At 26.9% G+C, this 144,179-nt stretch overlaps 5 protein-coding genes across 5 annotated transcripts; all 5 read left to right on the top strand.

Annotated features, from left to right (window-relative positions):
• Positions 1-28,835: 28,835 nt before the first annotated feature.
• LOC145841933 (general transcription factor IIH subunit 1-like) lies at positions 28,836-31,583 on the top strand. The gene has a single exon (XM_082949242.1). The coding sequence runs from the start codon at positions 28,874-28,876 to the stop codon at positions 30,518-30,520; it is 1,647 nt and encodes a 548-aa protein (XP_082805368.1). The 5' UTR covers positions 28,836-28,873; the 3' UTR covers positions 30,521-31,583.
• Positions 31,584-33,370: 1,787 nt separating this feature from the next.
• On the top strand, positions 33,371-52,437 carry LOC145841931 (uncharacterized). The gene is made up of 9 exons (XM_082949239.1): positions 33,371-33,531; positions 34,311-34,507; positions 34,982-35,777; positions 37,889-38,094; positions 42,502-42,672; positions 42,977-43,206; positions 43,732-43,877; positions 51,972-52,083; positions 52,308-52,437. Exons 1-8 carry the CDS (start codon positions 33,396-33,398, stop codon positions 52,079-52,081), a joined length of 1,992 nt encoding a protein of 663 aa, XP_082805365.1. The 5' UTR covers positions 33,371-33,395; the 3' UTR covers positions 52,082-52,083; positions 52,308-52,437.
• Positions 52,438-84,586: 32,149 nt separating this feature from the next.
• On the top strand, positions 84,587-85,116 carry LOC145841935 (ribonuclease H2 subunit C-like). Its single transcript, XM_082949244.1, has one exon. It carries the CDS (start codon positions 84,602-84,604, stop codon positions 84,992-84,994), a length of 393 nt encoding a protein of 130 aa, XP_082805370.1. The 5' UTR covers positions 84,587-84,601; the 3' UTR covers positions 84,995-85,116.
• Positions 85,091-99,779, top strand: LOC145841934 (DEP domain-containing mTOR-interacting protein-like). Its single transcript, XM_082949243.1, has 10 exons — positions 85,091-85,224; positions 85,558-85,682; positions 85,813-85,980; positions 86,246-86,366; positions 86,488-86,675; positions 91,765-91,918; positions 94,106-94,205; positions 94,660-94,764; positions 97,981-98,154; positions 98,352-99,779. Exons 1-10 carry the CDS (start codon positions 85,148-85,150, stop codon positions 98,580-98,582), a joined length of 1,443 nt encoding a protein of 480 aa, XP_082805369.1. The 5' UTR covers positions 85,091-85,147; the 3' UTR covers positions 98,583-99,779.
• Positions 99,780-131,822: 32,043 nt separating this feature from the next.
• On the top strand, positions 131,823-142,276 carry LOC145841932 (sodium-coupled monocarboxylate transporter 2-like). The gene is made up of 13 exons (XM_082949241.1): positions 131,823-131,896; positions 132,941-133,044; positions 133,471-133,659; positions 134,716-134,781; positions 134,917-135,036; positions 136,707-136,861; positions 136,957-137,097; positions 137,275-137,493; positions 138,567-138,682; positions 139,640-139,797; positions 140,133-140,320; positions 140,400-140,503; positions 140,626-142,276. The coding sequence occupies exons 1-13, from the start codon at positions 131,848-131,850 to the stop codon at positions 140,799-140,801; spliced, it is 1,785 nt and encodes a 594-aa protein (XP_082805367.1). The 5' UTR covers positions 131,823-131,847; the 3' UTR covers positions 140,802-142,276.
• The last annotated feature ends 1,903 nt before the right edge of the window (positions 142,277-144,179 follow it).

Here is a 144,179-nt window from a genome sequence, read left to right as displayed (position 1 = left end):
CGATAGTTTGTAGTTATTGCAAGAAACAAAAAAATAATGCTTAAGTCAGTTTTAACAACGCACATGATTATTTTCAGTAACTACAGACTGATCAGAAAAAACTGTTCAGGCAAGTTATAAAGTAGCAAAAGTAATTACTAAAAAAATATTCCTTTTAGAGTTGAAAACTGATTTAGATAGTTTGTGTTGGAATTAATAAAATATTTTTGTTAATTCTTAAATATCAACTAGAAGTCGTGTTTAGTATGTGTCTGAAGATTATTAAGCCCCATAAACCAAATGAGGAATTAAATCAATCTGTTAAGATGAGAGAACTGAAACATCATATATTGCTCATTTTCGAATTTTTATTACAGGTGTTTTTACTAATTTGACATTTTAGAAGTGTTTCTAGGTTTAGTTCCAATACAAAGAACAACAATATGTAAAGAAATTTTAAAAGCAAAAATGCAATGCACCAATATAAAGACTTTAGAGTACAACTTTTTGCTTCTAATTTTAGTACAAAATTAAATTAAAGGTAAAATAAAGCTGTCTTAAATAATATAGAAAAAATTTAAAAGAAACTATTAAGCTACTTTAAATGTGTGTTTTAATAAAAAATATTTATATGGTAGATTTTTTGTGTCCAATCGAAATTCCATTACTTTACATGTAAAAATTCTTTAAAATTCCAGATTTTTTCTATGATTCTTAAGTTCAAGGCTTTTTCAGAATTTTAAAGTGTAAATTATCAAATTCCAATATGTATACAATTAATATAAATAATAATTCAAGTTATATCAGCTGCAAGACTTAAAATTTAAAATATATTTTAATTCAAACCAACAATGTGCATTGAACAAAACATACATCATGTATATAATCTACCACCCTTTAAAGCAAAAAAGTCAGTCCAAGTGATCAAAACTAGCCTGAAATCTAGCATACAAAAAGCAATTCTAGCAAAAAACTGAAAAATTACTGAATTTGCCTAAATTTGAAGTCTTCAAATAGTTATAATCAGAATGTGTGGCAATTTTTATTTGTTTATTTGATCGAAGTTGAGGTATTATGATTGAAAATGTATAAACTTAATAAATTACCATTTCTCAATCTAGTTTGTATAAAATTCAAAGTCCCAAAAAACAGCAACTGTATGCAACGCAAAAAAATTAGCTTATTTTGCCAAAAAAAACATTGTTTTAAAAATCAAAAAGTATACCTAACAAAAACTTTTTTAATTTATGTCATATGTATTGTTTTAAATGTGTCTGTACACAATTAGATATTACATGTAGAAACAATAATGTTAGAAAATTGTGCATAAACTAAACTTTATTTCGTTAAGTATTGAATAAAAAGTGTTTTAAAATATGAGCATCTTTGTTCATTTGTGTGAATAGGATCTAATTTATAACGCAAAGAAAACTACTAAAAAATCAAAGGTGTCAAAACCAAAATTAAATTAACCTTATTTCTTATCATTATGTTATTTTAAATGTTTTTGTGCGCAATAAAATTTAGTAATAAAATATCTGTGATAGAAACTTAGGTATACAAAGCGTGTAAAATTAAACAAAACTGTAAAAAAATGACATTTTAGTTAATTACTGTACATTACTTTTGTACAAAACGGAAAACATTTGCATTTAGTTTATTTACTAAATAGGTATTGAATAACTATCAAATAACTGATTCAAAGCACTTTTTACACTCTTTTTCATAAAATAATTTTCTGTTGTAAGAAAAAAGTAATTATGTAATTGAGAAAAAAAAACCTGGTTGAATGCTAACCTGTCTTTTTCACATTTCTAAGCCAAATTAGTAAAGTGTTTTAATTCTTTTAAAATATTATACAGGGACTTAAAACTAAATTAATCAAACAAATTTAACTTAAAATATATTTTTCCTCGGCGGGCCACATTTACATGCTCGCGGGCCGCAAAATTTTTCTTCGCGGGCCACATTCCATTCAAAAAATAACGTGCTCGCGGGCCGCATTTGGCCCGCGGGCCGCAGTTTGCCGACCCCTGTTTTATACTCTCAGTATTTAAATTAAATTTTCAAAAATAAAGTTTGTCACTAAGAATTTAATTCTTTAGATTAACTGTAAATTAAAAACTGCATTTTTTTTTTTTTTTAAAGCTTATTCTTAAAGCAACTTTCTTTTTGTAAAATCAAACTTGTGCGAAATAAATAGTTTACTTTTAATTACAAATAAACAATTAGTTTATAATTTGTTTGAGTAGCTTAAAATATATCAAAAAGCTACTAGTACATTATTGACTTTACTGAAATGACAGTCGTTTTGTGTCTTTGACGAATGTTTGGATTTAACGTGTTTATAGAGTGTTGATACAGATGAAGTAGTTCTGATTGTAAAATAAATAATTCTTTAACTTATTTTACTATATGGGAATATTTGTAATTTTATTCGGTAGTTACTCATATGTTTTGAAACTTTACGATTTGACTTATTGTTATAAGTATATTAGTACAGTAACTTCTCGCTTATTTACGCACATTGTGTCCACAAAAAAAAAAGCGTAAAGATATGAGAGACCGTAAAGATACGAGAGGTACCAAATATAGTTACTATAATGGCTGTTTTTTGATATTGCTTTTAGTTAAAAGCAGACTGGAGACTTTCCTACTTTTAACAATTTGTTTACTTTATTTATAAGTATGAAACAAAAGATAAAACTATACATATATTAATAAAAAAAGAATTTAGATTTATTTAAAGTAGTAATACTTGTAGAAAAGTTTTACTAATTTTTATCTTAAGTAAATTTTATCTTAATCTTTATTTAAATGTGACTTATTTGATACTTATCATTTATTTTCTAGTCTACTTAGCAACTTAAATTTATGATTAAGAATTTGTTTACAACTAAGAAATGGTGTGGTGTCTATATTAAAATTTGTGTTGCTTTAAAAATATATAGGGCAAGAGTGCTGTATTATTTATTTGTGTTTTAAACTCTCATTGTTTCATTATACTTTCATTATTTAACACAGTCATACTTCTTTCAGAATTTAAATTTCATTTCTTATTGTTAATATAATTTCTGATACACTGAGATATAAATAAATGTTTATCAGTTAGTCAAGGAACATAAGTTTACAAAGTCTAAAGATATAGAGAGGTGAGATAGCGTTTAAAAACATGTTTTAATATAAAAATAAACAATTAACCTAATTTGTGCAATATTAAAAAAACTTAAATTTTTACTTTTAAAATTTTTTAGAATTCTAAAATGCGTAACTAAACGAGAGTGCGCAACGTCACGAGTGCGTAAAGATGCGAGAGGTTACTGTAAAATCAAAAACATAAGGAGCAGTAATTTTTAAGTATACAATGAAATTTATATTAGCATACAGTTTTTTGATAGTGTAATAAAAGTAGTCATCATTTATGTTTTCAATTCGATATGTCTCTTGATTTTCACAAAGACTACTAACATTTCTCATTATACATTTCGTTTCTTCTATGTTGTCAGTTATCTTGTATTAAAGTTGACCAAACAGTTAATTGTAACACACGAGCTACACACATATAGTATTTAAGTAGTGGTTCATTATATTTGTATACGTCAAAATTGATTTATCTAAAACTCTAGAATATTGTTGATATTGTAGTTGTTATAAACTATTTACATTGATTTATTTTTACTACTTAAGCTATTCCCATTATTATAGATTTTAACTTTTTTAATTTACAACCTGAAGTAGTTAAACTAGTAGTTTTTTTTTCAATTTAACTATAGATAACTTTCACTAACAATTAAATAAAAAATTATCTACTAAAATAGCATATTAGGTTTACTGTTTAAAAAAATTTAGGAGTTGCAAAGCTTTACTTGGTATTCTGGCGAGTATAAAAAGTATGTAACAGTTATAAGCTATGTTAAAATAAATGTATTATGTATTTAGCTTATATAAGCGTTTAATCAGGTATGACGAGATGCTAAATGAGTTTTACGTTTAAAGTGAAGCTTTACAAACTTATTCAAACTTAGGGAAATGCCTCCTTAAAATCTAAGGTTATAGAAATAAAAACTATACTTTTAAAACACTCATACTTTTACCTTTAATGTGTTTAGAAAATTTTAAATTCTGTAAAAACATTTTTTAAATCACGTTGAAGCAAACTTGACATGAAATTAGTGTGAAATTCTTGGAACTTTAAATAAGGTTTTAAAAGAGTAATAAAAGTCTCTAAATGATGGAAAGTATTTAAAGTGTTTATTCACAAAGGTGTAAGTGTTATATTTTAAAACAAAAGTTTGTTTAGTTTGAATACGAATTTCATCGAGTTTCGTAATTTATCTGTTTGTTATTAAAATATAACTAACTGTATTTTTTTTTACACAACTTTAACTAAATGTTGTTTTCTGTTAAGATAAATACTAAAGAACGTAAGATTAATATAATAAGTTTATAACTTTAAATATAGTAGTAGTAGTAGTAGTTTTCATCATTAAGATGCATATATTTTTATTAAAGCGTATTTCGTTTACTTTTATGTGTTAAAGAAGATATTATTTATGTCAATTAATTTTCTTTTTTAAATCACTTGTATAGTATAAAGGGGTGCTTAACTATTCAGATATGAAATACTCAATTTCGGATAATTTTAATTCTTAAAAATTAATTAAAGGTCCACAACTTAAAAACTTATGTATAATTAAAAAGAAATGTATGTAGGTCTTATTAATATCTACAAACCATGTTCTATTTTTTCCAAAGCTCAAAACATTTTATGAGTTATGGCTATAATAAGTTTTAGAATACTGTTATTTTTAGTAATAACTTAATATCTTAAAAAAAATTTTAATTGTCCAAAAAATAAAAATGACTTGTAAATATTTGTAAAACTTCATACGTATTTATTACTTTTTAAAATATATGGTCTCTAAATTTTTTTAAGTTTTAATTTCCGGAATTTGAATAGTCTTATAGTAAGTAAAGGCATAAATTATTTGCTTCATTTAAAATCTAAACTTAAAAAATAAATTTACTGATTAAACAAACGTTTAACAAATAAAGATAACATTTTAATAAAAACAAAACATTTTTTTTAATGTTGTAAAAGGATATACAAGAAAAAAACGTGATAAACCATAAGTAGTTTTTGAAATATGTAAATTTATTTAATACTTAGTTGCATGCTATGCGTATACAAAAAGATAAATATCTTAATGTTGGTTTTTGAAATCTAAATTAGCAGCATGAGTTGTTTTTAATTCTAAGTACTAAGTAAAAATCAGTTTACTATCAGCAAAAACAGTCATATAACTTTTTTTTGTAACATCTATGGTTTTAGCTTTTAAGTAACTTACATGGTTTTTTAGTACATAATCTTAAAACGTAGCTGATTATTTAAACTATTTATTTAAAATATTTATAGATAATATAGAAAAAAAAGATGCACAGGATATTTTATACAGTGCAATATTTTTGTTTGTGTAAATTTGTTTTTTAAATATATTATTTTTTTAAAAAACTTTAAAGTCTACAAATATCTGTTATAAGGCATCAATTACACTAGCTTAAAAACTATTAAAACTAAAATGTTTTCTAGAAAGCATGAAGAAGATATAATAACTAGATTTTATGCTTTATTACTTAAACCGGTCTAGATTTTTTTCAAAAAATTTAAAATTTCACTAATATAAAATTACGTGATGTACTTTATTTTTTTCAAGATTCAAGTTAATAATTATTTGTAAAACAAGCATACATTTTGTTTTACTTAATTAAAATTTGTATCTTAGCTATTATATTTTTTAGGTATAACAAAAGTTTAAAAAGTGATTTATTACTTTTTAATATTTTTACTACTAGTTCTAAAAACCACTTTTTTAAATAAAATATGAAAAAAGAGTTAACTAAAACTTAGTAAGAATTTATATCAATTGTTGTTTTATCTTCAAGTTTGAAACGAACTAAATATGCATGTGCAATTACAGTCTACTTTAACTTTTTGTCAATTTAATTACCCGAAATAACATATTAAAAAAGCGGTGTTTTAACTTACAAAATCGAAAAAAAAGGATTCAAATATGATTTTATCGTAATAATGTTAGACCCATTATCAGCTGAAATCAGATATTTTTGTTGTGACAAAGGTCACTCTACCTTCATAGTTTTTTTTGCCCGCCTACCTTAAGCTAAGCAGCCGTCAACCAATAAGGTGTTGTTCTGCCACAGTTGCCTTCCTCAGTTGATGCATGCAGACTAGCTGTAACAGCGTAAAATTAACTAAAAATGAATCACCTAAAAATCAAAATAGTTTAGTTTGCTTGAAAAATTAGATAGTTTTTTAGTATACAAAGCATTTTTTAACTTAAAATACGATTGCGTATTTTACACATTTTTTTAGTTTGTAAATCTATTTGTATAGCAGGAGTTTTAAATGCATTAAATTACTTATAGAAATAATTTTTTTGATAGTCATTTTCAAAAAAAAAACAAAATGCTATTGAATAAAACTTGAATAAGTTATTTCAAACTTTACTTATTTAAACAAATATATATATATATACTAAAAAATATATACTAATACAACACTAAGTTTTATTAATACAAATGTTTAACTGTTCTGTTAGAGTTAGACAAAACAGCTCTTCAGTTAGTTTATTAGAATAGTATCTTAAAAAGTAAGTCAAAATGTACATGAAATTATCCAACAAATTTTAAGGATTGTTAAATCATTAAAAAATTAATCATTAAAGAATATAAGACATACTAAATGCATCTTTATACTTGTGTGAGTATAAATTATATTTTATTAAAGCAAATAAATTGTACTGAAGTTTTACTCTAACTAAATTCTTTATAACAAGCTATAAAAAAAGTATTTATCTACGTAACTTTGTATATATAAGTTTAATAAAAGTATATATCTTTTAGTAAAAAAAAAATTATACTGTCTATTTTTTGTAGTTTTTGATAACAAATTTTTAATAACAACTACTCAATAGTTTTTCAATTGCATGGTTATTATTGCTTCGATTATTTCTTGTAAATCTATTTTTGTACGTTTAATCAGTCATCTTAAAAACAAGTTCTTTTGTAAATTTTCAACAATTGTTTTGAGACGTTTTATTAGTCATTACTTATTCAAACAAGGTACAAATTTTGTGTAACCAGTTATTTCATTTAAAAATTATGTTTAACACTAACGTAAATTGTTACAATAGTTTTTTTTGTATAAAAATACATTTTATTTAACTAAATAAAGTTTTTTTTTAGGTTGAAAACTAAAGAGAAAATACAACAAATATATATTTTTTTGTTTGCGAAATTAAATTAACAGAGTGCAATCAAACACTTTTTTTACAGGAAATGCGTATATTTAAAACTTTATCAGCTTACAGTTAAAATAAATTAATTTTATTTTAGTTTAGACTGGCGTTTTAGTTAAATTTAAAGTTTAGATCAAAGTTATCTTAGCAGCTTAATTTTAACTTAATTAGCTTTAAGTTAAATTTAGTAAAGTAATCTAACAGCGTTTTAATTATCATTTTTTGATTCAAGATGTACTAGATAATTTTCATTCCTCTTTAAGGCTTAAAAGCTAAAGTTTTTAATTGTAAATATGTATATTTTCTAAACTTTAAAAGTGACTATAATTTTTTTTAATTGTTTAACATAAGTTTGAAACTTTTTTCTTAGTCTTTTACTCATTTATTCGTCAATAAGTAGCTGTTTAATGGTAGCTTATTGAATAATCTAAGCTTTTGTTTAAATAAACAAATATAATTTATGAATATGTTTTTAAGAAGAAAATATTTATAAAAAGTCTGAGCTTAAAAGTGTTATAACTTTATTTAATCTTAGACTTACTTACTAATACTTTTGAGGAAATTAAATGATTATTAAGTGTTATTAAATTAAAACTAAACTTTTTATGTGTAAAACTTAGTGTTTATGAAAAAGATGAATAAGTTTCAATATTTCGTAAAGTCCTATAAACGTAAATAAAATTTAGATTGATAGAATACTAAAAAATTTTTGCACATCTATGATTCTTCTTTTTAATTTTTTAGAAAAAATTTGTTGTTAGTTTATAGTTTTATTAAGTAGATTAAACTTTGTTTTTTTAGAAAAATATCTCAAATTACATGGTTTTTGTAATAGATACGCTAGTAAAACTGCTAATATTTTTGAAAGCTTAAAGAGAAAAAAAAGTTAAATACAACCTTAACCATTCAAGTGTTTCTCTACACTATACCTTCAGCATTGTAAAACTTACAAAACCTAATTTTTCAAAGTTACAACGATTAATATTTTTACATGATTTATCTTTTATAGTTGCAAAAATTTATCGTAATAAATCAAAAAAGTATTACAAAGTTAGTTTTAGTTTTAAAAACAAAGTGTATTTACTTGTTTATAATACAAAATGGATTTAAATTCTATTAAACTTTTAGAAGCACAATTTATATATATATATGTATATTATGAACAAAAACTTTGTTTTCTATTTGATTGGAGTTCTTTTGGTAGTAAACTTGGTTGGTAAGTTTAGTTGAGTAAAGTTATTAGATTACCTAACTTTTTTTTTCCACAGTTTAAATATATCTTATGTCTAATCATTTTTAATTTATTACAATTTAGTACAACTGTATCTAATATAGCATTGTAGTGTTAGTAGATTATAATTATATTTGTAGCAAAGTTTGTTACGTGTTTGTGATACTAATAATTATATCTAACATTATTTTTCACTGTGTTTAAATCATAACGAAGAATACTTAGTTAATGCTATTCAGGACACACTAAATTTACCATAGAACAACTTTTTAGTTTTTTTTTAAAGAAGGAGTAGTGTCTGTTTCTTTTAGATAGATGAACTAAAATTCCGTCACTAAAGTTTTTAAAAAGTAAATAAAAATAATAACTTTTAGTTTTTAACAGCTTTTTAAGCTTAGAAAATGATATGTAAATTATAAAAGTATAACTGTGTTTCTTGTCGAACTATTTGGATTAAAAAAAAAGATTAGTTTTTCTAAAATTTATAATTTTTCGATGCTAGATGTTTAAACTTTTCTGATTTTTTATTATGAAATCAATACTTATCTATCAACTCCTAATACGTAGATCAATATATTCTTACACCCGTTATTTCAGAGTTACGAGGGGTAGATTCAAACAGGTCGCTTGTTAAGTTGTTGAGTAGTGAATATGTGTTCGAAACTAAGCTTATGAAGTTTATTACAAATCGTAGAACTTTCATCGATCCAAAATATCACTGTTTGGTTTGCAGTGCAACGTTTGCAATATAACACAAATTTTTTTTGCGTAGGCTCGCACCACGACAGAAAAGGTCATGAAAGACACCGGCTGTGCGAGGAAACTGTCCGAAGCGATAAGTTAGCGGTGATTCCCCGATGCTTCAACTTTTCAGACGCAGTTTGCCAGGGAAAGGAGCGTGTTTGCGACACGCTCAAAAGCGGAAACAAGTGCATTTACTGTCACCTGTGCAACACGAAGTTCGTGTGTCATGTGAAAGGTAAAAAAATAAAATATGCTAATTACACTTGTTGTTGATTAATTTTTTAGAAGGTGTATACATACTTGTTAGCAACAGTTATAAATTAAACAAAAATATATTGATTTTTTTAATTATTGCTGACAAAAATTTACTTAACAAATAAAATTTTTATTAGAATATTTTTAGTTGCCTGTAGTTTAATGGAGCTTACACGATTAATATTCTTAAACTTTATACAACAGTTTTAACTACTTTTAATATCTAAAACACGTTTTTCAGATTAAAGTTAGTTTTTTGCTTGATTTAACTTAACTAAAATTTTGTAAAAAAACATGATTTTAAAGTATAACATGTAAATATAGCAAAACCTTTTGCCAGAATTAAAATAATTTTTTATTGTTGCGAAAAAATAACAAAATATTATCAAATTCAAATAAAATATTGTAGTTCTAAAATAAAAACTAATGAAGTATGTACTTTGAAGATTAATTGCTACAATACGTCTGTTAAAAACTGTTTAAAAATTATTTCCTAAAGTTTCTTTTTATTTCTTTTAGTTTCAACAAAAATTTAGTTTAAAAATAAAAAGTCTTTAAAATATCGTAAAAACTTACTTAGTTTATTGAAACAAATTTTTTTTCATACTTTTTAAACACTAATGATACAAGTTACATAAATATATACTTTTACTACTAATAACAAAAACTTACTACTTCTTTAATGTGCAGAGTTCAATAATGGGGGGAGAAGCAAAGAGAAGAGATTTATGGCGCCCCCCGACTCAGTATACAACGCCACAGAGACTGGTAGTCCGTATGTTTTAGTTGTGTTCAGAGGTCAGTAGCTTTTATGTTTCATGTCAGTTTGCAGTATGTTTTCGCTTATGAACAATCATTAATAGCTAAAAAATAACTTATTGTCTACTAAAGCAGCTAATTATAACATTGAAAAATACTTTGTTATACATTGTTTTTATGTAAGAATTTTATGAAAACTAAAATAATTACGGTTACTTTCTAAACTTACTAGTTGTTAAGTTTGGAAAGAAATTGTTAGATAATTTGTTTAGCGAATACCGGTTAATATTTTATTGTAACATCAGCGAAAACTTTAATTTGAAAGCTAAATAATAACTTTTCAGTCTCAAAAAAGACTTAATTTTTTGATGTTTGCTTTATCATAATATAAGTAGTAGGCTTGAAATATACCTCAAACACCTATTTTTTTCTAAAATATATTGTAAATTTGTATGTTATGTGTACTAAGTTATAAGAAAAAAGTTTCCTTGTATTTGATTACCTAGAAAACTAAACAAATCAAATTTTAAAAATACTTCTTTATGATAGTGTACATATAACAAAGAAACATATTTGTTTTTTCTAATACAAAAATTCTAAGTAAACATTTATACTTGCTTATTTTGAACTTAAAAAAGTTATATTTTAGCGTATTTCATTACATAATATATTTAAAAGAACTTTAAACTATGCAAACATCGTAATTTATTACAAGTGCTGAAAAATTCAACGAACTAGAGATTTTACTCACTCGTTGTAAACTTGAGTAAATTATTAATTCTCGTTTAAACAGGAAACTTATCAAAGCAGTAAAGTTAATTGTTTAAATGTTATGCATTAAATGATTGAACTAAAATTTAATCATATCTCATAATACTTAATATTAGAAATAATATGCTTTTAAATTTATGTATACCAAAGCTTAGTTATTTTTTGGTTAACGAAAAGCTATACATACTTTATATGCAGAGTAAAATTTAAACTATGAAAAATCTATATAGGCTCAACAAAAATTATTTGAAAACGACTATACTATATATTTATAATAGTTATATTATATAGTTAATTAATAATTTAAGTTTAAAATTTTCTTATTGTATACACATTATATTTTAAATTATAATTACATAATAAGACTGAAAAACTATACTCACTAAAAACTAAAGTCTCGTAAAAAACTAAATAAAATATTTAATGACAATTAAGAAAAAAAGAATTGCGCCAAATTAACTTAATATTTTTGTATAGTGCATCCATCGTACTTAACAGGCAAAAGGAACGCTTCAAATCAAAAACACGGACCACCCCCGACCCCCGGAACGGATGCAACCCAAGTCCAGCCGACCACAAGGTCGGAAACCACCGAACATGCAACTTCAACCTTTTTCTCCACTGAAACACACAGCAACCCACGGGAGACCACTGGAACCGCGGTCCAGACTACAAAAGGGAACAGGGGAGGCGACAAGGGAAAGAAGCTGAAGGAAACTAGTGATCGCATAAAAAAGGCGAAAAATGTTTGTAAGAAAATGTTTTTCAACATCAAGTTGAATTTAGCTATAAACTATATGGCTTTGTAAAAATTATTTTGAACGTTTCAAAACCTAAAAAAAGAAACCTAATACCACCAAGGAAAGCTAACTCTTAAAACTAAGTATTTCGACAAGACTTTTATAACAATCTGAAGTATTAGCGTTTAAAATATACGATAAGTTGATTTTGAAAATTTTTCTAAAAGCAAAATCGCTTAAAGAAGAAACATATTACGCCTTTGTAACTAACTATTTTTTTTTTCAAAAAAAAACACTTTGTAGCTTTATACCTGTTATTGAAAACTAAACAACATAGTATATAACTTTGTGATGTGTAATAGGTTTCACGTCAAGAAGCAAGAAGTTTGACAAAAGAATTATCAGGATTAATAGACTCTTCTGAGATTAAAGATAGATCTGGAAAAAAATCGATTCGAGACTCCATCAATTTGTTATCTGAAAAAGTTGTAATTGGAAACACTGGTAAATTTTCAGTCGTAGAAGATAGTTTTGAACTTTCAGTGAGTTTTTCAATATGTTAAGTAAAACTCTTGTAGTTAAAATAAATAAAATTACAAAAAAACTATTTGGTAAGTTGTTTTAAATTAATGTTATTCATGAATTATTTTAGCTTACAAAATTAATTTTTGCGTAAACATTAAGACTATGAAAAACCACAAAACTAAGTTTTTTATATAAAAAAGTCTTAAAATTCATTCATTTCGCACTAGTTTACGAGTAAGTTATTGTAGTACATGTTTTTGACATCTTTACATTTATATATTTAATTTTCACTAACTTTTTAAAGTAAAACTAATTTTAAATTTTATAAAAGTTTAATTCTAAAACTTTGTATATAAAGTATTTTAGTAGTTAAACTGGTACTAGTATACAGAATTGAAACATAACAAATTATAGGATAATAAAATATATATATATTTAAAGAATATAAATTTTATTTAGTATTTCAATGCAACCGTTTTAAAGTTTTTATAAGTATTTACGCAATGATAGCCTTTTAAAAATTAAAAACATTTAGGTTCTTGAGAAAAAAGCGGTGAAACTGCTGAGTGAAAAGTTCACAAGTTTTGTTCCCAACTCAACAGAATCAAAAGTTTCAATAAAGCTCCCCCGTGACGTGTTTGTCCAAGCAAACACAAAACTATCTGAAAACAAGCGCGATGATGACGTAGAATTTACAGCAAGATCTTCTGACTCGAACAAAACTGAGAATGAAGAACCTTTGATCAGAATCTCGTTTCAACACTTTTCAGACAGCTCTTTGTTTACGTCGGCAAACAGCACTCAAGTTATAAGCTCGCAAGTGAGTGGTCTAATGTAATATTTTTTCAAACTGAAAACACAACTCAAATGAAAACAAAATTTCTAAAATTTCTAAATAATTTTTCTATAACACCCTTTTAAGGTTGTTTCAGCGAGTTTAAAAGATGTGGAAATAGAAAGTTTGACTGATAAAGTAGCAATATCTTATAATCAGTCAGTAGAAGACTCAACACAAAAAATCAGCAAATTTTTGGTTAGTTTTTTAATATTGCATTTTTTTTAAACTTCTAAAAATCGTTAAACAATATTTTATGCTAATTTCTTTGTGAATTTTAATAAGTATTTTCATAAAATAAAAGTTAAAAATAAAAAAATAAAAAATAACAACATTAAAATAAATTAAAAAATTATTTTTTTTTTTATTAAATCAAGATTAGCTAGTTAAAGCAAAGAGACACGTAAAAATATTTAAAATAAAAACCGTTTTCAACAAACTTGTACAGACTCGTAGGAACGTAACTTATTGTGTGTATTGGAGCGAGGAAAGTTTCACGTGGCTTGAGGACGGTTGTTGCTTGGAAACGAGCACCAATCCCCCTGAATGCAGATGCAACCATCTCACTAATTTCGCTTTACTAGTGGTTATTAGTCTGTTTTCGTTTTTTTTTAATTTTTACTTAAGAACTGAAAATTGGTTAAGAACTTTATTTTTTTAATAAACTTGTAGAAAATTCATGTCAGGTTTAGTTTAAACTGCTTTCATTCAACTATTCTATGTAACGAAGTTAATATTCACTGAAAACTCGTGCTAGCTAATAAAACACTAAGCTAGTATTTATTAGCTAATAAAAAAAATCTATTACTTATTAATATTAACTTCAAACTAATTTTTTAAAGTTTTAAATATACAGAAAAATGTGGAAGAATCACCAACACCGATCCTTTCGTTGCTTTCTGACGTTGCTGTCATTATTTCTGTAGTATTTCTTGTACTCACTGTCATCATATATTTAAACAACAAGTAAGATTAAGATAAGATATCTTGAATTAGTTAACTTTAGTAAACATAGTTATAATAAATCAATTTTCGTTGTACTACATAGGTTACGTGAAACATGTTGAATAGTTATTTATTCAATTGTTAGTGGCGAGTTATATGCAGCTAGAGTAAATTTCGGTGTTACTTTTGACATTTTTAAAACAATTTTAGAACATTTGACTAAATTGTGTATTTTAGTAAATATCAAAAAAGTTTAAGTATCATAAGTAGTGAATTTCTTTATTCAAAATACAGAAAAGCAATGAAAGTTCGCTCAACCAAGATTTTTTTAAACATGGTGTCAAATATGGCCGTTTCCTATTTGCTGTTTTTCGCGGGGATCAGCCAAACTGAAAACAGAGCGGTTTGCTTCGTGATTGCGATTTTTCTCCACTACACACTGCTCGTCACGTGGTTTTGGAAAGCTGCGTACGCTTACGAAGTTTATCTTTCGCTTGTTAAGGTTTAACTTTTTAATAATTGCAGATACCTATTAAACATTAAATTTTTCTCATCTCAAAAAGAATTTGTTAATTTTTTTTTTTCAAAAATAAAACAAACAAAGGTATTTAACCTGGGTAGCGTGCCGAAATACTTGCAGAAGTTGTCGTTGTTGTGTTACGGCGTACCTCTCATGGTTGTCATGGTGACTGCGTCGGTGTCAATTGGTTGGTTTGATTATCAACAATCTCACCGTCTTTGCAGTGGTGAGTAGTGTACTTAAGTTGATTTTGTTTAAAATTTTGGACCGTTTACTTCGAACATATAACGTTAAACAACTTTCATAAATAGTCGAGTTTTAAATAAAAAGATTCATCAATTGTTGTGTTTAACTAGTCTTTTTTTTTATTAAGTTTGTAGGTACTCCGTTTAATATGGTACTATTTTTTGAAATTATGATGCTATACAGCAGTTTAAACGTTTTAAAATTTTGATAAAAAGCAACAACTAAACAGGTTATACTCTTAAGGATTCTACTTATTTTTCCAACAATATTTGCTGGTTGCATGGAAATGTGTTGTGGTGGTCTTTCTTAGCTCCAGTTACAGTTTTACTTTTGTTTAACATCGTCATTTTTATCATAGTCTACTGTGAGATAAACAAAAAACAGGTAACAACTTTTTTAACCGAAATCTTAAAACTAAAACTACTTACTATCATTTATATATAAGTTTTGTTAAAACATTTATGCTACGGTTTGAAGCTTAATTAGTTTTTTTCTTTATAAAATAGTAAAATATTTAGGTTAAGAGAAAAAAATATCTGTAAAACCTAACAACGACAAACTTTCTAAGTTAATAATTTGTTAAAATAGTTTTTAACAAAAATTTAAAAAGTAAAGTATTTTATGTTTTTCCTCTCAACAAACTCCGCATTGAACAGGTGTCGAACTACCACGGGGACATCAGCCTTGTAAAACACCATTTTGTGTTGTCGATCACCATGGCATTCAGCATGGGCCTCACGTGGGTTTCCGCTTATTTGATTCTCCTATCAGACAACGAGTTGTATCAAACATGCACCAGCTGGTTTTTCGCTTGCACCTGCAGCTTACAGGTAAGACTGGCTTTTTGTTTATACATCAAAACTTTTAATTCACTTCTTGTTTTATCTATGACTTTGTTACCATTTTTTTAAAGTGTAAAAAATATATTAAAAGTTTAATAAAGTTTTTACTTCCACTGTTGAAAATACTTTAACCACTATCTAACACTATAGATTGAAAAAAATTTAGTTTTATAGTTATATGAAATATAATATAATAAGTCTTAGCCAAAAGAATTATGAACTTTTTATTTAAGACAAAGTTACTTAAATTAACAAAAAAGGCCATAAGCTATAATTTTTTTGTTTTTCCGAGTTGATTATTTTTACTTTATTCAAAATTAGAAAAATATATAAACATACTTTTTAAAAAATACTTAAAAATTAAAAGAAGTTTAGCGGCCAGTAGTCTTTATACAATGAATATTACAAGTATATATATTCAAACTGAAGATAATGTATATAACTTTTTAATGTTAACTTAATGATACTTAACTAAAGACTTTCCGTATTAAATACAAAATTAATATTTAAAATTTAATTATGAGTTTAAAATTTAGAAATATTTTTACGTAATGCACTATGATTAAGTTGTTAAAATTACGTTAAACTCAAGCCTAAACTTTTGCTTAATTTATTCAAAAAAAAAAAGCTTTAAAATCAATCTATTATAAGTCTATTTTTAACTAAAATTTAGACTATTAAATTATAACTTAAACTGTTATAACTCTTATTGATAAACATTTGTTTTGAGATAAAAGAGTAAAACACATTTATTGAAATACTCTAGCTATTTTTTTAAAGCTTAGCAGTTATTTTACCTACCAAGTATATACATACACAACACATACTCTAACATGTCAGCCAACATCAAAATACTTCTAATCATTTGTTTGATTTATAAACTTATTTCTAAATAAATAAAACGACGAACCTAATCAGCAGTTTTTATTTAATCAGCTAGTTAAAACTTAACTAGCCTGCTAAATAGTAATTTAATACTTTTTAAGACATTGTAGTCTAACTACACTTAATTTATTTTTCACTCAACTATTTTTGAAAATATTTCAATACATAACATACTTTAATCAATGACATAATAATACTTTTTTAAGAATTACTATATACTTTTTAGGATTGCATGTTGTCTGTCTGACATGCCTATTATTAATTTTTCAAGTACCAAACAAGCAATATGCAAAAAACTAAGAAAAAAAGAACAGTTTTTTATCTGAACTAGAGGAATAAACTGATTGTAAAAAAAATTGTACTTTCCCCATATTAACATAATTAATAAGTTTTACAATCGCACTTGATAAACATTTTTAGCAACTAGTAACTATCTAATTTCATTCAGGGCGTTTTCATATTTTCCTTCTCAGTCGCAAGAAAGCGCGATGTTTGGATCGAAATAGTGAAGAAAATGAAGCTGGAAAATTACATGTGCTGTATGAAGAATCAGCACGATATTGGTCATCGACCATTTTCGACTTCCCAGATGTCAAGTGAAACCTACGAAATGTCTTTGAAGCGCAACAAATCAAGCAAAATTAGTTCAACAGAACAGAATTCTGTGTGAAAATTTGAACAAAATTATTTGTGTTCACGTTCAGTTGCTTTTAAACTATGCCATAATTTAACTGTTGTTTATTTTTTCTGTATTTATTAAAAATAGTTTTACATTTGTTTTCAGTTTTTCTGAAGCTGAATTTTTTTTTTTCATAAAAGTTTTGTTTTGTTATTGTACACAACTGTAATTTTATTGAACAGGTGTTTTATTCTTTTTTGTGCTTGCAAGAAAAGAAATAAATAATTTGTATATTAATAATTGTTCATTATTTTTTTTAGATGATTATTCATATGTTAAAAATAGTTTAGCTAATTTTCTCAAAAAAGTAGATTTTTGGATTCTTTGATGAAAATCAAATTAATAAACGTAAAAATTTTCAAAATGTATTTATAAAAAATATTTTATAGCTTAATGCAACGTTTTTATACAGATAATATTGTGCATACATGTTTTACTACAAAGCTGTGTTAATACAACTTTTATTTAAAAACATATATCTTTCTTTTTACCTAACATGCTTTTTTATGCTGACCAGTGACCATGTTTGTAGTTACTGTATTTGTTATTTACAAAACATTAGTATTAATTTTATAATCTAAATTTAAATGAACTTTAAAATGAACTGTAAAGTTAAACTTTACTTTACATTAAAAAAAAAAATTAACAATTTTTTAATTAAAAAAAAGTATGTCTTAGACAAGAAGCTAAAAGGTATCCGTGGTGTGCGACTCGATAACCGAAAGGTTCTTCGTGCACCAGGTCTTAAGACCAATTATTTTGAACAACTTTTTTTAGTTTAATAAACTATAAACTGTTTGGCTCTTTTTTATTTTTTGTTTTTAATTTTGTTTATTTGATGAAAAACGACTGCATTTAATTGTTTGATAGTTTTTTGTTTTATTGCGTTTTGTCTTAAAAAATCTTAAAACATTGTTATTGAACAAAATTTTGCAAAAGTTATCGGTTATTTTCATTATAATATACTCTCTCTTTAACTTAAAATAACCTATTTGCCGGCAAACTTCAACTTATATATTAACTTATAACAATTTAAGTAGCAACAAAGATATACTTACATTAAAGCTTGTCCCTTTATAATATATTATAACTTTTCTTATGAATTTGTAATATCTAAGAAGCTAGAAGTTTTAAAAAATTCACTCAAATTGATCAAAGTTAATTGTGGAACAAATAATATAACGGCAAAGAGCTCATAGGATACGACCAAAATTACATAACAGTTTATAGTATGATTTTAAGTTTATCTTTTAGCAACAGTTTACTTAATCGCTTTAAAACATTAGTTATATATTAAGTCACAGAAAAAAGTGAACTTTAAAAACAAAAATTAGTATCAAATTGTAATTAAAATTGTAATTAAAACCAATTTACAAAATTACATGTTTTGGTAACCGCAGTTTTGGTAGAAATAAATAACTTTTCATTATCTTTGAAAATATGCACTAAGAAAGAAATATAACAAAAAAAGGCACGTAATGATAACATAAAGGTTAATTTAGTAGACTTTAAGTTTAAGACAAAAATTTAAGAAACAAAAAAGTATGTACATATAAGTCAAAAATTTAACTGTTGAATCGTAAATTTGCAATGTTTTCTTTTACTAATAACTCTGGTTAATCATAACAAAAACGATATATTTAGTTTTGTTTCATCTAATTTTTTGAATACTAAATATTTTAATTCAACGTAGTATTTGGCCCGAATGAATAAATCGTTGGCCGCAAAATATTTTCATATACAAATTAAATAATAAAAATATAAAATAGTTTTTTTTTGGAATAAACAAATTAAAATTTCCTTTTAAGTTGATTTTCAGTAATATCAAACTGTTTTTTTTCAAGAAACGATAATATTGCTGTAACATTAAAAGAACTTTTATAAAACTACTAAGCATTATTAAGTATTAATAATTTTTTTTTTAACTACTAGTTAATAAGCTTTAATCAGAAAATTTTTGTAATTTAAACTTTATTTTATTAAATCACTTGTAGTTAAGAGAGCTAAAGGTAAGTTAACAGATTAGAATGTAAGACTAAAAAAATAAACTAAATAAAGTATGGTTACATTTGTTAAAATGTTACGATGAGTTCACTGAACAATATTAATATGCTTAAACGGTATATTTTATTAAAACTTGCGGTAATACGGTGTTGCAATCTGATTTAATAATTTATTGCATATCTTTCCAACTTTAACAATAAAACAACTAGGGTGTAAAAATCCATTTTCAAATTTGTTGACATTTTAAATCATAATTTCTATTTTACCAGTGGAACGTCATGCTTTGTTTTCTTTAACTAAAATAACTTTATTTTTTGAAATTTACATGTGAAATAAAAAATTAATGGAGTACTTAGTAGTTGGTCACTCTAAAATTTTAAAAACTGATTAAAATTTAGGTTGCAGTTTTTATGCAAAAGTCAGATTTGTTTGAATTTTGTTAATCTTATGCTACTTTTTATGAATTAAAAAAATACTTTTTATCTTTATCATGTTACATCATTTTAATATAATTATGATTTTGTTAGGTAATCGGTACTTTTTTTTCAGTTTTTGGCTTTTACTGTTTACTTATTAAAGCAGTTTGTTTAAAATTTTGTGATAAACTACTGATACTACTGTACATATTTTTTCTTTCGATAACTTGAAATTCTAAACAGCATAGTATTTTCTTTTTTTTTAATATAGAACATAATTTATCAAACTGTTTAATGTCGATTGTCGTCTCTTTGGGGAGATTTGTGCAACCAGGGGACGTTAGCGAGTAAGGCGGAAAAAAATTAAATGCGAATCTAGTAGTCAAGGGGAGATGTCTAACAAAATAATTTTTGACAAGGTTTGACAAGGAAATGTAAATGAAAATTATTTACTTAATACCTCCAGTTTTATACATAGCAAAGACTTTTGTAACAGTAAATAAAAACAAGCATCTTTTTTCACAATCGTTTTAGGTTTGGTTATAAACAATCAAACCTATTTGAGAAACAATAAAGTTATCAGAAGCTGGACTTTATATGAAATCTATAAGCAGTTTGACTAAGTTGTTGTTATCTTTTTTAAGTTTTCAAAAATGAAGTACTATCAAAACGCTTTTTATTAATTTTAAAAGTAGATTGTTGTATAAAACTTTTTGTAGTGGTGAAAATAAACGAAAATAATCAGAAACTTTTTGAGTGTTTACTACGAAACAAAAGGTTCGGTTACAGCTTAAAAAAATAATAGAGGTAGATTTATGCTTTGCAGGCCTCATTTGATCAGCAGATAGAAGTTTGCCGACCCCTGCTTTATAGATTCGCACTCACTAAATGCTTCGATCTACAAAATATATATCAAAAATAATTGAGTTTAATTCTTTTTTAAGTAGGTTTTTAGTATTGTACTTTCATTAAGTATCATTTAATGTTACATTTGTTTTAAAATTTAGTGCTCAATGATGAATACACCATTAATACCGAATATTAAAGCAGCGTATTAAAATTATTAGTTGGCTAGCTCAGCATAATTTCACTAAGAAATTTTGTTTACAAAGGTTCAAAAATATTGAAAGCGATTTTGAAAACGCATACAACTGCCAATATAAAATAGATAAGCATTATTTTGAGAAAATTCTACAGCTAGAGAAAGAAAATAAGTAGTACAAAAATAAAGAATATTCTCCTATTGAGCTTGCAGCTTTAAAAACCCTTTTTAAGACCCTACAGACTGATGTAGAGAATTTAAAAGAAATTTTATAAATTAAATTTTAAGAAAAACAAAATTTCCGCCAGAATTAAAACTGTCGATCAAGTAAATAAAAAAAATGACGCAGAATTCTATAAAAAGTTACAAAAAAGTAAAATACTACTTAAAAATGAAAGCATTAACTTCAAAACTTAGTTTTAAAAAATTTTTGTCAATAGTACACTATTTAATTTCGGCCATCATAAGTTTTTTTACTTACTTTTTTTTTATTCACTAAACAGTATTTAAAAAAACTCAAAGTTTACGTACAAACAGGGCCACGCGACGATGACGTCATACATACGTCATCGGTTGGATGACGGAAAAAATAATATGTGACGTCATATTACAGATCCCGAACACCGGCCCACACCAGGTGCGTTTTCAAGTAGACGAAAAATCGAGTTTCTGGTAGGAATTCGATGAAGTCAGGTATTTTCACCAGTGCGTTTCGTGTAAGAACGAGTTGTGCGCAACAGGGGAAGTAGGGGATGCTGAGGAACACCAGTTGCTAGGAAAGAAACTGCACCAAGTTGCACAACGCCGAGGCTGCACAATAAAAGAGGGCTGTTCGGTTTTTCTCCTCAAAACGTCCACCTATGCGCCGCACTGTAGTATGCAAAATGTCCACCTATGCGCTGTAATGTATGACAATGCAAAATGTCCACCTATGCGCCGCACTGTAGTATGCAAAATGTCCTAGGCATAACGTTAAACTGTTCTGGTGTATGACTCGATAACCGAAAGGTTTTTTGTACACCAGGTCCTTTGACCAAACCTTTTGAGCGTATTTTTTGTCGTTCAATAAACAATAATGTAGTAAGCATATTTATTGTGAGTAAATTCTGGATTGTTTTTAAAAATAATTTGAAAATTTTTTAAAACTTATCTAATATCATTTCAAGTACTATTCTATTAAATCTTAACAAGTTTTTGTATAGTATTTTCAACTGATTCAAAAAACAGTTTGTGTTTACTACAAAGGTGATTACTTTTTTATAGTTTGCTTGTAATTTGTTGGTATTAGTTTACTCCACATAGTATTTAAAGTTTTTTTAAATTACTGTTCGAGATTCTAGTCTTCTAGACGGTCTATGACAAAAACTAAAGCTAACATGTATATTTAGTTTTTACAAGTTGTTCAACACGTTTATTTTCTTGCAAAAGGTCAAGTTTTTTATTATTTTATTATCTTTTATTAAAGTATTTCGCAAAGTTTGTTTAAAAGCTGTTTACAATTTAACTTCTTCTCAGTTTTTTATTTAGTTCTTGACTTTTCCTACATTTTATAAGTTAAATCTCGCTGAAACTTTAATAAAACTACAAGTAGTACGTTTACGGGAATTACAAACTAAACTATATAACATACTTTAAGATTATTAAGGCTAATAAATAGTAAACTATTTAGGCATACTTGCTAAATTATCCATTAAAAAGAGTTTATAGGTATACTTTTTGAAGTAAAAAAAAAATTCTTAGTAAAAAAAGGAAAATTTGTGCAATATTCTAGTCTAAATTAAATTGCCAACTTAGGGAGCGATTAGTTTTAGTGTTACAACTAACTAAACCTGCATTACCCAAAAATATTAAAAACAAACGAAAAAAATAAAGTTTAAATACTAAAAATCAAAATAACATGAAAAGATCTTTTTTCTTTTAACTGCGCCTTTTTCAGTTCGGCAGACTTATCTTTAATTTTACTTGCCACAAATTAATAAACCTCGTAAAAACAGTTAAAAAATACTTAGCTTGAATCCTTAAAATTTAACTTTTTAAAAAAATAAAAAGATATTTATTATCAATCTTACTAGAAGAATGAGCTACTAATTTACAGGTGACTTTCTGATTGCCAGATTTCTACAAAAATCGCCACACTTGAGCATAACAATTTAGTTAAAACACACAAATGTTTATCTTTTATTCAGAACTGTTTTACAAAAATAAATACTACTGTTACACTTTTATAATTTTTTTTTATTGCAATTTTCTTCATTAATTTCCAAAAAAAAGAAAAGGAAACTTATTTCAAGACGTTAAAAGGTATCCGTGGGATGCGACTCGATAACCGAAAAGTTCTTTGTGCACCAAGTCCTAGGACCAAATATTTTGAACGTCTTTTTTTGTTAAAATAAAACGCTTAGTTTCGCAATTCTAAAAATTCGTATAAAAAGTTGATTGTAAATAGCTAATGAAATGCACAAGGTACTAAATGTATCAAATACATATGCAATTGTAAAATAACCTAACAACAAGGAACATTACAAGTTACAGATTATGACTTCAATAAAGTAAAAATTACTCAAACTCTTATTCATAAATACAAGCAACAAGTAACATAACTTCTAAAAATTGTAATCCTAACATAAAAGTCTTCTTGTTATTAAAAAACACATTGTTATGTGGTTTACTGATTGGTTTTAACTGATTATTATTAGTAACAAGAGTTTGAAAACTTAAACCAACAGGGTTGCCAAAAAACTGGAATACTGGAAAAAGCTGGAAAAATCTCTAATTTGATAATTTAAGTTAAAAAACCTGGAAAAATCTGGAACTTGAGAAATTTAGAACAAAACCTAGAATATTGAACAAAAATCACAAAAAAACCTGGAATTCTGAACTAAAATCACTATAAAATCTGGAAAAACATAAAATTTCAAACAAATTTTACATATTAAGTAGTAAAATTTCGATTTGACACAAAAAAATTATTGTATACATAAAACTTTTTTTTATCATCAAACATTTTTTTTCATTAAAAAACTTATTTCAAGAAGCTTTAAAATATCTTTTCAATGTACGTTACTCAAGTTAGACACACATTCGAATACAAGTTTTATATTCTACTTGCCCCTCCATTACTCACTTTAATCTATGAATATCCTTCTAATATTTTGTACATACAATTTAGAACATCTCCTCTTGGTGATTTAGAACATATTAAGAAAAAAGGACGATTATTGATGTCATAATCGACTGTATAAACCTATCAGATATCTTTTTAAAATTGTTAAGTGTTTTACTTTCGTTTTTTATCATAAACTTTAATTTGAAACAAAATTAGACCTTAAAATGTGTAATTTGATAAAAACCTGGAAGAAATTGTTAAAACTTGGAAAAAATATGCCAACACCATTTGGAAACACTGCAATAAGTTAAAACGGGGGTAAAGGGTAGGTAAATACGACAAATTAGTGTTTATACAAGTATTTTGTTCATACAATTGATTATGACGTCAATAATCGTCCTTTTTTCTTAATATGTTCTAAATTGCCAAGAGGAGATGTTCTAAATTGTATGTACAAAATATTAAAAGGATATTCATAGATTAAAGTGAGTAATGGAGGGGCAAGTTGAATATAGAACTTGTATTTGAATGTGTGTCTAACTTGAGTAACGTTTTCAATGTGGTTATACTATTTATACAGTTTTTTTTCCTTTAACTTAACTTTAAAGTAAAAATAGACCCTAAAAAGTGTAATTCTAAAAACCTGGAAGAAATTTTGATAACCTGGAAAAAATGTGCCAAAAACACTTGGCAACCCTGAACAAATTTTTAGTAAAATACTTTTACAAAAATTGATTTTATTTAGCTTTAATTAAGTTGCAAGTTGGCTTTTTTAAAGACTTTAAAAATTCAAAAAAAAAAGTTGAGATATAGCAGAGTACAATAGGTTTTTAATGGGAAGAAAATAGTTTTTTTTTAGTTTTTTGTTATAAAATTTTTATTTTTTAATTTTTTTTAATTCTGTTCCAACAGGATTTTTTAAATATTGCAAGAAACATTTCCTAAAAATTTGAGGTAGTTATCTCAAAAAACGTAGGAGATAGATTTTTAGTGATTTCTAGTTATTTGCTGTTTTAGTTTGCGCCTCCCATAAGGGTCCTATTGTTGCCTCCAACTTTGACCAGCTATATCTCAAAAGTTATATTGAATTTTTAAAATCTTTAAAAAGCGTCTTGTAGCTTAGTAAAAACTATATAAAATAAGATCAAAAACCAAAACAGGGTGTTAACCCCCCTATGCCCTTAACAGAAACAGTTTAGACATATATAGTTTATACTATGCATATAAAAGTTTTTGTTTAACGCAATCTTAATTCATAGATTAAGTTGTTTGTTATAACTTATAAATACTTGTTTTCAGTAAAAAGAATAAAAATGAGAATAGACTAATGTTGTCTAATCTTCAAAAACATTATTTCTCATAAGTCTATTGACCATCTAGTGCAGAAGCCTACACATACAACCTTACTTTTAGTTTTTAAGAAGAAAAATTAAAATGAGGTATAAGTTGTTTGTGCCAGAGGGGAATTTTTTTTAAGGATTCAACAAAAAAACTCCGGGTGACTCAGGGTAGTTTAAGGTCACTCAGGGCAGTTTTTTTGACTCAAAGAGTAGCAACCCTAACATTTAAATATCTGGAAATATTTTTAAGACATTCAAGTTTTTATTACTTTTTTTCCTAACTAGGATAAGTTTATTTTACAAAAAAAAAAAAGATGCTTGATGGTAGCTATGTTTTTAGTTTTATAACACTGAAAAATTTACTCTTTAATATTTTTCAAATTAAACTTCATCCTTTTTATTAAGTTATTTATCAAAAAAGTAATTTCATCATCTTTTGAGTTATCAATGGGTAACAAAGCATGTAAACTAAGTTATCTACTTTTTAGATTTTGAGCCATAGGCAAACAAGTTTTTTAATAAAAGTTAATGTCATTGTAGTTTAAATTTCTGACAAAAGTTAGATATACTCTCGAATTTTAGATGGATATAATTATTATACTTCAATAAATTTTGTTTAATAAGCTTTAATGAGGGTTGTCAAAAACCTGGAATCCTGAAAAAATACCAGAATTTTTGAAAAAGTACCTTAAAAAACTTATAATTTTAAACAATTTTTACATTTAAGTAGAAAAATTTTGATTTGTCACAAAAAATTAACATTTAGATAAAACTTTTTTGTCATAATCAAAATTTTTTTTTAACCACATTTAAAATAGCTTTACAGTATTTTTTCAATAAAGTAGCTTCAATTCAAATAACTATTTCTGAAGTAGCTTTCAGTATCTACTATTTAACACTATTTTCTACCTTAAACTTAATTTTTAACTAAAAATAGAACCAAAAATATGTACCTTTGAAATCCTGGAAGATATTTTGAAAACCTGGAGAAAAGTTTCCAAAACCATTGGCAACCCTGTTTTACTCTACACTCTACTAAGAGTTTTTTATAAAATAACATTTAAAATAATGAAATAAAAAATTTACTTTTTCTCTTTTTTCATCCATTAATACTGTAGAAATTCAATAATTAACATATTATTATCAAAGCTGGATATGTATATATTAAAAAAATAGTAATTGTTACATTTAGTTGAAAAAACTTAACTAAATTCAGCTTTTGATGATAATGATTTAATTATTTATTTTCCATTAGTTAACTTATGGAGGAGTTGGGTAAATCATTTTTTTACAAACTTATCTTACTTTGTAAAGTTTTAATTAAGCTACAAGTTGCTTTTTGCCAATTTAAAATTTCAAAATAATGCAATTAATGTCAGAGAGTATAATAGTTTTCTTATGGGTTGAGAAAATTAAAACAGTAAATATAAATATAAAGTTATCTCCTTTCATAGTTTTGTGATATATACCTTAAGTTTTTAGAAAATGTTTCTTGCAGTATTTATAGAATCTGCAGTAACTAAATTTTAAAAAGTAAAAAATAAAAGTTTTATGAAAAAAAAGCAGTTTAATGTACATTTTTGCATTAAACTTTTTTTAGCTTTATTATTCATAAAATTTTAAAATTTTTGGTTTAAAGTCTGAAATTATTTTTAAATACTTGTAATATGTTACAAATTATGTGTTAGATAACACTAAGGTATGTTTAAACAAGTTTTTTAGGTTGTAAAAGACTATCTGTAATTAAGTGCCATTCTGGCGCACTGTGTATGAGCACTAGTAAATTAATTTTATATATAAACTAGTTTTTTTTTAAATTCAAATAATTACTTCTGAATTTTTTAAACTGGAAGTCTTTACAAAAGTTGAACATGAATACAATTTGATCTAATTTTGGTTTTCGAAACTTAAATCTTTTTAAAAGTGGTATAAACTAACTTTAAACTTATAAGTAGTTTCATTATAAACTTATATATTATATAAAAAAAGTGATCCTAACCAATACAAAAACTCTTACTTGGTTTATACAGTATTTATTTCGGCCATTGTCAACAAGTTGAGATGTTTTATGCCATCGAATATAAACAATGAACTTCACTAGTACTAAATTTGATTATTATTTACAACCTGTGGTTTGGTTTTCAGATTAGATTAAGGGCATATGGGGTTCCAACTAGTTTTTTACTAGTTGATCTTATTTTGTAAAGTTTTGTTTGAGCTATTAGAAATTTTTAACCACTTTGAAAAATTAAATTTAATTTTCTCATATAAGCAACTAATATTGGTGTGCTCAACAGAATCATAATTGAAATCTCAAACCAAAAACAAAAAGAAAACTGTTTCCATAAAAATCTATCTTATCTTTAATTTTTTAACCAGTTTCCTTCAAATTTTCACAGAAATTCCATTACTAATATTTAAAGCGACTGAATGCAGGAATTTTTATAATTTGGGAAAATAAAAGTTGTGTTGTAAAAGCACTTTTTTTTTTGTTTTTTTATCAAAAATTTTATTGTTAGTATTTAAAAATTGCAACATCCAAAGTCTTTTAAGCTATAAAAAGAACATTTTTTTGAATTTGAGATCTCTAGCTCAAACAAAGATTAGAAAATAGATTTTGGTAAATTTTTAAATTTCTGTAAAAGTTTAGAAAAACAAATTGCAATCCATACCTTTGTAATCTATATCAAAAAATAATTAAAATGTTTATATTTTGTAAAAACTTACTAGTAGTTTATACTTTAGCTTAATGTAATAAACAATGCTAAACTTAGTAAAAAATGTTGGACTCTCTAGGCTTTATTTCTAAATACTATTAGAAACTATTATTTTTCTAAAGCAAACTATAAGTAAGTAGTACAGTTTATCCTCCCTAATCCAGCCGTTTTGGACTAGCTTTTTTTTATAAAAATTTCCAGATTTTATTAATCTTCCTCTTTTATATTATGGAGTGCATATAATGAAATTCACACTAAGTTATCAATTAATTTATTTTCAATCATAACATACCAAAATTAAATAATGATTGGATGAAGTTTAAAATCAAGTTAGGTATATAATTAGCATATTGTTTTTATAACAGAAATTTAAGTTTTAAAGATAAAACATTGATTATAGCTGGATTGATAAAATCAATGAATCAACTTAAAGCAGCCTGATAAGTGAGGATCCACTGTAGTGCTGATTTAATAATCATAACAACATTGCTCTCAAATATTTTAATCACATATAGCAAAAATTACAAACTTAGGCTTCCAATAATCCCTGCCTTTAATTTATTTCAAAAAATTAAATGCCAATAATTAAACAAATTTTAAAGTTAGCTTGAAAGGTAAAATCTTTGGGGTCATGTTAAATAGACAAACCTTTTTTTTCAAATACATAGAATGTTATATAGTATTGTTGTCTATAAATACATTTAAAAATTTTAGTTAAATTTTTGTCATGAAAACTTATAAAAAAAATTTAGAGTTCATTTTGTTTATTGTAGATGTAATTACAGTTAAACTAAATAGAGTTAGTTTTTATTAAAACCTTATACTTCTATAAGCTCTGATACTATTAAATAACTGAAATTGTATTGAATAGTTGCATTAAAATCCCTGAAAATATGTTGGAATATTGATAATTGCTTAAAAATACTTCACACAGAGAATAAAACAAATTAAAGAAGTAATAATCTAAAAACAATTCATGTCAAAACCACGTGAAGAAGTTGAATTGACTATAAATGAAGTACGCCACAAAAAAAGAGATGGGACACTTTACATAATGACTGAAAGGCTGGGATGGATCCCAAATGGGAAGGATGAGTTTTTCATGAAAGTGTTGTATGCTGATGTCAAAAATCAAAAAGTAAGCCCAGATAACAAGCCCAAGGTGCAGTTGCAACTGACAATGCTAACTGAAGAAACTAGGGCTTACACATTTCAGTTTATGAATGAAGCAAGGGGAAGGCGAGATAGAGATGAAATAAAAGACATATTGTCATCTAAATTGCCTAAGTTCAGAAGAAAAATTGATGATGAGATGAAAGAGAAAAACAGACTGCTAATGGAAGATAAAGATCTTTTTGAAGTTTATAAAAGTCTTGTAGCATCAAATATTTTATCTCCAAGTGAGTTTTGGGAGTCTAGGTCCGATGAACTGTCAAAAGATAAAAAGAAACAGCCTTCACTGAATCAACAAGTGGGTATATCACCAGGATTTCTTGCTCAAATACGTCCACAGACTAACAATGGAGTGAACTCTATAAGATATAATTTAACTACTGACATAATACAATCAATTTTTAGAACGTATCCTAATGTTAGAGCCAAGTTCAGAAAAGTAGTTCCTGCTAGAATGACTGACAAAGAGTTTTGGGAACTGTTTTTTGAGTCGCACTATTTCTACAAAGACAGAGTGCATACTTCTTCACAAGATATATTTGCAGATTGTGATAAAAAAGATGATTCGGAACTAGATTCAATTGCAAGTAAGGGTGTAACAGATGAATTTAATGACATAAAATACTTTAAAGAAGATGACAGTACTCAGGATGATGGCTATGGGACTAAAAAGGAATTTAAAGAGACTAAGAAAGGTACAAGTGAACAAGTTCAACAAAGAAGCCTTATTAAAAGAACAAACTATCATAATATTATGATTGTTCAACAATCAAATAACAATAGTTCCAATGAAAAGGACAATGTTACAGCTGATCCAAGTTGTATGCAACCAAAAAGTAAAAAGGCTAAACTAATTGAATCTATTCAATATGATGACCTGGCAGGAAATGTAGAAAAAAGTTCAGAGCCATATAATGAAGAGTTTCAGCTTCAAAATCCAGAAATATATTCCCATGGGCCAACTGCTGAATCTAAAAATTGTGAACTTGATTATGGAGCTCAAGAGTTTGTTAACAAAATCCACTATAAAGCCAGTAGATACTCCCCAAAGCTTTCTTCAGTTATGAATCCCGACAACGCCTACTCGGCTCTTGCTTACCTCACTCAAAATGCAGCACCTCTTAGTTTGGATGAAAACAGTGAAGCACTGTCTAAAATTCTTACACGCGACCAATGCAGCAAGATGAAGCAAATTGTGTTGAGCTCAAACGAATTACTCAGACATTTTTGGCTGTGCTTTCCTCCAAACACTCCAGAGTTACAAGAAAAGCTTTGTCGCATTCATGACAATTTGAAAATATTTCACCAGAAAACCATTGCAAGTTTTAAGGAGGAACTGAGAAGGCAGGCAGTGAGAACTGATGTCACAGGTCATGTTGAAGAAATGATCCATAAGGCTTATGAAAAGTACCAAGGTTGGGTGAGAAGAAAAAATAAAACTAGAAGATAATTCAGGCAATAAATAATAAAATGTTACTTTTTACAGATGTATTTCAAAACTAGACTAATATATGTATAGTAAATTGTGAAGTTGTTTTTTTTGTGTTTGTGAAAAAAGTTTAATTTTTTTTAACAAAATAAATGTACAACATTTTAAGTGTTTGAAATTACTTCTTAAACATAATATGGCTTTTTGTTTTTAAAATTTATACTATATTGTTAAGAGATGATGTGGTAAAACTTAAAAAGTTTTTAATTTATACTCTAACCAACAATACTAATTTGCCTTTTTTACATAAAATGTTAAGCATTAAAGACAAAGCCTTTTCGATTTTATTGATCAAATATTTTTTAACATTTGGCCAAAATTTGAGACTAAAAAAGTTTATTTATACACAGATATTAAGTTTGGTATAGTAACCTATCATCATGCAGTACTTTTTAAAAGAACAAGTTTTTCTTCAACTTTTGCATTTAAGTCATAGCTGACTAGTACGATTTCTTTTTTGATTGCTACATAACTTAATTTTGCAAAATACAGGGTTGCCACTTTACCTGGAAAAACCCGGAATTCGACAATATAGGCTTAAAATATCTAAAAACCTGGAATTTAAGAAATTTTGAAAGAACCTGGAACTTTGATTAAAAAACCTTGAAAAACCTGGAACTTTTAATAATTTTAACATTTTCAGTAGTAAAATTTCAATTTGACATGAAAATTCTATCATATAAATAAGATTTTTTGTCATCATCAAAATATTTTTTAATAAAAAACACATTTAAAGTAACTTTTCAGTATCTTTTCAATGTTTTTATACAATTTAAGACAGTTTTTTATATAGAAATTAACTTCAAACTAAAAACAGACCCAAAAATGTGTACTTTGAAAAACCTGGAAAAAATTTTGAAAAAACGAGTGGCAACCCTATTTAATTGAAAGGTTTTTTGAGTTATTAGCTTTAAATAAAACTCTTTACTGTAGTCTATTTACAAAGACTAAACATTTTAAAAGAAGTATATTTATATATAAAATTTGTGAGTTTATAATACAAAAATTATGAAGATAAAGTGTAAGAACCACATTCTTAAATCAACAACTTAAATATGCTATACACTATAGTTAAAGGTATTGTTTACAAACTTATTTAAAACCACAAATAACTTAAATAATGATCAAAAGTTTATTACTTCAAAAGGTTTTTTTAACTTTTAATAAAAAAACTTGTTTTTATAGGTTTCATTATTACAAAAAAATAGTTAACTACTTTCTAAGATCTCCATACTAACTAGTAATAAATACCTGTAAAATCTTTGTAGTGGACCACAAGTTGGTAAATGCAAGGGTTTCAATTGAATGCAGTTATACTACTAAGCCTGGTGTAAAAATTGCTTACGAAAAAAAAGTGTTTTACAGAAGAACAAGAGAAGCAAAAAAAATCTTAAAGATTGTTCCGGAGATCTTGTAGTTAATACAGATGTTGGTTTAGAAACAAAAATTTTTGGAATCAAAATTTCAAATGCTATAAAAAACAGTTGGTCAAAAACACATTCTTTTGCAACTCAGACTGAAAGCAAAGAATTGTCTTTAGCAGAAAAAGAGTAGAGTATTATGATCAAGTAAATATTTTATCTAGATCTATTAGTTTTGTCTTTTTTATAGACGGTCAGGTTATTGAACATGTTGAAGATTCTATTGTCCAATGTGTAACAAGCAACACTTATTCTCTAAACGAACTTGAAGTAGAAGCAAAGAAATATATGAAAAATACATACGGTGTTGAAAATTCAACAAAGTTAGAAACTTCTTTCAGTGTAAAAGTAAAACTTTATGTAACATGGAAATCATTTGTTAGAGGTGATATTTTACCAAATGATGCTGTTTATGCAGGGAATACTTCTACAGATGGTGCAGTGTATGTAGCTAGAGTCGATAACACTCCTGGAAAAGTTACATTAAAAAATGGTAGAATACATCACTTTTGTGTGTCAGCTGATACAGGCTGCCTTTCAACAGGTGAAATTCTACTTACTAATCGACTTTGGGAGTGGAAAGAAATAAAAAGAGATTGGACTATTCCTAAAAATGCCGTGAAAAATGGGTCTAATAGTTGTGGTACCAAAGTTTTTATTGGTAAAGCATACTGTGGAGAACCTGGAAGGTTGTATACTAAATCGAGCACAACCAAAATGTCTCATATATATTGTTATTCTAAGAAACATAATAATGATGGTTTTATATTAGTTTATTCTGAGGATATTTAAATTCGACCACATTGCAACCTCATGCGTGCAGTTCTCTTTTAAAAATCCTCAAAAGATTTTGTTTGTAGAAACCGATTACTTTTGAAATTATTAATTAAATTGAAAGAACTAATTTAAGGAAGGAATAAGAAGGTAGACAGTGAGAACTGAAGTTGAAAAAATGATTTTTAGGCTTATGAAAAGTACCAAGGCTGGGTGAGAAGAAAAATTAAAACTAGAAGATAATTTAGGCAATGACTTTAAAAAATTTTTTTTTTTATATGTACCTTATCACAAGTATTTTTAAAAAGTAGACTATTAAGTTTATAGTAAATTTTTAAGTTGTACTCGTTTTGTTTAGGTTTTAAAGTATTATACCTTTTTAGTCAAATAAATGTATTATTTTTTATTTGTTAAACAAAATGTGACTTTTAATTTATTTCACATATCAACAATAATGTTAAAAAATTAAATAACACACTTTTTTAAGTTTTTAAAATTACTTTGAACCATGATAGTCTTTTACTCATATTATAGTATGTGTAATATAGTTGTGCATTACTTGCAAAGCCTTTTCAATTATGTTCATCAAATACTTTTTATCATTTTGCAGAAAATTTAAAACAAAATAGGTTTTCAAATACATGGATATTAAGTTAATTGATGTAATAAGATGCCCTACCATCATTATGCTAGATGCAGTGCTTGCAAAAAGAATAAACTTTTCATCGATCGTTGCTGTCAAGTCGTATCCAATTAGTATGCTTTTTTCGCTACTAGGTACTTAGTTTTATTTTGAATATTAAAATAGTTTTATTGAATAGGTTATTTAAGTTATCACTTTAAAATTAAGAATAATTGGCTGTAGTCTATAAAAAAAAAAGTTGAACGTTTTAAATGTATCAATTTTTATTTCTGTTCTAAAAGAATTTAATAGAGTAGTTTTATATTTTTCATGAAGGCTTAAATATGTTACTATGTAAATAATGAGTTTTATTTTAAGAAACCAAATTAAATTTTCCAAGTAACAAATACAATTTGTAATAAAAAACTTAGTCTAAAATAATAAATGTAGTAAGACTTTATTCTGTCTTTATTTAGCCTTTACAATCGTTCAGGGTTGCAACAATCAGGCCAACTCTGACTAGATAGAACTTAACTTAAACTCACTTAGGCAAGGCTAATTTAGATTAAAAAAACTCAGGCTAGTTTTTCTGCTATATTTTGAATGTTTTTGAGTGTATTTAATAATTTTAGAATTTATTGATAACTAATGTTATTCTATTTCATTGTTCTTGGTTCTAAGTTTTTGATTTTAATTGTTAGGACGATTTTTTTTTGCAAGTTGCTCTACTTAAATATAAAAGAGTCATTTTTGATTCAAAAATTCAAAAAAGAGCAAATTCATGAGGTAAACTTCGGCTAGTCTACAGTCACTTAAACTAGTTTAAAAAAAATTCTTGCCCCAAACAGTGACAAACCTTATCTTTTTTAATTTAAGAATTATACATATTATGCAGTTTTATGCAAAGTTTATGTTCATGTGAGTACTTTCCTAGGTACTGCCGTGTCGACACTGATGTTTCTGTGCGAGAAAAAGTGGTTGCTGAGCTTCTACCGCACGGTCGTCGGCGCATTGCTCTTGTACACGTCGTTTGTTTTGCAAGCCCTCCTGCTCAACACGTCGGGCAAACTGGGATTCATCGAATCCACGCTTCCCCCAGTCATAAACGGATATTTGAATGGAATACTGCAGGTAACGGTGTTTCTTGTGAATAAACAAGGATTAGTTTCACTTGACTATTAACGTTTTGAATTTTGGAACTCAGCGGTTTTTAAATAATAAGTTCGTTACATTTGGTTTACAAATAAATCCTAAATAAAGGTTTGTTAAAAGTTGACAAACCTATAATTTTGACTGTTAAAAACAAATTTTATAATTGGAAGATATTGATTAAAAAATTGTAGAAAAAAAGTATTTTAATTGCAAACTTAAAATTTATTATCCTTGTATAAGCGTTTTCTTACATTTTGCAAGGTTAATCAAGAAGCTTTGAAATTTTTTTGAAAGTAACGCCTAAAAGTATTCTATAATATAATTCGGGTTTAAATTTTTTCAAGTGCTTTTACTTTTGCTTCAAATTCCCTTACACAAAGCAAAAGTTAAACCTTACATATATTCAAAAATAAAGTATTTTGGCATAATGTTTTACTCATTGTTACGTCACAGATACCGTGGTGGCAGCGGGTGTTCTTCGTCACCGTGCTGCAGAGCATCACCTACGAGGTCTTCATGTGGAACCACTTCCACGGCAAGCCCGTCCCCAACTCCTACAAGATCCTCGGCCACTTCTGCTCGGTATTCTCCCTCCTCGTCCTCTGCGCCACCGAGAGGAGCTTCCTGCAGGTGGCGCTCGTCTACACCGCCCTCTCGCCCCAGTTCTCGCGGCAGTACGTGGCGCTGGCCGGCTTCTTCCACGCCAGCCGGAAGTACGCGGTGGAGGGGGCGAAGCAGCTGAAGGTGCACTTCGAGGAGCACGGCCTGCCCAACCTGATCGAGCACGCGTGGGTGCACTTCCGCATACCCAACGTGCTCCGGGTGTTCTTCCTGTACCGGGTGGCGGTGATCGCGGTCCTGCTGCACAGCAAGATACCCATCTCGCACCACGTGGACGAGAAGGACATACCCATCGGCATGTACTACTACTTCAGCTCGTTCGTCGCGAGGCCGGTCGCTCCCGTCGAAAGGGCCCCGCCCCCGGTCCAGAACCTGACCTACAGCTTTTTCGACGCCATCAAGTCCCCCTTCGTGTCCTACCTGATGAGCAGCCCGGCGGCGAACAACACGACGGCGGCGTGCTTGGCGGACGACACCACCTGCCAGGACGCCCTGACGCCCGAGGCCATGAATTTTTTCGGCGAGATGGCGGCGAAGCTGACCGATTCGATCATGTCCATCTTCGCCATCGGGTCGGCCATCACGGTGCCCCTGCACTACGCCGGCTTCGTCGTTCACGCTATGATTGGTGAGTTGGTTTTATAAAAGTGTTGTTTAAAAAGTGTAATTGCTTTTTTATAATCTCTTCACAACTATTTTAGATTTACAAATTATCATCACAAAACATCTTTATTACTTTCATATTCTGTAAAGTATTGATCTTAATCTTTAAAAAATTGTTTTGTTTATCACTATTAAAAAAATTATTATTACATTATACTTCTTTGAAATTTGTTTACGTATAAGTAATTTTGTATCGATGTAATCTAGTAGATTAAATATCTATATACGTTATCAAAATACTTTAAGTTATTTATAAAAACGGAAACTTGTATTTAAAATTTTCTTTAAATTTGAGTTTAACACCAAACAAAATATTGTAATACTTAACAATCAGCTGAAGTGGTTTTTCTTTTATCTATTTTAAGTTTTTGCTTTCATTTACCTATTTAAATTCATATATGAACATAAAAAACTAAATGCTTTTTTTAATGAAGTAACACATTAGTCCAATAACTTAGTTGTTTACTAACTGAAAAATGTTTATAAGAATAAAGTTGATTTATAGTCTTATTTTTTAGTTTTAAAAAACATCTTTTTAGTTTTTATTTGTACGCTTATATTGAAGGCGTAATATTTTAGTGCAACACTAAATTTGATATGCTTTGCAAATAAATAAAAATGGCAATAAAACACAAATTCAAAAACATAAAATAGAATTTTAGAGTAAATTAGTAATGGTTATGTAATTAGGATTCTTGTAAAAATTTTTCTTATTGTTGCCCCAAACTTACCAGAAAAAGTTTTTCTCGATCCAGACTTGCGTGGACCACTTAGTTATACAAAATTACACTAAATGATTTAACGATGATAAAGTTGTATTTAATTAAGCACTCAATACTAAATTAACAGCTAACTTGAAATTATTTTACATTAACGCCCAGCTTTATTTGTATTTTACAAGCTAAAAAATACTTCGCGGGCAAGAGGTTTCTAATTTGCTTAGTGGGTATAAAATGTAGTTTTTAATCCCAACAAAGCTTATTTATATACTAAGCTGTGTTGATATTAATAATTAAATTTTTGAACTGATAGTTATAGTTTTTTAGACATTCATATAACTAACATGAAATAATTGTTTTACTTGAATACAATTTTTAATAGAACTTTGTACAAACTAGACATACATAGCTATGAAAAATTTCATTAAAAAATATTAATTTGGTCATTTTGATGTGTTAACAAATATCTTATCCTCTTACTTAATATAATAAATAGTTAAATTAAAAATATATTTTTTCTACAAAAGTTGAAACAGTTAAAGTTTTGTTTTAACTTTACTAATTTTGTTTTTTCGTTTAAAACAGTTGTGTTAAAATAGTTCCTTTCTTTTTATTTATTAAGTAACAATTATTGAAACTATAATGCCGTTAGAAAAAAATGTGAGTTTATTTCTATTAGCTTATTTTAAAAATAAGTGAAAAAATATGTCAAATATTTTTAAAACCTTGTTGTAAACTTTGAAGCAAGACAATTATTTTGTCAATTTTTATTTATAACCAAAAATTTTGTTAACAACACGTTTTATTAACCAATAAGTTTGTTAACAACCCGTTTTATTTTTGCTACTATAAACTAAAAAGCTTGATCAAAATAAAAAGCATTCTGTCGCGCATAAAGACGTCACTGGTATTTTAAAAGTAGAAAAATGAATCAATCTTTATATTTTTCTACTAAATTCAGTTGCGTATTCAAGATTTTAAAGTTTTCAAAGATTAACTAACTTGTTTAGGAGAATTTGATTAATCTGATGCAAGAAAAATTATATTCTTTTTTCCAAACCAAGACAACCATAATTAAGTTTTATAATCGCCCGCTTGGCAGAAGTTATAAATAACAGTCGCTTCTTACTAGTTGACTTTCCCTCGCTATCTGTTGTCAACCCCTTAGTAAATTGTATCAGAAATTTTTATTTTCGGTCGTAAACTTGCTTTGCCGCTTCATCGACGCATACCGTACTATTGTAAAGTTTTTCTTCTCTGTGCCTTTTATAATTTTCACTAATAACTTTTAAAAAATAACATCCCCTGTTAAAATACCAAACTGTAAAATTAATTAACTGATTGTATTTTTCATCAGGCGGCGGTGACGTGGACCAGGCGACGCAGCTGAGCCTCGTGTCGGCCGCCCTCTTCTGCCTCCTCAGCATCCAGACGGGGCTGAGCGGCATGCCGGTGCTGCAGCGGATCACCAGGCTGAACAGGAACGGGTGGCTGCAGTGCGTCGCCTTCCTCCACTTCATACAGGACCTGGTGAAGCCCGTCCTGCTGCAGATGAGCTCGCAGGTTTGAGAATGTGCTTGGTTTTGTAGTTTGTTCTTTCGTAATTTTAATCATAATAAAAAAGTATGATTTAAATTCATAATTTTAATCATAATATGTGCATAATATGTGCTGGAAGGAAAATAATTGGGGTAGTTTTCTATTAATTTGTGTTCTGTTAATAGTTTTAATCAGTAAACATTCGCTCAATGAGCTCATCAGTGCTAACGTTGATATCTAGAAAGAAATGAATGTTCGTTAATTGATTTTCTGGTAAATTAAGTATGTACAGGGTTGCCAAAAAACCTGAAATTCGACAATTCAGGTTTAAAAACATATATTTATAATATTTATAAAAACATTCACGGGTTTGTTAGTTGTATTATAAGTAAACTTTTTAAATATAACAACTGTTTTGATGAAAAGTAGAAGTTTTTTTTTTCAAATGTCTTTGGAGTAAGGCTTCAAGTTGTTGATAGGATTTTTTAGTGGATTATAACTAAATTAAAATCACAACATAAACATTTATATTAAAAATTACACAATATAAAGTTATGAAAGCAGTTAAATGGTTATTATTTTTCAAAAAAGTGAAATTCTAAGTGTTTTGATTGCTTGTAATACATGCCACAAACCCATCTGAAAATAAACTTTTAGATGAGATTTGCTAACAAGATCGTAGAAAATGATTAAATTTGATGTAGTTTGTTTAATTATTGAAACATGGTTTAATATTTATCATAATACTGCTTAAAACTATTCTGTTAAAGCACCAATGCATTATAGTTAAATTTTAAAAACGGTTTATATGATATATATATTTTTAACTTCTACATTTGTATATTGATGACTTTTTAAAGAACATTTTTGTACACTGTACAGTAAGAAATTAAACAATACTTATATTATACAAAACCTAATATGACTTTTTGTTATCACTTTAGAATTGCCACTTGACTAGTTATTTTGACAAGCTGTAGTATATAACATTTAATAAACTATTCAATTTTCTCATTAAACTATGCTTTTAAAAAGTAATGTTAAGAATTAATAAATTTTCAGTGCCACATTTTGTCACGGTTAGTTCAATGTCTTCGCTAAAAGCACATTTTCTTTTACATTTGTCATTTTGCTTTTAATCAATTATTGCACCTTCTATCTTTTGTTTTATCACTTGTTTTAGATACAAAATTAAGAACAAAACTAAACAATTCTACATGCAGAAAGTAATCACTTGATTGATTCTGAACTTGTTATGTATTTAACTTTTATGGTTTATGTTATAATCAATGAACAGAGGTGTAATTAGAAAAGTTAATAATGGAATAACATTATGAATAAATTTGTTTTCAAAATGTGTTTGGATGTAATATGCATAATTATTTTTTATTATCTCAACAAGTTTACTTATAAGTATAACTTTAAAGTATTTTATAAAAGTGCATTAAGTAATGAATATGAAATCAAAAAAATATTTTTTTTAATTCTTAAAGCTTAAATGTTTTTTTTTGGTTACTTATCAAAAATGAAGTAAAATTTTTATAAATTTATATCGTATGTAAAAGGTTGGTTTGTATTTAAAAGTTTCCTACTACAATAAGAAAATATTAATATGAGAATATTTTATATTAGTTATTGATTATTTTTTATGAGTTTTAAATGGTTAGTTAAATTTTAAACATATTTAGTGTTTATATTTATGTTTTTTCAACTTGTGATAGTTTTTAAAAACGACCAAATAATAACAAACTTAAAAGATATGAACCATTATTATTTTTTTTTATTACATGGTCTAGCTTTGTTTTTATAAAAGTTAATTTTTAGTTGTTACGCGATTTTAAATATGAAGAACAGTACAAACTCCTAATTTTTCTTCTCATAAATTTTAAATATTCAGTTGTACTTACTTAGCTCTTCAATTGCATCTCTACTTTCAAACTTCAGGCAATGTTTGTAGATAAAACCGGTATAATGGAAACAATAACTGTGGTCGAACCTGACGGTGGGAAAAGTTTGAACTCGGACAAAGCAAAGAAGCCATCGACAAACAAAACTTCGATTCCCAGAGACTCGTATGTGATGCCTAGAAGTCTTGGTGATAACATTGAAAGCTCACGGGAGTTACCTAGCGTGAAAGTCAACAACCCAAGTTCATCAAGTAGACACCGCGCTGGTCTGTTGCACGCTCGTCAGGCGTACCGCATCGAAACTTTGGAAGAGCTCGAGCAGCGGTACAAGCGGTCGTTGGCTCAGACGCGCCGGATCAAAAAGTCCCTGAAATACCGCAGGAACATGCATAAAAGGTCTCAACGGTCGGCTGCAGCAGCAGCCCAGCCTCGTCCTTACTCCAAGGCGGAATCTTCCAGGACACCTGAGCGCAGGAGGACTGGCTTCATGGACGTCGACAGCCACGGGTCCAACATCAGGCCCGACCGCGGATCGGAAAAAGTCAATCGAAAGAAGAAGTCGTTTCTGCACGAAAAATCGAGGGAGTCTCGGCGTGGGCCTGTCGGCAACATCGTCCGACGAATTTTTCCGTCTTGCTTCAAAGAAGCGGAATCGCACTGCGCCATTTGTTCACCGATGGATGCTCGAGTTGCTTGCTGAAATAACAGTATTCCTTTTATCTTAGCTCTTTTTGAACGAGTGTTGTTAGTGTCAAGTTGTCATGTTTTTTTCCTTTACTGATTATTACGTGCATCCTGACTTCCAGTATTTTTATAAGTTTTAAAGACTAGACTACAAATTGGTCCGTAAATAATTCATTAATTTAATCATTTTAGTTGTCAATTATATTTTGTAAAAGTTGTTTAATATGTATACCGTGCAATCGATCTAGTATAAATTTAAAAATGAATTATATAAGTTTGTTGTTGTCTCGATGTGTTACAGTTAGTTAATAAATTTTAATTTTAAATAACGATTTATTTGTTTATTGTTTTATTTAGTTATAAATGCTGATAGCAGTTGATTATTCTGATATATAATTCATGCTTTATAAGTTTATTTCCTGAGGGTATATGAATTCTGTGATGAACATAAATATAACAAACATAAATATAATCCATCAAGTTATATTAACCATAATAGTTATTTTTTTGGATTTATTTGTTAAAGGCAGTATGCTAAACTAACTTTGCTTGTTTAGAATTGAATGCGTAAACTAAATAGCTTTAAACAACTCGATGTTGCCAGTAAAATTTTTTTCTACAATTAAAATGATTAGCGCAAACTATTGTAACTTGAACTGTTATGTTAATTGTTGTACGTTTATTATATTAAAGTTTTCTATGGCAATAAAAAATTATTATTAAAACAATAATTAAAATAAAAAAACTATAAATCTAACTTGTCTTTTGCTTTCAACAATGTTAGTTTAATATTAAAGTTGGAGAACTGAAGATATAGTTGGTTATAAAATATAAATGTATTCGTGGCAGGAATACCAGAGCTAAATTAATACTAATGAATGTATTTTTAAAAAATAATCTAGTGGTATATTTAATTCGTATTTAGCAGAAGTATTTTGTGGTCGTTATGCCACTGCTGCTCAAATAAGCAATTTGAAATTATTACGAGCTGCTAAGCGTTTCTCTTGACTTTAATAAGTTTTAGTCTAGCAAAAGAATATATTTTGATAATGAGGTATAAAATTTGTGAGTGTAAACCTAAAAGCTATCAAATAAGCAAGTAAGTTTAGCTATCTATTTGTGTTGATAAATTTGCTTAGTTCGATAAAATAGGACACACCAGCAATTTTTTACGATAGTTATGTAAGAATAAGAGGTGAAAATAAAAGGTTAAACTTATCTAAAACTCGATAGTGAGTTAATAGTTCTTAAGTTTTGCTAGCAACCAAATTTAGACAAGCTATAAATGTTTATAAGGTCAACTTACTACAATTTGATTTGATCATGTTTATGCTTTTCATGAAGAATTTTAAACAAATTTCATTAACCTCTTATATTTTTAAAATTTGTTATGAATAATTTGTTTGGTTTCGTCATTACTATTTTGTAATGACTATACTTTAAATTTATGTAGGTGGTCAGAAACATATGTTTTCTAGGCATAGAAAGTTTTGAACTTGTGTTTGAAAATATTTAGATAAAATATTATTATCACAGCTTGTCATACTCTAAAATTTCTTTCCACAAAATTGTACTTAATATAGTTGCATTTTTAATAATGTTAGTTATATTTAAAATAGATGAATTATATTTCCAAAAAGAAAAACACTTTTGGGTTTGAAAAGAAGTTAGTATGTTTTAAATCTGTTAAGTATTTGTAAACAGAAGTCAAAAGGGCTTCTGCTTCAAAAACGCAACGAACAAAATTTTACAGTTTATTTTATATTAATTTTAAACCTTTACAGAACAAGTAGTTGTGAACAAATTTATTTACAAACAAAACATCAAAACATTTTCGCAGGTGAACATCCCAGTGAAGAAGCACTTTCAACCGCTAGCGGTGCTGCTGAGCATCTTCATCTTCCCCATCGCCATCAGCTACTACAAGCTGACGTTCGCCGATGACACGGACCACGGGTGGCTCACCTGGATCATCGCCCTCGTCGCTTTCTGCATCGAGCTCGTCATAAAGGTTTGGTGAGGTTTGATTGGTCGCTCAAAACGCAGAGTTTTGTTTTCACAAGTTTTTTAAAGATATGTTTGTTTTAATTTAATAGAATATTTTTATAGTTTTGATTGGTGATAACTCTATTGTAGTTGAAGTATATTGAATTTTTAAATTTAAATAATAATTCATTTTCGAAAACTGACACATTTAAATTAATATCAAAACCAACCTAAGTTCATCTAAAAATTTGAAAATCATAAAAATCAAACCAAACCTTCTTTTCAAAACAAAAACCTCCTCGCGTCAACTTGACCAGTTCGACCAACAGGCGACCAGCACCTTCCTCCTGTACGTGGTCCACACCATCGACGCCAGGGTGGACCAGCCGTGGTTCAGCTGCGACGACGCCAACTTCAGCATCCGGTCCACGGCCAACTGCATGGAGTTCGCGTGCGGCGTGGTCATGTTCGTCAACGGCGCCTACGTCTTCCTCTTCGAGTCGGGCAACTGGCTGCGCGCCATCATGATGGCCCTGCACGCCTACCACAACATCTACAAGTTCGAATGTTGAATGTTTTTGTTTGGATTTTTGAGATTTTTTTCAACTAAGATTTTTGTTTAAGCTTTTGTTTTTTACCACACCATCTACAAGTTCGAATGTTGAATGTTTTTAGTTTTTGAGATTTTTTTATAGCTTTTATTATATATCACAGCAGCTACAAGCTTGAATATTGAAATTTTATTTAAGCTTTTATTCCATACCACAACTTATACAAGTTTGAATACTTTTAATTGTTTGTTTTTTTTTTAACTAGGATTTTTATGGAAGCTTTTGTTCCATCGTGCTGTTGATAAGCGGCGTAGAAGTTTTGTTAAGTTGTTTGTAATTTATTTTTACTGTGTTCTACCACCACTTATTGCTCGTATATTTATAACGAGAAAAAAAAACTTATCTACATAACAATACTACTAATTTTTTTAATTTAGCTTGTGTTCAATAGCTGTTATACCATTAGAACCACTGAGTGTAATAAAAAGTTTGCATTTATCTGTTTTGCTCACCAATCAAACTGATGCGCGCAGAGCCGCTCTGGAGGGCATCAAGGTGATGAGGAGCAGACGGACGGTGCAGCAGAGGATAGAGAGGTTGAGGCTGGTGACGGGCGACGAGTTGGAAGAAGAGTACGCAGACGACGTTTGCAGCATCTGCTTCCAAGAGTTCGACGCAGGTTCGTCCATTTTTGTCGTTATTGGCTAATTTATATTTTGACAAGTTTTCGACACTGGCATTTGAACCTGACAAAAAACAGCCAGACAAAATACGTTGAAAGCAAAAACACTATTGGAAAGAAAAATTTTAGAAGTGTTAAGCAAGTAAAGTTATATTTTGCAAATATTTTCTTATAAAAATTTATATATACTTTAATGTTGTACTGGTAAACAGTAAATTTTATATAAAATGAGTTATTCATTAACGTATATGAATACTAATGGTGAAACTTTCATTATTTTTGGTCGAACAGTTCTGTAGTGGTTAACTATTCTTAAGTATTTACAAAGTGTTTGAAAAAATATAACAGCGCAAAGCACATAAAAAAAGAAAATAATTGGCATAATGCTGAGAAGAGCTTGTTACTTTCAAGAAAAAAGTTTTGAATAAAAACTATATTTTAAAGTAAACAATTAACAAAAATATTAGGTTTGAATGTACAATAACTTAATTGTGTTACCAGTTTTACTACTATTTTTTAATAAAACACTTTTATGTTTAATCCGACTTTTAGACTTCAAGAGTATGTTGTTATACGAAGATGCTTCATTCGGTAGCTTATTTCATAATCTCCTTGTTTAATATAACATATTGTTGCATTATGAATATTATTAAAATAATGTTTTTATATACTGTTTATTGTTTTCTCTTTGTAAGTTATTTTTCTGTAAGAAAAATGATTAAATAGCACGTTATTTACTCAATTTACTTACTTGAAAAGAGTAGTTGAACAAAATTACATGGTCTTTACTCAAAGTATTATAGCTTAAATTTAATTAATTTCTCGCAGTAGACACTTTTTTTAACAAAAGTTAACTTTGGCTTTTATATGAAGGCTTTAAGTACAAACTACAAGCCAGTTTTTATAGAATTCAAAAATATCATTTAACTTTTGAGATATTTTATTTTTTATAAAAAGTTTCCGATACAAACGAATAGACCGCAAATTTTTTTGGGTCAATTTTCTCAAAAATTTAAAAACTTACTAAAAATCTATCTTTTCCTTGATTTTTCAAGCAATCTTCAAATTTTCAGGAAATTTTCTTTATATTATGAGAAAAAAGCGTTACTTATAAATTTTAATAAATTAAAAAAATAAAAATTATATCACAAAAATTAAAAGAAAAGTCTTTTTTTCAAACAATTTTTTTTTTCCTTAAAGTTTTTTAAAGTCCAAAGTAACGTTTTTTTTGTTATTGTATAAAAATTAGACTGTGAAAGTTTAAAGAAGATTGCTTAAAAAATGTAGGAGGTGATAGATTTTAAATGTAAAGTCTTTTTTTGTTGTTTTAGTTTTCCCTTCCCATAGGGAACCTATTATGCGGCCCGACTTTGACCTGTCATAGCTCAAACAATAATTCGATTCTTTTAAAGCGGTAAAAAGCAACTTGAAGCTTAGTAAACACTCTATCAAATAAGATCAACTTGTAAAAAACATGGCTTCCCCTCCTATGGCCTTAATATGGTATTCTGTTAAGTATTTTAAGATATATGCATAGTTTCAAAAATCTTTAAATAATTAAATTTAAAGTATTTTATTGCAGTTATTTAAAAATCAGTAGAATAATGTTTGCTTTCATGAAAATTAATAAAATAGTATTTATTAGGATTAAGCTTAAGCTTTTTTATAGCCTCTAATAATTTTATCTAAAGATAACTGTAAGGTTTTGTTAGATTGACCAAACGTTTTTGTACCATTTGCAAATAGATTTTTATTGCTGCGAATATTGATTTCTGTGATAATATCACTTACAACGATCATATATGAATGTTTACTAATAACTCCCTCTTTACGTAATCTCTTTAAATTTTAGGGTATTAGATAAAGTGTTATCAATTTGTATTCGTCGAGTTATTTTATTTAATTGAAGACTAAATTCATAAAAATATCAACAAAACTGTTTTGTTTAAGCTAAAATATAAACTAGTTAAAAGATAAACATAACTTAATAAGTGTAATTTTACAAAAAAAAATATCTGCATCTGAATTGTATACGCTGTCAACTGTTGGTATATTGGTACTTATGTTTTTAAAAACTTACTAAGTGTACTGAATTACACATTTCAACTGTTTTACTTCAACGTATTGTTAGACCTTAATTTTGCTGCCACTTTAGCTACTAAGGACAATAAACATTATCCTAATTTACTTTACCGTTTTGTATGTAAAAAGTTGAACTGTTTTTCTTGTTTATTTTGCTAATCAGTAAATTGTCTAAAGCTCTACCACTTTTTGTTGTTGCTTTGGAATGATAAATGTCTATTGTTATTAACCGAAAAAAAATCCCCAATTAGATTAGTTTTGAAAGCTTCTTCTTTTAAATTGTATACAATGTTTAGAGAAATAAAATTCTGTACTTTTTGTTTAGCTCAAGAGTAACAACAAAGTATTTTAACTTGCACCCAAGGAGAAAATTACAAAATGTATTTGAATTACATATTTATTATAACTAAGGATCATCTCAACATTATCTATTAATTAAGTGAAACCTTGATTTACAAACAGACTCATGAATCAATAACTTAGAAATAAATTTCTACTAAACTAATTTAATCAACTAATTTTTTCAATCATATATATATAATACCACCAGTTATTTAAAAAGTTTAAGCTACCAATTGTTTTTTAAAGTTTAAAAATAATCCTCTAGTTTTTAAAAACTTTTTCAGTATAATTTTAACGATTTATTAATAATTTTTAGGAAACAGATTATTAAACTTCCGACTAAAGTTTTTGATTTAAACTAAACAAAAAAAAAGTTTTTTTCTTAAATTCTGCTTTGTACAAACCGGTTGTCGTATTGAGAAAACATTTTATAAAAATTTAAAGTAAATTGCCTTTAAAATGGAGATAGATTTTTAGGAAGTTTTTTTTTAAATTCTGAGATAAAATCGGCTTTAAAAAACTTATATCTCATTCGATTCTATCTGAAAGTTTAACAAAACTGATTTTGTATATAATTTTTTTTTTGTTGTATAAAAAGTATATTGTACTGTTTAGTATACGTTAACTTACAAATAAGGGCTAATGTTAATTTTTGTATAAATAAAAGTTGACTTCTGTAACCCCTTAACATCTAATTTTTATGTTTCTTACTGGAACAACTTAATATTAAAAAACTTATAAGAGTCTGTAGTGTTTCAAAAATCACTGCATTATTGCAATGGAGTTTAGAAAGAATATTTGTAAACAAGTAAATATTTGTTTTACTTAAAAGTTTGATCATTGGTTTTACTACAGAACAGCCTAAAGTAAACAACTAAAATAATAAAAATTAAATGTAACCAATTACCATCTAACAAGTAAACTTGTAATGAGTTTGTTTGAACTAAATATTTTCCACAACTATTTCTTAAATTTAACAAGTCTAAAATATTATTTACTTTGAGTTTTTTTTTGTCCATTGTAGTTAGTTTTTAGAACAATAGTTCCTAAACTTCTAAAATGATTTTCATAGCGTCTCAAATATCAAATACTTCTAAAAAACTAAGGATTTTAAACCATTTGTTTTATCTTAACACTTATAAATTGAATGTTAAACTTTTGAAAAGTTTAAGTTGTATAACTTTCAGACAGTTACAGAGTTGTTTAAGAACAAACAGATAACTGAAGATAATAAATAAATGTTGTAAGCGGAGATATGTTTACATAAAGTACATTGTCTCTTTGCGCCTTGTTAGTTAGTAAATACAAATTTAATATTGAATTCTTTGATTTGGACTTATTATATCTTTGAAACCACTAAAATTTGTATGCTAAACCTGGTACGAAATAATTGAAAAAATCTACAAAATAAGGTCAGATTGTTAAAGACAAGGTAGACCTCTATTTGCTCATCCTAAATATTCTTTTTTTAATTTGTAAATAAAAGTTTGTTAATATCCGTTTAAACCTAATGTTTTAATCTCAAGAGTCAAAATAGGTGCTAGTAAGCATGTATAGGTTTATTTGTAAATAAACTTAACGTTTCAAATCTGATAAGGCTCGTTTTGTGAAAAAAGGTGCTATTTTATTAGAAACCAACAAAATAAGATAACAACAAGATTAAAGTTTTTCACCTTAAACGAATGTTTTACAAATAGTTTTTATGTGTTACTTTTTAATATTATATTATCAAAATCCACCCGCGTTCAAAATCCACCTTTTTTTTCTTTATTTATTAATTTATTTTATATATTTTTTGCATTTTTTTAAATTTTTTATTTATTTATTATTCACTATCACTGTTACCCTCGATCGGTAAGCGGTTCTCGATTTTGACTGGGTGGATTTTAAACGTGTCCCCTTTATTACAGTTACATCAAGTGTATATAAAAAAGACTAGTTAAGTAACAAATAACGTTTATTGAAGCTAAAAATAAATAAGTTGTAAATTATAACCAATTTTTATCTTATACTTGAGTTGATATTACCATTAAACATTCACTTAACACCATAAAGTTAAACAAAACTAAAGTAGTCTACCAGGTTTCTATATTTTCTACATAAATGTTTAAATCTACGTTTATTATCAAATATTATTATAAATAATATATAAATAAATATTATTATAAATATTGATATCAAATAATTCTGTTATAAAGAATGTTTTACTAATTAATTAGAGATTTTCTGCTGTAATTAAATTCTTAAAATTTTAATAGAACTGCTTTTTATGTTACACCTAAAACCAATAGTACAAAAGTCTTTTATAATAAAACTAAGTATTTAAGCTAAATGATTTTTAGTTTTTTTCAACAAGACATGTTTGTTTTAAATTTATACATGTAAACTATATACATTAAATCGATATTTTCAACAGTTATTTAAAATAGGCTTTACTATTTGAGCTAGCAGTAAGATAAACTTTAATATTTTAAAATATCAATAAGCTTCTCTTTTTTTTTTACACAAAAATACTGTTTAAAGATATAGTACTGACTGATAAATTCAAAACTTATAACATTTTATTTTGAAAAACAGTTTAAAAAAAAATGCTATTTTTCCTGCAAACTTATAAAAACTCCAATCACATCCATTCATTTTTATATTTTTGATAAAATATAAAATAAAACTTTGTCATGCAAGTAGTTGAATTTGGTCTACTTGTGGTGTTTTATACTTCAAGTTTTTTTTGCACTTGGGCTGTTAGTATGTTTAAGGTTATATCTTTAAAAATTTAGTAAAACTCATTATAAACACATAGTGTTTTTTTTTTAATTTTTTAGTACACCAAACTGGTATACAAGGATTTTCGAGATATCTATAAAATTACATAACTTATAAGTCACTAAGTTTTATTAATTTTTTCTAATATCTTTATCGTCAATTATTAGTAGACAAAATTTAGCCTTTGAAGAGAAAAATTACTAAACTTTATAGTTGACTACACAGTTTACTTAAAAATTAATGCTTTCATTCTAATATACCTTTAATATGTCTATTTTTACTGAATGAGTTTGTAGCGAAATTAAACTCTTAAGTGGGTCTGGATTAAAAACTTTTAAGTTCAAATTGTTTTTAAATCCAGAACAACCTAAGTGATCACTTTAGCTTCGCTGACACTTTACTTTCGCATGAAAAAACAAACTACACTTTCATAGACTTAATGAAATTAATTCAATGTTATCCATTAAGTATTAGATTATATAATATCCATAAAGTTACATTACTTATCAAATTAAAAAAAGTTATACTTATCGTTTATAACATTTTTATCGTCAATTATTACTGGTCAGGAATTAGTTATTTTATAGCCCATGCAAAGTTTTGATGTCTGGTTTTAAACAGCAAAGAAGTCGGTTGAATAAAAATGAAGTTTTTAAAACGAAAAACATGCTGATAAACTTTCTAGTCATGTAAATTCACAAGTTTATTTAATTCACAGTTTTATTAAATAGCTTACTGAAAAATAAAATATATCCGTTCTTTCTAAATGCGTTTGTAGCCAAATTAAACTCTTAGGTGGGTCTGGATTAAAAACTTCAAGTTCAAATTGTTTTTAAATCCAGAACAACCTAAGTGATCACTTTAGCCTGTTATTTCGCACTAATAAAACAAAATTCCACTAAAAATAGTAAAAAAAATCTTCACACGAAGTATATATAAAACTCCAACAAAACAAAGTAGAGTATTGAAACAAAAACATAGCTGCCGTGAGGTGCTTACAAAATAATTTTTTATGGAAGAACCTCAAAACAGTTTAGTTTTCGTTTCAGAAAATTGTCTAAAAACTGTTTCAGTTATCTCAACTTTGATTTTCACATTATGCCAGTCTGATGAATTTCAGCCCTCTTTTATACTAGAATACTGTTTATTAGTACTAATTAGCACATTTTGTTATGCAACACGGAAGTTTAATTTTTAAATTAAGATAATTTTGTTAGAAATTGTTTAATTAGTCCAATTCCGCATGTGCTTAATTAAGTAAATTATAGTGTAACATGTAATGGACATCTTTTTTTAACAAATCCATTTTTTATGTAATTACTTCTATTTATTTAGACTACTCTTAATTATCTTTCACTTTGTTGAAATATTTTTAAAATAAAAAATATTAAATTTTAGGCCTTAAATATTTGATAAAGTTGTTAAATAAAATACTAATATCTTTAGAAAACATGTTTTCACATTCTAGCTTGTTTTTAGACCTAGATTTAACAAACTCATCGATGAAATTTCCTGATTTTTAGTTTAAAACAACGCTTTCATCCCTATTTTTCTTTTAGCTAAACATTTATAAAATCAAGTTATTTTACACAAGTTTTCTTTATTAAAACTTTTTAAACTTTAATGAAGTCTTAAACGCATATTTTTAACACTTTTGTAATGTTAGATAATTTAAGTACTTTAAAAGCTTATATATATTGATCTTACTATTAAGCATTAGATTGTTGTACTCACATAAAAAATAGATTTTTTGCGCAACATTTTCATAGTATGCCTAATCAACACGAGTAAGTGTCAATCTCTATTGGAAAGTAAAATAGCTTGTATTAGTAAAAAGTAATTGAAAAATATTACATTGAAAATACTAGATTCACACTTAAAATCCTTTGTATAACTTAAAGTTTTCTTTTTGTGAGAGAGTTTTCTATGGTTTTACACGTTCAATAAAAAATTGTTCCTAATAGCTAATACATCTTATGATATATAATATATGGGTCTTATGCAATAGAAAACCCATCTTTGAGTATCAAATATAATTTGTTTTGAAAATATGTGCGTTAAAAGTTACTTTATAGATTAGTTTAGTTATAGTATACGGAACACTATAACATTTAAGTAATTTATTTTTCTTGAAATTTAAAGTTTTTTTTTACACTTAAGCTCATGAAATGAAACTAAGTTATTTATGGTATAAATCTTTGAAAAATCCGAAAAACTTATGAGTTTGTTTTCACAGAAGCTTAGAGCGTTTTTTTGCGTAGCTCTTATAATTTGGTATTGTTAGTCCTGCTAAGAGTTTTTAGATTCATAATTACCACATACGTTTTTTAATGTTTAAAGTAAGATTCTTATTTTAAATTAGTTTTCTATTTTGTTATTTTACCCAGTATTAAAACACTTTCTATGACAAAAGCTATTTTTATAACTTAGTTTATAAAGTTAATTTAACTAAATTGTTAAGAAATGTTTTATTAGGTAGTTAGTTTTCATTAGAAATTTTGTTTTACAAATATAGTTACACAAAGATAACAACGTTTTGTATATTATTTATAATAAAGTATTGATAATCTGGAATATTTTATTGAATAATTGCTTACATTTAACTTTCTACTTCAAACCTAGCTTACAATTTTTTTAAAACATTTCATGTCTAAACGCTACCTTTTTTTTAAACAATAACAAGAATGTTCAAAATTAAAATGGTTATAAACATTATGTCCGCTGTTTTCAATGCATTGCTTTTCTCTTGCAGCAAACTTTTTCTTTGAATATTTTTCTATGTACCTAGCCATCAGCTTTTGTATATATGTTGTAAAACTTATAACGTTACTTTTAATAACAACAAATTGTACTTTAGATATATTTAAACAATTTGTTATTTATATTATTATTTTTCACTCACAGCGTTAGGGGAGGTTCGCCAGACGAACTGCAATCACGTGTACCACTCCATTTGCCTCAAAAAGTGGCTGCTCGTCAGAGAAAACTGCCCAATGTGCCACGCCGTTGTATAGTGGTTTGTTCGCTTGTAAAGTTATATCTTGATAGTTCTATGTGGTAAGAACCTGACTTGAAATGTGTTAACTTACTAGTTTTTTTTTTGTTATTGTAAATTAGTTTTTATCTATTTTAAAAGTTCAACGCGGAATATATAAAAAACAAAAGCTTTTAACTAATTTTAAAGAAAATTTCAAAGTTTAAAAAATAAAACCAAATTTTAAATTTAACACTTTTTAACAGGTAAGAACCCAACGCGCAAAGTTTCAATTTAAATGTTTGATGGTTTGTAAGAAGGAAGTGCCATGCATCGCTACAAAAAAGTGTCATTTTGATTTTGTATTTATTACTTGTGTCACACGAAACCTTTCAAGGACTGTGAATTTCTTTTCTGGATTTCTTTTTTTTTTCTTCTGAAACTAGCTCGCCCACATAATTTTTGTTTCTAAAAGGAAGGTTTTGAGCTCAGTAAAATGTCAAACATTTTTACTACGATGGTGAAATTTGTTTGCAAATGTCGATATCATTGGTTAAGTTAGATAATATTTTTCTCTAAATATCAAAACATTTGTACCTTCAAGCTAAATTTTGTATCAAATGGTAATATTCGACTAATTTTCCAATCCTCTTCGTTTTCTGTTTAAATATATGCATTTCCGTGTTTTTATTGAAGTGAACTCCAAATGAGTTTCTATTAACGTAAATATTAAATAATTTAAAATTACTCCTTTTTTTTGTAATAATCTTCAAAAGTGTCCAAAAAAATAATATGTAAAATAATTACTATATAGTAAGTTTAATCTGTTTTTAGTTGCACAATAGAAATTTTTCAATATTTAGTTTATGCTAAAAATTATTTTGGCCAAACTGAAAATATCCACTGAGTTTTTTTTTAACTGCTTACACAAAGATAACAATATCATCGCTATTTCAGATTGGTTTATTTTTTATTGACTGCATACAATGAAAATATTAAAACAACAACTTAAACCTTAGCAAAGTTTAAATTTTAGTTTTTCTTATAGAGTTTACTATTATATTACACTTTCGAAAATAATTTTAAGTCCCTAGTAGCTAATACATCTTATAATATATTGATATATGAGATATTTCTAAAAATAGTTGCGATGATTAAGTATTTTTTACTTTTTTTTTTTTTGATGTTTAAAAACTGTATTTTTGTTGAAATGATTTGATTATTGATAATACTTTACTAATTGTAACTTAAAATTTTATAACAACGAACATGTCACTGTAATCAATCAAAATAACTTGTTTTTTTTTAGTTTTTTATTGCAAAACTAACTTGAGCCGAACTGAATAAATTAAAGATATTGATAGAGAATTGAAAATTTTATTGATTTTAAGTGGTTTAAGTTAAAAAAAGTTTAAATTTGCATGTTTAGTGGTTACACGACAATTCAAATTCGGACAACTCAAGTTCCGACAATTCAGATTCTTAAAATAGTACTTAAAGGATTAAATCTCAATAAGTAAAATAAATTTGAAAAAAATAAAAATACACATGTAGATCTTGTTAATATCTACAAGCCACTTTTTTTTGAAAAATCTTGAATATTTTTAAGATATTTTAAAATTACTATAAATAACTATGATTTTTACTATATTTAAGTCTGATTTCAAAAAATACTTAATGTTTTGTAAAAAGAAAAATGGCTTGTAGATATTAATAGGACCTACATATGTATTTTTATACTTGACAAATATACATTACTTTTTTAGTTGTGGCCCTTTAAATTTTTTTTAAGAATTTGAATAGTCGTGCACCCATGTTTAGTACTACCGGGTTAAGCGGTTTTTTTTTCTAAGATCGGATCCAAACGAAATCTTTAAAGGTCAGGTTAATTTTTAGAAGCATTAGTCTAATTTGATTGAAAGTAACCGTCATTATTTTAAAAACTAAGTTTTCATAACAAAAAGCTCCCTGAAAAGCACAAAAACCATTAAGCATAAACAACCCCGCTGTATTTTTGCAAGTTGTAAATGGTGTACATTATAGGTTTAAAAATATTTATAATTTTTTTGTAGTGCAAGGGTCGGCGAACCTGAGGCCACAAGGTGTAAAAGTGCTGTCCGTGAGCATGTTTTTACATTAATGCGGCCCATTAAAAGTAAAACCTGCAGCAAACAAATGTGGTCCGCTAATTAGAAATTTTCACTAGATACTCTCGGTTTCGAAGTGAAGAGCAACAAAAAAGTACTAAACGAGAAATTCGAAACTTGCATTAAATATTCCTGTTCTATAATGAAGATTAAAAATTACTTATATTTTTGAAATTTGGCCCGCGACCACCAAATGTCTACCAACCCAAGCAATAGAATATTATACAATATTCAATGAAAATTGCAAAGCTAAGTTTTTGGTTTATACTTGGTTGGCTTATGTTAACCTTATTCGATTAACAAAGGCTTGTTGATTGATTTAGAAGTACTATGAATTAGAACACAACTGTTTCGTTTTCCAAACTTGATCTAATAGAGTGGTTTTCCACTCCTGCTTTTAGATCTAGTATTAGATAAAACTTTTTAAGCAAGTTTTTATATTTTGTTTAATACTTAAGTCGTACGTAAGTACATAACTCTTAAGACTCGTCTAGTATTTTTTGCATACAAGGTGTATGGCACTAAGATTATTCTTTCTAATATTTAGCTCTTAGAATCAATATGATAAGGCCCGCGTTGATTTCAAAATAGTTATACACCTACTTTTAAACACTATAAAAGCTTGTAATCTATGTGAAGTATTGGTAATTATTTTTGATACAAAATATATTAGAGAATTTTTTTTTTGAAAACTAGTCCCAATTTAGCGTGATTGTATTTTGAGTTGTTATACATAATCTGCTTTAAAATTAGTTTGAAAATTGATAAAAAACATTAATAAAGAAGTATATAAACAAATAGTTGAAAACATATTTTATCAATTTAAATTAGACCGCTATAACTTAATTTTTAAGTAATACTTTCTGTAATTTTGTTTAACTAATTACTATCAAAATTTTACAATTAAAAGTTATATTACTGAAGAAGTTTAGTTTTGCTTCTAGGTTTGTTAATCCATGCTATAGTGACGCACCGTGTCATTTTGTCGCTGTGTCAAAGTGACGTATTGTGTCATTTTGTCGCTGTGCAAAAGTGACGCACCGTGTCATTTTGACGCAGTGCCAAAATGAAGTACCGTGTCAAAGTGACGCACCGTGTCATTTCGTCGCTATGCCAAAGTGATGCACAGTGTTGTTTTGTCGCTGTGCTAAAGTGACCCTCTGTGCTAAAGTGACACACCGTGCTAGAGTGACCCACCGTGTCATTTTGTCGCTGTGTCATTCTGACACCCACCCTTATTAAAGAACCCAGTGTATAAAAGGACTGCTCGGTCATCAAACTACACAGTACACACGAGTTATTTACTCAAATTATACTTAATTTCAATAGCTGAATGTTGGACTAATTCAACAAATTTTAAGTTAGCTGAGGTATTTTAAAGGTAGTATAAAAATAAAAAGAATAATACCAAGATACTTCTAAAATCTTGGCTCAGTTATGTTTTGTAAAAGTGAAGTTTTTTCTTTAATCTGTTTTTTGCTTTTTTATTTAATCCAAGTGGATATTTCTGCGTTTTTTGTTTAAATTTGTTTAAATCATAAGAATGTTTTAAGACAAAACTAATACAACTTGTTTTTATTTCAAGCAAGTATGATCCTTTTTTTAATGAGTTTTTTTTTTGTAAAGCTAGCTAAACTTAATTATTTTTAGAGCCTATAAAAACTACAAAGGTGTTAGTATACGCATAATTACGCTTTAGAGACAATACTAGGTAATATGTAGAATAGTTTTAAATTAAAAAAACTAAAATAGTTTAAAAGGTTTTTTTTTGATCATTTGTACTTATAGAAACAAAAAAAAAAATAATTAAATATCTTTTATAAAGCACGGTTTATTATTTATTAATAGTTTAACTTGAATTTTAGTTAATTGATAAATCTGGTTTTTAAGTCTTTAATTTTCAAATACTTTTATTACATATGCTAATAAAGTTGTAAATAAAATAAGCATATATAAATTATCAAAAAATTACTAAAATTTCAGTTTTTATATGAAGATACATTTTTCTACAGGGTGGATGTAAATATTATTAAGTATTTTTTTGTAAAAACATACTGTGAGTATTGGTATATACATAGATTTATTTTAAAAAGTTTGTGATAATCTAATAAAATTCTACATACAAACAAAAAAATAAGAAATGATATGTTTGTTAATATTTAATTTTATGCCAATTCGATCATCAGACCACAAGTTTCGGTAGAGTGAGACCAGTTTCGTCCTTATTAGTCAGTCACAACCGAAAAACTTGTCAACACAACCGATCTCAGTCTACCGAAACTTGTAGTCTGATGATCGAATTGGCATGATCAACCATTTTCTATAAACATGAGCTTGTCTCACGGCAAACGAAAGTCCAGGCTTTTGCTCTACTGACTTTCGCCGATGTTTTTTGTTGATCTTTAATTTTATATAACACAAAATCAAGGTTTAAGAATTTTTATGTCTTAAGCACTGAAATACCGTGAAACTATTTATTTTTAAGAAAGCACAATACAAAACGTAAAAGTTTTAAACTAAAAACAAAATAAATTCATTTTAATCAAGATGTTATTTTAAACGGTTAATTTGAACTACAACACGAACTTGAAATTATAGTTGACTTTTTTAACAATAAATGTAGCATAAGCTTACAAAGAATTTTAGAAAAACTATCTTTTTTTTTAAATATAAATACAAAATGTCAGCGGTAAATGATTGCTTCAAATATTTTTTTCTTAATTTCGCAAGAACTCTGCAAGCGTGAGGTTGCTATGCGATCAAAGTTTATGCTTCCTCCGGATAAACTAATATGTAACCATGACATACATGAGTTTCACTATAACAATGAATAAATTCCATTTCGCTTGTGTTTGAAGAAGTAAATAACATTCCAGGTTCCCCACTAAGTGATTTACCAATAAAAGCTTCATAACCCCAACGATTAATCCCATTTTTTACCGCATTTTTAGGTACAGTCCAATCTCTTTTTATTTCTTTCCATTCCCAGAGTCGATTAGTAAGTAGAATTTCACCTGTTAAACTACAGTTTAAATTTCGTACACAAAACTCATGTATTTTACCATTTTTTAAAGTAACTTTTCCAGGAGTGTTCTCGATTCTAGCTACATACAATGCACCATCTGTTGAAGTATTCCCTGCATAAACAGCATCATTGGGTAAAATATCACCTCTAACGAATGGTTTCCATATTTCATAAAGTTTTACTTTTACACTGAAAGAAGCTTCTAAAATTGTTGAATTTTCAACACCGTATGTATTTTTCATATATTTCTTTGCTTCTATTTTAAGTTCGTTTAGAGAATAAACGTTACTTGTTACATGCTGAATAATAGAGTCTTCGACATGTTCAACCACTTGTCCTTCTATAAAATATACAAAACGAATAGATCTAGATAAAATAGTTACTTGATCATAATACTCTACTCTTTTTTCTGTCAAAGACAATTCTTCGCTTTCACTTTGAGTAGCGAAAGAATATGATTTTGACCAACTGTATTTTATAGCGCTTGAAATTTTGAGTCCATAACCTTCAATACCAATGTCTGTATTAACTACAAGATCTCCAGAACTATTTTCAAGAATTTGCTTTGCTTTTCTTGTTCTTCTGTAAAACACTGTTTTTTCATAAGCAACTTTTACACCAGGCTTAGTAATGTAACGACATTCAATTGAAACTTTTGCATTTACAAACTTGTGGTTCATAGTGTATTAAAAAACTTTTAAAAGTATCATATAAGTTTATTGATAACTAGTGTGGAATTTTGATAAAACAGTTTTTTTAGTTTTTAAATATATAAAAACTTCTTTTGTATTTAAAACTTTTTAGAAACTTACAAAACAAGTTAAATACAAGTTTGTACACTTAATTTCTAACTTTAAATGTTAAGATATCTTATTCGTTCATTTAAAAATTGTTTTCTTCACTTAGTTAGTCTTTATTTACATCAACTTATATATTTTGTAAACAACTTTTAATATGTTAAAAAGACTATTAGTGGCTCACAAAACTTGCATCTGATCACGTTAATATATATATATATATATATATATATATATATATATATATATATAGAGTTAAGTTGTTTAACTTAATAAATTAAATTTTTCACACTCGAGTCCTTTGAGTTTTGCATCTTTAAATAAACCTTTTTATGTATATACATATTAAAGGTTTCATAAAAAGTTCTGATCGATAGTGCTCGACAAATTAAATTGGAGCTAAATATTTATCTAATTATATAAAAACTATAATCTAAACAGCTGTTAAATAATTTCTAACTTACAAGTAACAAAAGACACACAACAGAATTAGCGAATTACATATGGAAATTAAAAGATAACAATACAGACTACAACATTAAATGGAAAATATTAAATAGGACAAAATTAAAATTCAATACTAAATTCGGCTGCAAACTTTGTAACTTAGAAAAAACAGAAATCGAAAAATCAGATAAGAACGTAACACTAAACAAGAAAAGCGAAAGACAAAACATATGCATCCATTATCAAAAATACTTTTTTAACAAAATTAAAACAAACTAAATATTAAAACAAAATAAAATCGAAGCGGCAAACACGAGTATTTTATAACATTTTTCCCAACAGTCTATAAAACTTTTTCTAATAGCTTAAAACATTTTTCCAAAATAACCTTTCTAAACTCCTAAAAAGCATAAATTAACATTCACAGCGTATTATTTCAAATTCAGCTAATCGTACAATAAACTGTACCACTACTACGTCACAATTATTACAAAAATTTTAAAATCGAAATTTCTGTTCACTATTATAATAAACTGTAACTTACTGACGATCACATGAAATTTTACATTTCAATGTGTGAAACAGCTGTTTAAATTATAGTTTTTATATAATTAGATAAATATATACATAGACATATATGTAAACGTGAAAAAATTGAATAACCAAAAAAATACTTTTGAATCTTTTTGTATAAATTTTGAAAAATTTGTGATATACTGATAAGACAGCTAAACTAAAGTATAAAGTTATAATTGTAAAAAAGATTTGTAAAAAAACATATATGCTACTAAACATTCAAGTGTGCAGTTTTTTTATATTTTTAAATACCTTTGGCATTAGCTTGTAATCTGCAAATACTTGATAATATCACAAGTTTCTCTGAAAAACATTTAAAACTGAAACAAGATTTAATTTTTTAGGATTTGATTTAGAAATTCAAAACTTAAATTTAAATACAATTTACTCTTAAAAAAAAAACAAGTTTTGATATCAGTACTTTTAAGTTAAATAAACATTTATAGAACTTATTTAATAAAAAGTTTTTTGTAAAATTTTATTACTTATACAGTAGATAAAACTAGCATTGTAGTTGTTGAAACTTTTTGAATAATTTTTTTTTTTATAAAAACTGATAGTCTTATAAAAAAACAATTTAAAAAAATACTTTTAGATAGTAACTAATACAGTTTACCAGTTTTGTTTCACTTATATCAAATAAATAATTTAAGCACATTGGTGCATCTAAACTGTTTTTATTAACCAAACATTTATAGTTTATGATACAAACCAGTTTTTCTGATTTTCTTTTTAGCTACAGTTGAAGTTTTTGTAAAGCTTGAAAATTTGATTGATGTATATGCACATATACATAGATATTATTGAACGAAAGAAAAAAGCGCATAAAAGAATTTTCCAAGGACCTGGTATACGGAAAAACCTTTCGGTTATCGACTCATACACCAGGATACAGTTTAATGTCATGTACAGTACATTAACTAATAACAAAATGTTGAGTTTTTTAAACTTTACTACATTAATTATTCAAAAAAGGGTCACTTATGCACGAAGATTCATTTTTGCACGAGAGTAAAAAATAAACAAAAAATGTAAAACACAACAAATAAAAAAAAATTAAAAGATAAATAAAAGTTACTGACCGAGGGTAAGGGTTAGGGGTAACAGTAATAACAAAATAATTAACATAAAACAAAAATAACTAAAAAAAAGTATTAAATAAAAGTTAGACAAAACTAAGATAAAAAACAATAGACTAATGTAAAAAAAGTTACCGACAGAGGGTAAGGTTTAGAGAAGGGGTGGGCAACGTACGGCCCGCGGGCCGGATCCGGCCCCCGGAGTCAAAATGACCGGCCCCAAACCTTTTTCAAATTTAAACGGAATCCGGCCCGCGGACAAAATTTATCCGGCCCGCGCGTAGATGATCCGGCCCGCTAGGCAATTTCAAAATTTATATGAAATCCTACAAACCAATGTATAAATTGCAAAATTTGTACAAAACTTTTTAAATTATTTTCAGAGAAAAAAAATTAAGACTTTAACCTGATAACGTTTTTAAAATTGGCTTAAAACTTTTGTAGTAATAAAAACACTCTTTTGTTATAGTACCTTGTTCTGTTTCAAGTCAGTTGAATTAATTCTTTCTCAAACTATCCAAAAAAAATTTTTGCTGAACTAACTTTGATGATCTTACCTATCATAATGATTTTCATAAAAAATGACATGTAAAAATGTGATGTCTTTCCCAGATGTGTAGTGAGTTGTTCGTATAAATGTTAAAAAGTAGATTTTAATAACATTGACACCTACTTTAAGTAAAACTGCTCAACTTTACATTTTAGTAGAATATTCCAAGTAGAGACTACAGTTTGCACTTTTTTCTGCTATTGATATTTTAATTAAGGAATTTTTGATTAATTAAATGGTTAAGTTTAATGATGACCAACTGATGACAATATTTCAAAACAATATCTCATTAACTTTAAGTATAATTTGTTTAGGAAATTTATTTTTGTATGTTTGTAATAACAGTTTACAATCTAACAAAATTTTGAATAAATCTTTATAAGTTTTTTAAATAAAAAAATAGTAGTTTAATATTTGAATGTCAGTTAACTTCTGAATAATATTATTAATGTAGCCTCGAGCCAAAGATTACCAAAACTAGATAATTTCGAATAGTTAAAACTTTTTAATGTTTTAGTCTGAAATCTTAGTCTCAAGTAACTTTTAGTAAGTAAATTATTGTTTTTATAAAACTAACTAGTATTAATTCGGTCCAGAATTGTAATAAATACCGAATTATGAGTACTTAATAAAAATTTATTTTAAACTCTATACTTGAGAACCTTGGTAATTAATAAACAGATTCAAAATTTTCAAACACCAGATCAATTAGCATCCAGCCGGATCCAAGTCTTTTGAAGTTAGTACTATTCTGATACGAACCTTGTCTAAAATTAGTATTTATCCGGATCCGGATAACATTTTTGAATAAAGATCCGGATCTAAGAAAGGATCCAACTGAATCAGGAAGATCACTTACTCGAAATGCTCCGGCCCGCTGACAACTTTTTTTTTTTGGATCCGGCCCGTCAATTATTTACGTTGCCCACCTCTAGTTTAGAGGTAATAGATATAGAAAAAAAGTATTAAAAAAACAAGAAAATAAAAAAAATAAAACAATTAATAAAAAATAAGTTATAAAAAAAATAATATTACTGATTAAAAATATTACTGACCGAAGGTAAGGGTTGGGGGTATTAGTGTTAGTAAAAAAAATAATCTAAAATTAAAGTATAAAAAAATAAAAAAGATTTTCAACCCGTGCAAAATTGACCCTTCGTGCAAAAGTGTCTTCGTGTAAAAGCCTCTTCATGCATATTAGACCCTTCGTGTAAAAGTGTACACTCGTACATATTAGACTACTACCCTATAATAACACAGTATTTCAATGCGCAAATACTTCAACTGTAAAACTGTTTTATATATAATATTTGTTAAATTATCATATAAAAAGGAAAAAAAAATACAACATATTTTTCATATAAAAATCTGGTATAGTAGTAGTTCATTTTACTTTCTAAAAAAATACATAAATTTTAACTGGAGTTTGATTTGGAAAATAAATTAATAAAAACAATTTAGATGCACCAATGTGCGTATAATATTTATCAAACAAAGTAAAATAAAACTGGTAAACAACTTAAGTAGTTATCTAAAAGTAATTTAAAACACTGTTTTTTTTTATGTTATCATGTTTTACAGAAAAAAATTGACTTAAATAAAAAATTTCAACAACTACAATGCTAGTTTTATATACTGCATACCTAATAAAATTTTACAAAAACTTTTTTTGTAATTTTCTTATTAAATAAGTTGTAAAACTGTTTATTTATTTAAAAGTAGTGGTATCAAAACATGTTTTTTTTTAAAGGATAAACTATATCCTTTAAAATTTTAAAGTTTTTACAATTTCTCAATCAAATCCTTAAAAAATAAATCATACTTAGTTTTAACTTTCTTCTAGTATAAATAACTGATTTTATCTGTCGTAAGCTGTTATGATAAAAGTAAGGTCAATTTCTTGTTTAAACTAAGTATTGGTAAACAAAAATTACTTTTGTAGTTACTCATTAACTACATCAATGAATTAATACTAATGAACTTTAGTAAATTGCATTTTTCATTCTCTATGAAATAAAACTTAAACATGCTCGAATAATAAAACTAAGCATTTAGCCTGATGTTTAAATGTGATCTAAATACAGTAACCTGCCGCTTAGGTACCCATTTCATGAGTACGCACTGCTGAGTTCGCACGTTTTAGCCGAAAAAAGCTGTGTTCAAAATAGATTTTTTGACATTGAAATTAAAAATAAAAACCTAAAATTAGTAATACAAAAACATTATACAGAAATTTGAGACATGGTTCATTCAAAAACATTTTTATTAAGCAAACAAGTAAAATATATTTCAGCTAACCCTTATCAACTACTTTTGTTAGGAAAAATGTTATAGTATTTGTTGAGTAAGTAAACAGTTATATGTTTTATCAGAAAATAATCAACTGTTAAATTTAGGAAAAATTGATAGTGATAGATTAACAGTTTATAATTACATAGTTATAATTTAATTATTAATTTAACTAGAATAAGCATACTTACAAATATAAAAGTCAAACAAACAATAAGTGTATTTTTATTGAACTGTAGCCAATCTAAACTGCTAAGGGTAATCAAATGGGGATAGGTATGGGTAGATAAAATAAATACTTCTAAGATACTTAAAAGTAAACAAAAGTTTATTTACAGATGTAAAACAATCACACGACATACTAACTAAAACTACAGTTCAACACAAATGATAATACAATTATAATAAGTATCTTATAACTTAATCAAGAAAGCATCTTAAATTTAACGTGTTTGAAATAAATCATACTTAAGCACATCGCCTTCACCAACCAATACTGCGAGTAAATGCAAGTTAAATTCCATTTTATAAGCACTGAAACAAATGTAACTCCTTCAAGTAAACAATATTGTTTATTGTTTTAAGAAAATTATTTAGAGAGTTATAAAAATTGTTTTGGAAAAATCTTGTTTTAAAAACAATGAAAATTGTTTTGGAAAAACTTGTTTTGAGAAAACTTATCAAATGCTTTTATTATTACAAAAAATTCCATATTTATTCAAACGCTTTAAAAATGTTAAAATGAAAAGTTAGTATCATTACAGAACGATATAAAAGCGCTCAAAAAGTTTGGTCTAAGGATCTGGTGTATTAAGGAACCTTTCGATTCCTAAAAGTAAAAAAAAAGCGACAAACGACAGCTATAACAACTTGTAAAGATTAGATTTATAAACGTGCCGTTACTGTTGGTCTTACTTTTCTTGGATGTTCATTTTATGCGTACATCTACTGAGTTACTTTTTAATATCTATCGAAAACCAACTTATTGTAGAATTATTGACTATAGTCTCACAATAAGCTGACAATGTCTGAGACGTTTGGCTGTGAATTATTTAGCTGTGTCAATTTTTTCAACTTTACTCACAAACGGTCGCTCCAGTACTTTGTACTTAAGCCCGCACGGTTAGATCTCAACAGCGGTTTCACGTGACTATACCTGCCTGATGAGTCCTTATTAGGAGGAAACCGGTCGTAGGTTGTCTCTGATACTGTTGTTGTTGATCTTGCGGTAAAGGTCATTTATTATGATAAATAATAATAACGAGACCTTCAGTTATATTAAATATTCTATTCAAATAAAACAATCTCATTAGATGCCAATTGAAATATTTGACTGCTACTCGTGAACTAAATTAAAAGTACACACAAAAACACAATTTTTAAAGACTACAAAAAAATTAATTAATTTGAAAACTTACAACTAGGCTCTTAGTTTAATTATTCATAATTACTAAGACCTTAATTTGTTACACTTTTGGTTTAAAATATTGATTTTTCTTTATTAAATAGCTTCGAAATTCTGCACAAGAAATTTTTGTTAGGGTGTTTAATTATCTAGAAAAGTTAACCCTTTACATGTAAAAGCCTGCCGACTTGAAAAATATCAATATCGCCCGAGTTGATAAACCCTGGTCTAGTACAAAATTGTGTCATTTAAAATGCATTCGCGAGCAGGACCCCACCCGCAAGCCGTACGCTGTCAACCTGTGGCGACGCGTTATGACGTCATAGAGGAATGGAAAAGCATAAATTTAGTTAAATAAACTTTCATACTCATTTTTTTTTTGCGTTTTCAAGATAACTATATGTTCTAATATAAAAAAAATAACATTCTAGGTAACTTATGCATCCCCTATAAATTTGTTACTGGTCGCCTCTACTGTCCATCCGTATTATATTGTTTATTGTGTTGAAAATCAACAAACCACAAGTCGCTTAACCAAACTAATTTAATTATTAGCTAGTACAAAATCGCAGGTTAGGAGTAAGGGCAACGTACAATTTGCGGATCGCATTCAGTTCGCCACGTAGAAGCTTCTGGAACGCGACGCATGTTGTAGCTTGAAAGTAGCTTATGCGTAACAATTATATTTGAGCTCTTTTATAACTAACACTTGAAAAATTAAAACTAACTTGATTTACCATACTCACAGTATCGCTTTTAAAATGTTATTTAGATATAATTGCTTTTAAAGGTTAAAATAAAGTTAATGCATGTTTTCGAAATTACCTGGCCCGCCAAGATTTTTAATTTTTTTCTGGCCTGCGAAAGATTTGTTTTGTAAATCTCGTCCATTGACTAGAAAAATTGCTCACCTGTATTGAAGGTAATAAACTAATTAAGTTACTATAATCGATGTATAGTTTAGCATTGATACTTTTGAATTCTTTTTATTTAAAAACCTAATTAAAAATACTTAGTATATTAGTCTATTTAACTTTATTTAGTAAGTTTTTTATAATAGAAAAGAATTGTCTATACAAAAAACAACTAAATATGTATTAAAGATAAAAAATAGCTGAAAAATGGTTGAAAATGAGTACAAAAAAAAATTAAAAATCATATCAAATGTATTCGTATAATCCTGATAATTTATTTAAAGGTAAAACCTTTATCAAGTTTAGCAAAGTACTGCTTCTCGTTTTGAGATAGTTTTGTTGACCAAAACATAACCACCTTGCTGGAAGTTTAAATCAGCGCATTCAAAGTGAAAATAAATAAAGTCCATGTTTTATATAATTTGAAAGTTATTAATTTTTCAGTTTCACCAAGTATTGTTTCAGCAGTAATAAGCCGTTTTGTCGAGCTCTGATGAAAAATAATAACCTAAAATAAAGCTTTTTATTTTAAAGCTGCAAAGTAAATTTGATACTTTTGAGGATATACGATCAAACATTTGGGAACCAAGTCTCCTTTATACATTTTACAGATATATTTAGTTTTGCTTTACTTTTTAACTAAATATTTTTTTGTTACAACAACTTTTAAACTGAAACATTAATACATTAGAAGTTGTAAAACGATAATGTTTGATAGTTGAACGTTTTTTTTAAATAAGTTCTAGAAAAAATAACTGCTATTAATAATTAGCTGCAATGATTTAAAAAGTAAACTCAAATCTCTATACTTTAATAACTTTGTATTTAAACTGTATACTTTAACTATTAAAAAGTATTTTTTAAATGCTTGCATTAATTTTAAAACAACTTTTTAAACCAAATTTATCATAAATTTTTTTTTAACTTTTAAGTAGCTGTAACAGGACTGATATTTTATATTATAATTACTCTTATGCATTTTTTAAAGTGCACATAATGTTCATTCTGGCTAGTTACTTATTTTCAAAGTCTACTTTATTCAAGTAAATGTCTAAGCGTTAAAACATAAAAGTATCAATAGAAATAGAAATACAACACTTGTAAAATAATTCTTCCTATTAGAAGGCTTCTTATTTCTAGTTTTAGATAGATATTTCAAAAATAAGTTTTTTTTTCTTCAAGTTCACTTATAACATCATATTTTTCATAATTATATTTTTGTACAAGTCTAGATAGCTTAGAATACTGTTGATAATTGTTTAACTGTTTTTAAAAACTAAATACAAAACTTTAACTATATAGGTTTATTTTAAGTCAATGATTGAAGTTTTTTAAATGCTATAAGTTTTCTACGAAAGATTCTACTCAAAACTTTATTGTTATCAAATTAATAAATTAATAGTAAGACTTTAATAATGGTCCTTACCTTTATGTAAAAATTGAGCAGTGTTTAGTATTTACTCATAAACCATGGATTATTTTTTATTCGGTGACAGGTATTTAAGAAGTTTTTTATTGAAAATTATGAAACTTTGTAGATAGAGCAAAGTAATACAGCCTGTAAACTTAGTTGCTAGAGGATATACTTTACAAAACATTGTTAAATATAAAACTATTTGTAAATAGTGTAATACCGTTTTTTTTTATAAAATTTTTAACACTAAAATTGTTGTTAGGTCCCTTTGTTTACATAAATTAAATTGATATACTGTATATTAATAAACAATTAAACATTTAGCGTCTAATAATAAAATATATACTTAGAATTAAAAAAAAAAGAATATTATGAGAAAAAGTTCTTTTTTTTTACGTTTGAAACAGATAAAAATAACTACTGCTTGTCATAATACCTATAATTTTTTATTAATTTTTATAAAGTTATTCCAAAAGTTATTTTATAAGCTGATTAATATTTTTCTTCTGCTAATTGTACTGGCGTATGATTTCCTGAACCTAAACAATATATTTATTTAGATTCGATATTCTAAACAAAATAAATTTTAGTGAGCTTAAGATCTAAAAAAATAAATTTACTGTAGTTTTAAACTTTATAATGAAAGTTTTACATATTATTTATTTTTAAACAAAAAAGATTGCATCAAAAAATTTGAATTATCTTTTACAAAAAAAAATTTACTTATATATTGATAAATTTACATCAAATAAATAAAAAAGTTTGACTTTTCTTAACTTTGATAGGTTTTTATCAATCGTAAATTAGATTGTCAATTTTACAACTAAAATTTTAATATTAGTTGTAAACTGGGTTACCCTTTTTTGATCTGCTTAGTTGTGTATTTCAAACATTAAGAGCAAAGTTTACAGTTTAAATACAAGTCTATGGTTCACTATACTATATCATTAGTAAATAAATTATGTATCTTAATTCCAATAAATGCTTACGGTTATAACTATAACTGGTAAAAAATATGTTAGACTTAAAGTCAAATTTGTAATTAGAAGCTTCAAATATTTAGTTTTGTAGGTAGTCCCTTAGGTTATACAGCTTGGTAAAATTTTAATTTTATTTTGTATTTTAGGGTTGTTTATTATTTTGAATACGTGTAAATAAATAGTCTTACATTTTTTTAAGGATTTTATTGAGTGTTAAAGATTTTATGTTTCATTGTATTTAACTTATATAGTTCTAACAATTTTAGAAAATAAACAAAACTATTTTGAGTTACTGTAAGTGGAACATATAGTATAATGAAATTTTAAATAAAAATAAAGTAATAGAATCAACATAGATAATATTAGCTCCCTTTTTAGTAAATAAACTAAGTTAGAATTATATTTAGTTTTAAAATATTTTCATTTACTAAAAAAAACAAATATGTCTAATTTTTAAGTTTCTACTACTAAAATGGTTTAAGAAATTATCATGTAAGTATTGTTAAGTATTTCTCATAAAAAAATACTTGGAGTATTGGAATATACGTAAACTTATTCGTTAATTATTATGATTAAACTATATACAATCAAAAGTAAAGAAATGGTATGTTTTATGATATTTAACTTTATATAATACGAAATCAAGGTTTACGAATTTTATGTATTAAATACTCAAATACCGTGAAACTCTTTATTTTTAAGAAAGCACAAGATAAAACTTAAAAGTTTTAAACTTAAATGCAAATAAAAAAATTTTAATTAAGATGTTATTTTAAACGATTAGTTTAAATTACTACACATACTTGAAATTATAGTAAACTTTTTTAATAATAAATTTAGCACAGTAAGCTTACAAAGAATTTTAAAAAAACAATTTTTTTTATTCTTTATACAAGATGTCAGCGGTAAGCGGTTTCTTCAAATATTTTTTTCTTAATTTCGCAAGAACTCTGCAAGCGTGATATTGCAATGCGATCAAAGTTTATGCTTCCTCAGGATAAACTAATATGTAAGCATGGTTTACAACTCCCGTAGTGTAACATTTTAAAACAGACATTGTGGGTCCGTTTTTATGAGCATTACCATAAGGATATAACCTTCCAGGTTCTCCACAAAGTGCTTTACCAATAAAAGCTTTGTTATTCCAACGAGTACGCCCAATTTTCACGGCATTTTTAGGAATAGCCCAGTTTCTTTCTATTTCTTTCCATTCCCAAAGTCGATTAGTAAGTAGAATTTCACCTGTTGAAGAGCAACCTAAATCTTGTACACAAAACTCATGTATTCGACCATTTTTTAAAGTAACTCTTCCAGGAGTGTTATCGACTCTAGCTACATACACTGCACCATCTTTGAAAATGTTCCCTGCATAAACAGCATCATTGGGTATAATATCACCTCTAACAAATGATTTCCATATTTCATAAAGTTTTACTTTTACACTGAAAGAAGCTTCTAAAGTTGTTGAATTTTCAACACCGTATGTATTTTTCATATATTTCTTTGCTTCTATTTCAAGGTCGTTTAGAGAATAAGTGTTGCTTGTTACACATTGGACAATAGAATCTTCAACATGTTCAATAACCTGACCGTCTATAAAATAGACAAAACGAATAGACCTAGATAAAATAGTTACTTGATCATAGTACTCTACTCTTCTTTCTGTTAAAGACAATTCTTCGCTTTCAGTCTGAGTAGCGAAAGAATGTGATTTTGACCAACTTTTATTTACAGCGTTTGAAATTTTGAGTCCAAATCTTTTAAATCCAATACCAATATCTGTATCAACTACGAGATCTCCAGAACTATTATCAAGAATTTTTTTTGCGTCGCTTGTTCTTCTATAATACACTGTTTTTTCATAAGCAACTTTTACACCAGGCTTAGTAATGTAACTACATTCGATTGAAACTTTTCCATTTACCAATTTGTGGTTCATAGTGTTACCAAACTGTTAAAAGTATCATATGTATTTTATTGATAATTAGTGTGAAAGCTTGAGTAAACAGTCTTTTTTAGTATTAAAATATATAAAAAATAATCGGTAATTAAAAGAAAAGATTATGTTCTAAAAACATTTAAATATAAGTTTGTACACTTAATTTCTAACTTAAGGTGTTAGCATACCTTACAGGTTCATTTAAAAATATAGCTTTTTAAAATTAATTAATCTTTTTTTACATCAATTTTAAACTTTTAGTTTGTTAAAAAGATTATTAGTGACTTATAAAACTTGCATCAAGTTAAAATATATCTATATACATATATGTTTATAATTAAATATTTATAATTTGATTATTAATTTAACTATTTCCGGCACTCTATTTTAGTTGTTGTCTAAAAATATTTTAAAACACTGTTTTGTTTAAGATTATCAGTTTCTAGAGAAAGAAAATTGACTTAAATAAAAAGTTTCAATAACTACAATGCTACTTTTATCTACTGCATAACTAATAAAATTTTACAAAAAACTTCTTTGTATATTCTAATTAAATAAGTTGTAGAACTTTTTATTTATTTAAAAGTGCTGATATCAAAAAATATTTTTTAAAAGGTATAAAATATATCCAAATTAAAGCTTACAAGCTCTAAATCAAATCCTTAAAAATAAATCATATATAGTTATAACTTTCTTCTAGTATAAATAACTGATTATATTTGTCGCAAGCTGTTATGATAAAAGTAAGGTCAATTTCTTGTTTAAACTAAGTATTTGTAAACAAACATTATTTTTGTAGTTACTCATTAACTACATCAACGAATTTCAGCTTAAAGGACTTTAGAAACATATAGTTGCATTTTTTTTTTATGATATAAAACTTAAACATTCTTGAATAATATAACTAAGCATTTTGCCTGATATTTAAACGTGATCTAAATACAGTAACCTGCTGCTTACATACGCACTTCATGAAAACGCACTGCTGGTTGAGTTCGCACGTTTTTGCCGAAAAAAGCTGTGTTCAAAATGGATTTTTTGACATTGAAATTAAAAATAAAAACCTAAAACTAGTAATGCAAAAACATTATACAGAAATTTGAGACAAAATATGTAAACAAGTAAACAAGTAAAATATGTTTTAGCAACCCTTATCAACTACTTCTGTTAGCAACTAACTTTAAAATAACTGTTGAGCAAGTAAACAGTTATGATTTTATCAGAATATACTCAATTTTTAATTAAGCAAAATTAATTAGAGTTAGATTAACAGTTTTATTTACATAATTATTATTTTAATTAGTAATTTAACTAAAATAAGCATACGTACAAAAATAAAAGTAAAACAAACAATAAGTATATTGTTTATTGAACGATAAAAAAGCGCTCTAAAAGTTTGGTCTAAGGATCTGGTGTTTTTAGGAACCTTTCGATTCCTAAAAGTAAAAAAAAAGCGACAAACGTCAGCTATAACAACTTGTAAAGATTAGATTTATAAACGTGCCGTTACTGTTGGTCTTACTTTTCTTGGATGTTCATTTTATGCGTACATCTACTGAGTTACTTTTAACTATTTATCAAAAACCAACTTTTGCTGGCCAACGTATTCCTTTTCAGTCGTTTTGTCCCTTATCCCATAAAGTTGGCTTAATTTCCAGTTTGGTATTCAGAGCGCACAAGATTTTTTCTTTGAAGTTGTTAAAGGAAGATTTAGATAAAATTAAAAATACTTTTGGATTTCTTGGTTATCCGTGTAATTGAGTTTACATACCCAACGATTAAAACATAAATGTATAAAAGCAATATAAAATTAAATAAAGAACATTGGAAATATAATTCATTTATAACCAATGACTTTTGAAAACATGTCTGATAGTGTAGTTTGTCATTTTTGTTTAGCAGACACTTTTTGTTGCTCGCATATTTTCAAAATATTATTAAAGTTTTTAAAAGCTGATTATAGTAAAATTAAATTAAATGAATCTGAGTTTTTAACAAATTATAAACTACCTTGAATCATACTTGTTACCCTAAAAAACCTGAGATTGTGATAACCATGTATATACTTACAAACAAAATAATCAAAAATTGAACTGTTAAAATAAACAAATATGCTAAGTACTCTTTTTAAAAATTATTACTGTAAATATTGACTATGAAAACCAGTCTACTATGAGCACCACACCATTTAATCCTTTTCTGTTGTGTTTTCTACCAAGACAACCGCTTGAAATGAAAAATTTGCTAATTAATAAGTATGCAAGAATAAAATATTCTAACCTTAAATTAGCTTTTTCAAATAAACACAAACTAATAAAAGCATAATCAGTGTTTTAATAAATCTTTCTTCCATAAAACTATTAATTAAATATGCTATGTAAATTTTAAAGGTACAAGGAAATACAAGATAGATTTTAAAAAATTATTTATTTTAATACATACATAAATAAATACTAAAAATTTTTAATACTATTTATAATAATATTTTCTAAAACATGTTTTGTTTGGGATTTTCAGTGTTAGAGTCATCTGAAAATTTAGTGGTTTTTAACATTTTGGTATTAAGCTTAATATAGGTAATAAAATGCCAAAATATATTGAGTACGTACATGCCGGTTAGGTACGCATTTTTGCAATGTGTTCACAGTGCGTACTTAAGTTGCATATTACTATAACTGAAAAGAGCAAAAGTTAATTTTTTTAGAAACAAAAACCTTTCCCTCAAGAAAGCAGTTAAATGTAAAAAAAAGTTCCATAAAAAGACATAAGTAAAGCATAATGAACAAACTCAATTCTCAGTATCAGATACTTTTACAAGTTGTGATTGGAATATTTTTATAATGTTATACCAAATTTTCAATGTATTTATAATTAAAAGCACTTTATTTTTTATAGAAAATGTACAGAAATATTTGCTAAAAAGTACAAAGGTAAACTAATAACATGCTCTTTCTTAGCATCCGTTTTCTTTTGGTTTGGTCAACAAAAGCATTTTAATTCATAGCAATTCGGCTTCCTTCTCATCGTGACTCAAAACTGTTTGTCTAATTGTGCTTGCATTGTTTTAAATTTTGGTAAGTTTTTTATATGAAAGCAAATTAGTCTTTTTATTCTTTTTAATGTTCTATAATACATTTGAGCCACTTCTCTAGCCAGAGGTGACAGCCTTTTGTACATAGCGGGTCGAATTTGTTCGACAAAGACTTTGGGCCGCTGTACTTTAATAAAATTTTATTCGTAAGAGGAGTTTTTAATTTTTCAATGCAACCATAACATTAGCACTACAGTTCACTCTCAATTTCATTAATATCCTACTTGTAATTTTTTTATCTTTTTTTTCAACATCTTCACCTTGAACAGAGGTCGAAAAACTGCAGCCAGCAAAAATATGCAGTCCTTGATGTACTTTTCAGCTTTAAACAGACTTAGAAACTTATTGATTTACAAATTCATTTTTAAAACAATATTTTATAACAAATGGTATTAATGATATCATCAGCAGGGAACGGGTCAGAAAAGCACGGGTGACACTTTAGCACGGTGTGACACTTTAGCACGGGATGACACTTTAGCACGGTGTGACACTTTAGCACGGGGTGACACTTTAGCACGGTGTGACACTTTAGCACGGTGTGACACTTTAGCACGGGGTGACACTTTAGCACGGTGTGACACTTTAGCACGGCGTCACTTTAGCACGGAGTGGCACTTTAGCACGGGGTGACACTTTAGCACGGCGTCATTTTAGCACGGGGTGACACTTTAGCACGGGGTGACTTTTTAGCACGGCGTCACTTAAGCACGGGGTGACACTTTAGCACGGGGTGACATATTAGCACGGCGTCACTTTAGCACGGCGTCACTTAAGCACGGGGTGACACTTTAGCACGGCGTCACTTTAGCATGGAGTGACACTTTAGCACGGTGTCATTTTAGCATGGAATGACACATTTGTTTATGCTTATATGTTATGTTGAAAAATATGAAAATAAACTATGCAACATAATACTACAAGCTTTTAATATGTTTCAAGTTAAAGCTTCAACTAAAACTTTGTATTTAATATAAAATTACACTAATTACTCTATGGCAAACCTCAACTTAATAATAACAATACAAAAATAATTTTAAGAATTCTATCAAATCATTTTATTAAGATATTTTAACTAACGTATTTAAATACTTACTACCATATTTTAAACGTAAAACTACTTGTTTAAACCTAGCAACATATACGAGCTCAAGGTTTTTTATAACGTTATTTAATAAGATTATAGCTTAATTTAACTTCAGTGAATAAAGTATAAATATTAATAAATACTAGTATGATAGTAAACACGTTAAATAAAAGTGTAAATGTGTAAGATTTATGTATAGACTGCAACAAAAGTAAATAAAACTATTTTACAATTTTCTCTGTCTATTTAGGTTTTCAATTCTTTTAAATATTAAGAAATAGCATAATTTGAAGTTTGATCAGTAAAATTTTTATTTTATTATTTTAAGCCGATTGTTTCAAAAGTGTTTGTACGCATGTTTGCATTTTACCATCTGCCGATATTGTTACTTTTATATATGCGGGTTTAGCGTTTAACTGACTTAACACGTTATTATAAGATAGGTCGTAGATAGTTTCTTAAGTTACTTATAAATTAACTTGACATGTTAATAAAGTCGATGTATTAAATCCGAATTAAACTTTTACTATTAACTTAATATTTTATAGGTGCTAAACCAACTATTGTTTATTAAAAAGGATTTAAAAAACAGTTAATTATTTAAATTTAGACTAGTTGTAATAAAATCGAGTCAAGGAAATGGTGTATTTACAATTAATAAACTGCGAAACATAAAGATGATAAAAAACTAAAGAACATGAATGCCAACTAACCAAAATACCGAATCAAAGAAACAGAACACATATTTTTCGTTTAAACTAAATTCTTGAACAACAGAGCAATATAAGAATGGCGTCAAGTTAACTGTGCAAAAGCACAGCTAAAATGAGCTCATAACAACGGCAACAAGTTACTGCCAAGTTTATCATGAAAAAATAAGTTGATAATTTATCAGTTTATTTTAAATTATAACAAATTTTTCTATAACATTTCAGAACAAGTTTGAGCGAACTTACATCGCAATGTTTCAAATGATTGAAAATATCATTCATGGTATTCAACCATCGGCCGTTTCCTGCGATTTTGAGCTCGGATTAATAAATGCCGTAAAAGTAAGTAATATTAACTATAAAGCTTATTGTAAGAAATTTAGCTAATTGTAACTTTGTATGAATCAGAATGAGTTTCCAAGCTGTAATGTTAGAGGGTGCCTTTTTCATTTAGGTCAAAATGTTTTACGAAAATTGCAAAGGTCCGGTCTTCAATCAAGGTTACAATTTACATATACTATTCATTTTACCACAACAAGAGCTATTTTGTTTATAAGATATTATTATTAAAACACTACGGTCAACTATTTAATTTCAAATAGATAGGATAGGTTTTTAGTCATTTACCAACAAATATCAACTAAAAGCGCATATGTTATCACTTTAAAAATAAACACAACTATTTTAATTATTCAAATAACTAGCTTACATTTTTTTTAGGTTTCAAACAGATTCTAATTTTGCAAGAGATGCAAAAATGATTCTGTCATTAGCATTTTTACCCGCAGAGAAAGTTGTTGACGGTTTAGAGGCTTTAATTGCTAACATTTCTGAAGAACTAGTGACAGTTCTGGAGTGGTTTCGACACTACTATGTTGAAGGTTGAATACATTTAAATGTTTGTGTTAATGTTTAGTACACTTTAATTTATTGCCTATTTAAATTTGTTTTTTAATTTGTTAGAATAAAATTGTAGATATTAAAATTAAATATTTTATTTGTTAATGTTTGATTGGAACATTTATTTAAAATTTAAGCGTAACTTTTTGAATTTAAATTATGAGTTTATATTTTGAAATGTACATAAACTTTAGGTTAAAAAAATTAAACTTAAAGGTGCTAGAGGTGAGCCATTGTTTCCAATTCCTTTGTGGAGTCAGTACGAACGAGTACTTACAAAAAGTGATCGAACGAACAATATTGCGAAAGCAGCGCATCGAGCTTTGTACGCAGTATTAAATGGAAACCATCCCAATCTGTGGAGTTTTATAAATATTCTGAAAACGACTTAGAATTCTCGGGATATGGGACTAGAACACCTTCTGGAAGGGATAAGACCAGATCCCAAAAGAATAAGGTTCAGACAAGCAGATGAGCGTCTGTTTTATCTGGTGTCAAGTTTTAATGAAAATAATAATATACTTGAATACCTACGCGGTATTCAATACAATTTTGATATAGATTAAATGTATATATTTGTAAATTTCGTTTGTGTTCGTTTTTATAATAAAATTTAGTGCTATACATAAATTTTTTATTATTGTTGTACATAAATAAAGTTATTTTAACCATGTCAGCCAAGCAAAGTAATTAAATAAAATGTAAGTAAAGTATTACTATTTTATTTACAGAAGTAAAAAAGAATACAGTATAAGAACATTTATATAATTAAGGATTTTTAAAACTAGTTACCATTTATTTTACCAACTTCTTGTTTTTCAGTACTTATTTTTGTTCTTAAGTATAGTTTTTCTTGAAAAATACAGGCCACTAAAGATTTTTTCTAACGTTTTGCTACCAACAAATGATTTTTCTAAATATAATTTGAAAAGACTGCCAAACTTTGTCTTACAATTTACTCCTTACTTAGATAATATTTTTATTAAAAATAATTTTGGAAGACACACTCTTTCTTGAAATCACACTTTAAAGTGCCTAAATTGCATAATTAACAGCATGCTGCTTATATAAATTTAATTTTAAACGTTTTATTAAATACAAACTTTACACGTATTTAATTAACTTACTTAAAACTATCAATGGCGCTTAAGTGTCACTCCGTGCTTAAGAACCATTTTGTGCAAAAGGATCAATCAGTTATAAAGTTACACTCCGTGTTAAAGTATCACCCCGTGCTAAAGTGACACTCCGTGCTAAAGTGTCACACCGTGCTAAAGTGACGCCGTGCTAAAGTGTCACCCCGTGCTAAAGTGACACCCCGTGCTAAAGTGTCACCCCGTGCTAAAGTGTCACTCCGTGCTAAAGTGTCACTCCGTGCTAAAGTATCACCCCGTGCTTAAGTGTCACACCGTGCTAAAGTGTCACCCCGTGCTAAAGTGTCACCCCGTGCTAAAGTGTCACTCCGTGCTAAAGTGTCACCCCGTGCTAAAGTGACGCTGTGCTTTTCTGACACCTACCCACGTACGACCTGCAGAACGGATCCTAGAAACATCTGGAATGCGACGCACGTTTTAGCTTTAAAGTAGCTTAAACATAACTACAATATTTGAGTTCTTTATAACAAACATTTTCAAAATTGCAAATAGCTTGACTTTACGTACTCACTCACAGTATCGCTTTTAACAAACTGTTTGAATAAAATTTTGCTTTTAAAAACAAAAATTAAAATTATGTTTAATTTTCAAAATTCCGCAGCCCGCCAAAATTTTTTTTTTTTTTATTTTGGCCCGCGATAGTCATACTTTGCAAAAAATTTCCCACCTATATTGAATAAAAAAAACGATTTAAACTAATATAATCAAGGTTTAGTTTAGCATTGATACTTTTAAAAACTTTTTATTTTAAGCTCAAACTAATAGGTGTAGTCACTTGGTCCCTTTAAATATTTTTTTTTAGTAATTTTTTAGATTTGTCTACAAAAAATAAAAGCAAATAAGTATTTAAGATACAAAAATAACTGAACACAGTTAGAAAATGATAACAATAAAATGACAAAAATGCATATAAAACGTTTTCGCATGACCCTGATAATTTTGACTAAAGATAAAACCTTTTTTAGGTTTAGCAAAGTATTGCCTCTCGTTTTAAAATAGATTTATTGATCAACATGATTAACATCCATTTTGTATGTACTCTTGAAAGGTAAAAAGTTTCAAGATTCACGGACTATTGTTTCAGCGATAACAAACCATTTTGTCGAGCGTCAAACCATTCATTAAGGAATTAGTAAAAATTAATTATAAAAACTTTTATATAAAACTTATACGTTAAGTTCAGAAATCATAAATAATTTTAAACCAATTTTGCAAGGATAACTACCAGTCTTAGTTTAGATAGTTGCCAATTTATATAACTTTTTAACTTCAAATGAATCTCTAAGCTTTTAGGATCAGAAAACTATGTACTTTTTTCTATATACTTTTTTGATATTGACTTAAAAACAGATTTTGCTATCAATAAAGAATATCGAATAAATCTTATGAAAAAATACATCGGTATAATATGCTACTTTAGACTCCTTATCAGTAAATTTTATTTGTTAAGTTAAAGCAAAGATTTTGTAAAACGTTGACCGACTTTCACTTACTGCAGATGTAGCTGTAATTTTAAAACCTTAAAACCTTCATCTGTTTTGATCTCTCCAGTAAGTTCATCAATTCTAGTTTTATCTTTTTTGACCGTCTAAGGTACTTTGTTTTTACTTAAAGACTTTTTACACAAAGTTTAATAGTATAATAGATGCAATCAATCAAAGCTTTTGCATTAAGCAGTATTTTTTAAACTTTAAATATTAAAATATTTTCAGTAAAGAACTAAATCAACGGTCAACAATTTTGGTCAAAGTACCTGGGTATAGAATTTTTTTTTCGGTCATCGAGCTACACACCAAACATTTATTTTATTTATTTTGTGTTATAAAAAAAAAGAAAAAATGTAGTCTTTAACGTTAAGACTTTGTAATTTAACAAAAAATTAAATATACAAAAAGAAGAAAAATAAACCTTTTAAAAAGAAACAAAAAACAGTATGATATTTACTCAGAAAAACTTATCATGAAAAACAAAAAAAAACATATAAAAAGTATTTAGTTTGTAGAAAAAATTTATTAGAACATTAACTTAGGCCTTTTGACTTGTTTTAGATAATTTATAACTATAAATATACACCTATACTTGTATATCTAACTTTCACTGATCAATACTAGTAAACGATTGCTTTTTTTGTCTTTATTAGCCGTTTGTAGACTAATGACGGCAAGTTTTTAGATTGTGACTGACGGATGAGTGATGAGTCCTAATAAGGACAAAACCGGTCTCAGTCAGCCAATTCGGGTCTCAGTTTACCGAAGGCTTGTGGTCTGATGATCGAATTGGTATGATCAAACCTTATGTTAACTTGAGCTTGTCTTACGTCATGCGGAATTCCAGGCTTAGGCTTTGTAGACTTTCGCAGATGTTTTCGTTGTAGATTCAACTACGACAGGATAAACCACGTAAGCAGACAGCAAAAAAAAACACTAAAAACTTTAACTACAACAGTTTCTTTATATGGGAGAGCAAAAACAAAACTAGCTAAGATGTTTTCAATTTATATTAAAATAGTAATTTAGCTATTGTTTTAACTATTTAACATTTTAAAATCAACTATACCAATGAATATGGGAATTTACTTATATATAAAAAATACTAACTTAATAAATGTAAGGTTAGTAGTAGCCTAAATACAATTACAATTTGGTACTAATTGCCGCAGTCTAGACTGATTCAATGTCATCATAACCAAACTAACATACTTAGCAGAGACTATCCCTAGGTGTAGTAAATATCGGTATTATCTTAAAACATATTAAAATAATATCCCAATTGTAACTTATCTCTACTTTAACTATTCAATTGTTATTTAAGTAAAAAGTCTCTCAGATTGACCTGGAACCTTACAAATGATGTACAAGGTCGACCTTACAACTTTCAACAAAAAGAAATAATAAAATTTAGTGCTTTATTATTTTTTAATTTAAAATAGATACATTATGGTTATTCATGATCGAGTACACAAAAATGGGTATTACAAAATTATAAACTTGAATTAATTTGATCATATGTGCAATTTGACTTTTTTCATGTTTGTTTATGCTAGTGTAAACATTTAATGTAAACAATATAAAAACTTAACTTATGCACTGTTTAAAACCACAAAACCAACAACTGTACCAGACAAAAGCAAATAAGTTATAAAACATTATTTTTTTGGTGGAACGATATATATACTCTTCTTTTAAATACTGTACAATATAATGTTTCAAGCAAAAAGTGTATCAGCTCAGTTTAAGTATAGATTTTACTAAAGTTAGTCTATAAAGAATGAATTATTATTAGTTACGTAGCTAAGTACTTACGTTGATAATCTTTCTTTATAAGATATGCAGTACTTTAAGATGATAGTGGAAATAAAACTTTTTTTTTGAATTACTATCTTAAAGTGCTGCATAATTTATGTATAAAAAATTATCTGCGTAACTATTTAGCTTGGTTTTTATTTGATATATTTTTAAGTTTCCTAATTTAAGTATTTTTTAACAATTCTAAAACGTTTCCTTTAGTCTTTTGACGCCTAGTACTTAAATAAAAGCTCAAATACTTCTACCAAATTTTACTTTGTACATTTTAATATGGTTCCTTAACATGCATAAACCAAATACACATTGGGGACCATACTACAGAGCAGAGTTGCCAGAACTCCAAAACTAAAGAGTTTTGAATACTGAACATTTATTAATTAACTTAAAATTTAAAGCTTGAGTGATTGTTTGTAGATTTTCTAGCTCTAAAAGCTAAGCTTCATAGTAATAATTTCCTATTTATTTGAACATGTAAAAAAAAATCCATTAAGTAAAAGTTAAAAAACAGATAAATTAAAAGTTTTAATAGATTCAGAGGAGACCAAATTGAAACCCAAAATTTATAGTTTATTAAGTTTTATACATTTTTTCACATAGTTAACTAATAAAACAATTTTACTAAATACAAATTTAAGTACGCTTAACATTAAAAAAATTAAGATAATTAATCAACAAAACATCACAGTTGTTTTAAAAGTTTTAAGCTTTCAAATATTTTTAAAGACGTGTTTAAATGTTTGACGTCAATAACGTTACTTTATTTAAATTTTTTAACTTCAAACTATAGTGTTATCAAAATTGTAGGAAAATTATTTTCACAATTTTTTAGTATGAGTTTTTCTACCATAATAAATATCAAAAAAACATTAAAGAAAAAATGTTAAGATAAAAGAACAAGAACTACTTATATAAAAATAATTCACGCAATTAATATAAATAAATTATTGTTAAGTATCTAAAGTGATAAATACAAAAAAATGTAAAATTAGTTTTTAATACACATAAAAGACTAAACTTCTATATTGCTTATAAACAATATTAGCCTAGATATAATTCTTTAAACACCTTTGATGCTTGTAATTTTGGTATTACTATGAATAGTTATTACAACTTTAGACTACAGTTTTATGTTTTAGGTATATTTATAAAAAACAAAACTAAGCATAACAAAAAACTAAAATAAGTCCAAGAGTACAAATCTTTACTTATTTAAAAATTTTTAAAGTTCTCCAGTTTTTTTATTATTAGATTATTAAGTTGATGTGGTTATTGTTTAAACTTTTAATAAATATGGTTATTTATTATCAGTTTTCTGTTTAGAGTGGACGGACAATTCAAGCATAATGTTTTTATGTTATTGATTAGCTTTGTTTTCTTCAGAAACAACAAAACAGTTGACTAACCTAGATTAAGTTTTTGTTGTTAGCATCTTTTACTTGAAGTTTTACTTAAATTGTGGTTTAAGTTTCATTTATAGTGTTTTACTAGTATCACTTATAATTATTAGATTTGCTTATGTATGTTTTGTATAAACAGTCTTTATTTAATTTTAAGCTTTTTTAACAAAGCTTTGTAATTGTGTAGTTTTTTAAGTTCTGTTTAAACTTTTTTCTCTTAGTAGAATTTAAATTAATTTTAGAACTTAAGTTCCTAAATTGCAGACTAAGTTTTAGTATAATTGTACCAACATTTAATGGTAGAAAACTATTAAATTTAGACTTTTTCATTTTAGTTTTAAATGTAAAACTTACATTTCAATTAATAAAAAAAATTGAAAAGTTAAATTATTAACTGAAGTGTAAACTTAATAGTAATTTACCTAATTTGTATACTTCTTTTCATGTTATAGAGAAACTAGAATAATATACTACTTAGTTTTTTGTGTCTGTTTACATGGCATATCTAGTTACAGTTGATTTTTTTTATAGTTAAAGATATATATTTACAGTTATAAAAATTTAACATCTCGAATTGAGAATTTTTTCTTCAGGAATTAAACAGGTTTTAAATTTTACAATTTGATTATAAATTTTAAAACTTAGTATTACTGGTATTATCAACTGAAGCAAATTTTTTTTTTTCTACCGCTTTAGCACCATTTATTTTTTGAATAAATATATTTGTTTTTTTAAAATATGCTTTCTTGTTATTTTTCGCTTTTGTCAAAGTTCAGATTTCTAAGTAACTTTTGTATAGCTCAAAGAAAGTAAAGTTAAGTAAATGATGTTTAGCTTAATGATCAAACGCCTTTGTTTACATTTAAGCTTTTTGACTCATTTTTTGAGCTACGGTTTCTTTATCGTACTAAGTTATGTATTATTTTATTAATTTTTTTTACTTTTGCTAGCTGATATTTTTTACCGCGTAGATTATAATTAGAACAAATTTTTAACCATATCTAGGCAAAATTTTATTTTCATTGTCGTAATAAAGTTTCTTTCTTTTAGCTTACCGAATGTAAACAAAATACATACGTCTAATAAGAAAATAAAAAATAAGTTATAACAATATAATTCAAAAGGTGTTTAAAATTTTTGCTTAACATTTTGTAAATACTCTAATAAAGATTAGATCTCGAACGCAGTTGCTAAGCTTTTTTTAAAATTAATATAGAAAATAATAAATATACAATTAAAAATCGTAGAATAATTAGAGCCCGTACTACCATAAAGTAACATAACATTTTAAAAACTTAAGCGAGTTTTATTAGAAACAATAGCAAAAATTAAAAATATTATCTTTTGTATAAATTAAAAAATACTTATAACCAGTCTTATAAATCATTTAAAACTTTTAATTTATTTATTTTTTTAAATTATACTCGCTTAATTATTTTTTGCATGATCATTAACATAAAAAAAATCCAAATTTATCTTATATTTAATTTATACATATTTGAACCGATTTTATAAGCAATTTTCTAAACTTATTTAAATTTAGAAGCTGCATTAAAATGTTAAATACTTTTAACTTAGTTTTGTTTTATAATGTTTAAAAACTAACTAACTTTTAATAAAGGAATAAATATATTTAACTTTGCTAATATTTTGTAATAGTTTTGGTAGTAACAACTCAAAATAGAAAACTTTTTTTTGTAAGTTTTTTTTTTTTTGTAAAAATTAGTGCCTATTGTTTTTAAAAAGATGTTTAGTAAATTATCGTTAACTGTGAAATTTTATTTTTGTCTTTACTATTTTAAATTCTTGTACTTAATAATTTGCCTTAAAAGGTTTTTTTTAATAGTTGTACTAAGTAGTTTTGTGCATTGACAATTGTTAAGATGTACTCAGTTTTGTAAGCAATATTTTAAATATTTGTTTATGATTCTGATGACTAGCTAGACATAATAAAACTTTATTTTATAATATAGCATACCTTTCTTATGTTGTGGATAAAAATATAATATTATTGTGGTGTCCGGTTTTCTAGACATAGTCCAATCGTTAAAAAAAAATAATACTAAATATTTAGATGGAGTGAACATTTTTTTTTGGAGTGCAAAAAGTGCAACAAAAAACTAATGCTTTATAAAACTTATTTTTATATTTATGCATTCACTTGTCGATAATTAACTCTGTTCAAAAAATGATGTAAAAATATTAGCAAAATAACATTTTTATTAAAATAAAAGATGTAAGTAGTTTTTTAATTTTATGTAGATAAGATTTACTGAAATTTAAAATAAAAGTCGGTTTTAATTTACAACCGACGGCATGCGTTATCGACCGTTAAATAACAATAAAAAAACTAAACACTACACAACTCAGTTTAAATGACCCTGAATTAAGTTTGGATACTTTTTGGCTTTAATCGATAGTACTATGAAAGATAGTAAATATTACGTAATATACAAATCGTACTAATTTGCATCAAATAAAATTTTGAATGACCCTCCAATTTTCAACTGTCTTGTATTTCACAATTTAAATAAGGTTTTCAAAATCAATTTAGAATGAAATGGTTTTATTTATATATAATGAGATTAGTAAAATGATTTAAACATGAAAGCAAACTTAAAATAGCATTCTTTATTTTGTATATGTTTTACTTGTAATAAAATAAAGTTTTCTTGTATTTAATAATTTATGTGAATAAAATGTAAGTTAGTATTTGCAATATAAAAAATGTTGCTTAAAGAAAACTGTATTATATAAGAAAAGCAGTTTGGTTTTACTTAGTTAGTTTCTGTGCTTGTTGAGCACAACTAAGTGGTAAATTCATGTTTTTTCTCTCCAGTTGGTGCGCACTATTACTGCTGACTAAGTAATTGTAGTAAAGTTTACTATTTGTATAGTGGCAAGTAAATGATTTGGCAAACCACTGTATTGTGATTATTTGAGATGTTTCTTTTTTTCATATACAGCTTTTTAAATATAGTTACTTAATTTTGTTTTAAGTGATTCTGATTTATTTTTTCACAGAGGCAATAAAAGTAACACTTGTTGAATTTCTTGAATTTACTTAATAAAAATTTTTAAATTTATTGTAAAGTTTTGGTATCTACTTTAAAATAAAGAAATAAAAAATTTCCAATGGAATAATTTATAAAAGGATTTTTTTAACATATTTTTATATATTTATTAAAGTATTTAATTGTTTTTATTTGACTTTGATAAACATTTTTAATTACTACTATTAACTTTATACGTGATAATATTTGACTTTAAAAAAGTTTAAACTATTAAACAACATATTTATAAAAAAATAATAAGAGATTTATTTTTAAACTTAGGTAAAAATAAAATATAATAATGAGTATAAAATTGAAACCTAATGATTTATATTCTTCAAACAAACTTGATGTTCAGCACCTCCCTTGTGAAATAAATATGGATGGCCATGCAAAAATAACTACATACTTCATGCCTGAAGAAGAAAATGGAAAGCTTACATCCTCGTTTAGAGGCAGACCATTAGAAGGAAAAGACACTAAAATTCCTGATGGTTTCCAAGGTGTAATTATGGAGTGTAAATACTGGGATAAGGAAGGGAAAGAAGAGTTAATGCCAATTGCTAAGTTTGACAACATTGTTCAGTGGAAGATTGAAGGGGAAACTGGCTGTGAAATTACTTCTGCTATGAGCAATGCCTGTAATTTTTGGCCAAAAAAGATTGCTAGTGCAATTCATGATATAGTAGATTGAAAATTTGTTTTTATGAACATAGGAACTTATTGACTTTATTATATTTTGAGAGGATTTTAGTTGGAAATTTAAGATAGTTGTAAAAAATTTTAGGTAATTTAATTGTTATTTTTTTTATATAGTACTTAAATTTTGTATTTAAAACTATATTTAATGATTTCCGAGGAAATGTCTTTGCTTGCTTCTAGGGCAAGAAAAACTGATCTCATCATCTTTAGTGAATTTGTAAGGTAAGTTTTTTTAAGACTGAATCTTAATTTTTTAATACATACTTTTAAATTGTTTTTGAAAAAAGTTGAAACAGAAATGCTATAATCATGTTTTTTATTAAACTAAAAGCTGTTAACCAATTTCTATATTATATTTTAAGGTGTTTTAAATGAAATTAAATTATTAACAAAAATCTTAAACTATCACTTTTTAAATGATAAACATTTTTGTACAATTATTTTGTTTTATTTTGCTCTGTATTTGAATTACTGAAAGTATTTTTAAGTACTTAAATTTGTAATAACCAAGTGTTTATTAAGCAATTTTATTAAAACTATGGTTTTATATGACAGGGATCTCATGGAAAAGTGTGGAAATTTACCATGCATTAGAACTCAAAAACAGTTTTTCACTGCCTATAAAAATGTTTTTAGTGCTCAAGAAGCAATACAATGGATCTGTGAAAATCTTACTAGGGGTTAGTTTTTTTAATGTGATTTTAATAATGTAAAAAATAATACTATGATTAGAGTCTAAAAAGTTAAACTAGTAAGAATTTTTAAATACTAAAATGAAATAGTCTTATTAACTCTCAATGATTCTGATAGATATGCCTGTTGCTCATAATCAACTGGATTCAAGTGCTGAGGATTTTCAAGACATCAGCTATTCTGCACCTTACCACAACAACAACAATATTGACCCACTTAACCAGAAGCATGCAACTAAAATATTTCAGCGCTTTTTGGAAGCTGAAATAATTAAGTGTGTGCCTGGTGAGTTTGTTGCTAAAACATATATTGAATGGTTAATATTTTTTGATACTTTTCAGTTTATTAACAGCTAAAGTAAATTATTTGATTACTTAACTCTGTCATGATATATCTTAAAAGTTTTTTATTATTGAAAAGCATAATGGCGAGACTTTTTAACAGTAATTAAATTTAATAAATAATTTCAACCTAGTTTTGTTTAGGTTGAGTTTTATTATATGCATTTTTTTACATAATTTTAAAGTTTTTATTAATGCCTTTTTTATAGATCGGCGTTTGGATTATTTCCCAAGTGACAGGACCTTTTTTCAGTTTGCCATTCAAGACTTGAGGCGAAAGGGAAACAACTTTAACAGAATCATTGCCATGGCTTACCACCTTTTTTGTAGGTAGGTTCAGTTGAGAAAGCAATTACTAAATAGTAAAAAGAACCACTTTATTCTGTTTGTTAAGCAGCTATAAAAAAGTCATTATCAAAAGTTGGCTAGCCATTTTGTTTTTTTCTTGTAGCGCTGAGGCTTCTGCAGACCAAGAGCAGCCACTGTTTGAAGTGGTTTATTCGCAAGCAAAGTTCATGGGCAACAGAAACTTGAAAGCAAGCAACATCGTTTCATGGATAAGCAGCTTTTACAACGTGGACAGGGTTGAGGCAACCCACTGGGCCCATCATATCTACAGAAACTGCATAATAGAGTCTGGTAAGTTCATTATATTGTAAAAAAAAGTTCTATTTAATTGAGTGAATGTTTCAAAAAATTATTTAATTTTACAAATTTATAGTTTACTTTACTTAACTTAGAATTTAACATAATGCTGTTTAATACATTACAAGCAATAACTATTAAGTATATGATTTTTTAACTTAATGATGACCTTTTGAAACTGCTTATCTCATTACTGCTACTTAGTTTAACACAAGTTATAAGACACTTTACTAATGTACATAAACTTTAACATTTTTGATATTGCTTATTTAAGAAGATACAAATCTAGACTAGATTATGGTATAACATAAGTATTTTTACTTGCTGTTAAAAGCAGTTATGAGCAATTAATTTATTAGTTGTTGATTGTGTTCATCAATGACTTTAACTACATAACTAAGTCAGTAAGTTTATCAGTTTACATTATGGTTACAAATGTTCTAATTGACTTTTATTTTGACATTGTTGTAAAGTTGTATATAAACATTCAAGTATTTGTTCTTCAAGTTGAGTAATATAAGTAAGTAAAACATGTGAATGTACTTTTATTTTATACTGTGATCGAACAAAGCTTTGGTAGTTTGGTCTTTAACTTTAGGTAGTAAAACTTTTTTTAATTATCAAAGATAACTTAACAAAACACAAGCATTGAAGTGTTTAAAGTCTGTAAGACTACTATACTACAGCATTGCTTGAAAGAAAACCAAAGCAAAATTTAAACACACATTCACGCGAAACAGCAGTTATTGTTTACACAGTGTGACAGTTGTAGTAAAAAAAGAGATGCTACGCCGAGTGCAACGAATGCACACAGAAAAAACTGCTGTTTGCGCTGTGACTGTGCAACAAGCTTTGATAAGTGAACGGCAGAGCTCACTCAAAATAGCGTTGAGCTTTTTGTTTGCTTAAGAGCTCGTTTTGCGATTGCTCTTGTGATAAGTCATATGCTGCAGATCAAAACTCGGCACACGGATAGTTTGTTCAATACCTGCCTGCATGTTTGATCATCGGACTACATAAGCTGGTTTTCCCAGCCGTGTTATTTATAGCCGGTTCCTTTCTCAATTCTCCAACAGACAGCCGAACACGAACGTCACCTCATCTTCTATATCGAGAGCAATTGCTGTGATGTCACTGCGTTTCGCCTGTGATGTCATAGTTTTGCAGTTGTGTCACTGTTTTGCTCATTATATGTATTTAGCAGTTGATTAGAGGAGAGATCAAACGGCTTTGTTCTTTCAATTACCGCCCCGTTGAAGCTTTCTGTAGTTTGCTGGTGCGGTTGTTCTCTGAAGCAAGTTTCGTGAGGTGGTGATGGCTGTGTGAAAAAAGTGTTTTGAATTTAATTAGTTATAAAGTTAGGGTGTTTTAAACTTTGCTGGCTAAAATATTTGTCTAGTTTTACGAATAAAGTGTAAACATATGTATGTTCAACTTAAACTCAATTAATTCATAAAAATACGTGTCATTTAGATTTTTAAAATTTCCAGCAAAGTGCTTTGTGGCTATTTTTATATCAACTTTTGCTGACATAATCTAAGATTATAAATAAAATTTGTAAAAATATTGTGATCATTTTGATATATACAAATACTTTTTGATAATTAAAATTGTTGTAGAACAAAATTAAACCTTATAAAAAGTTAAATAAATTGTAAATAAAAATTTTAATAAAGTTTTAGAAGTAACCTAGAAGAATATTTCAATCTTAAAAGTCTAAAACTAATTTTATCAACAACATCTTTTAAAAGAAAACTTATCCAAATAACTTATTTATGAGTACATACTTCTGTGAGAACAAATTAGCTTTTCTAGAAGTGAAATAACTTAGTTTGCTCACTTTTCAGTTCAAATGAGTTGAACGTTGTTTGTTTTCTCGTTTAAGCTTGTTTTCAACCCGTATACTAGTTTTTCCATCTGTGATCTCTTAGCATTCTCTTTTGAGTGAGTTTAGACGTGTAATCACAATAAATAAAGTAGTTTGTATGTATGATTGAGTTCAGTTTAATTTTTGTAAATATTTGATATCACTGTAAAATATTGAAAACAATTTTAAAACATCAAGCAAAGTTTAGTCAAACTTAAAAAAATAAACTGAGGTTTTTATTTTGGCCTTTTGATTCTATCATAACAATGAAACAACTCTGAAGCTGAAAACTAGAACTTATGACTGTGTTATTATGAGTGGGCGCACAAGCTACTACGAAAGCTGCAAATTACTCATTCCCCATTCACACAAAATTTAAGCTAAAAATTGGCTGTAGTAGAGTTGTGGTGTGTTTTAGTATACTCAAGTGCTTCTACAGCCCAGCATTTTTTAATCGATTGAACATTTAGTTTGTTTGATATGGTGTGCTGGGTACTTTTTCAAAAGATTGTTTTGCTCGCACTCAAAAGCAGTCTAGTGCGTGGTTTGTATGACTTTAAAAGCAAAAGTATTTAAAATGATAATAATAAATTCAACTGCAAGTAAACTTTCAGTACTAATTTTTTTTAAGTTCATATAAGCGTTTAAATTAAGAAGAGCAAAACTATTTGTAAACTTTATGATGGCTAGATTTTTTAAATATAAGTCGTGCTATGGCAATCTATAAGCATGTTAGGTGTGCGCCTCTTAATTTCAAAATACCAAAGATAATAACAAAACCGTTATTTTTTCTATGCCTTAAAAAGACTCGTTTTGATAACAAGCACCAGTTGCCTCGAGCTTCTGTTGTGGCAACACGAAGGCAGCTTAACTCTGCAGCAATTTCTAGCTGGCGCATTTAACTGCAGTGTGGCAGAGCAAAACACATGACTCATACTCGCGCTCAAACTCTTTCTAACAAAGAAACAAAGGGGCGCTCGGCCAAGAAAGTTTTTTTTTCACTTTTAATTCTCCTTCAAGGCTCGCCCCACCAACACACGGGCGCTTCTTTTCTGTTTGAATTCACCACATTCTTTGTTTTGGCTGTGTGAGTGCGCGCCGTTTTTTTTTCTATTGTCAAAAGTCTTACACTCGAGTAGTAGCCGTAGTAACTTTGATGCGTGGCGCTTTTTTTTTCAAGCCTTTTGTGTGGCGCGCCCGCCAGCTTTGCGCGCGCGTTCGCGGAAAAAGCTCAAAAGATTCCGGTCGAAACTGGCCGTTGCTGGTTGCGCGCTGTCGCTTTACCGCGCCTTTCTTATGCGAACATTATTGGCTTTTCAGTTTCTCTGTATGTGTGTTCCTGTTTCTCAAAGTGCAGAGTGTACTTTCGAATATTAGTTGTCTCTACTCATGCTGCGTTTAGTCATTGAAAATTCTGTTGTTAGATTTTTTGTCCATTAAGCCCCTTCCTCTTTCAAATGTTATCTGTTTACGGTCAACTGAAAACGTTAACTGGTAAAAGTTTAGTTTTGCCGAAAAGTCCTTCTTAAGTTATTTATGAGTCATTGTTGGAAGCTTTTTTTTTACAATAGTTGTCAATGCAATGAAGTTTGTGTTTAACCTCACATTTTTAAAATACTTAATACTTTAATATTCACTTAAGCTGTAGTTGAATGGAGCGAGCAGTTATTAGTTTAAGCTCCATACAAAATCGTTTTCAAAACGTAGAAATGAAATAAAATAGCTGCTTTGTATATTTGGTTTCAGACGTCAGTGCAAAAAAAAATTGCTGACATTGATTATTTCAAGCCTTTACTTCAAGCAGCGCTCGCTTCAAGCCATAAATCAAAATATTTACAACTTTCTGACGCTTCGCGAAGCCCCACCAGCCGCACATCGAAATACCAGTCAATTTTTCATGCCTTTCACACAACAGAACCAGACACACGAAGCGGCGAGAGCGGAATTCGACTGCAGACGATGGCTGTTGTGTCTGCCGTTTTGCTTTTCGCTGCAGCGGCGCAACAGCCTCTTCATACGTGATTTCCCTTCCGTCATGCCCTCACATCAAAAAAGCTGCAAATTTTCAAAAAGCGACCTTTGTGCCGCCTCCGTCAGTTGTTTTTACTGCCCCCTCCCCTCTTTTACTTTTGTGCTTTTTGTTCCTGCCAGCCGTTTTCCGTTGAAAACTGGCCATTTGCGGTAAGTCAAGTGCAGCGCTCACATCCCGCTTTTATGTATTTTTTTATTGCTGTGTGTATTGTGCAAACTGCGCGCTGTTTTGTTATTTCAATGTCAAGTGTTAAGGGAAATGAAAGCCAGCGTCGTTTTTAATGGCAAAGCGAGTGGTGCGATTTGTTGTTGTGAATTGATGTTATTTATTTGGTTATGACAACCATAAGTTTATTATTTTTAGACTTCTGCCATTGCTTAATTTGCTCATTAGTAGTTAACATGCTCTTGCCTAAAACTTATGGTGAAATTTGTCACTTAAGTGGTAAATAATAAACAAGCGCATGTTTTTAATTAAGCAACAACTTACATGTGTGCAACTGCACTCAAATTGCCTTTACTTTTAAGTTTGCTGCAAAAAACGCTACTTCAAAATCTGTTGCGTAAGCGTTTTAGCTTTTGAACAAAAACAAGAGATTTAACTCGCGGCCGTCTTGTTTTGAAAGTTGTGCTAGTCTTGAACTTTGCCACACAAGCTCGAGTAAACAAGTGACTCACTGCCGAGCATCTGTTGTGTACACTACGCGCTCTTACTACAATTTCACAAAAACATGTTTTTGCCGCTGACGTCTATGTGCGTAGTATTCAAAAACATTATTTCCAGTGAAAAATGTTTGTTTAAGTGTTATTTTTTTACTCTTTCGCATTTCTGTCATAGTTGACAAAAGTTTTTATTTTTGTTTTTTATCTCCAATCAAACTACCACAGCTGGTTGAATTAGCTAAATGCAAAAATATATTTATAGCAAATTTTTCTAAACTGAACAAAATCAAAGTAAAAGTATTTATAAACTAAAATTCAAAATCAACAAATTTATCTTAACAAACATCTCTTCAAAAAAATTGTTTGACGTTTTATATTTTTGATAACACTTTTGTTATTGATGTTTCCAACCATGTCATATACACATGGCAGCAAACGGACCAACAGCAAATGGTGTCTGAGCAAAAATATCCAACTAATTTTAACATTAACTTTTAGACTTGAACCGTTTTATTTCAACAGTTCAAACGCCCCACAAGAGCAAGTTCGAGGACAACGGCGTCGACTTCTACAAGTTCTCGGAAGTGTTCACTGCCAGGTGCCGGTCCAAGATCAGCGTCGAAAGGGTCCTCGACGACAACTTCATCAACTTCGCCCCCAAAAGAAGGGCACCCAGGTACTTTTTAAGTTTGAATGAAAAACGTATCAGCTAAGTAAGTATAAGTTTAAAAAATAATGGGTGAATGCAGTTTTTAATTATAGATGAATAAATACTGTAATGGCTAAAAATGTATACATTAAAAATGCAATGGCTAGAAAAGTATTTTTTTTATTTCTGTTTCTGTTGGAAATAATAAAGATTTTAGTTTTTAGATTTTTTAATCTTTTAATTTTGTTACTTGAGTTATTGCAAAAATGCACTGATAGTTCTGTAATCTATTCTTCTAAGAATGTCTTTGGAAAAATTAGTATCTTTGACATTCTAAGAATTTCAATATAGATAAACTGTTACGTAAAATTCAATCCTTTTAAGTTGCCTCTTTTGAGGTTAGTAATATCTTTAAGTGTAAGATAAATCACATTCAATGTATATTTTATTTTGGTTTAACTTTTTATTTAAATATGTTTTTGTAATTTAAATACTCTATAATTTTTAAAGCATAGTATAAAAACTATTTAGCTTTATTTATTTTTTAAAATAAAATTAAGTAAAATTTCTATTTTATTAGGATTAAATACATAAGAAGTCTAAATTGTACTTAATAAGTGTGTTCTTTTCAAAAGAAAATGTTTATGTTTTCTGATGTAATTTCTTATTTATAGAAAAACTGTTTTCTTCATTTAATTACGTTTTCCTTTACAAAGTTCATATTTTTCTAAAGGCAAAAGTTTGCAATTTGGCACCTCTTGGTATGTAAATGAGGTCAAATGGGCGCTTTGTCTTTATTTTTATTGCTAATTAACACCTCGTAATTAGGTCAGGTCACTGCGTTTTTATAGGTCAGCTAGTAACAGTGTGAGAAACTTTGTATCGCCTAGTTCAAATAACTATTGTATTTAACAAACTGTTTCATTGCTTTTCATCTTTTTGCGGTTGTTTTAAAATTTCAGCCAACACGATGAAAACTGATAAAAAATATTAAAAAATCCCAAACCCGCAATCAACAACTCGTGCAGTCTAAATTCGCACGGAAAATCGTCGCCTCGTGACTTCGCCAAACTGCAATCTCGTGATTTCATACTGAAAATTTTCAACGTCACCCCCCGCAAGGGGCGGCTCGAACTTCAATCACAAGCGTGCACTTTTTACGTGAACTTCACAAGGACCGCGAAGCAAAGTTTGTTAAGGAAAAGTTGTAAATTGCAAACCAGTTTGTTTGGTGCGCATACAAGCACGGTTTGAAGCACTTGTGAATGGAAGTTTCAACAAAAAAAAGTTACATAAGCTCGACAGGTTCGCTTTTGAAAGCGTGTAGGTGGCCGAAGGTATTTGAAAACTTTCTCATTAGCTTTTGCTTCCGTCTTTTTACGGTTAGTCATATAGAACAAGCTAGATTTTCTTAAATGTTAATTGGACGCTGCTTTGCCTTTCAGCATTTGTAGATCGTTAACTTTTACAGGCTGAACTGTATCTGTTTATATAATCTGAAGGTTTTAATTCGATGTTAGCTCAATACATCACCATAACACTATTGCGGGCTGACAACTTTTATCACTAAAAGCCTCAAAATGTCAAACTTGAAAGAAAGTCATTTTTTATCACTTCTTGAAAGTTCCGCCTTGTAGCAGCTAGCTCAGTTCTGCGAACTTTACAAAGTTTGCTGTTGGCAAACATCTTTGAAAAAAAAAGAGGCGTTTATAGTAACTTTAAACGTCTCAAAATAAAAAAAGTTTGTTACAAAATCCGGAGAGGAAGTAGAAGTCTGTTGAAAAGCAAACACACAGCGGGTCATGTGAATTATAGTAAGGTGCGCGTCACAAAAAATTACTATAAACTCCTCTCTCTCACCGTGTGTGTGTTGACACGGCGCTTGCGTGTTTACATTTTCGCCGAGCGGCAGACTGGTTACGCGTGATGCATTTTTTTTGTGAGGCTTTATATAGTATTTTCCGCAAATAAACGCCGTGCTGACGCGCACTCGGCATAACTGCGGACGGGTTTTTCACTTGTGCTGTCCGCAAAGGTGGCGTGTGCACCTCTTTGCGGAGAACTAAACATTTTTTGTATTGTTTTAAATTTAGTTTTACCCAAGTACAGAAGTTGATTGAAAACGTCTTTAGTTGAAATTAAAAAAAAAAAATTGTTCTTAAAAATGTTTGATTTTTTGTTCATAGTTTTAGTTATTATTTTATATTTCAACAGCCCCCCACCCTCCTACGAGTCTTTGCTGGACGTCGACGGTAAAGTGACCGTCAAGGCACTTCAACACCCCGAAGCTCCTTTCGTTAAGAGAAACATCAAGGTAAAATATTAAACAATAAAAGCAATACTAATGTTTTATTCAAGTAGTTTTTTTAATGGTTTTTTTAAAGTTGTACTTTTTTTTTCTTGGCTAAAAACTGTTGCACTGATCTGTAAAAAATGTGTTAATTTGACACCAAAATTTTCCCTGAAAGTTGTCGTTGGCATTCCATACGGTTTAGTGCAATTTAAATTTACTTTAACAAGATTAGATCGGGCAGATAGCTCCAATGATATGTAATACGTTGCAAGCGAGCGCAAGTATTTATTAAACTATTAAGGAATTTCGTGACAGCGCTTTTGCAATTTACAGTATCTCGTGCTTAATCTGGCCGCCAACCACCGCAAAGTATGTTTCCACCGACTTGTGTGAAACCGTCACGTGAAATATATGTATATAATATTAATGAAATTAATTTTCCAAAGTGCTAATAATTTCTTTTTTTTTCGAACAGATCATCCCCGACGGCCTGGGCTACGGGTTCTGCGTGAGAGGGGAGAACCCCTGTTACATAAAACTGGTTGACATTGAGGGGCCCGCGATCAGGGCCGGATTGAAGGTGTGTAAAAAAACTAATTAGTTTATGTATGTTTCAAAAAGTACCGGTTTTTTTTTTGGTTTGTGTAGTTTTTTTCTTGTGATGTTGTAACTAGAAATCTATGAACATTATTCGTATTGTTTCAACATACATTTGAAAGCAGGAATTTTTTATAAATCATCATGCGTTAGGAAGCCGTACATCATTCTCGTTACCTAACTCTGATAATTTAAAATTGAAAACATAAATATATGAATATTTAGATTCATAAATAAAATTACATAAGTTGTTTTTGTAAAATTAAAATTAACTTTAATCTGAATGTTTTTGAGTTTATTTTAAGTAGTTTAAAACATAATTTTAAGTTTAAATAAAATAATATAACTAGGTTTTCAAGTTACCTGTAACCATTTAGTTTTTAATTAATATTTTCTAAAATTGTTTACAGGTATTTAATTACCTCGTTAAGTTTTACAAGAAAGCTTTTTATTTTAATAAGTGTTTTTATTATATTTGTTATTTTGTATTTAAGTTTTATATTAAAGAAGGCTTACTAAAATGAATATGTAATACTACTTAAATGTACTTTTTCATCATAAGGTATAAATGTTTTGTTTTTTAAATTTTACATATCATTTAGGATTGTGATGTTTATCAAAGTTAAAAAAAATGTAGACATTTTAGGCAAATACATTTTTTTTCTAATTTATCACTGCTTAGTTTCTATTTTGTTTTGTCTGAAGACAATAGCTGTTCTGTAAACTCTTTTGAGTAATAAGGTAAATCGATTTTGTTGTTTTATATCCCTGTATAAAGGCCCTGTATACGTATTTTTATATATAAATAAAGGTTAAACATACAAATAAGCATTTGTAAGATATAAATGTAAAACAGTACTATTATTCACCATTTTATCTAAAAATCATTTTTCAGATAAGTATTAATTTAACTTATATATGATGAATTTTTAGTTATACATTTTTGTATAATTTTATTATTCTTGAGGTCTTTGTCTACAATAAGTAGCTTAAATATATATATGTTTCGTTATTATGGTTTAAGAACTGTTTACATGTGCTGTACACAATACCTGTTTTGTTTTTGTTCTGTTTGTTTACACAATCTTTGTTTAATGTTCGGATGATTTGTTTAAAAAAAGTAAACACAAACGCTTGTGATACTCGAAGTCACATGCGAAACAAAATACTCCCAACAAATCATCATGCACTAAAAAGCTCATGTTTTTAAATCATGAACGAATTTCAACAATGCACACAATAACGACAATTGAACCACACAAAAACTGCTTACTTTTTTGTGTTCTTTATTTTGTTTTACAAATAAGTTTGTAAAGCATAAGTTTTCTCATAACTCGCAATATTTTTTTTTGTTTTTATTAATCTGTATGCAATTTTATCAACCATAAACATTTTTATAACTTGCCGTCAAATACTAATTGTTTAAGAGTTCTGTAAAATATTGCAATATTCTTTAATAAATGTACTTAATTATTATAAGAAACAAATAGATGAGTATCGCGCTTATTGTTTCTAGATATAATACTTCCTGTACTAATTTCTCCTTTGTCGTAAATTTATATTTGTAAATGTTTGGATTAACGACTTATGTTTAAAATTTGAGGTTTGAAATCGCCATAAGCTCACAGATAAGTACTTCCTTCCTTAATTAATAGAATATTTAATAAACTATTACTACATATTGAAATTTTATTTTTAAGTACTTAAAATAAAAATGTAAAGTTTATAATGTTTTAATTGTAAAGTTAAAATACTCTCTTGTTTTTAAAATATTACAGAAATAGTAAAAGTTTATTAAAAAACAGTGTATAAATAAAACGCTAGCCAAAAATATTTATTTTTTTTACGATAAAGTTCTAACTAATATTGCATAGTTAAAATTTTGTTATATAAATCGATATCTTTTTTTAACAATTGTTGCTTACTTTACTATACTTGTAATAGAAAACGATTTTTGTTTCAAGACGGCGTTATGATTTTTATAAATAAACGAGGTACTTTCCTCGTTTAAATGCTTGCTTGCGTCATACAAATATTCAATAGTTGTCCGAGCATTTTTATTCTATTGATATTTCAAGTGACTTTGTATACAATCTCCTTTTTGAAAGTTTTGCATGCAAGCCAGTATGCAAATCGCTTATTTGCTTACAACTTTTCAAGGTGGAAACTTTGGCAATCAACTGGAGTTGAACCTCTCGTTTGTTTACACAGCGTTGTAAAAAATGTCAATTCACACTTAAAATGCACGAAATATGGCTGTTAGTTTTTTTTTCAAACAAAAAAGCGTTTATCCTTGACTTATTTGTTTCTATCGAACTCGCTAACCTGCCACAATTATCACCAGCCGATGTTCGAACGCGCAGAAAGAATTTTCACCTTTCTGCTGCATTGCGGAATTCGCTCTTTTATCTTTTGCGGCCGCGCATGCATCAAAGTTCCGCGCATGACTTGCACATTATGTGTTTGATTGAAGCACTTTTTTTTTTGTGTTAATCTCGTGCCAGTTGTAGACGGTGAGTAAAGCATTAATCGTTTGCATTTAGTTTTCGACACATAAAAGTAATAGTTTTTCTCGTGTAAAACCTTTCTTTAAATTTTTTATTCCCCACTGTCCAAAATCCCAATTTACTATGTAATAAACGATTTATTGCTTTTAATTTAATTAATTTTTTCATTAGTTTTACAACTTAATAATTATTCAAATTATTTTACTGACATTGCTCTGTCTTACGGTGATTTTTTATCTTGCTAGATCAAAAACCACAAATGATGTTTTTCTTTTTAATCATCTTTACCGAGTGCTATTTTTAAACGCAACCGAAACTGAATTTACGAAGAACCTTGAAGTGTGCAAATTGTATAGGTACTGCATTCTTTCGGGAGCAAGTATGAAGTTTTCGCACCCGAGGCATTTCCACATAATTGATTGTATAAAAAGTTTATATAACTTTATTTTCGATGGCAATTCATTATGTTACTTGCCTCTTTTTTTCTTTGACAGAGTGCTTGTACTATATTTCCTTAATTCAATCTTTTTGTTTCTTATTCTGCACACCTGTCCTTACACCTCAAATCATGTGTTATATTAAAATATAAAGCCTATTTTTTAGTTTAAATTATTCTTGGTGTTTTCAGAGTTTACATAAAACTATAAAAATTTATTTTTTATTAATAAACTATTTAAAAATTTATTGTACAGATACACCAGTACATTGAAAACGTGAACGGCCACCAGGTGCTGAACAAGAGCTACGGCCAGGTAGAGAAACTAATTTTGGCCGGAAACTCCTTTGAGAGGCTGGACATCCGGGTGTTTGAGAGGATCGGCGACGAAGAAACTTCAAAGTTCTCCTCCAACTCCTCAGTTTCTTCGGTATGTCCATCTTTTAATAAGTTTTTTTAACACTGCAGTGATCTAAGTGACCTTTGAGCTCTGTTCAAAAAACAGGAAGATTACTCTACTGAGTCCTTGATTTTTTTTATATGTTAAAGTTTTGATTTTTATACTAATTTTTTACATTTAATCATTACAACACTTTATAACTTTTTACAAAACAAACTCGTTTCCAGGGCGACACCAAGCTCGGCCAGTCCCCGTCAACCAGCAGCTCCTCCTCCAACCCCACCTCCGAGGTCGGGTCCATCCCCTCCAACAACGGTGCTTTCCCCAAACCGACGCGGCAGTTCGCGCCCACCGCCACCAACTTCCGCCGTCCGCAGGGACGGACGGCGAGGTCGTCCACGTTGTCGACCAACGGCAGCCACCGCAACCCCGTCACGCAGCAGAACACGGCGCCGTGATTGGACGACGTTTCTGTTGACCTTTTGTCCGCCCGCCTCGAAAAGTGCCGTGAATACCAATTTTTTTTTTTCATATTCTGCTGCTGGCGAAAATCGGTGTGTTTTTTCCACCCAGCGTGATTTGTTTTGCTTTGAAAATGTTGGAAACGATAAAGTTGTATTGATTTAATTTTCTATTAGAGTTTGTCCTTAAACTTGTATTGAAAAATTTAACCTAACTCTAACATGTTTTTTAAGTTTGCAGTCTGTATGATTAATAATGATGGCAATAACAAATTTTCTCAGTATCGCTCACAAAATTTTGAAAAACTAAAAGATTTGTTGAATGATTGTACATCATGTTATGTTTAAAATTACCAAAACGGCTAAAACTTATTACAATTATGAGAGGTTTTAACAACATTTGAAACGCTAACAGCTGATTTTTCATTGTAAAGTATTTTAATTGGGCTCAAAAAATAAGCTTTAATTCTTTCGCCATGTTCGAATTATCCTTTACGAAATCGCTGTACAGATAAATTCTTTTCGTGGTGAGTCCCTTTGTTGTTGTTCGGAACTGAATTTTGGCGCGCCAATCTGATTATCTTGTATATTTGTAACTGACGAACGTCCAAAAACCTTGTATCAAATTTCTACGGTGCCTGCTGCCAAATAAAGCGTGTGTGTTTTTATTTATATACAAACTGATACCAACAAATATTGCTGCTTCTATTTCGGAAGTCTCTGTTTCAATTGTATACATATTTCAATTGACTTTCGTTATTCAAGGTTTTTTTTTTGTTTTCTTTGATTAGAGTTGGTTTTTAGTCGTTTTCAAAGACAGTATAGTCTGTGAAAGTAATCTAATTCGTTTAAAATTTAAAAGAATATTTTTTTTGGATAAATTATTTCGTTTAATTTTTCAAAAAGGACTTATGAATTTGATTTCTTACAGACGTGTTGAAAAAATGCTTACTTTAAAATTTTGATTTTTTTCTTACCTCCAAAGTTTATGTAAATCCATATGCTCGTTTAAGTTTTCTTTTATTTTTGTTTTATAAATGAAAACAATATGTTTTTTTTTAATTTTTATTATTATTTATTTCTGTTCAATATTGTATTTAGTTCTAGATTCTGTTAATAAATAGTATTCATTATATTGAAGCATACATTTTGCTAATTTTTTTTTAAGTTTTTAAATTTTTCATTCCTTTGTTAACTATTTTCTAATACTTATTTGGTTTTCGTTGATCTTAATAAACAGAAATTCTTTAACTGTAAAGATAAATGTAATTTATACCTATCTAGACTCTATTTGTTGGTGCTTTTTTATGTAAGAAAATCAATTTTTTTAATTGGAATTGGACTAATATAATATAAAGTGAATACTGGTTGGTAGACATTACAAATTCCTATTTTAAGTTAACTCAAAAAAAGTTAATCTTATGGTCTAATTAATATAGTATGACGTTAGAAAGTTTTGAAAATAATATTTACTAGAAGAGATAACTCAAAGTAACTTAGAACTACTACAATTTGGATCGTCATTTTAGTTATAATTTAAATTCTTGATCACTCCAAATTGCATACTATAAGTTTAGTAGAATTTAATTGTTTTTATTTATATAAAAAACACTTGTACATAATCTTCAACTTATTTGAATGTTATTATTACAACAAATTCCATCAAAAACTCTTAATTAAAAATTTATGAAGTATGTAATGTAAATATTTGTGGTATTCTTATTTAGATAAATCAGAATCAGAAATGTTTTTAATAAAACTGAGTTTTTTTTAATAAAAACTTACTTTTAAAAATATATTTAGCTACTAAACTCATTAATTAAAAAATTGCTTTAAAATTTACTAATACATGCTAAACACCCTTCTGTAAAATAACTGCCTTGTAGACTAGACATAAAAAGTGCTTCTAATGTTAATAATTTAAGTTTTGGCATTCACCAAAGTTACTTGTCTCCACAACTAATTAATTGATACCAATAAAAAATTGAAGTATAAACAAGTTACTTATAGTAAGTTTATATACCAGCAATTAAAATGTATAGACTTAAAAATTTGAACATATTTTATTAGTTAAACAAACAATTATAACTATATCAATGTATGATTTTAAGCTCTAAATGCGATTAATAACGAGGTAAAAAAATCTAAAAACAATTGATTTTTTTCACAAAGTAACTGGTTATAATTTAAGGTTCGTGCTCATTAAACCTGCTTAATGTTATTTTCGGCTCTTTTTTGTTATTGAAAGCTTGCTGAGAATTATAAGCATCAAGAAATAGTTTTACGTGTCAAAAAATTTTTTTTATAAAGTTATTTTCGTTTTACTTAAAATAACTTGTTAGACTATATAAAAGATTGTTTTTATCAAAAATTACTAGTGTTTTGAGTTTAAATACGATACAAAAAAATAAATACATGCAGTAGAAAATTATTTGAGACTAATTATTTTTTCTTCTATTGTTAATAACGTTTTTTATTTATTTATACGAGCTTTGAAAGAATTTATGATTAATCTATATGTATCTTGATTATTTTAAAACTTATCTTAACTGACAATTATGTAGTAAACTTTTAAAGTTGAATATAATAATAGTTGTTCAATAGAATAGTTTAAATCAAACTAGGTATATTTCTATATAAGTTGCTTATAAACTTTGTTTACAACTGCTGAGCTTTTCATTGAACTCGGAGCTTTTTCAGCGTGTCATTAAAACCATTCATTACAAAAAATGTTCAAATAAAATGTCAGCAAAACTCTCAAGCCACTCGGTTCAAAGCCTTCAGCCTCTCCAATGTAAACAGCTTCAACTTAATCTAGTAAAAATAATAACCCCCCGCGCGCGCAAATACTTCGAATAACTCCGAGTTGCGAGCCAGCACAAAGGAAAACGAACCTACAAAAGGCCGAAACGGCTGTAAAAGAAACGAAAAGTTGTGGGAAGTTGGCAGTTTGCCAGCAGCGAGTTGTTTGCAAAGGGTGGCTTCCAACAAAGCGTTATGACTCACAACAACAACCGCGCGATTCACGTGATCTATTGGTAGTTTTTGTTTACGAGGCGGTTGTGTTTTTCTGCTCGCTGTAGTAAAGCGCAACTGCTGCTTTTGGCGCTCGAAGTGCCTAGTCATTATGGCGCGTTTATTTTCAATTTCTTTTTTTTTTAACTTAAGCGCCTACTTGCGCGAATGGCAAACGTGAAGCAACTGTCGACGTAGAAGTTTTTGTTGTAACTTTGCTTACGTTGTCGATTAGTGCTTTTGGATTTTAACAATTTTAATTATCATGTTTTAATAATACTTTTTTATGATTTTTTTTTCACATTTAATGAATTAAATTAATACTACTGTGTAAACAAAGGATGTGTTTTTTTTTTTGGTTTATCCACACATAAAAATAACTATGTTTTTAAATTTATATGCTTTTTTTGTTTCAAAACATGTTGTTATTAATATAAAAAAAAACTAACAAAGCCATAAAATGGTGGAAAGCTTATACTTGACCTAAAAATATTTTTATAAAAAAAATAAACAATGAGTTTGATGTACATTTTAAAAACAATCAAGTTGAAAAACAGCTGTTCAGAGTTAAGCAAGGCGTCTCGTGAGTTGTACGAATAAATCACCGTATCACATAGGTGTCTTTAATTGAGTCATGCTATTATTAGCCTTCTAACTAGTACACGTGATTTACGACTTAAATGATTACTTGGCACATTTGTCGTGCAAGGATAATTAGTCAATAAATGCAGATTAGCACTGCCTTAACTTGTTATTATTATACGTTTTAAAAGCTTTTAACTCATAATGTTTATGTTACTAAAAATTGTGAAACTATTATTTTTTCATAGGTTAAAAAGTTACTAGTCAACTATTTTCTAATCATATTAAAGATTTAATTTGATTTTTTTAAGTATGAATAGTTTTGTGTTATAACAACAAATATATACACAATGTTTGTTGAACGACAAAAAAGCGCTCAAAATATTTGGTTCTAGGACCTAGTGCACGTACCTTTCGGTTATCGATTCGCACACCACTTGGATACAGTTTAAAGTCTTATCTAGGACTAGTAAAACTTACGTATAAGTATAATAAAACTTACTTTCTGAATTTTAAAACAACCAATTACATTATGATTTGTAGTAACTGCTAAGATTTGTAAGGAAGAATAAAGGAATCTTTTATTTAATCATAAACTAATTCTGTTGCTTGAATTTATTTAAGTTTTTCACTTTGTATGCAATATTTATTCTTAAAAGTAGTAAAGTCTAAGTTTTTTATTTAGAGTTTAATATTAAGTGAATATCAAAAAAAAATCAATAGACTAATTGCATCACCATAACAAAGCTTAACATATTTTTTGAAAAGATATGAAACTCTAAAATTAAATTTGAAACATAGTTATTTTAAATAAATATTTAAATGAAATATTAGAACAATTGAATTTAAACTTTAATTTCTACATTTATCCTTTTTTTAAAACAGTAGTTTTTTTTAGCTTATATTTAGGAGCAAAATAGTTTTGTAATTCACTACATCTAAATCGTTTTATAATACTAACACTCGCATATTTAAAGTAAAGAAACTTTATAAACTGTTTTTTATTGTTAAAATTTCAAACTGACACTTAGTTGAAACAAAAAAAAAACAATACTCTTAATAGTTAACGTTTTTTTAAAGGCTAAATTCACATTCAAGAACTCAACCAATATGTTCTCTTTATATGTACTCTTCATATGTCTTATGCGGTCTTTTAATCAGACATTGAATAAATGTTTATGCTATAAAAACCATTTACTATATATGATAGAATGAGATTTCTGAGAACATATTTTTGTTATCTTTAGCTTTATTATCGGTAAAAAAATTTTTTAACATTTCATTTAAGTTTAGGACTGAATAAACTAAAAATCTAATTGATTTTTTAACTGTTCCTTGTATAATGTAAAGTTAACACATATATATATATAAGCTTTAATTGTAAGCTACTACTAATTAAGTGTTTTAATTTTATTTAAAAAGTATAAATAAAATAAAAAGTGTATAGCTTTTCTAACCTATTTTTTCACGTTATTGCTAGCAAGAATTTTGATTTTAGTCCAAGAAACATTATAGTAAGTCCATATAACCTTAAGTTTAGTTGAGTACAATTTGAACGTAAGACTCTTTTGAAACTCTATTTTTTATTTCTGTTAATCGTCAATTTGACTATGGATAACATTTCAATCTTATAAACGAGTCAAAATAAAACGAAGGTATATACTTTTACTTTTATGAAGAAATAAGCATTTTTTTGTAGACTTTATATACATTAAGTACCTTGGTTGGGCTTTAGAAAACTACATGACAAAAAGTCTTTAGTAACATGTACGTTTAATACTTAACTATATATTTTTAAACTTTTTTGTATTGTTTTTTCTTAGTTCTTATGTATAACTTACTGTCCTGGACAAGAGGTTAAACTGTACCCAAGTGGTGTAAGACTCGATAAACGAAAAGTTTTCGTGCACCAGGTCCTAGGACCTTTTATTTTGTCCTTTTTTGTTGTTCATCAAAAAATTTAATTTAATATAATTTAATACTTTAGTTGGTTTTTGTGAATAAAAAACTATCAATACAAATAACAAATTTATGAAAGTAAATATATTCCTAATTCTCAACTCATTATAACTTAACATTTCAGCATATATAATTTTCCTATAAAATAAAGCTAATATCAGCATTTTGATAATAAAATATTTTTTTAAATATAAGTTATAACTTTGATACTTAATCAAGTATCGTCTAAAAATCATAAAATTTTCTCTTCTAGAGAACAACTTGTTAAATATTTGCCTTAAATCTATCAACGTATACGTGTTAGTTTTTACCAAAATGATCACTAATTCTTATAGAACTTATTATAATCAAAAAGTTGACGTTAAAGGCATAAAATATCTGAATAATTGAAAGTAATGTATTTTCACCTAATCGTGCATCCAGGCAAAAAGTTTGCACATACTTTTCTACAACTTAAAGTACTTTATTTTTTAATATGTTTTAACCCTTTGTACTATTCCTATATTCCTCTATAAAAAAATTAAATAGTTTAAAAGTTTATCTTTACTTTTTTTGTGGATGTTCACATACTAACCATATATAAATTCTAGCAAAAGTTGTAATTTCACTTAATAGATAAAGTTATAGTTTAAGAAAAACTGACAACTTCCTTTCCCACTTAGTCTAATAGGATGATAAAAAATGCAATAAAACATTTGTATAATTTGCAATTTATATATTAACAAAGAAGCTAACACAAAATAAACAGTATAACTTCATGCAGGATTTTATACTTAAAACAATTATCTAAGTTTTACACGTATAAAAGGTGTTAGATTTGTTTTCTTTTGTTTTTTTTTCTTATCTTTTTTATAATAAACAAGTGCTATTTTAAAAACATTTGTTCTACTTGATATAAGTTAGATTTTTAAAACATTTTTGATACTTATTAAACTTGATGAAATATAAATTTTTTGATCAACACCATTATATAAAATCCAAATATTTACAAAAAGCTACTTACATTGAAAACTAGTAAACTATCAAAGTATTATAAAGTTAGTATTTAGTTTTCCTTAAAATTCCTTTTAAGTGCTTGATATTTTGTACATAAAACAGAGCTGCATATATTTTGCATGAGATGAACATTGGCTTTACATATTTCAGAAATGTTTTGATACATAGTTACAAATGTTGAGGATCATTACATATAACATTTTAGCGCTCCATATTAGATCAGTTTCTATTTCTTTTATATATTTTTATACAAATAAGATAAGTTTTTACTCTTGTATTTTGTAATTTCGTATAGTATACTTTCATTTAGAATGTATGTTATATAAAATTAATAAGGTTATATTTTAGGATACGAAACTATCTTTGGAAAAACAAAGAAAACTTAATGCAAGTTTTTTTTGTCTTAATTGATTTAAATACATGTATAATTAGTATGACCACTAATAGTTGACTTCTGAATTCAATTCTAATACCAACAGTGACTTCTTTAAATAAAGCTAATACAAAATAATAGTTTTAAATCTAGAAGTACAAAACAAGTTTTCTACTTAAGTCGTCATACCAAAAGCATTACTATCTAAAAATAAAAAGTTGTTGTACAATCACTTTATAATCTTAATAAATAGCAACTATGTTTTCAGTAATGCTTTAAGATTATTTAACAAGTCTTCAAAAAAAAAAAAAGAGTTTGCTTTAAAAATTCTAAATATTCTATATGTACATTTAAAAATTTTTTGTACTCTTAGATTTGAAAACTAAGCTTTGGTCATTATAAAAAAATACTTTTGTTTTAAAATTTGTGATTTTTAGTTTTTTTTTTTGGTTTTCATTGTTCATACGTTGTTTAAGTATACTCATCTAAAATCACCGAATTATTTTAATTTTTAACGAAATAACACCAGTAAATTTGTTAAAACTTCAATGTTGACAGTCTTTGGTAACTCCTTTTGTTTGTTTTTTAATATTGATTTTTAAAAAAGTACTTTTTAGTTGCGCGCCAACAGGAAATGAAATTTAAAACCGTTAGAAAAACAAAAGTATGTGTTATTATTCAAAAGTATTTCTTTGCAATCCATGTCTAATAACCATAGCAGTAAGTTAAAAGCTTGTTTTTGTTTTTATGAGTATAAAAAATATATAATGATAACTACTAAAAATTTCATCCAAATATAATATTTTTAAGGGTATAAAAAATATTAAAGTATTATTATTTGTTGTTAACAAGTTGCTTTTCATCACCTAACATTCATAGTCTTAAGTTGTAAAATAACCATTATAGTTATTAAAAGGTTACTAAAATAAACAAAAATAATTGAACAGTGTAGTAAATGAAATTATATAGTTTGTTCAACATAGTTTAAGAAACACAATTCAAAAATTTTGTTTCTAATAAATGTGTAAGTAATTATTTAAAACTATATATTATACTTACATACGCATTTACTTTAAGTTATACGTAAATTGATCAAAGTTTAAAATATACAAGCAGGACAGTTTTATGTTATTTAAATTGTGATACTTGTAATTTCAAATTTAAGTTTTTAAGATTTCAGTATAAACTTATTCAATTTTTTCCAGTGTCAATACTAGTATTTCCCTTATATAGTACTTAATAAGTTAGTACAAGTAAAAAATTTGTAAAGTAAAAAGTTATAAACAATAAAAAAAGCAAGTTTGACTATTTGTTTTCAAAATCACTCAAATTATTCGATTTTTATTACTATATATAACAAATGAAAATTGCCTAGATTTTTTTAAAGTTTTTAGGTAACTCAAGACAACTAAAAATCTGTATATAATATTTTAAATTAGCATTTTTTCCCTTTTTGATTTTTCCTTGTAAAAATATTTAATTTTCAAACATATTTTTGTTGGTTGCACTAGTTGAATACTTTCAAAAAATATTTAGGATACGTTTGTTTTTCTCTAAAATTTGAAAAAAAAAATAAATAAGAAATTATAAAATTCTTTTAAAGATGCAAACTTCATATTAGCCGAGATACTTATATAAGTGCAATTTACTTCATTTATAAATAATACTTCAAGAAGTTTAAATTTTAATGATGATGTAAGTTTTTAATTAATTTACCCACAAATTCAACTGTTTTAAATGGCTTCTTGAACTGCTAGTTTGTGATCGTCGCTTCTTGAAACGAATGCACTTCCTGCATTCCCTGATAATTTGCCTTCACCAAGCATCTCTACGAAGCAGGTCAAGCTTGGGCTTCTTGAGGCAGTTGACCTTGGTAATATGGGTGTTGTGGTGTGGGGAGACTAAGAGTGTGGACTTATTGTAGTCCTTTGCAATATATTCTAGAAGTTTCTTTTGTACCAACTACTTCAGGTAAGGTTCAAGTTCTAACAACTCAAGTTCCCGAGTTTTATTTTCTGATAATTCTGAGCTATTGGTAATTATTTCTTTAGACCGTTTTTATTTTACTATCATTATCTTTGTTAATAAGACCTTCTAGTACGTTTTTTGCTCTGTTTTTTTTTTGTTTAAAAACCGCTGAAATAGGTTTTTAAACTTACTAAAAATGACTGATTTAACAATTTACTCTTTTTAATCCCTTCTAAATTTTTCTTTACAAACAATGTCTTAATTATTCAATTTTAGACTTTGTAGTAAGTTTTAACTTATGTAATTATAAGTTTTTGTTTGAGATAAAAAATTCAAAACTTTAAAAATTGTTAATAAAATTTAAACTTATGGAACTTGAATTTTATGTATCCCTTAAAGTCGCGATTGGTTACTTCCCGAATTATTGTTTATTATTATCCCTGGACCTGCATTGAAAAAACAATTTAAAGCAAGATAGAAAGTGGTCTTTTTTTTAATAATAATAAAGTTTCAGAGTTTTTACTCAGGGATCAAAGACTCTATCCCGTGAGCTGGTAGTCAGAAAAATTCACGGTCTGCAGTTGTGAATGTAGCGTATTTTTTTTTAGATTTAACTTCACAAAAATGACATTAAAATAAAATTCAGCAAACAACGGTGCTTCACAAAAAGTTAGTTTACTAGGGTTTTGTTTTTGAATTTTATTTTATATTTTCTAAAAAACTTACCAAGTACTACTATCTGCAAAAGACTTTGTCTATAAACTTGCCCACAAGTAGTTTTTAGTTAAGTTTGGTCCGAGAATTATAAACGGTTTCAAACTATGAGATAAAAGTTGGTGATAAAGGTCGTTCCTGTTGGTTTATGAGTTTGATTTTTGAAATACTTTTTAACCGTTTTCAACAAAAATATATTAGTATTTAAAATGATACTATTATCAATTGAAAAACTTTTAGTAGTTCATACATAGTAAATATGTTGGTACTAAATGATGCATAATTTCAACTTTAATCTTTTTTTTTTAAACAAACATTAACTAACCAAATTAATTTTGTCTTCAAGATACTTACTGGGATTTATTTTTAGAAAACTATTAATAACTTCAAAGAAGCTAACTACATGTTTGCTTGTTCTAATTAAACTATATAAGCAGTGTGAAATGTCATATTGTGTAAATATTTACGTTTCAAATTAATTACTACTACTGTTGCAAAGTTTTGTTGCAACAAATTGCACATAAAAGCTAAGTAAACATTTCAACAATAATGCTATTATTACATAAAATTGTAAAGCTATAAAAATATGTTAAAGTTCAGAATATTTATGCAATATGAAAGCGTATAGAAATAATATTTATGATGTAGTAGGGGTAGGATTTTTTTTTTATTCGGCGGGAAAGATTTGCCAGAAAAAAAATTACCGGCCGGTCTTTCTAAAAAAAGTTTTACTTGTTTATGTAATTTTAAATCTGTGCATTAAATTTTTTTTAACTCATCAAAATTACAATAAACTAGTTATATAATAGGTACTAATATAATATATACTAATAGGAAAGTTGAGCGAACCTTTTTAAATACTTCTTTTTAAAAAATTTTATTTTACTTAATTTGCTCAAAATCTCTAAGGTAAAAAATACGCCGTATAAATTTGGCGCACCAGATACGTTAACACCCTTAAAAAATATAGAAAAATAAAACTTTATACTTAAAATAACTAATTTACTAAAGCTGTTTAAATTGTACTAATCTGATATATGAGAATTTAATATTTAATTTTGCTCAACTGTCATTATTCATTTTTAAGAAAACTTTTTGTAAACTTTTTTATTTAAGCTTTTCTGTATAAAATAAAAATACTTGTAAGTATGTTTTTATATAAACAATTTTGATACAGACATATCCCATCAACACAAAAATCTTTGAATATTTGACCTAAAATTAAGTTTATACAATTATCAAAAATACGCGAAGGGCTTTTATAACGATCTATAACTGTTTTTTTAAATTAGTCATTTTTAACCTTATAGAGTTTTTGACTAATGTAATTTATACCATAGAGATAAAATTTATTTAAGGTTAAGTAACATATAGTTAGTATTTAAAAAAAATTTATGTAATTAGATAATATATTACTAAATGCTGTAATTATAAGCCGGTAAACTTAAGCTAAATATTACAACAGTGATTTTTTCAAAATAATTTTGAATAACAGACGCATACCTAATCTTATACTTAGTAAATGTACAATATCTTTTAAAAGTTGTACCACCTAATAATAAAAATTACACGAATGAAAATGTATTTTTTATTATACCTAAAAAATTAAATTGTATTAAGCTTTTTTTCTAAAAAGACTTACAACCAAAACGTTTTACATAAGTTTTTTAAAGTTTATCAAAATATAGATACAAAATACAAAACGTTCTATGTATCTTGAACCAATAATAATTCACATTAAAAATAATAAAATTGGGAAAAAAAATTCAAAAATTTTCTACAATTTTCACACAATACGAAGCCATTTTGGGTATGATTGTATAAAAACCGCCAATGGAAGAAAAAATAAAAAACAGAAAAGCACTATGAAATAGAGTTCAAGGTAGCAGATTCTAAATTTACAGTGAAAACCTTATTTACACGAATTTTTTTAACTTATTTGTAATTCACAAAACAAAATCTACATTAATAACAATTATTATATATTGATAATATTACATTACCTTTGTTTTTCAAATTTTAATCCTGTGTATAGTACTATTTAATTACGACTTTTTTATATGCTCTTGAAATTTAAAGTTTTTTTTTATTTCAACAACCACAGATCTAAGTTTATTTTTTGTTAATAAACTTTCCTTTTAACTAACTCATTAAGTATTTTAATTTCAATCTTTAAAAAATCGAAAGAACGCGATTTATCTCCTTTATAAAATTAAGTTTTGATTTTTTCAAGAGATAAGTTCTTATTATGTTTTCAAACACATATAACTTCTTAGATAAATTATTTTATAATGAAATAATAACTATGATGACTTTTTAGATATTAGATAAATATAAATAAACTTAGAATAGTAGGAATTAAGGATAATATATAAGCAAATTAATTAATTTATTCACTAGATTAATAAAGCTTATAGATTAGGAAAACTAATACTCATAAGAACTGTTAAACTTAAAAATCGGATGTTTTAATAAATGGTTTCATTTTCTACTATTTTTTTTTCTAATTAATGTGTTTAAAACATAGTAACATAATAATAATAAATTAGAATGCTTAAATAAATATATATCTAAACTTAAAAAATTGCTTATTTGTATATATTTATTTACTTAATTATAATAATCAACAGTTTTATACAGCTGTTTCGTATATAATATATTTCTAGGTCACATATGCCTTAGTAAAGCTTTAGTTTATTCAACGTGTTTTGCAGAAATTTAGAGTTTAAAAAACTTATAAGTATTGTAAAACATGTTTAACAAACTTTAGTTTTATTAAGGAATATATGAGATAGAAATATCTCATTTACGAAACAGGTGTATTAAACTATTGTTTATTATATAGTTAAATAAATATTAAGCTTCAATTTAACTTGTCGAACAGCATTGACCAAAATTTGAAAAAAAAAACTATTAACATATATATATTATTATAAATTAATATAATTATTAATGTAAACTATATATGTCGTATAGAAAATACGGTGATTATTTAAACTTAATCACTTTCTACACAGCCCACTTAAAGGACTTTTAAATAATTTATTAGAAAAATGCGATTTAAAAAAATACGATTTTATTTATCTATGTTCTTGAATTTTTAAAATCGTATTTACTTGATAAATTGTATATATATTATACATATATAAATATACGTTCTAGAAATACTTAATTTATATTAATATTAAAATTATAATAAACTGTTATCAATTTTAATACTAAAAATCTTTTTAATCTAAAATTGTAGTATTTTAAAGCTCAAACATAAATCTGTCAAAGGACCGAGTGATAAAAAACATGTTGGTTATTTTGTCGTACTCTACTCGAGTAAAGTTTAACGTCTTGTCCAAAACTTAAAATCCAATAACTAAAATTTTATTTATTTTTTATATTTTTGTTTATTATAATTCATCCAAAACTGAACTAGCTAAGATACTAGAAAAGTTTTTTTTTTTTTTGATGTCGATAATATACAAATTCAAAATATTACTTTTGAATTGAGTAACAGTTTTATATTTAATATTTCGGACTTAAAAAATAAAATACACTTGATAAAACTTTTTATCAAAACCCATTGTTAGTCAATTTTTTTCACGTTTCTTTTTTCATTGAGTTTTTTAGTTTTTATCTTAAAGTGATAAAGTAGGGACATTTAAAATTGATATCATAAATTATCCTTCAAATTTTTCCTGTTAGTCAGTACTTCTTCAAAATTGCTTTTTTATTACTGGGTTTTTATCTTACATCATTCAGCTTAAAGTCGTCATTATCAACTCTACGCCATTAGGACACACAATAATGCTTGGATGTTTATATTAAATCTCATAATACAAAACAATTAAAAACAATTTACTTTTTGTACTAGAGTTTGTTTATAATGACTTATGTTTTAGTGAAAAAGTATATAGTTAAGCTTATAAAACAGTTAATTTATTTTACTACGTATCTGTTTAGTTTAAAAGTCTTTGTAAGTTTTCAAGAGGATTTTAAAACTGTTTTATTTAAATTTTCTACTACCAAGTCAATTAGTTTACATAAAAGTTTATTTAAGATAAAACTTTTGATAAATTACACAAACCCGTTAAAAATATTTTTATAGAACTATACTGTATTAATTTAAACAGCATTTTAAACTAATTTTCATCTTTAATACTTATTGTTTGTGCGTTTTATCAAAAAACTTCTAGACAGAACTTGACCTAAAAATTGAAATAAGTTTTAATTATATATAGACAATCAAGTATTGCAAGATCGTTTGAAGAATGGAAATAAGTATCATGTTAGTAAAATTAAATTGTTAATAAAAGCACTACGCTTCATCAAATAAAGACATTAAGACTTTAACCTTATTGTTATACGAAAAAATTATCATATTGTTATGACAAAGAAAAGCAGTATGAGTGTTATTTATCATTTAATCTGACGAATTCCAAAGCTTTGTACATAACTTAAAACCTTATTGTTACTTTAAATTACGTCATTTTAAAGAGATAATTTAATCAAAAAACTATAATTAGCTAAATTGGTTAAATATTAAGAAGTAGCTAAACCACCAATTAAAGCATAATATTATTTTTAAATAACACTAGAATTCAGTTTATTTGTTATAAGTCTTGATGTTTTTAAAACCTCTTAAAACTACATACAACTATTACTTTATATAAGTAAAAAAATAATTTGAAGCGAGGAAGACTTAATTTATAGTATATAGTAAAACTAGGTAGGCCGGTTTTCGTGCTTAAAATTTAATACATTAAAAAAAATCAAACTCTACAAGTTTTGAAGAATTTAAAACTATTGTATCGTGTTAAGGAAAAAAATATAGTCTTTATTACTAGGAATTTAAAGAAAACTTAGTCTGATAAACTTTTGCTTGAAGTAAACAATAAGTTATATATTTAAAATTTTGGTTTTGATGTTGTATAATGTTATATAAATTTGAATTTCGCGGTTAGCCGAAAACAACTAATTCCACTTTGTATGACCATTGAACCGTTAGGTTTTTGAAAATTTTGGTTTCTTCATTCATAACTGTCTTCAAGAGGGCTACCATGGAAATCCAACTTCAAGTACCTTTCCGCGCCATGTTTTCATGAACTTTAGAGCATCTCTAAAGCAAGTTGTTTATGTTTTGTTTATTAATCTAATTAACTAATTATTATCAATTACTCATATAATTAACTAATTAGAAAAGCTACTAGGCAAGGATTGTTTATTTAAGCTACTAAATAACTTGGATTTGGTTACTTAAAGATGTTTAAATACTATGTACATGTGATTTTTTAATAAACAGGTATCTTGGATAAAGTATTTAATATTTTAGTAAAAAAAACGTACAAAAATAAGACTTCTTAAGATAATTTTCAAATGTTAATATCTCAATTAGTGAAAGTTTAATTTTTCTAGTTGTTACTATAGTCTTTGATTACATTTACAACTAAATTCGTTTTATACTATCATGAAAATTAAAAAATTAGTTTAAAAGCATTTTTTTCAAATAAGTAAATAGTATTTTTAGTTAATTTTTAATTGAATTAAGCATGAGTTAATAGTTCCTAACAATTTCTTAGGAGTTTTTTTGATTCTTGCTATAAACTATAAAAAACAGGGTTACCACATGCTCAGTCTATTCAGGTGAACCTGGTATATTTATTTTTTCAGTACTCAGGCTGACTAAAGATTTAGGTTTACCATATACGTAAACTACTTAAGTTAACTCAACTAGCTCCAAATTTTTATAAGATTAAGCTAGTTTGAACTGAAAATCTTAGATTACTTTGGCTATTTTCTTAAACGTCGAGCTAGCTTTTAAGACTAATCTAATACTAATCAAAAAGAATTATTATTAAGTCCTACTTCTATTTTTTGTACTTATGGGTTTTTGAGGTTCATAAACTTTTTTTTTCAGTTCTTGGTTTGTTTTAATTTTTTATTTTTATTTTCTTGTAATCTCCAGATAACTTGATATAATTTTAGCTAATATTTTTTCCATCCAATTATCTTTTTTCCACTAAGAATGTAAGCCATAATGCAATAAAATGTAACTATGTCTGAATAAAGACCAAAGAGAGTCCACCTTGTTTTTTAGAGTTGTGTCTTATTTATCAGACACTTTTTACAGTTTTAAGAAATTCAAAGTAGCTTTATAGATGTAAAAGATATTGAGAATTAAGTTTGTGAGTTCCATAGGCTCCTTATGAAATGTGTATACTAGAAATCATTAGACTGTTTTATCAAAAGTTTATGTCTCTAGTTGTTTTAAAAGTTTAGAGCTAATCTATTACTTATGCTAGATAGTTAACTAAAGGAAAGTTTTTTATTTTGAAAAATAAACTTAAAAAACTTAAAAAGAATAAACTTAAGATAAATAAAACTTAAAAAAAATAAAACTTAAAAAATAAAAAATAAAAAAATAAAACTTAAAAATATAAATCTTAAAAAATAAAACTTGAAAAAAAAATCACCCCTTTTTAAGTTTTTTCTTGAGTTTTATTTAATAGATTTATTTAATCCATCTTGATTTTTACAAGTTGATCTTATTGTATACAGTTTTATTTGAGCTATCAGAATTTTTTAACAGCTAAAAAAATAAAAAGTTTTTTTTTAGATACAAGCGTTCAAAGTCGGTGACCTCAATATGTTCCTAATGGAAGGCACAGGCCAAAAACTCAAAAAATTACTATTCCATTAAAAACCTTTTAGCAATATATTTCAGATTTTCACAGAAAGTCTATTATTAAATTTAAATAAAGAATAAATTTAGGATTTTTTATAGTTTTGAAAAAATATTAAGAAAAAAACTTATTATTAATTTATTTTTTCTAACATTTAAAATTTATAATATTTTTTAAGTTGCAACATTAAAAGTCTTTAAGTTATGAAAGGAAAGTTTGAGGTCTCTAGCTCAAAAAATGAAGAAGAAGATAGATTTTAGTGTTTTTTTTTATTTCTGAGAAAATTGACCCCAAAAAGTTTGCAGTCCATACGTTTGTATCAGAAACTTTTTACAAAAATACAAGCTCTCAAAATTTGAATAAGAATTTCAATTCCTTAAAAACTTGCTTGTAGTTTCTACTTAAAGCTTTCATATAAAAGCTAATGTTATTTTTAGTATAAAAATGTTTGACCCCCCATACCCTTTATCAGTATTTGAATTGAAAATTATTAATAAAAGCAATTTCTCCTTAATTAATATCTTATTACATATAATTATATCAAATTCATGCATGTTTACACATTAAGTAACATTTATATTATTTAGGTTCAAATTTCTTGTAATTGGTTATAAACAAGCTAGCTTTTGATTATAAAAAAATAATTAAAACTTAAGTATAGTAGTTTTGAAAGAAAAAAAACTAGTCTTAAAGTTTTAGAATTTAGTTTTCCAATTTGATTCACATTTTTAGTCATGAAATAAATTTTTGTATGCTGAAGACTTAAAAAATTTATGCCTTTAATAGTCTGGCTTTTCAATTTTCTTAATTTCCCAAGTTTTTTCAAATTTATAAACAATATTGGATTTTTCCTTGAATTTGTTTTTTTTATGCTTATTGAAAATTTAACTTTTAATTAGAAGTCTTTTGGTATAATTATAAAAGTATGCTTTAAATATTTTTTTGTTTTTTTTTTCAAGTATTCAAGTTCAATTGGTTCTTCACAAGATTCTAAAAATACAATTATTTTTGTAACTAATGTGTAGAATTATATTTTACAAACAGTTTACTTTAAAGATCAGAGCCATTATGGTGGAAGGAAGTTAAATTCAATACACTTTTTTGTCTTATTTGTACTTTTAACAAAGCTTTAAGGTGTATTTTACCAATTTTAAATCATAGTAAAATATTTTATTCAACTTTTAAATTATATTCAATAAAAAGTTGAAAGTTCAATAGGTTCCTAATGAAATTCACAGACTGGTTAACTATTTAAATTTTTTTAAATATATAAGTTTCCCTACAGTTTTATGCAACTGTTTACAAACTCACAAAACGATCTTTTATAGGCTTAAATGTCTTTAAGCTTTTATTTAATATATATTGTTTGATTTTTCCAAATTTTGTTTGATTAAAAACTGTTACAAATCATGAAAGAAATATATTTCAAAAAATTTGAGTACACTAGTTAAAATAAGTTGGTGGAAGTAAATTTCATGCAGTATTAAAAAAATTCAAAACCATTGGCCATGTAAAATGAGATGTGTTTATACACCTCTTTATTTGAAATTTTATTACAAAGCTGACTTTGTTCAACTTGATTTAAATTATCATATTGTTTGGTATTTTAAGCTTTCTTATATTACATTTTGTAAAATAAATTGGGTCTTCTTATGATCTTAACATTTATAGAAACTCATAATCTGACAAAAGTGAAAAATCTTTTTAATTGTTATGAAATATACTTAAATGCCAGTTATCTAAAAAAGTCTAAATTGTTCTACTGTTTTGATCTCTTAATTGAAAATAATAATATGCTTTTAGTACACATTTGTTGTATCTACCACTTTTCTATTGAACTGTCCATTGTTTCACTCTAAATTTATAATAAAATTTTTACGTTTTTTTTTAACATGAAACTAAAATTTTGTCATGTATCAAATTTATCTTTAATATTTAATTTAGTATAGTCTTCTAATAATGTACAAAACTGTAATATATTAACTTGCCATGTTTTGAAATGACAAAGTGATATAAGAGTATCCAAAGCTATAATAATATTAAATTTTTGGTAATAACAACATATGTTGAGAATTTTGAATCAAAATATTTTTTTCTAAATTTTAGCATATTTAAATGTTTAAATATATAATAATTTTTTTTTATGCTTTAGAAACCTAAAACACAAAAATATATTTCAAAAAAGACCAAATTCAAATGAGTCATCCATTACAATTCCAACAAACTAACAATGCTCACGTTTTTTCAGATTTATTTTAAGTTTAAGAACAAACACTAGAATGGTGCTCTTTTCCGGATCAAGCGTTTTAAACACAATGAGCGAAGACCTCCTCAACTACATCCCAACCCCAACTACTAGTGAGAAGAGCAAGGTTGTGACAACAGTTGAGAAGAAAGAAGTGAAGCAGCTCAAGTGCGACCACCAGTCATCGGTTTGTGACGTTTGCAACAAGGAGAACATCCCACCCAACCAGGTGAAAGCGCAGAAGAAGAGAAAATCTTTGAAGTCCAATGCCAAGAGGAGAAACCTGATGCGGTTGTAACAGTGCTGGTTGTTACAAATGTTGGTTTTAAAATTTACAAATATATATATTGTTTTTTGATATAGCTTTCTTATAACTCAAAGTTCTGCAAATTTAAAAATATTAATGACTGGTTTAGTTGCAGAGTTGCCACAATTTTAATTTTTACAAATTTCAAAATTCTTAATGCTTCCTATTCTTAATTTTTATTCATTAAGATAAGTTTAAGTCAAAGAAGTATATGATTTATTTGTGTTTGAAAAAAATTGACCCCTAAAATTCTGGTCAAAATGACAACTATGATTGGTTAATTAGATTTGGAAAATAAGAGAAAAAAATATTTTTACAGTTTTTTTGTATTATATCAATGTTTATAAGAGATGCTATAAATATTTTACTTCAAATAATTAGTCTACTAAACTATATACTTTTGTGCAAATTTGTCTTACTAATCTAAATAAGTAAGCAATTTACATGTTTGTCACAAAACTTGGAATCCTGGAAAAACCTGAAATTTGAGAATTTGAAAGAAAACCTCGAATCTATAACAATTTTTACATATTAAGCAGTAAAATTTCGATTTGCATAAAAAATCTATCATTAAATATGTTATTGTGGTGATCAAAAGTTTTTTTAATGACAAAGTACATATAAAGTGGGTTTGCTGTATCTTTTCAATGTTGTAATACTATTTTAAACCTAGTTTTTAACCTTAACTTTAAACTAAAAATAGACCCAAATGCGTGTACTTTTATTTTAGAAACCTGGAAGAAATTCAGAAAACATGGAAAAAACCTCTCAAAAACAAGTGACAACCCTGATTTTACTTATATGTTAATGAAATTAAAAACAATAGTAAAGCCAAGTTTGTAAAATTTTTAATTATTAACTCGTTTTCGTACTTGTAGATATGAGGTATGGTATTACTTATTCATTTGAAATGCAGCCCAAAATAATATAGTAGTGAAATTAAAAAATATCAGTTTTAAAATTTAAAGCTTACTCTAGAAAACAGGGTTGCCAAGAAACCTGTAATTTGACAATTTAGATAAATAAAAAACCTGGAAAAACCAGGAACTTGCTAAATAAAAAAAAAGATTTTGAACAATAAAAAAAAATTGCCTGGAATGAAATTTCAATGAGATGTAAACAATCTATCATTATAATAAAGTTTTTTTTTGTATCAATGTTTTTTTAATAAAAAAACACATATAAAGTAGTTTTATAGTATCTTTTTGATGTTGTTATACAGTTTAAGTCATTTTTTACCTTAAATTCAATTTAGTAATTAAAATGTACCTAAAAACATGTTCTTTTAAAACCTGGAAGAAATTCAAAACACTTAAAAAATATTTTTCAAAAAACTTTTGACAACCCTGAGAAAGTCTTATTTTCATTTTAAATACAATTTGAAGGTGTTATAAATGAAAAATATTTACTAGTTTTAAAATTAAGATAGATGAATTTTATTACTGTAGTTTTAGATTTATTTAGTTTTTTATATATCTGAAATAAAAGTAGTTAATAATATTTATTTAAGTTCTATTATCCTTGTGGTTATGTTTTTAAATTAGTCAATTAAACTGTCTTCATAAAAATCAATACTTAACACTTCAAAGAAAGCCTAATGATTCTGAAAAACCGTGACTCAGTACATAAAAGTATTGTTCATTAGTTATTTTAGTTTAGGTACAAAAATATATAGTAGTAAATTTTTGAGAAAAAAATTACTGCAAGTTTTGCTTATTTAAAATATAAATTCAAATTAATTAAATGAAAGACAATATTAAGAATATCAGATTGATAAGAATTTTTAACCATTTAAAAACAAAGTTTTATTTAAAATAAACCTTTACAAAAATAAAAAAATATACAGCTCTTTAGTATCAAAAATACTTCATACTTCAACCATTTTATATTCTTTAAAAAGATATAGGGTTTCCAAAGAACCTAGAGTCTATGAAAAACCTGAAATTTGAAAATTTTTAAAGAAAAATCCAGACTTTCGAACATAAAACCTGGAAAAACCTAAAATTTTAGATAATATTACATGTTAAGTAAGAATTTTTAAATTAGATACACAAATCTGTCATATAAAAAAACTTCATAAAAACCATTCAAAGTAGCTTTTAAATATCTTTTCTATGTTGTTATACTATTTAAGACAGATTCTTACGTTAAGTTTGATTTTGTAATAAAAATAGACCAAAAAACTTGGTTTACCAAAAAACCTGGAATTAATTTTCAAAAAACCTTTGGCAACCCTGTAGATAAATATAAAAAATCAAGATATGTGTTTTAAATTTACCTGTAAAACTGTAAGTAAAACTAAAGTGTATTTTTTAAATTAGAATGAATGTTACTTTTGCATGAAAGTAGTCTATAATGTCTAATTGAAGTCAAAATAATTCAATTATGAAGTTTCTATTATTTATGTAGTTTAAAGCTACAAATTTCAATTTTAGTACTCACTTATTTGACATCAAATTTATTTTAAACAGGTTCACACAACTTCAAATGTTCTTGTAGAAGGAAAAGAGTGTTTTGCTGCTTTTTTGGTACCCACTGTGATGTGCTTGAAAAATTTTATTTCTACTTATTATAAAATACTTATTCAGTTAATTGCTAAATATATAAATAATTTACACAGTTAATAATAGTAAAAAGATACTCAAATGGAATTAAATTTTTTTATTAATTAAGTTCATTTTGCTAATTCTAACTACTGAAATTTTATGAATTAACATTTAATGGTTTACAAGAACTGTTTAGTAAACTAACATTTATATTGCTATTTATTTTATACTTTGTTGACATTTTTATACGGATAGTTTATTTTTACTTTACTGAATAGTAAAGAAACTGCCTGTTACAAACAAGTACTAGATTAATTATAAGTAGTGTAGCAAGGTTGTTTTTATCATCATTTATTTTATTTTCATAAGCCTGGCATGAAAAACTTTAATTTATTACCAATTATAACTCAATTACTTATGATATAAAAATACTTGATAATTTACCATGTAATATAAGAAAATAATACTCTATCAAAAACATACCGATTAGTAAAAAAAAATTGGTTGAAAATAATTTTAATGTTTAAACTCTATTTGCACGATCTTCGAGTGAGTGATCTGTTTGGATGGTTGCGAAATCAGAAAACTTTCTGTTTGGAACTAGCAAGAGTGTCATTTAGAAAACTTGTTTGATGAAACAAGATATTTTTTATATATTTATTTATTTTTGTACTTTTTCATAATTTATCGTAATAAAATTTTTGAACATGATGCAAAAGTTGTTTTTGTTTTTAGTAGGGACACATTCTTATACATGTTTTTCCTGTAGTTTTCAGTCGTATAAGTAGATACTCACCAAATTAATAAATAAAGATTTTGAACTTATTAGTATTATTTTTCTATAATTTTTATTGAAAGATCCCTTTTACCACTTATAGTTTACATAAAATGCTAGAAAGCATAAGATTGATCAAAATTAAATGGACGTGTGATATATTTAAAATTGATTATCTTATTCCAAAAAAACAAAAAAATTGTTTGACATCAAAATTTATTAAACTGTTATGGTTTTTAGTTTACAGAAAGACAAAAGTTTTAGAGAAACTCTTTTGGAATTTTGACCATAAAAAAATAACTATAGCATGTATCTTTATAATCTGGATAAGATGTGCTTATCAAATTAGTTTTTAATCTGATTATATTGAATTAGCTCACTATCAAACCGAGCATTAACACTTTCTGATAATGAACTGTGATCAATTTAAATATAAAATACTATGGAACTTAGCAGAAAAGTAAACTTGTATAGTATTTCTCATACATTTATGTTGGTAATGTTTAACTTTCTACATGATTTAAACATCCTACCTGATATTAGAAGCGACACTTTAAAACTATGATGCGTAAAAAAACAATTTTTCAGATGCTTAAAAACCTTATTACGTTTCTCAATGTTAAATTTGTAATGGATTTCGACGTAATCTCTGTTACCAGTTAAAGATAAACATCGTTGGTTTTCATTTAAATACGTACATTTGAAATCGACATTTAACTTGCTTGTTTAAATCAATTTTTAATAATTTTGGAATGTTGTTTAAAATTTATAAGAGTTAAATTTTTCCTTTTAATACATTTCGTTGAGTAAACTAGATGTAAAAAGTCATAGAAGTTGTATCTAAAATGACTTACGTTTACAACCATAATTTAGCATGATTCTTATAGTAAATACATTCAATAAGGACAGCTGTAATGCAACAATAATATTAATAATTCTCATGTTAAATGTATTTAAATTTAAAACTGTAACGAACAAGTTTAGATTCATTATTTAAAATGCAGTAGTTTTTCAGTTTTAAATGACCAATAGTAATGCTAAGGTTGCTAAAAGGAAGTTTACTATAACGATAAGTGCAACTTTGAATCCAGATCTTAAGCAAAGTTTTTAATAAGTGGCAAAAAGTTTTATTTTGTATTTAGTTCTTTGGGAAGAAGCATTTCAGAACCATCTCGCTATTAAGGTCTTTGCTAAATACATCTTAATAACTAAATTGTTGAAGATCACTTTGTGATTTCTTGACATCCTTTTACCAAAATAATAAAGTTGAGTATTTTTAAGTTTTTTTAATGTTTACATTTATGTTTGTTTGAATTTTATGATTAATCTTTTCACTTTCTGCTTATTTCAGAACAAATTTACCTGTAAAATGTCCAGTTTTTTTAGAGAAAATAAGAAGTAGCCTGACGATTTAGCTTGTGAAAGGTTAGTATGAAAATCAAATCTACGGCAACTCAATTTATGACAGTTTAAATTCTTCAAAAAGAAGTTGAGGCACAATGTCTCAAAAGTAACTAGAAATTGAAAAAAAGATTAAAAGGTCTGATTAACAAGGTCAAAATCAAAAGCATAATAAATTAAAGAGCTTTTCTAAAAGATAAAATACATGTTTAAAAAAGTATATCATAACAAAACATATTGTATGATGCAAAAACATATTGTATCAATTTAAAACAAATAATTTTGGCCAACTATAACAAAAAGTTAAATAAGTTTTAGTAAAAGTATCAGCGTATTAGCAGTTCTAATTTATAAGATTATCACTAAAGAATATTTTTAGAAGATAAAGAAATGTATAATTAACAATAACTCAAAATTTGAGTCTTCGTGCACCCTAGTTTTTATACGCTGAAGTTAATGCTGGTTATAAGGAATATTTTAGTTAAAAGGACCAATTAACATACAAGAATAATGTAGTTAAGCTTAAGTAGTTCTTGTTAGTGAATAAAACTCGCAGTCTGTATAAAAATTTGACGGCAATGCTTTAACTAATTTCTATACAGTGTTGACTGTAAGATATATGATTTTTCTTTGGGTTTTGCGTTTCAAATCGTAACAATAAAACTAAACATGTAAGACAACAAATAAAACAAATAAGTAGCGTTGTAGAAGAACAGTTATAGAAACAAAGAATCAGCGATTAGACTACTACTTGGATATATTCATTAAGACACTTTTTTATTAGCAGTTACTGTAAGCTTTTATATTGATGTAATTTGTTTCAATTTGTTTTGCATGTATAAAAAAGTTAGTTTGATACATTTGAGTCGTTAATAATTATGTTTAGTACTTAAATTTAAGAGTGTGAAAAATAAAAGAAAAAAATTTCCGCACATCAATAGTTAACCGGGATAAGAAATTTATTACACCTAAAGTTAAACTTTTAGTGCTTGGAAGTTCAGGCAAAATTATATTAAACTTAAGAACGCAAAAAAAACAGACCAGCAACAAATTCAAATAGGTTATGCCAAACTTTAATGTCACAAAAACGAAGTTTGTTTTGTCCTATGTTGCCTTTACTAGATGAACCTGCACTATTTTCGATGATGTTCAAACATTTTAAAAATAATTTGAATTGTCCGAGTTTAAATAACCGTGCATCCCAGGTAATGCTCACAAACGATGAACTTTATCTAACAAATGTGTATTCAGGAACAAACATATTGGGTGCACGACTATTAAAATTTCGGAAAATTCGAGTTCCGACTAAATTAAGTTCAGAAAATATCAAATTAAGAGTTTTTAAAATAAGTACTTGTGAATTTTCCGCACCTCCAAATAAAAACATTACAGGTTGCTACTGCTAAGAATTTATACTTTTTTAATGGTTTTATCAAAATGATAAGAAGTTAAGCAGTTTACTTGTGATTATCAAATAGATTAAACGTGGAGTATAATAAATAATTAGATTTAGAACTAATGACAGTTTAGAACATCGATCTAAATGAAAAATTTTAAACAATAAGTCACAAACATTAGTTTCTTTAAAAATATTATTTAAAAATTCCTAATGGAGTGTCACAAAGTAGAGTGGTTTGTGCATTTCTATTCATATCTATATTAACAATATAAAATGATAAATTAGTGCTTTCGGTGGCAAAATATTTGCAACTGATGTGACAAATCATACAATACTCTACAACTATCCTCATATAATAGTTATCGCTAGCTAAAAACGAGAAATTTTAAAACTGACAAAACTTTAAGTTTTTAATTTAAAAAAGTAAACCTTACCCTACTGAGTTTTCAAACAATATCGCTAAATTGCCCTTAGTTACAGTATTTAAAGACTTATATTTAAGTATTAAAATTAAGTATATTACAGTATTTAAAGTAATATATTTAACTTAAAATTTAGAATCGAACGATCTTAGTAATTACAGATACACAATTGCATCAGTTAAATCTTACTAAGTGCTAAAAATTTAGTAACTAATAGAAAACACACTAACCAACATGACAAGTTTATTCATTGTATTTGTGCGTCCTAAGCTAGTATATAAGACTCCAACTTTTGTCCCTTATTTAAAAAGGATACTAACAAAACTAAATAAATACCAAGAAAAATTAATTTATAGTATGTTTTTCTTGTAAAAAACTTAATATCTTGCATCAAAAAATACTGGCTAAACTTTGGTTATAGTATTTGGAATATAAAAGTTAGAAATTGACTACCTAAATCTCTTAAACCATATAAACATTCTACTAAAAGTCTAATCGATCTGTTTTTAGTTATAATAAAAACCTTATATTACTAAAAGAAACAAATAAGGAGATAAGTTACAAGTATGATTTTAAATTGTTCAGTGACTTAGTTATAAATTGTTCAGTGACTCCAGAACAACTACTTTCTGGAGAATAAATTACCCCAGAAAATTGTTTTGTGTAGTAGAAAGTAGAAAACTTTAATTTAAACTCAGAAAAAAGGTATTTAAATAAAATAGTTGTTTGTCCTGGACAAGACGTAAAAATGTATCCGTGGTGTGCGATTCGATAACCGAAAGGTTTTTTGTGCACCAGATCCTAGGACCAAATATTTTGAGTGTATTTTTTGTCGTTCAAAAAAATGTTATCTTAGTAAAACTAGATACCAGAAAATTTTTACTTAAGTTTAAAATATAAATAATAAAAGTTTTTCCCAACTAGCTACTGCTGGTGTTTATTTAAACTAAATGATTAAATATTTCATGCAAGACCTTTCCTCTAAAATAAAAGTAATTGGTCAATATATTAGATTAGTTTCATTTCGTTTTTGTTTTTATTTCAAGCTGCTAAATATTTTCAAAACTTATATCAATGTGCATTTATATTTTGTTTTCTAAGGTAGAAATTTCTCAAGCTAGTTTAAGTATGTTAAGTAAGCATTTTTATTACTTAAGTTATTTAATTTTTTTTAAAGTACTAACTTGTTTTATGTTTCTAAGTATCCTTTTTTTTTCTCCTTTGCTTTTATAATCAAAACGAAATATATAGTAGATAAAATATAATAGGTATTCTAAGTGGGCGGACCTGTAAATTTTTTGTCTTGTGCAACTAATTAAATTTTTCATGAACTTTTCTTTAATTAAAAATATTAAAAAAACCTTAAGCATCACAAATATGATTTTATTACAAAAATATTTTAGAAAAAAATTGCTGCTTTTTTTAAATCTAACATAAATGCTAAAATTAAGATGCTAAAAAATAAAGGATATGATGTCAAGTACTAAAAATTTTAGTAAAAACTTAAAAAATAAGAAAGTAATTAGTAAAAAATTTATAATATCAGTCATCAATTTAAACAGTTTTCATGCTATGGATACTTATTAAAATAAAATGTTACAAATATTCTAACATTCTTTTCCTTATAATATTGTAATTTATTTCTAAACTAGACAATAAAAATCTTTCAGTCTATATATAAGGAGACAAGTTATAAAAGAAAGTTATTCAACAGATTTTCAAAACCAAACAAAGTTTTACTCTAGGTTCTTAAAAGATTATCAGTCGTTAAAAAAACCTTATTCATATAGAAAAATTTATTTTGTTTAAAAATTCTGTTTGCAAAGCATTCAATTAACAACTGACGATCTCTAAAGAACCTTGAGAGAAATATTGTTTTTTTGTTTATAGCATTTATTTGTGTGAAAATAAAAAGATAAATTTTAGTTATAGTTTAGACCGAACTACTTATATCTTAAGTATATTACTGTCATTTATAAGCTATTTGATAACAAATTTTTGACTTTTCAAAATTAGCAATAAAGTTTTGTTTTTAACAATAGCTTGAAATGTTTTCGACATAATAAAAAGTTGTTTAAAATTTTTCCAAAAAAAAAAACTGCATTTTGATATAAAACAAATTATTGGACTAAATGTCATGAACTGTATAAACCTTCTTAAAAAATAGTAGGGTATCAATTAACAACTTTTAGTGTGAAATAAACCGATACAAGTTTTTATAATTTAAAACATTATAAATTTATATGTTTTGCTTTTTTCCAGCTATGTTGACTTTTTAAAAGTTTTTCATATACAAACCTTTACAACTAATGTAAACTTAAAAAGTCGTTATTTTGTCTAATAACAGGTTTAAAACTTTTTTTGTACGATGCTAATAATTTGTTTTTATTTAATAAAAAAGACGTCAAAGAATCTAGTGTGCGAGAAAACCTTTCTATTATCGAGTCGAACACTACTTGGATAACGTTTAACGTCTTTACTAGGACAGCTTTATTAGCTTTAAAAAAAACTTAAGTACTAATGAACGCTGTAGCCGTAGGGGCAGTTTTAATATTTTAAATTGATATTTATCTCTCAAATAGTAGTTTCGTTTAAAAAAATAAGTAAAAGAATTCGGATTACTCGTTGAAATGTTTCAAATGTTGACTATATCTTTGGTATGAAACTTTTATTTTTTTGCTCACTAATATATTTAGTAACTCTGTTTTTAAGTTTAATATTTAGTCCGTTAAGCTTTTTGGCTTTTTGTTTATCAGAATTGCTAAACCTAATTAGCTTAAATAGAATAATAGTTTTAAATGAAATAAACTAACTAAACTAAAGATTAATAATTTTGTTTTGTCTAGTCTAGTAGTTAAAAATAAAGCCTACAGATAGTTAATATTACTGCAAACAATAATGCAATAGAAATACTATCTTAAAACAAATAAAAATCAAAAAATAAGCAATAAGAGAGCACTAGCAGATAATAATTTAAAAGCACAGTTGCAAGTTTTTACTACATTAACATTTCGTTTTTGTTGCTTTGAAGAACAAATTTTTTTAGCTAAAATATACCTCGCCGGCCACATGTTTTGGATTTATCGGACCGCATTTGGCCCATCCCGCAATTGCGGACCACTGTCTTTAATATTTACTCAACAATCAAATATTCTATTTACTCTATATTGCAAACTTTGATTAAAGTTTCACAGGTACTAAATTTTTCTTAAAAAGTTGTACCGTTATTTATAAAGCTGGACCGATTAAAGTTTTACTTTATTTATGTTTTGGATGTTGTCCTTTTTATACAAAGTAAGTTTTTACGTCTTAAACAGAATAAAAATGTAATTGAAAGTTTTGAGGATAATTTAGCAACAACTGAAATTTTGTTTTTGTTGCTCGTAATTATTTCTGTAGTCAAATATTTGTATTAACTGAAAGTATTAAAAATCCTTAAAAACGAGTAATGACTTAATGGGAAACAATAGTTTGTATTGATGATGTTCTTTTGGGACAAACGAAAATACTTTCTGACAATAACATGGTTTCCCTTGATTTTTTTTTAGCTGTACATCTTTGCTTTTTTACAGGTTTAAATTAAAACAAATTTGATAAAATAATTTCTTAACATGCATTTTAAAGTAATTTTATTCCAAAAAAAGCTTCTTAATTATAAGTTTATAAATTATTTTTCAAAAAGATAATAGAAGACTTTTAAGCTTTTGGAATTTAAAGTATAAAAAGCTTAAAAGCATGTATTGAAAAACAGCTGACTAGTTCGAATTATACGTAGTACAGCATTAAAATAAACATCTACAATCTCCATGATAAAGTTTTATTTAATTAAAAACACAACATTTATACATTTTTTTTCTAAACATAAGTTAGTAATAGAACAACAATCTTTTTCATAATAAAGTTCTTATAAAAACAAGGTTTTAAAATTATTTGAAAAAAGATAACAACTTTTTTTGATGCAGTTTTCTGATAAATTTTACTAAATGGCCTTAACTGTATATTTACAAATATCTCATTACAATTATTTTATTAGTTTATTTAGCATTTATTAAGACTCGTTTAATTTAACAAAATTGTAGAGTAAGCATTTATAAAGCAATCAGTTGTGCATTAAAAAGTGTAGAACTAGTTTCTTTGTTATAAGAAGGCTTACTTGTCTTAAATAAAGTAATAAAACAAGCTATCTAGTACAGTTTATTTTGTACAATGACCAAAACATTTATCAATTAAAAAATTACATATTTGATAAAAACAGACAAAAGCAAATTTTTACGATAATAACCATAAAAATAGATATATTTTAAAAAAACTTTAAACATTACTTTGAAAAACTAAAATATTTCTTATTCTGTTTTTTATTCATTTAAATACTAAAGCATTTAACCTGTTTTACGTTAATAAAAAATAATCATCTATAACATGAAAGAATGCTAACCATACAAACATTCATAAAAACAAAAGCTTTCATTGACATGCTGATATAAACAGCTTACGGTTTGAAGTAAGAGCTTATAAAATAGATTATGAAAATATTTGCGATATCCACCATGCGTAAAATTACAAGAGTCATTTACGAATGTTTCGCTATTTTTTCAAGATAAGAGCAATTGAAATATCTCTACTGCGTAAAACGTTACCACGCTCAAAACTCAATTTTAGCTTACAAAGCAGATAAATATTTTTTATCTTTGATAATTTCAAAAAACTACGGGTTACGTAAATCTTTAATGAAAAACAGTTTTATTTTCAAGGTTTGTTAGTTTATCTGAAAAAGAGTATTAGTAAAACATGTGTTAGTTTTTAAGTTCTTAGTTAAGCATGAGAAACAAATGTAAGTTTAAAGTAAAATTTTAACAAAGCGAGTTTAAATAAAAAACCGAATATAAATTACGATAATTAAAAGATTAAGTTAAGCTTTTATAATTATATTTTTTAGTAAATATAGTAAAGTGATTAAAATTTTGCAACTAAAAAGTAAGGTAAGCACTTTGTAGTAAAAAGTTGATTCAATCTTTGACTGAAAGAAAAATTAAAGCAGTGATGTGTATTTACTGAGTTATTAAAACCTTATAATACTAAAATGCAAAGATTATATAAACAAATTAGAACAGTTAAGAATACAGTGCAGTTAACAATAACAGTTTGAAGTATGCTCTGATTTATTTCCGTACTTATAAAAACTTAAACGTTTTAAGTTAAAGATAGCTCTTATGGCTATGGTACAAGGTTCAAATAGTAGTAATTTTCTAAAGACCTCAAATATTTGAAAGTATGTTGGAGCTCACGGTTTTTTTACTTATAAGTATAAAGTAGACATTAGTATAAATTAATGACTTCAAAACCGTAATACAATGCTTTTAAGTAAAACTAAACATTTTTAACGATATGAATTATTTAATATCTAACTTAAAATAAGTTATTAGAGGAGAGTTTAAACTAAGTTTGACAAAATTTTAACTAAATCAGTATTAAAAAAAATACTATAATAACAATACTACAAAAAAATTTCAAAGCTATTTTTTAAATTTATGAGGTAACCGACTTAAATTTATAAAATATGAAGCTAGGAAAAAAAAGTGTATTAAGTGTTCTTATATTTTATAGCTATATAGTAAAACAAATTTTAACTTGAACAGGTACAGTAGTAATAAAGAAACAAGAAATTTTTAAAATAAAAACTCCTATAACCTATTTATATCAACTTTTAAAGTTATTAAGTAACTTTCGAAACAGAAAAGCGGAACGAACATAATTGCCAAACATTTCCATTATAATTTTAATATTAAAAAAATGTTAATTGGTAATGATACTTGTTAAAAAAAGAAAAAAAGAAGCATGTTTGTTCGAACGGAACAACAAAAATCAGAAATTACTTACTTTATTAAAAACTTACGACGTTTCTTTATGAAAAAGTAAGATTATAATTCTGCGAAGCTTTCATAAATAATATAATAAAACATTTTTAGTTGTTTAGTTTTCTAGTTTAATTTTTTTCATTAACTAAAACCAGTTTTTACTTAAACAAATGATATAAACAGTAACAAAATTTATAAAAACAAATTAAACAAAAGTGAACAAAAATAATACATTGTTCATTTATAAGTACTGCTATCTAGTTTATAAGACTTATTAGAACTGTATTATTCAGTACAGTTCTGTTTATTTTACCTTTAATATGTACATCTGTTATTTGTGGGAGTAAAAGTTTAGTCCATATTTTTTTTTTCATTCAATTGACTAGTTTTTGTTTTTGAGGACCGGTGTTTAGAACAAACTTATGTATTTAAAACGTGATAGATAAAATTTAAAGTATAAATTGAGCTAAAAAAAACTTAATATTGATTAAAAATAATTTTTTTATCTTAAAGTTCTTTAGTTTTAATATTTACTACTAATTTTTTGTTTTTGTGATTTGTGCAAAAATACAGAAGTAAAGCTTATGTGATAAAATAAAACTCTTATTTAGTAGTTTATTGTAAGTTGATGTAATATTAGCACATATTTTTGTTTTTAAAATGTAATAAATAAATATGTTTATTCAACGATTTTTGTAAAAAAAAAAAAAGTGAAGTTTTTATTCAAAAAGTCACACTTTTGTATTAAACTAATTCAGAGTTAGCTACAAAGCTTTTTTAGTTCTGTAGTTTTATTTTAAAGATAAAAGTAAAGTCGGTTAATAATCTCAAGTGTTTGTTTTGAACTTTTGTTTTTCGAACTTTAAAGTTTACTTCCAAGCAGCTCTAAATACACAGTGACGCAATGCCTAAAGTATCGAAGCGTAAACTTCAAGTGTTCGAACCCTCAGGGAATCGGAGAATTATCAATATGTTTTTCCACACCGCCAAATTTTCTATATGGTTTAAAGTCTGTTGAGTAAACTAACTGACCTAAAGTTGTTTTATTTTTTCAGTTTTAGCTGGTTTAACAAAGTGAATATATTTATAAGCATAAGATTGAAGGTTAAAGTTTTGTTTCTAGTTTACAAAATGACAGATGTTGTCTTTGTGAAAATCCAAGAACTTTAATGTTAACAACAGCAATATTTGTTTAGTTGTTATTGTACAATAAACAAAGTAAGACGTCAATGTGAGTTTGAACCATCCTATCAAGATGAAAAGTACAACATTAGGGCAAAAGAAGTTTGTAAATGCAACATTTACACATGTTTTTTATTTTAGCTTAGTTTTGAAGTCTTGTGACTTCTGAAATATTTTAATCAAATTTGCTATAACTTTTTTCCTCTCTAACTAACTGAAGCGTATAGTTTTAGTATAAGTCAAAACAAAAAACTATTTTATTAAAGTATAGATAGGTAGTTTGGTACGCTTAGTTTAAATTGAGAGCTATAAAAAATAAAAAATGTCTTTAATTTTAAAGTAAGTTAGATAAGTATTCTAACATACCTAAATATATTATTTACTTTGTTAGCTTGGATCAGCGGTTCTTAACCTTTTTTCATGTTCTAACCTTTTTTGGAAGATTATTACCAAATATACCCCTTTAGGAGGTAGTAACCAAACTTACCCCCAACTTACAAAATAGTGTTTAATTTTGAGAAAAAAAATTTAGGTTTTTTGAATTTTAAGCTAATTAACTAAAGAAAATCGTAAAACTTAAAGAGTTTATTATGTTTTAAATAAATTAAAGTTGAACAATCACTAAAAACCTAAATTACAATTAATAAACATTAATTTACATATCATGTAGTATAGAAAATATACCCTCTTATACAAGGGAATTTACCCCCAGGTAAATTTACCATTGGTTAAGAATTGCTGGCTTAGATTGTAAAAACTAGTTAAATAGTATACTTATTGTTCTAAAATGTGAAAAGAGTTTAATTAAAACAAAGTTTTTTTTCAGAAGTGTATTTTATCAATTAAAAAATGTTCAAAGAAACTAATTTTGGAGCTATCGACAACATCCTTTTTATAGGTAGTTAAAAGTTTAATTTTTCTAAATTTTAAACTAAGACAAACTTTAATGTTTTTAAGAGCAAAATTCTTTTATGCTGCTTACACAGTTTATCTTTAATAAGTAGTAAAACTTTTTCAAATTTATAAGCTATTAAACTTTTTGCTTTAATTTAAAAGCTTGACCAAAAAATAAACGTTTAGCAATTTAAATAATTGTCTTATACTATTTATGCTGTACCCTTTAAACTGGTATAACTATGTAAAAAATTGCTAAAATAAATTATAAATTGTTTTTATATCCCTTTCTACACATGCTTGTTGTTTTATCTGTAACAAACTTATAACTTTTAGCTTAGTAGTCAAAGTACAATAACTTTTTGAAAAATTAAACACAGCTGATAGCAATAACACACATTAATTTATTGGGTTTTAATTACATACATTAGTTTATAATGTCCAAAAATTTCATCGAAAATAAGCTTGAAATTACTAAAGTTATAACGTATTGATCAAAGTTTTTTTTTGAAAATACTTTCAACTAGAATATGTTGACTATTTTTCAAACCGTTTACCGTTTACAAACCGTAAAACAGTAAGTTTAAGTTTCCGAATTAATTACTTTTATAGAACATTATCAGATACTTTTGAAGAAAAATTTAATTAATAATTTAGTTTAAGAAAAAACCAAAAGTTTTTTGTTTAATTCTGCTAAACCGTTTTGATAACAAGTAAACTAGGTCTTTTGAAAACATTCTAGACGTATAATGAAAATATATTTTTTAGTAACAATACAATATTAAATACTTGTAAAAAATGACTTTGTATTTAAATTCTTATTCTTTAAAATATTGCATAAAAATTTAATACAATGTTTTTTGAATGACGAAAAAAGGGCTAATAAATTTCAATCTAAGGACCTGGTGCACGAAAAAACTTTTGGTTATCGAGTCATGCTCAACAAATACAGTTTAATGTCTTGTCAAGGATTGAATTACAGTTATAAAGCTTTTTTATACTTTGAAGTATTTAATAGCTCAAAACAAAACTTTTTATTGAAAAACAGGATCGTTGTCACTAGCCATGGCAGTGGGAGTGTATTATGCCTTCAAAGATCGCAAAATATCCAGCTTACAAAACTACTACTATGCCAACAAACAGATTTCACCGGTAAATTTTTATATCAGTTGCATAAGAATTTACACTTGCGTGATAACTTCTAATTCAAAGCAAATGAAAATCTATGCACTTTTTAATAATAAAATAAGTTTTGCAGTATTATAACACAATTTTTTTTAATAAAACTCCTTACTTTATTTCCTTAAAAAACAAACTTCTTTAATTTTTGTTGGAAACGTATGACTTATTTTGTTTTTAGTTCTAACAATCAATTAATGTCTACTAACACTAACTTCTACATAAATTTAATGTTTTCATGGGTTTACTCATTACACTGATAAGCTCATTAAGCGAATCACTGTTAAATAGCCATATGTTAAGTAGACAAAAATTTACAAAATACATGCACATTTACATACTAACTTGAAAACTCAAACAAAAATTTGTTCGAAAAACTTCAACTTCACTTGCGGTCAGGTCGCCGTGGGACTCTCGATGGCCGCGACGTTCATATCGTCCATCACGGTGCTGAGCGTGCCGGTGCTGGCCTACTACAACGGCACCACCCTGCTCTGGTACTTCGTGACCAACCTGGTCGCCATCGTGCCCGCCCTGTTCTACTTCGTTCCTCTCATTCACAGGCTGCAGCTCACTAACATCTTCGAGGTAATTGCACAATGTTTTCAATGACGATACTTTGACATGATTTTATAGTTTGAAACTTTTAATCACGTTAAGTTTGTAGCTTACAAAGTCATTTTGTGTTTTAATAATACGAGTAATGCGTGGCAAAAGCTGATATCATTTTGTCATAAAGCTTGTATTTCCTTTAAATTACAAATTTCGTTTTAAAAAAATTTAAATGTTTTACTTACAAACAACAAAGTTTTAAAGTCAATTTTTTTTCGAAAAGTTTATTAGTTGAGCTATAGTAGATGATATAAAATTTGACAACATAACATATGTTTTTAAATAGGCACAGAGTTGAACAAAAAAAAACCTTGATAAAATAATAGAACAATTTCTATGTTTTGCGGTTTTACCTTTTTAACATAATTATACGATCTTTGTAAATTTCTTCAAGCTAATCGACCCTTGTATAACAACAGACAAGTGCTTTAGGAGAATAATGAGTTTTTTGATGGTTCATTCATCAAAATAAATGATAAACTAGGAATGGTATAAAATAAATTCTTTATAAAATAATTTAAATTCAAGTTGCTTATTATGTGCTCCGGTTTATCAATTTAGTTGGTGATAAATTTAAACGTAATGTAACTAATTAACCTTTGAATTGGCAACACATGATGCAATATTTTTAGTTTTATAAAAGCTTAAACTGTTATAATTTTAAGGATAGATTATAATATAAAATTGTAAACTTTAATACTGTTTATCCTTTAAGTATCAACTGCATTATTTTAGTTTTTAAGACTTTTTGAACGTTTTGAATAAATTACAATAGATTGTAGTTTAGTTTTTGATATAAACACACAACTTATAATTTAAGTTTACATTCCAGGTAAAAAAGTTTAAACTTCAAAATACTTAGGCAAAAATAAAACGAAATCTCATTATAAAGTCTGTTTAAGGCAAACATCAATAGTTAATTGTAAGTAGATAAATAAAAAGCTCATTGTGATAAAACGATCAAAAACTCACTAAGTTCATAAAATATTTTATTTATTTTTTATTTTTATAAGTTATAAAACTGACTTTCAGTACTTGGAATTGAGGTACCATAGAAAAGTTAAACAAGTCAGCACTTTCATCTTCTGCATTTACCAGGTTTGTTAGAAAAAAAAACGTACTAACAAATTCAATATGTTAAACAAACAATCGAAAATTTTAATTTATCAAACACAATGTTTTGAAATTTAACTTTACTCAAATCTTACAAACAAAACTTGTTTTTACTTCAAGGTGTTATGGATGGCGATAGCAACTCAGTTGACCGCCACAGCGATGAGTGTGGTAACCCCAATGAACACCACGTGGTCTATAGTCACCACTGTGATAATCTGCTGCTTCTACACCATACTGGTTAGTTTGAAAGCTACAAGACTTCATGTTAATAGTACAGTAATTTTTGATTTTAAGACAACACTTTACTCTTTCTATTTTTCATTGCTTTTACTTGTAAATCCATGCACTTTGTTACTTTAGAAATAAGGTATGATAATATAAACAACAGTTTTTAAATAGTATAAATATGTTTTTATCGGTTCTTAAAATTCATTTATAAACGCTATGTGATTAACACATACTGACATTAGTAAATAATTCAGTAGTTAGTAGTTAGTAGTTGTAAACTAGTTTATCTTACCTTAAATGATTTAGAAAATAATTCAAAATATTTTCCTTACTTAGATTACGACCACTTTTATTTTTAGATGTTGAAAAATAATACTAGCTATGATTTAACTCATTAGATACTGTTTTATGATTAGCGTTGATGTGATTTTAAATACAATATGTTATATCTAAAATGTAAATATCGTTATTTTTTACTTTAAATTCAATTGTCATACAGGTAAGTTGAAAAAGATAAATAGTTTTCATGCTTAAATATTGAGTTTGTAAAATTAAAATCAGAAATTTTGTGCACATAGGCTACAATCACAACAAAAAAGGGTAAACCGAAAATTAAATACTTTACCTAAATAAATGTTCAATATTCACCTAATAACTTCTTTTGTTAAATAATTTTTTGTTTTACTTTACTTTTTCTTTTGAATTCATTTTATATATTTTAGTTCTTATAAGTAAAATTCGTCTTAAACCATTTTAGTTGATTTTATAAATTTGTATGATTTTATAGCTAATTTCTTAATTTATTTTTAACTTATTTGAAAACGAAACAGTTTTTAAAAAGACAACCTATAAAACTAAAGCTGATAATGAGATATTTTTCATTAAAAAAAAGAAGTTTAACATAGTTAAAGGCTATTTAAGTGTAATTATTATGTCGTTAAGCAATTTGTCTAAGTTAAAGCTTAAAATTACCAATTATCTTTGTACTCAGTAGGTAAAAGTAATCTTTATCGGTGATGCATATCAAACTCAAGTACAAATACGATATATAACATGATGATAAAAGTATACCTAAGCAAAAAGCTTATAATTTAAACAAATTTTCCTACATGTCGAAATTCAACAAATAATTTAATATATACATATATATAAAATTAAATTATTTGTTGTTTTTCGACGTGTAGGAAAATGTTGTTTAAATTATAAGCTTAAAATTTAAACATAAAATAATGTGATTACATCAACAGAGTAACTTTACACAGAACCCACTTGAAGGGCTTTTAAATAATTTATTGATAAAATTTGAGTTTATAAATTAGATTACATATGTTTCAAAAATAAACAATAAAATTGTTTATACTGTTTAAAATTGATGATTAAAAACAACAATTGATGACTTTTGATGAAACATATGTACTGCAATTTTCAAAGTCAAATTTTATCAACAAATTATTTACATATGTTTATACAAATGTTTCACTGTTCTGTTAGACAGAACATATATTCAGTTAATTTATTACAATAGTATCTTAAAATATAAGTCAAAATGTGCATGAAGTTAAGCAAAAAACTTCAAGGATTTCCAAGAACCGTTTACCGATTTTTGTCTCCTTAAATATCTGTAGCTATTTTAGTGCTTTTATGAAATAAAATCTGTTACAATTTTTTCTATAAAACAGGGTGGCATCAAGGCGGTAGTGTGGGTGGACACGATCCAATCGGTCATCATGGTGGCCGGAATATTTGCAGTTTCAATAAAAACTTCGATGATCATCGGTGGCGTGAAGGCGGCGTTTGCAGCCGTCAGAGAGGCTGGACTGGGAAACTTTTGGAAGTTTGTTTTTTTACTAGAAGAAAACCTGCTATAAACACTGATAAATTATTTTCACAAAATGGAGTCGTTTTAAAAATTCAATTATAATTTTTCAGTTTCGAGTTCGACATGCAATCAAGTTATTCGTTTTGGACGCTGGTGTTCGGTCTCGGGCCGGCTTGGGCCAGCATATACTGCACCAACCAATCTATGGCCCAGCGTTTGCAGTCGTGCAGGACGAAAAACGGCTCCAGACTGTAAGAAATTTAGTATAAAGTTCTACTAGCTTTTTAGCCAACTGCTCTTTCACATTTCATCAGTGCAGTTTGGAACAAAAAGAAGTGTTATCAAAACAACTTATTAATACATTACTCTATTGACAAACGTAGTCCTAGTTTGCTTTGAATTTCTTTAAAATTAGCTAAAAATCACAGCGCCGTCATCATCTGCTACTTCATGTCTTCCGCCTTCCTGATGTTCTCAGCATTCAACGGCTACCTCATGTTCAAGTACTTCGAGGGGTGCGACCCACTGGTGTCGGGCAAGATCAAGCAGAAGAACGAGATGGTGGTGTACCTGGTCGTGGAGCTGTTCAGGAACAAACCGGGGGTTCCCGGGCTTTTCGTCGCGGCCGCCTACAGCGGGATGTTAAGGTTTGAAGATTTAGAAAACTATAAGTGAATGTTTTGCTATAAACTATTTTTTCAAGTAAAGCTTAGTTATCTGTTTCAAAGTTGCGAAACGTATACTTTCAAATTGAAACGTAACTTCAAACCTCGCTTAACCTTTTTGTTAGCAATATTTCAAATGTTGAGGTTCAAGCACCTTTGCACTAGTTTAAAGCAGATATTTTTCCGAACATTGTAGTTTTTTACTCGAACCTAAGTCGCTTACCTTCGTAATAAATAATGAATATTTTTTTAGCTGTACTTAGTAGTTTACTTTGTCTGTTTATGTTTTACTTAACAGAAACTTTTTTTTTGAATATAGTTCAAAACCAAGTCATATTTTTATAAAGTACTTTAATTAAGATTTCTCAAACTTACTTAAGTTTATTTATTTCGTCTACTTGGTAGAAATTAAAAATATTATCTTGTTCTCCTTTCTTAGATATCGCCTAGTCATTTACTAGTTATTGCCTCTATGTGTGATATCGCTAACCTTGTAAAATTGATTCAAAGTAAGCAATATAAAGTACTAGTATTGTGCAAACTACTTAAAACTTTACACCATGAATTATAAGAAGTTAAAACTTTGTTGAATTTTTTTGGTAAATTAAGTAACAAGTAAAAACAGCATAGTTAGGAAATTAACTACTAGAAGAGCATGGTTATTATTTTTGTTTTATAATATTTTAAGTAAAAAAATAAGTCAAGAAAAGGCAACTCATCAGTTTAAAGTTTTTAATAATTACTAGTAGTTTGTTCAGTTTACTTTGCAAAAACATCTTATTAAAAACTAAATGTGCAAAATTTACAATGTTACTTTTAAAACTTTTGCTTACAAAGGATTTTGTCTAGCAGAGTAGTCGTGTAAAGATAACTGTACTAAAATTTAATCATCAGTAACTGCTGAACTAGTGTATACGTAAATTTAAAACAGTATCAACATCTCAGCTGTTTACAGAAAATACAGCTAACTATTATTTTAAGTACTATCATTGGGGTTAAACTTACAATTATCAGTTTTTATTTGCCGAGTTACTTAAAAGGACTTATTGCAACAGCACCGTGTCGTCCGGAATCAACTCTCTATCAGTTCTTGCTTTAGAAGGTTTTATAAGACCTGCTTGTAAAAAAAACATCAGTAACGAGCTTGGAATGACGATTAGCAAAATGCTTGGTACGTTTCATGTGGTTTATTTGTATTTAGTAGATGTTGTGTACTGTATTACTTGTAGAAGTCTATTTTTTTCATTTAGATAGTATTTTGTTATAAAACGTCGTAGACAGATATAAGTTTAAATTTATTGAACAAAACGATTTTTTCTAAACATTTTTGCTGTTCTTTCTTTATATTTAAAAAAAGTATACCTTTCCGCAGCAATTTTAAACAAATTGTATGATTTCAAAGTAACAAAAAAATCTAAGCTGTTACAAAACAGTTTTTTAAATAACTTCATTATTGTCAACACTATTGTATTAACGAGCTATCTTACAAAAGTTTTAAATAAGCAACTAGACTACTTGTACCTTTTTTTAGATTGATTTTTGTTGAGAACACGTCTAGTAGTTTAATGAGGTATTCTTTAAAGTAAAAAAAATATGTACACTTTTCGTTTTACAAATAGATCGAGGGCGAGAGTCGTTTCGACGCGGTTCGTTCCTTTCAATTTAAACAACCAAAATTGAGTTTCAGCACCTTTCGAAGACGGTCCCGCACCAGAGCTGCATGCTGATTGGCTGAGGCTGGTCACGTGGCAAAGGCTCGGACCAATCAACGTTCTTCGTGCATTGTGAATGTTTTTTAGAGTTGTTTAACTGGCCTTTGTTAAAGCTTTTGCTTCTATAGTGCTCTAATTTAATTTAAAGCTAATTTTTGTACCCACATAATTACTACACCTACTTTTTTATTGGTAGCTTTGTTCAATAACGTCATATTTTTCAAAGTTTAAAGTTTGTTAATTTTCAATGAATTATAAGATACATTAAATCAGCTAAATAAAAACACACTTATTAACAAGGCTACCTTCAAATAAAATAGTAGTTGCTTTTATACTTTTTAAATGAGTGGTTTACATTAACTAATAGTCAAATAAAAAATAGCATATTGCAAAGTTTTGAACAGAGTTTTTTTCAGGTATACTTTTTGGCTTAATTGTGTTGGGAACAAGCTTCGCTGTAGGAAAGTTGGGAAGCATTGCTATGCACGCCATCCACGTACTAGAAGCTTTGTTTTGCGGACCGATTCTCGGACTTTACGTGAGCGGAATATTCTCACCGTGGACAAACAAAATTGTTGGTAGTGTAATGTTGAACTTAAAATGCTTAGAGATTTTAAGTTCAAGGTAAAAACAAAAATTTATCAGTCTGGATTTTGTTAAGAAGAAAAACATTTTATATATGTTTGTTTTTCGATGATCAACAAGTTTTTACTTTTAAAATGTTTTTATTGATTTTACTAGCTATAAGGAATTCAATTTGTTGTTTTTGATAAAAGAAATTAGTAATACAATCAATATTTATAACGTAGTATAAACAGAAGAATATTTTTTATGTTGAATTAATGTAACGATTGCGAGACTTTTTGCTACAATTTTTTTATTCTCATGCTATCAGATGTTTTGTTAAAGGGCGGTCTTTGCGGAATCCTACTGAGCATGGGATTCAACTTGTGGATCATCACCGGACAGATCGTTTATGGGAAAAACAGCGCCAAGAACGATTTGGTTTTTTCCACTGAAGACTGTGCGTACCCCTACAACGTCACCCGAGTCGAAAATATCACTACGACTATTGTTCCAGAAACAATTGAAGAAAGGTTTGACACTGTTTTTACTGTACTGTTTAACAAAACAAGCAGCTTTTAGTATAGAGTTTTATATTGAATTTCATTACAGACCTGTTCTAGCTGATACCCTCTATCAGATTTCTCTACCATTTTTAGGAATCATCGGTCTCATAACCTGCATCGTTTTCTCGCAAGTCATCTCTTTTGCTACAGGTTATTTTTTAGAATATTTGTGACAAAAAGTTTATCTCATAAATACTGGTTGTGAATGTTTAAACTAGTTAGTTGCTAAAAGCTTAAAAAAAAACACTTCAAAAATATTTTTTTCAATCTAGGAGCGCAAAAGGCGGAAGATGCGGATCCGAAGCTGTTCATGCCGCTTATTTCAAACAAAAATTTTTCTGAAGAGACGCGTCAGTTTTTCAGGCTGGGAGTTTCTGAAGAAGGCGTCAAGTCCAGCACAAACAGTTCGGACATTACCTTGGAGGACTTGCGACCGCTGAAGTCCTGAAGATGCCGATTGTAGTTTGTTAAGTGAAAACTAGACATAAAGCCTTAGGTGGCATCTGATTTATAATCGTTTACCGTTAACGGAACTTTTTATTTATTTTTTATGTTTACGAGTATTTTCTTAAAATTTTATTTTCATGTATTGCTAAACTTTGTAACTATAACTATTTTCAACTAGAAAACTTTTTCAAAAAGATTAAACAATATCTGACTAAAATTATTTAAAAAAAAATTCCAGTGTTAATTGAAATAATTTTTAAATGAGTAATATAAAACAAAAAAGGTGTTTGACATAAAGAATTCTTTATTTTCTATACAACTAAAAAAAAACACTATTTTTCTGAAACTTTTTAAAAAACCTAAGTTATTGTAAAAAAAGAAGTTTAATCAAAAAAAGTTTACAATAAATTTTTGTAAAACATAATATATAAAATATTGTAAACTATATGGTTGTTTATTGAACGACACTTAAAAAAGGCATTCAAAACTTGGTATGATTGGTGAACTGTTGTACGAAAAAATTATTTGGTTTTTGTTTCATACACCAAGGTACAGTTTTATGTCTTGTCTAGGACCATATTTAACAAAAAGTTATACTTATGTATGTATCAGCTTTGTAATTGCAGAAAAAGTAAAGCTGTTCAGTTAATGATATTTAATAATAACCTTATAAGATATTTAAAAGTTTTTACCCAAAACTATAACTTTTTAGACAAAGGTTGTCTGTTGAAGTCTGTTATAAGTTAAAATTATTTTTATGTTAATTCTGTTATAAAGTAAAAAAATGAACTCAAGTGGCGAAAGGAATTAGTAAACTCGAGCCAAATGCACTCAAAATCGAGCAGAAAATAGAGATATATTAAATAAAGCTATCAATAAACTGATTTCTTAAACAATATTTTTCTTTATACTTAATAATTCATTAGAAAAAAGTTAAGCAGCATGTTAATGTAATATATTGAATGAAAGTTATGAAACAAAGTTTAGTTAAATTATTACTTAATTTTTTTTATTTAAAGACAATTTATCTTCTTAGATTTAACTTTGGAGTAGTTTTTTCATAGATTTTTTCTTTATAATACTTACTAAACAAGTATTGGGTATACATTACTCGCATGTCCTTTCAAATAAAAACTAAACTCAAATTTTCTAATTCTTTTCACTTTTTTACTATGAGATTTAAGCTTATTATAAGAACTCTCAACATAGTGCGTGTGCATTCCTGTTATAAGATAAAAAGAGTTTAGTCTACTATGTTTCACAGTTTTTGAGAACACATCTTTTCACCAATTCGTTGATGAACGCCAACTAATCATTTTGAACTGTTGTACTGTTCTGCTGTTGTACCTTGTTATGTTATGTATGGATTTTTTTTTCCTGATTTTCTCGAAACAACTTTAAAAGAGTTTATTAGTTTAGTATTGTGAAAAAAAAAAAAAAACTTTGAAAAAGCAAAAGTATGACCCGGGTTAATAGCTTTTATTTGATCGAAAAGTGTTTGCCTCATTTGCTATAAATTTTAAGGAGCTTTAAGCTTCATTTAAAACAGAAAAACTAAGCTAATATCTACTATTATAGCAAAACTCAAAATTTTTCATGTTTATTGACTTCGTTAATGCATACTATCGAATATTGTGCTGTTTTAAACAAAAAATGTCGAAAATTAGTTTTTTTTAAGTTATAAAATTAATATAAAAACGTTAAAACCCAACAACTTTTAACAATACAATCTTAAACTAAACGAAGTTTATTTACTTATTTTTATAAAATACCAATTTAAAGTAAATGAAGAATATTATTCAAAGAAAAAAAGACAGAAAAGAATATATTTCTTAATTAAAAGTACCATCTAAATTATGATTTAGTAAATTTTCTAACCATCGGGAAAAATAACAGAAAGAGTGCTTTACGAGGTGGAATTGTTGCAGTTATTGTATTTTGGAAACAAGTATGAATTTCTAATAAAAGAACTCTCTTTTTTTTCTAAATGTTCATTAACTCGTCTTAAGTTTTAAGTATCGTTTTAATCTTGCAAAAGAATTAGTTTAAAACTTTATCTTAGTTGAAAATAAAGCACTTGAAATAAAGGTCTTGCTGTCAACCAGCTCTACATTGCTAGTGGAGGTTTTTATTGATTGATTTGTATCTTTGAACCTGTAACTAAGGGCATAAAACATGTAACATGCTTTTAAAGCATTCATGCAAACTTGCAGAAGTTCCTGTGGCCTACTTCCTAAAAAGCCAAGTAATTTAAATATAACAAAATCATTAACAATCATGCAAACTTTTCAAGTGTGTGTTAGGCAGTATTTCAAAAGCTTTGAAAAGTTTTTAGTAAAATTAGCTGAGTTTAGAAAAAAAAACTTTCTGACCGTTGTTGTTTAAACTAAGTTATAAAAAAAAACTTTTTGTAAAAATACTGTTTATAATATAGTTAAGAGTTTTCATATAAAGTATACACGAATAAAGTTTTTTGGCGAATTAAAATTAACAAAAAATGTATTATTCGTTAAAACCTTATAATTATTACTATATATGTGATTATCTTATAAGTTATTATTAGATTTACAATTTTTGATAATTTAGTGATAAAATATAAATACATTAAACTTGAAAAAATATTTTTTTAAATTTTATAAAGGTGCAATATAAACACAATTAAAAACTTATGGTTCAAAATTTTCTAAATTTTATAAGTCAAAGCTTGTACCGTTTTTAACTTAAAAACTAACTGAATTTTAAATTTTAAAATGATGTAAGTACCTATTTACGTATGTGGTATCGTGTGAGAGGGTGGAACATTTTCGTTTAAAACAAAAAAGATTTAGTTTAATACTATAAATATCAGTAATTTTCCATTAAAAACAAAAGAAAAAAAAATTGTATGATTTGTCTCACCTAACTACTGATTTCTTAATTTTTCTACTTTTAAAATTATTTACTTTTTGTTTCCCTTCTCCCCTCCCCCTAACAGACAAATAACTTACTTTTATTTATTTCGTACTAATATTTTTGTATGTATTAAATTATCGCCTTTTATATCAAGTAAATAAGTTTAAACTTATTAATGAGTTATTTATAGCTTTACCTTTATTTAAAATTTTGTTTATGTTATTTTTTGTTCAATACAAATATATTTATTTGTATTCATTTTTCTTCTTATGTGTCCTGTTTAAGTGGCTCAGGTTTAGATGCCTGAGTTCAACATTGCACAATAAACAATATAATAGTTCTATATATTTTGTCAGGTTATTTTTGAAACTACACTTTTTTAACTACATACCTTTAAATGTATGTTTGTAATTTTAGTTTTCTAATATTTGGAAAGTTTAAAATTCTTAAAACCATATGGTATTTTTGTTTTTACACTTTTAGTTGA

Source organism: Thalia democratica, chromosome 8 (genome assembly GCF_965202585.1).
Source record: "Thalia democratica chromosome 8, ktThaDemo2.hap1.1, whole genome shotgun sequence".
Classification (NCBI taxonomy): Eukaryota; Metazoa; Chordata; class Thaliacea; order Salpida; family Salpidae; genus Thalia; species Thalia democratica.
This window is presented reverse-complemented; position numbering and strand designations above follow the sequence as displayed.

Bases quoted from the DNA above. Each gene is read 5' to 3' on its own strand.
- LOC145841933 (XM_082949242.1), top strand. From the start codon at position 28,874: ATGTCAAAACCACGTGAAGAAGTTGAATTGACTATAAATGAAGTACGC.
- LOC145841932 (XM_082949241.1), top strand. From the start codon at position 131,848: ATGTTCAAAGAAACTAATTTTGGAGCTATCGACAACATCCTTTTTATA. The intron at 138,683-139,639 runs GTACGTTTCATG...AGTTTTTTTCAG, and splicing joins GACGATTAGCAAAATGCTTG to GTATACTTTTTGGCTTAATT. The intron at 139,798-140,132 runs GTTGGTAGTGTA...GTTTTGTTAAAG, and splicing joins CACCGTGGACAAACAAAATT to GGCGGTCTTTGCGGAATCCT.
- LOC145841935 (XM_082949244.1), top strand. From the start codon at position 84,602: ATGAGTATAAAATTGAAACCTAATGATTTATATTCTTCAAACAAACTT.
- LOC145841931 (XM_082949239.1), top strand. From the start codon at position 33,396: ATGGATATTAAGTTAATTGATGTAATAAGATGCCCTACCATCATTATG. The intron at 33,532-34,310 runs GTACTTAGTTTT...GTACTTTCCTAG, and splicing joins TATGCTTTTTTCGCTACTAG to GTACTGCCGTGTCGACACTG. The intron at 42,673-42,976 runs GTTTGGTGAGGT...TTCGACCAACAG, and splicing joins GCATCGAGCTCGTCATAAAG to GCGACCAGCACCTTCCTCCT.
- LOC145841934 (XM_082949243.1), top strand. From the start codon at position 85,148: ATGATTTCCGAGGAAATGTCTTTGCTTGCTTCTAGGGCAAGAAAAACT. The intron at 85,981-86,245 runs GTGAGTTTGTTG...CCTTTTTTATAG, and splicing joins AATAATTAAGTGTGTGCCTG to ATCGGCGTTTGGATTATTTC. The intron at 98,155-98,351 runs GTATGTCCATCT...ACTCGTTTCCAG, and splicing joins CCAACTCCTCAGTTTCTTCG to GGCGACACCAAGCTCGGCCA.